This window comes from Ptychodera flava, chromosome 16 (assembly GCF_041260155.1).
Source record: "Ptychodera flava strain L36383 chromosome 16, AS_Pfla_20210202, whole genome shotgun sequence".
Lineage (NCBI taxonomy): Eukaryota > Metazoa > Hemichordata > Enteropneusta > Ptychoderidae > Ptychodera > Ptychodera flava.
In genome coordinates, this window is record NC_091943.1 from 26934728 (window position 1) to 27039697 (window position 104970).

Sequence of the window (104970 nt, forward strand, 5' to 3'; positions counted from 1 at the left end):
TGAAGTTTCCGACGTAAACTGAGTTTGAAACGGTCATCAGACGGACTGTTTTGTTCGGAATCTGTAAAACAAAACATTCGTCATTGTCAGGGCGCTGTGATGGTAAGACTCGTCACTTATGAACTACACGCTGGCAGGTATTTCTCCACTGCAGCACATGATCTTGTATGGTTTCTCTTTCGAACCACACTTATAACAACAATGTCACGGGAGCTGAGGAGCTCTCGAAGGATATAGAAAGCGCCGGAAATAATACCTAATTAGGACTGTATTTTGTAGTCCGCGATTTTGCTTCAGGAATTTCCTCCTGGGATCGTATTGGACTCTCTCTCTCTCTCTCTCTCTCTCTCTCTCTCTCTCTCTCTCTCTCTCTCTCTCTCTCTCTCTGCCGATATGGATTTAAATTCGGGCTAGTGATTTCTTGCATACTATCCATTTGTTGAAAGAGAACTTTCATGGTGTGCTTCTCTTGTAATTTAACTTTTTCGCACAGTAAAAGCCGTGGAAGGCAAACCTAGTAGACTGGCCAAACTTTCTTTTATATCTTTTTGAAAAAAACGAATTTCGTTCATTTTTTTTCTCACGTTGATATGCTGCCCTTTCTCAGTTGAACCGATAGCGAGCGAAGTTGTGCTGGAATCACTTCGCAACGATGACATGAAAAAACACAACATGGTCGAAGTTGAGCCGTGTGCAACTCGCGGCCTCTTTTTGAAAATTTGCATAGCCCGCCCTGCCCACTTTTCCATATTTCCACGTCAATTAGACGCTTACGCCAGCCTCATTCTGAAGACGTCAATGCAGCTGGGCACACAACAGGACTACATTTGCCACCATTCGGCTTTTCTAATTCGGCCTGTGTCTCATTTGTCCGTGCTGAGGCGTGTGTGCGAACACCGATCAGAAGAGATAAACGCGCCTCTGTGTATCACCGAAAATTGCTACTGTATACTCGATCAACTTGCTGACAGTCTCCAGACTAACAAAAGTCTACTTCAGAGAAGCTTCACGGTGCTTTGGAATCTTATCTCTGACGACGACTGCATCTCATACCGTGGAGGTGAGCATCTTTATCAGTAACTTTTGCTCGAAATTGCTTTGAAAGAGCTAAAGGTGGTAACGTATCTTTTCTTGAAATGATTGTCACCGATCGTTTCAGGGACCTACCGGTTTCATATTATATTCCCTAAACCTGACGTCGGTATTAATTACCCTTGGAAACAATACGGGCGTAATTGTTGGCTTATCAACTAGAATCCGACTAATCAAACAACATATTATAAACTGAGTACAATTACGAATCCTGCACAAAGTTTGTAAATTTACCATTTCTTTAACCTTTCCCTGCTTCTTTCACTGTCATTGATGGAAATACATGCGGAAGCTGAGAGCTGGGGAAAAAGACGACCTCATAAAGAGATAACTATACAATATATACTTTTCTCAGGATAAATTGATTACATATCATATGGCAAAACTTTTTACCCGGCATCTCATATTCTGCGTTTGATACGTTTATTTGCGTATGTATGCGAGTATGTGTGTGTGTGTGTGAGAGAGAGAGAGAGAGAGAGAGACAGAGAGAGAGAGAGACAGACAGACAGACAGAGAGACAGACAGACAGACAGAGAGAGACAGACAGACAGAAGAGAGAAAACTGGTATTACTTCTGTAATTCTCTGTTTCTTCGCTGCCGCCTCGATTCTACAACACTTGGTTATCTCTAATTTGTCGATCGAATAGACGAAGAAAGATTCGGTCAACCATCCGTTTTAGCAATGTTTTAAATCAATCTCGGTTACCGCCGTGACTACTGGATATCTTGCTTTAACAAGATTATCGTGCGCAGATGTGGTTTACTCATACTTTCACGAAATACACAAATTAACTTTTCCTCTGAGCGTACTGCAGCCACGCGCCGTTCACACGCAAGAATTGTATGTGATTTTTCGCATGTGTGTGTGTGTGTTTTTCTCTGTGTTTTTTGTTGTCTTATTGTACTTGAACTTCATTCAGTCAGGATCATTGTTCTCTGGCAAGTTTAATGTGAACTAAATCGTATAATCCTATACATTTTTTATCGTCTTAATTTATCGTCGTTGGAGAAATACATTTTCGTGCTATCACTGTTTTCAACGCGCATGTGCTAGCGTTTATATCATTTAGCATGAAGAATCCTTCAGCGTGGAACAGAGGTTTTTACACCATGTCGACCTTACCATGAGTAGCATACCACCCTCCCATTCAAAAAACAATTATTAGACAAAAGTTCCTGGGGTTTAATAGTGGATATTAATTACCATGGAATTTTCATCCGTGTCTCGGCGGAAATGACGTTTCATGAGGGACTAGTAAGCCAAACAACGGCGCTTGCCTTTCCTGTAACACCACCACCAACGCCCGTTCCGTGACCGACTTACCGGACACTGTTCTCATCATTTCACAGATGAGATGCGTAGATACAGTAGAAAAATCGACAGAAAATCATACCAATACGTCTTGCGGGGGACACTTTCAAACCGGGGCTAACAGTAAACATTTACTTTTTCAATCCAAAGCGGAGAACAGCAACGAACAGCAGCGTTAACGTTGTTTTCTGGATTCTTTTTATTCGCAATGGATGATCACTTTCACCTCAGGCGCGCATTTCTCTGACAAAATTTTCCCCGCAGTTTTCTCATCTGGAATACGCGTTTACGCCCGCAAATTTCGCTTACTTTGTGTTAGATCTGTCTTTCACGTTTCTATTAAGGTAGTGAAAGATTTAAACCTCAGCTCTAACTTTCCCAAGGGAAACTATTCACTACTTACTTTCAAAACAAGAACACGCACTCTGGCTCAGCGGGCACATTGTGGTGCTACACAAACAAATTGCGATAAAGTTACCGATATTTGAAATTCAAAATGGCCGCTATCCATTTAAAATTTGCATTTAATTTTTACACACGGTGAAAACTTAATTCAATACACAAACTACAAACGAGTCCACACTAGCACAACCATTAAAGGCTTGTAAAAATCTGAGAATTCTGAATATCTGTCCCTGAGGCGCTACCTACCTTACTTTTTACCCACTTCTGTATCAACTTTGCCAAGTAAAACAATGGGGTCGGGTCAAACTATGGCGGTGAAAAGGTCAAACTTTTTGTACATTATTACTTTTACAGAAAGGGCGGGATACTAGATTTGTCTTCGTTAGTCACGATGGCATTATTGACACAGCCGTCAACACTAGACTGTTTACAACCACACGTGAACACTTTGAGATATCATTCTGTTTATATATATTTGTTACAGTAGTTTTCGGTCATACATCCCCCGCTTAGAAAGGCTCAGTGGCGTCATAATGAACCTGCATGTTAGAGAAAAGGAAAGATTTCATAGCCTTATGGAATTGATAAACAGAAAACTACAAACGCGGGAAATCTGTTACAATACACGTGTAGGAACAACTGAACACCGTCACCGTCGCTAGAGAATAACGTAGCCGCTATGGTTGAAAATGGTCGAACACGGATAAACATGAACAGACTTTACCATATTTTCCCCGAGTGGTTTTTCGAAACGTGAAGAGGGATATATAATTTCAAGTGCTTTGAGGAAAGAGGGACAAGCATTATTCTTATAATATTAAAAGATAACCGCACCGTGTCCCGTCTCAGATGGGTTGGCCATTGCATAAAGTTTTGTAGTTCAATCCAAAAACAGTATTTTTATTTTTTATTTTTTGTTGTTTAATACGTCTCTCGCCAATCGAGATCATAAACAGTAAAGAAATCTCGCTATTGCTAAAGTTGAAGGATTTACGGAACAGATATGTTAGAGTATTTGACGGCGGTTACTACACATCGATAGTTGAGGTCAAGTCTGTCAATATTCAATGGATTCAGACACCAGAAGAATAGAAAAAGCGATCAATCAATCAAGCAATCAATCAATTAGTGAACAACGTACAAACCAATGTATGTCGACACATCTATGTATCAATATATGTAGTATGCCGATGATTGCCTTGAAGCCATTAAATCAGTACAGCTATCCGTGGACAGAACACTTTAATTGTAGCAGTGAGAACATAATTTTCTCGACTCTAAATATGCACACGGTAACATATTTATGTAAATATAATTATGCTCAGTAGATTACAAATACCTAGATATGATCATAAACGTATTCATACATACATACATACATACATACATACATACATACATACATACATACATACATACATACATACATACATACATACATACATACATACACATCAAAAACAATGTCACCAAGTCAAGAAACACACAGTAGAACACCAAACTGATGCTCAATTAAGCAAAACTTCGTAGTGAAACGCAGACGTGCTATTTCTGTGCGTACCGCATCTTTAAGTCACTTTACTGTAGTATATTCGTATTACACTATCAGTTAAATTTTATTTCATCGAGCTACCCTTATTCTATATAGTTTCAATATTATAGTGACTTATAAGCCCATTGGGCTGGGTGACCACTCACTGATGTTGTATCATTATTGAAATATAAATGTTAAGTCATGTCACATGTCACTCTAATAAATAAATATACTACTTAAGTTATATCTTAAACTTAAATGGATGGTTAAAATGTTGTGATCTTAAAACAATCAACAACTTCGTTTGTATGCACGTGCAGACGCAGAAGGGGCTCCGTCATTCACTTGCTTTCACTTACTCACTGACAGAATGCTGTTAACCGGTTTAAACTTTCATTACAATTTATTTTTATTATTGTCGTCCAACACTTTTCTTGCTGTCATCATAGACAGTGGAGGGGGGAAGACTGTCTATGCTGTCATGCGCCAACTTCTTACGAGGTACGGCGGGACAGGTCAGTCAGTAACGAAGCCTGTAGCTGGCGATATTGTTTTGAATTTCAATCGTAATTTCATTGTAATATTCAACGTAGTTCAATGACATTATAGTACTGATATTACACCACCTAGGGTTACGAAATGGTTGACTGTTACAAGTTCCTGTGGGACCGTTGCTGCATGTGTCAAAGTGTGTTTTTATGCAAGGTGTAGCTTTGAGTTCTTGCTCTCTGGCAGCATACTTAACATTATTTCCTTATGAAACAAAATCCTGACAGTTCCTACAATATTACATCAGTCCCGGAGGTGTTTCTTGTGTGCTAAATATTGAAAACTAAAAATAATGACTAATTACTTTTTAGTCAGTAGCAAAGTACATTTACGTGCGTGAAACAGAAACAAAACATGAGGAAGGTACTTGAGTTTCCGGGGAAATCACCTTTTCCCCACGATATATAGTAACTGTAACGAAAGGAAAGGTGGATGTTAATTAAGCCATACAACTTAACAGCCGTTTGCAAGTATGTCCCTCGGAAGTAATTGTATTCAAATTTTAAACACAAACCTTGCAAACCGTTTAAATGAACTAACTGTTGTCGGGCGTATTTTGCTTTGGTGCATGTGATAAGAACGTGAGGGGCCATCCTGGTCGCTTTTCACTGTTCAGCTCATTCCAATTCGATTTAATACCACCTTTAAAGTTTCTTGAGCAGAATGTAAATCTTTCTCTCAGTATGTATGTATGTATGTATGTATGTATGTATGTATGTATGTATGTATGTATGTATGTATGTATGTATGTATGTATGTATGTATGTATGTATGTATGTATGCATGCATGCATGCATGCATGCATGCATGCATGCATGCACTGTATGTATGTATGTACGTATGTACGTATGTATGTATGTATGCATGTATGCATGCATGTATGCGTGTATGTGTGCATGTATGCGTGCATGTATGTATGTATGTTTGTTTGTTTTGGGCTTAAATTCATATGTAAAGTTATCCAAGTATGGCAGTTTTGCCACTGTCTCTGTTTGTTTACCGTATATATAGCTGTAGCTGTATGTACACAGTATCTTCTGTCTGTCTGACTAATACGCTTCTTCTATTTCACGGAGATTCACATTGTATTGAAAAGAGATCAATTTTATTCAATTTCAACCCTTTTTGGATATTTCAAGTTATCGAACTTTTTTATTTTATGTTCATTTTTTCCGGCCATGAACTTATTTTGTCGGTACTGAAAATCTTATTGCTACATTATTAATCCATATCTGTTGATTGTGAAATCGTGCCCACGGAGGCGCACGATACGCAAATCACATTGTTGAAGACATGCGCGAACGTCTTGATCGTTTGATTCCAAACACATGAATAACTTTGACTCGTGTAGTGGGCGATGATCCCTCATGCTTCGATCTTGGTAAGAACCGTGACAGATTTTGCCGAAAGAGACAAAAAATTCTCGTCACTTGTTTTGACACACTTTGTGATTTCCCATGGGCCCTTCTGTAGCAAAAAAGCAAATTACGAGTTGGCTGCTCGACATGCCAGAAATAGCAAACACGGTTGCCACCTCTATTTGTATAGCAGGTGTGACATGAACGATGCATTACATGGTGGAGAATCCGTGTGAACTTTTTCATTTAAATGTTTCTGTACACTATCGCCATAACGCATAAGCGTATGTTGAACTTTACATTTTTTGACAGGACAAACTGCTACAGCATTCATGTTTTACAGAAATCTTTGTTTCTTCTGAAACATCTGTCAGTTTCCATCATTCAACAATAACACTGACAAATCAAAGGGAACTATCGGACTTAAAAGAAAACATTTAATCCAGGTTAACCCTTCGTGTGCTGTAATTTTTTCCCGTCAGAATTTTAGTGCAAAATTTTACCAACTTTTCAATTTTTTCTGTTATGCTTTTAATAATTTTGGACCAAATGGATATCACATTTTATTGGCTAACGCTTTTTATCAAAATTATGTCAAAAATCTGAAAAAAAAATGACTGGGGTATATTTTATAAAGGTGACAAAAACTGATCACTTTGGCGCTCAAAGGGTTAATGAATATTCTCCACTGATAATGACTCATCATCAGTTGAGCTGATTACTCAAACAATGCTCATAATACGAGTTGTATAAATAAACACATTTAACTAATACATTTAGTTAGGAAATCGAGCATTAGATGTATGTGCTATATTCTTTTCACGAAATTCTTTGTACATTCAGGTTGAACAGCGTACCAAAAATAAATCGTTTTGCGTGCGTGATTTAAGGATTTTTTAAAGATATTTTAAAACAGAACTGTGTGACATATTCAATTTGAAAATATACTGTTACGTATTACTTTTTCCATTTTTTTTAAATCACCGCCGCCGTCGTCGTCATCACGATCACCACCTTAACCACAATCACCATCCTAACCCTCATCTCAATCATGATCATTGCCATCATGATCATTGTCAACATCATCATTTCTTGAACATTCCATAATTTTACTTCATACTGATTAATATCGTGTTGAAAAGATGGAAAAATATCGTCGGTGAAGTAAAATTGGGTAAATATACTGTACAGGATGATATGTGCCAGATCCTTTCTTCAAGAATGTTCATCCAGTGTGGCTTATTGGATTCGTAAACTTTAATTGTTCTGCCCTGCTGTCTACCGTCTAGCCATTTTCACTCTCGTTCACGGAAGACTTGGTGCTTATGCACCAGGGCGGTAAGAGATGGAGCTCGCCTGCTGTGAAAAGAATCACACAGCTTGTTTATGGAGCCGAATCATCAAGTAGTAAGAATACCATTGTTTTGAATGCCATGTATATACGGCCTATCGTGAAATTAATTTTTTTGTGTGTAAATTTTTCTTTAAATCACCTGGCGCTATTCTTTTACCCGAGCATCAGTAAATGTTTCTCCAAAGGATGAATTATGTGGGCGTTGATATCCAAAAGAAATTAACTACAAAAACATCACTTCTTCTTCTACTACTACTACTACTACTACTACTACTACTACTACTACTACTACTACTACTACTACTACTACTACTACTACTACAATCGGAATTTCGTCTTTTTGATCTAACGGCTTTTTTGAATTTTTTTCTGCACTTATGTTGTAAATATTTGTAAATTCATTGTATTTCGCAGGTTCTCCCTTTCAGTTTTCTCCCTTTTTGAAAATCGGTTTCCCTTTTCTAATTTTTAGTATTTGTAAAATGTGTGTATGTAGTTAATAAACGATGGTTAGAAAACTACTACTACTACTACTACTACTACTACTACTACTACTACTACTACTACTACTACTACTCATTATTATTATTATTATTATTATTATTATTATTATTATTATTATTGTTGTTGTTGTTGTTGTTGTTATTATCATTATCATTATTGTCATAATTATAACAAAAATACTCAGCATCAGCATTAGTTGTAAGTTATTGTTGTTGTTGATGTTGATGTTAATGTTGTTGTTGTTATTGTTGTTGTTGTTGCAATAATAAGTACTACACTGAGATGGTCGTAGTGGAGTAATCTTGCCATGGGTTCTTTTTCATTTGTTGTCATCCTTCACAAAGACAACCTGACTAGATGGTCTTCTTCCCTCAGCATGAGCTATTTTCACACTGGATTGGATCATACCCCTTAGATCTTTTAATTCTCAATGATAAAAAAGGCTTGCAATGGCTTATTCTATTAAAATGATTTTGTAAGATTTCACAATTTTAACTTTTAAGATGTACGTCATCAGTAAACCAAGCGCAAAACAGACCAATAATTTGTAAGGATTTTCGGTCAGTTTTGAGGGGATTTCATGAAATGATTAAGTCCCAGATGATAGTTTCTCTTAATTAGGCACATGGTACACCCGCAATTCGTCTTAGAAGACGGCAAAATATGGGAAGGAATGTTTGAGAACTAATTGCTCGTCGATGGTCAGGTTTCAACCGTGAATGGTGGGTCTTCTTTTCAGGATAGTGTTTTTGATACACATTTCCCGTGAAATGGCACGTCTCTTTCTGACAGGGTGAGGCCAGGTGCAGAATCTGTGTCTACTTCATTGTCAATATCCATCACATTGTAATATTTTTCCGGTATTCGACACCGCCAGTTTACGACGCGTCAGTGGGCACATCGCCAGATTTCGCAGTAGGTTCATTGTTAGTGATATCGTTCTGAAAAATATCAATGAGGAAAGTGAAAAATCATTGAATATGTTGATAAAACAAAGTATGCAATATGATCTGATAACGTTGAATGGGACGGATCTATATCGTGATTCTTTACTAATGACAAGGAACAAAAGCAACTCGCAACGCCAGACGTGGACGTTGCTGGTGGATTTCGAGTCGTAGTCGCATCGTCTCATGCTTTGCTTAGAATTTGGCTTCCATTTTCTACGTCCCTTATATCGTATGTTTCCCAACTTTATTCCTTGCATTATCTATAAAGACAAAACTTTTGTAGCCATTACTCTCTTAAAATGTATGGTTGAAGAGATTGATACTCAAAACTTATAGAACATTCCAATAGTTTCAAGATACTATAGATATGCTCTTATGATGATGGTGGTGGTGGTGGTGGTGGTGCACGTGTTTTGTTGTTGTTGATGTTGTTGTTGTTGTTGTTGTTGTTGTTGTTGTTGTTGTTCTTGATGATGATGATGATGATGATGATGATGATGATGATGATGATGATGATGATGATGATGATGATGATGGAGGGGAGGAGGAGGAGGAGGAGGAGGACGATGACGACGATGAATCAACTATTATTATTTCTTGCGGCAAGCAGACTCAGAACGGAATCACACGTAATATTCATTCACTTTTGAAAAAACATTTATTAAATTAATTTGTGGGTCTTTCTTTCACGGCATAGTGGCTTCTTTTTTTTTTGATAATTAAAATTGATGGTGGTTGGTTGGTTGGTTGGTTATGCCTGAAATGTCGAAATAAATCTCCACGACAGGAATTCATTCAGGTTACAAATGTGCAGCTACTTTTTCTACATGTAATCATCATCATCATCATCATCATCATCATCATCATCATCTTTGCTTCAGGTTGATGGTATCGTATTTATCTGGTTTATATTTATCTATTGGGAGATGCACGTAGTTAAAAGATTCCTTTCCGTCAGTAACAAACATCACAGCTGTGAGAAAATACATTGAATCGACACTTCGCCAATAAAGGTCTTAGGATGGCATTACACTCAAATTTCAATTCAAGTGTTGCATAAACTTTTTCATGTTGCTTTTGTGAACCCCTGACCCTAGACTCTGTTGCTATTAAAAGAGTCGGGTGAGATTTTTTTCGAGGGGGGTCATCCAGATAAGAAATTCGAAGCAGCTTATTTGCGAATCCTTTCTCTCTTATAGGGAGAGCCATTGTCCTCTGCTTGCCGCAAGAATACTGAATACGCCCGTAAACTCAAAAAATAAAATTCCCTTAATATCCTTTTATGTCGTCGAGATTTCATGATTGAGTGCGCGGATTTTCAGCGAAAATCGCACGATTAGAAGCCGTTGCCATTCGATGCCGTGGCATTTCCAAGCCGGGCTGAACCAGCAACAATGCGACTAATCCCAGTAAAAGAGATTATGCAGAAGGTCCAAATTCTTCTAATGAAATGATGCTGGCTAGTTAGTGACTGAAGCACGATATTAAAAAACTAAATCGGATCGGCGACTGTGTTTATCCTATCTTTCAGGACGCCTGGTCTCCGAGCATATGCTTTTTAATTTTCCACTTTTTAAGCTCTAAATCCGTAAAATAGACACTCTTCGGTATTATTACAAGCCGAAGATTTTTTTCTCCGCGATGGTTTGATTTCCTGTTGCCCGTGATCCGCCGCGTCACATCACGTTCCTATTCTATAAAGATGTAATGACAACACGCCCGTCCTCGGAACCATAACTGACTTTCAGTAATATAAACTGGCGTTCAGAAGTGATCGCTGTTATGGCGATATGGAGTTAAATTCTGTTTTGGGGAGTATTTTGTTTTGTTTTAGAAGAGGAGGACAGCGATGTCTGCTAGGCCTATCGCTTGACTAATTTCCATGTTCTGTGCAACAAATACGCAAAGTCATCTGTCACTGCATGAAGTGGGAAATTCAATGCAACCAAAAAATCCGTTTCGGAATTATTCCAAATCACGATCTACAATGTATGTAGTAAATGGGACTTTATGAAATGGTTATTAATTTTGCAAACACTACCCGTTACTACGCGATTTCTAAAGCGAGGCGGATTAAAAAAAACCCGACATACGGATCGAAACTTTAACATTTCGAAGAGCCACGGAGGTCTGTTAAGCTCGAAAGTCAATAAAAAGGTGGTCTTTTGACCAAAATAGCACTTATTACACATGTGTGGAATTACAGGCACTTGACAGGTAACGCTCAGAAACGTGTTACATGTTTTTTTCTGGCAACGCTCACGCAATTTTTCTAGTACTGATTGATTCCGTTAGGAATAATTAGCTAAACTTCAATGTTGCGATGTTGGTGGAGATCAGTTTCAATGTCATGTCTCAGCACGCAAGGAAAGAGGAATAGTATACTACGTTGAGTATATAGCCTCAGAGCGTATCTACATACTTACATAAAGATATGAACGAAGGTTTATATTTTTAAAATCCCATGCTCTTTTTTTTTGCCCAAAGAATTGAAAGTTTGGCATTTTCTGTATTCTCGCTGCCACAATTTTTATTCTTTGACATATTCTTGCTTAAATGATGGGGTGAAAAGAAATATGAATGCACGACTACGGCGACCGACATTTTCAAAAGTGGATCAGATCTTGGCGCCAAAATGGCTGACCGATGCATAATTAGCGCGTATACATTTTGAATGAAGGTTCTGTACGCTTCCAACGCACAGATTTTTAAATGCAAGTAATTTATCATGAGGGTCTGTGATTCGCTCGTCCGTTGAAACGCTGGCGTGTTTTTTTTAATTATGGTCACTCAATATTTAATTGATTTTCGTGCACCTTACAAGCACATTAAAGTAATTCACTTTTAACTCAACAGCATTCCTGTCGTCCAAAGTTCGGTCGTCCGTTCCCTCTATAATGGAGGACCTCACTTCATTTGGAGCACAACACGAGAAAAGTTCAAAATGACCTCTGAGGGGCATTGTTTACTAATGCAAAGTACATTTCCTAGATATTTCTTTCCTCCAATCATACATTGAATCTTCATTAATCTTACATTTTTTCAATCCACGCAAAAAGTGCTTATGGCGCGCTTGATACCACAGAAATGCGTGCTTAAGTGTCTTCTGCAAATATAATTTTTCTCTGTTTTAAGCTTGTGTTTATCGCTGGAGATCTTGGTTGGATCCCTTGACCAGGAAGTCTACGTTTACCACGAAAACATCGAGTACTCTTATACTGAAAATGATAGTTTTCTTTAATTCCTGCACTCTCACTTTCTGAAAGTCTTGCTAGAAATCGTTGAAAGTATTTATTTAGTTTTGCATATTAATGATAGATCTGTGACATAAATGAAATTAGCAGTATTGCCCTACAGAAAGATCACGTCGGCCACAGAGTACCGCAAACGGAGAAAAATTCTCTCCCCAGCTAGCTCACCCAATTAGTAGAACCCTGCATACAGCTAGTGAAAGAGCGTCTTCAAGATGGATTCGTTTCACGTTTCATAAATGACGGCTTTTTCGATCAAACTGAAACCTAAATAATTATGATTCTAGGTGCTGTGGAACAGTGAGTTAAGGAAGATTACGAACAAGGGCGCACGATAGGTTTTTTTTAAGGTTCAGAGTGCGGTTAATGACCGAATATTACGGTCCATGCATCTTAGCAAACGACGAAAATGACAAAATGCATTAATTTGCAAAATTACATTTTTTTGTTTTCAAAAATCACAAGAATGTCGAAAATACGCGCATAAGAATAAGGGAAATGGTACATCGTTAGTACAACTGCGTTAGTACTTCAATTGTTATGATGAAACCCTAAAAAAAACCAAACAAACAAACAAACAAAAAACAACACAAAAGCTTCAGGGCCCTACCACATGCTGCAGCAGTAAAAACATATGGAATTTATCCGCATTCTGTCTGCAACAGCGTAAATCTCATGCTCGTAATGTTGTATTTAGTAACAAACGTACAGTCACCACCATAAACGCTATCATGATCTTTGCTTCAATTGCGCCATCTCAGAATATTTTCACGATTATTATGCAAATACGACACCATGATGATTCAAGCTTATCACTAGATTCCTGTTTTCGATAATGAGGTTTACAAGTGTCGTAAAAAGTTGTTGTGTATAAGCTTATGGTTCAGTGGCTTTCGTTATGGTATATCCTCGACCTATCGGTGCTTTCTGCATATTTTAAATTACCTGCTTGAGTTCGATTTCATAATGTGGGGTGACATATCTTAATCACATATTTCTTAATTCATAGTTGGGCATTGATAAATCAGCAAGAGAAAACTAGCTGACGACAGATACGCTGTATAGTTTGGAGTAATCTCAAAGAAAGAACGAGATGGAAAACTTTTGTGTCAGGTAATAACTAGACATGAAGTTAAATTTTTAAAGAATCATGCTTGTCGCACGCTTGCACGTTCATTTAGGCTCAAAGTGGAATCGAACGAAATGCCTGTCATATCTGGCCCTATATTGAGTACTAAGGACTTCATAAATATGATTTTTAAACAGGAAAAATTATGTGGCAATTTTTTCGAAAATCATTGCGCGAACACACGACGAAAGGCTGCAAATATTTAAACCATAAAAACGTAAATTACAAGTGCTTATTATTTTCGTTGATAATCTTCTTGCCGTTCTCTTTTCGTTTCGTTGATTTTGCCAATCAAACAAACAAAAGATTTCCGCCATCTTTATGCAAATCAGTCGTCTTTCCCGCCATTGCGTAAAATCTGTATCATTTGTAAGATAATGTCAAACGATTGCGGCCGAGAGAACTTGTAATTCAAATTCATTTTTTTGAATGGAACTTTCGGCTTCATGATGTGAAAGAAAAAAATGGGGGAAATGGTATAGAGAAAAAGGCACGAGGGACGAACAGCACGCGAATCCGTGTAAATTTATCTTTCTTTTCGGTCGCCTCAGTCATACCGCCTCCGAAAGAAACATTACGAGCAGAGTTTAGTTGAAAGCTGTGACAAAGGCAGGCTCCGCCCCGGCCATTACGGAGTGCGTTGTCGTAAAAAAATTGTATTGTTCACTGATAATAGCATAATCCGATAGGCCCACAATAAAGATTGCATTTATTTAATGAATAACCGATGAGCGAAGCCCGTTTTAACGTTCTTTACTGCCAGAATGTGTTTTTTTTTCTATAAATGCAATGCAGTTTGTACGTGCGATGCGGGAGGTTGGCCTATACCTAGACGGAATTCCCCCATATGGCATGAGTAGGTGGCATTATGGGTCTACCTCTCCAATATCCGTTTGCAAGTGTACTAACTTATCCCCATTGAGACCGGATGCTTTGCATGACAATGGTAACCTCCGACGGGAGCAGGGATTGCAAATCACTTCCAAATGGGGGTTGCTTGATATTTTCTGTTGCCGGCTCATTTGCAGGGAGATGAGCGAGATGGCTTATAAAAGGTGACTCCCGACATATGCTTTTCAGCTAGCAGATGCGACGGTGTGTATGTCAGGCGGATCGCTTGTTTTGTGACCTGAATTCTGCAAGCGACACCAGAATTCAACTCCCAGTGCCCCAATCCTAGATGTCACTAAAAAGTCAAGCATTTCTTTTTGTGAAATGTTGCATTAAAGTTTCGCTTTCATAATGGCAACATATGACTCTTGAAACATATGAAATTTTGATATTTTGAATGAGTAAAGTTGGGTGCTCTTATGAGCGGCTCGTGGCCAATACAGCACATTTTTTCCCAAAAGTAGCAGCTGATGCAAAAATGGTGTTCACTGAATTGGAAACGAGGGAGATCCGCGGCAGTTAATAAGAAGCAGACTATATCTTTGCTACAAATATTTCAATAAAGCTAGGACATTAGAATCTCTGTCTACTGAATCGTCATTTGGTGAAACTATTTGCCGCACATATTGTGCGTTGGAATCGAGTAGCGGCATTTGTAACCCCCGAAACGAAGTACACTAGAATCTTTTTTAAATATTAAAGGACGATGCAGTCTCAGTTACAACATGTCAAACAAATCTCTCTCTCTCTCTCTCTCTCTCTCTCTCTCTCTCTCTCTCTCTCTCTCTCTCTCTCTGACGACACGCGTTGATCCCATTTCGTTAAAAAACATGGCATTTGCAGTGAACAGTGACCCCTCGGCCCCTCTCCGTTTTACACAGACAAACGACATCGACGGGATTTCTTTTGCAATCGGACAACAACAACAACAACTTGAACAAATCGTCGACAGAATCATGATTTTTGTAAGCAGGAACTGTCACGTTCTCAGCTGCACTACGTGAAGCGAAGTCAGCGGGCAAGCCGCCTTAGAGACCGTTCAAAGCACAGTTGAGATCAGTAAGTGAACCAGCATGAGAGCAAAATGTACGGCCCGAGATAAATTGTCCACTAAATGACTAAATCGCTTGATTTCTCTATTTGGGTCACCGGGAATAAACACGTGAAAAGCGAGAAAAAAACCGACGACAGAAAATACCGAATGTCTTTGATACACCGGTTGATCACTTAATTGGAATAGGAAATCGTCCGGTGCCGGGGTTTGGGTTTTTTAAAGCCAGGTAAAACTTGCCTTTCATGCGATAAGCGAGTCTGGTTTTTTTTTCTCTGTACCTCTGCTGGTAATTGGTGGAGAAAGATGAACTCGGTGGGTTCACTCAACGCTGTAATTCAATTGTCAACAATTATGATCATATTACCTTACGCTGGGCATGCCTTTTACTCCGACTGCAGGCCCTTTCATCGTGTCTACGCCCGGCTGTGCATTGTCAGACACGGCGATTAACCGCCCAGCGTACATATACGGGAGTACAAAAAATTCGAGCTATCACGGAGAATGGAGAACGGTGGGAGCTCCTAAAATTAGCGTGCGTCTCTAACGACGGGTACAAGAACTGAAAACCGCATCAGTGGAAACCGCGCACGAAATTGTGGACCTGAATAACGTGGCTTTTGTTATCAATTTTGCTTAATGGTCGGAATCCCACTTGGCAAGTACAGAGTCGGTAGAAGTCAGTTTTTAATGATGTACATGACGAACCAGCAGCTTCCGACGCACAGACGCTTATTCAATCAATTCGATAAACCCATGTTCCTTTGCATGGGAACAAACATCGCTGGCTTGCAAATACGGATAATCATTCATTATCCTCAAGCGGCCGTGCGCCGAGGAAGAGAATTTCAGCGTAAACTGCAAACACGGCAGCGAATAGTTTTGAAAGGGAAAAAAAGTATATAAATGAATTCGAAGCCCGTACTTTTTTATCCATTATGGGGATGCAGGATAAATTCCACAGAATCCAAGGGCGTTTGTTTGCTCTTGAAATACATATCCAAACTGTGAAATCTTTCATCTACATATGAGAGATGTTGCAGCCTGTTTAGGAATGATATTTATAGATTGTTTGCCCAATCAACCTACAGATTATGTCTCAAACATGTAAAGGAATACAGCAATTGGGAAAACACAAATCTCTATATGTGACAGATGCGTTCGTTTACATCCCACGCCGGTGTCCTTACAGAGAACGCGTGATTTTCTTCACTTCTTTTTACAACGGGTGTATCTTTTTCTCTCAACTCCGTGCGTTGGAAATCTCGATTGGAACAATGCACATGGTTGGCAGCCAGGATTACGTCATCAGTGCTGACGATATTTATGGATCATAATATCGAGGAATCGCTTGAGTTAAGTCTTTTGACCTTTCCATCAGTATGCGTTCACCGACAGTCGAGCAACACTCCCCCCGTTACGTAAAATCATGAATCCCGTTTCGTCATGTTTCTGCCTATACCCTCCCCCGACAAACCTCAGACCAGGACGTGTATGCGACATACACAGGGGTGATATACCGGTAACTGGCGTCAATACTGAGAGCGATGGATAGCTTTAGCATGCAGCGATGAAATACGCGCTCAGCCAGCATCTCCAGTGTGCCTGTGTGTCGTTCAAAAAAATCAAAGCGATCACAACATCTATAATGAAAGACCCGTCTATTATTTATCGCCTTGAGATAGAGTGCTGATTTTAAAGAAAGAGATGTATCTGTATCAAAGTAGTAAATTTCCATTTTCATTGATATCTATATCGGGTAGCCGTCGGCTGTAGGATACAGTATGCGTCTCGCTTGCAAGCTACTTTTGTTCCCGAACAAGCGGAACGAACGCCTGTGCCTGCTATTCTGTATGACCGGCACACCTCTTTTAAAGTCAGTCTTAACAATGGACAACTCTTAACACAAAAGATATATCTCTATACTGTGTATTGCTTCTAGTGTCTGGATTTTCCCTAATGCAAAACTTGCCCGCTGACGTATAAAGTGTGGAGGGAAAAATAATAATTTCAATGAGCGCGTATCGAATGTTCACGAAAGCTTTCCAGGACCCGAGGAATGTTCACATCTTCGAAAACAAACAGCATGAGTGTAAAGACGTCGAGATAAAGTTTAGTGAGTAACTAGAGTGTCCCTAAATGGGGCATGCATCCGCTACGCAAACATCAAACATTTAACAGACGACAGAGTTTGTTTAGGCATTGCCAGAAGCGATTAAAGAGCCTAAAGATTTCACCTCATAAGTTGATTTTAACGATCATTAGAAATGCGTAAGCTCCCCATACACATACATATCATACTCTTACACATACACACACCTAGATGTGTAATTGTGTGTGTTTGTGTATGTGTGTATGTCTATATATATATATATATATATATATATATATATATATATATATATATATATATATATATATATATATATTGGGCTGCGTTCAAAAAAAATGATGGGGGGCTGGAGGAACCGCGATTGAAATCTTTTTTTTTCAGATCCCCCTCATACCCTCGAAAATTTTCAACTCCCACCCTCAATACTCTAAAAAAATTTCAAGTCCCCCCCCATCACCATATAGCCGCATATTTATAGGGACTGCACTCAGAGTAAAAATAAACATGTAATTTGTCGTTCTGCACGCAGATGTTCGACACTACCTCTTATCAGCAGGTTGTAGAGCCATATACCTAGGGCAAGTTCTTAAATTGATTCATTTTTAAATGCATCAGTGAACTTTTTGGATTTCTCAGTCTAAGCCGACTTGAGTTTATCCAACTCTGGCTTGGTCAATGTCACCAACTGAAAAGCACACAAAATGACAATCATGTGAGAGTATGAAAATTATGTATTCCTGGCTACGTTTAACCAAATTGCGAAAAAATGAGCTCAGTGATTTACCGAAAAAAAACCATTTTTTAAAGCACATGACATATATACAACTTAGATGCCACTTATAAATGTCTTACAAAGTTTACAATATTGGAAGGTTAAAATATTCCATGAAATTAATGTTTAAATCTCAGAAATTTTTGATGTAATAATGGCAAATTTGATAAAATATAAACGGTCTATTTAGTCACACATTTTTTCTTTACTGTTCAAAGTTTTACTTTTGTGTTTTTGTACAATGAAATGTGAAAATTTCATTCACTGCATGAACTTGAAATGAATGGTTTTAAATACTGATTTTAAGTGATTTTAGAAAAACTGACTTTTCATCGTACATTTGTATAAGATCAATTACGGTGACCCCATCTTTTTTCTCTGGCTGGATCTTGTGTACAAGTAGATGTATGTTTCACTGTCAATTGAGTGTCCTATGACCGAAACTTTTCTTAAACTACATCAGAGGCAGAGCTACATGTATCACAATCACTGCCAGTATGTAGTAGCAGGGCAGCAGTTGTATTAACTTTTCATTTTGACAATATTTTGTTCAGTTTATACAATTGCGTTCCTGTTCTACTCTCTACAGCATGTTGAGCTGTCCAGTATTCAGCTTGCCAACACAGCCTACGTGTACCATGCATTTGTATCATTCAATTATCACCAATATTTAGACAAATGGGCTTTGTTGACAAACTGAATATTGTGTTTTTCAGCATGCTGCAGAGAGACACCGAGAAACTGTGTTTGATACATTGCATGGAAATATTGGAAAATTATCAACAGCTGCAGCTCCTGCCCCACATTACATTGTTTTACGAAAATTTAATGGCATTCATACATTTTTAAATTTTTTCGAGATTAAAGACATAAAATGCGACACAACGGTTCTAGATTTTGTTTAATTATTACTAACATTAGAACCATTGGACGACATCAAAATGTTGGTAGTCAAAATATTTTCAGGTCCCCCTAAGGGAAGAGCACAACTTTCAAGTCCCCCCTCCACTACCCCCAAAATTTTCGAATCCCCCCGAATTCCTCCAGCCCCCCCCCTCACCATTGTTTTTGAACGCGGCCTTATACGTTCGAAAATATTCATTACAAATGAATAACATGTGCATCTATGTCTATACATATATAGTATTTTACTATGTATATTTGTGTACTTATGTATGTATGTATGTATATACATACACTCACACCTTCAATCAAACTGCCTGTCTCTGTATCCTTTTTATTGATCTACGTACTTACCTACCGATCTATATATCTATCGATCTATCTATCCATCTATTAATCTATCTATCCATTTATCGATCTGCCCACCCACCTACCTTCCTACCGATCTATCTATCTATCTATCTATCTATCTATCTATCTATCTATCTATCTATCTATCTATGCATCTATCTATCAACCTTTTGGTAGTTGTACGCCTCCTTTATTTGAGAAGTGCGTCCCTGTACTTATTTCTTTGCAATAATTGTAACAGAAAAAAGTATATAACGTACAAAAACAAGCGTTGATAGAACACGTGATATGGGTGAGCACTAATTTACTGTTGGACAAATATGATCTTCGCTGGCTTGTATGTGTGTGTGTCTGTGTCAGTGTGTGAAAGAGAGAGAGGCTGACAGAGACAGAAACAGACAGAGAAACAGGACAGGGATAGACAGACAGACAGATGGGCACCAAGACGGACAGAGAGAAACTGAGGTAGAAAGACTGACAGAGACAGATAGAGACAAAGAATTAGGGTAGGTAGAGATCAGGTTGGTTAGTAACAGCATCCCAGTGGCGCAGTTAATTTGCACGAGAGCGGAGTTCGGAGTTTTCATATTGCAAAAAAAGTTGAAGTGTGATTTTACCGTCACATACAAGACATAAAGTGGAACAGAGTTACACGTAGTCAAAGCATACTCCGTTTGTCACTTCTCGAATCCCATGGAGATAAGTCTCTAGGACGCTCCAATTAAACTTTCACGTTCGAGTGCTTTTCATAATCTCCGCAAACCATCTTGAATCGGGTTCGTTGCTGCTTTATACGGTAGGCAGTGCGTCATTAACGCAAAAAGCGGATTTATAAAAAAAAGCGCGAGGTCTTTAGGTCGGGCCAGAGTCATCGTGATCGAGAATTTAGTAACAGTTCAAAGGGCTTGCTTTGGTGTATGCCCATGCAAGCGATCGATGGAACATGTTGTTGACCATGTTCACGATGGGTGAACTTTCAAATTGCAGACAGGCGCACCTACACGCCAATGGTTGACGTTGCTGCGTAAGAAAAACGGTGCGAACAGAGTCGTGAACTTTAAAGTAGCACGCGCCTCGAAATTGAAAGATTTAAAATTTTGCTCAAACTTTCTATAGAGATACTTACAATATTTCCTTTTGAACCAATAAATATAAATAGGGTCACTGTGCAAAATTTGGTACGAGAGAAACAAATTAGCCAATATTTCCCGATGTTTCAATTCAAAAATGGCCGTCATCCCCGTGTCAGCTTTATGAGGAAAACATGCAATTTCCGGTTTTCACAAAAAGTTTCAAAACTATAGTTTTAAAGCTATAGTTGCTCCATGAGCTTCAACACGAGTCCCAAAAGTGATTGACCACAAATAGTACATTTTAAGAGAATATCTGTCTCCGACGTACATTCTTACTTTAAAAAACTTACAACACAGCGGCACTGTGAAATGGCAGTACAACACCGCTAGAGAACATTTCTTGTTGCAGCAAAGTGTTTCCGCGACAGCTCTGTGCATATAAATACAAGGGCATAAAAGTTGAGTTTTGTGGGTTACTATCCAGACTAGTCCCAACCACATCTGTATACACTACCTAATGACAAATGTACAGTTTTGTGTCATGCCAAGGCAGAGAACCGTACAGAGTAACAACGACATTGTCACTTAACTGCTGAGACACGCTTTAACAGAGATGACAAGACTGCCATGGCAATGGGGCAATTATGCCATATGACTGGGATAGAGTTCTAAAAACATTACGGAACATCATATGCCTGTCAAATATTTGCCGATTGACAAAATGCACATTGTATATGCTGTATACACCACAGCTTACTGTTGGCAGACTGATCACAAATGTGAAAATTTGACTTTCGAGAAATTTCAGAGTGACGTATATATACTGCGCTTCCTGAAACAGTATCCAAACAAGGCGCATAGTTGCAGACTACGAAACTCAACGTCCAACGCGCTAAATGCAACTCAAACACATGCACTCAGTACGTAGAACAGCGTTGACAATGTGTTCTTTCCGGGTTAGAGAGACAAACTTTGATCCAATAGCTGCCTAAAAGTGAAAAATGGATCAGTTATTGTCAAAAATTAGAAGTAAAATGTCAGTTCATTAGAATGTTCTTGGAATGGTATGATGTAGAAATTGTATCTCTGTCACCTCATTTCTCATTTCGCGTTCAGTGACGTCATCACGGTGCGCTTCCTCCTTGAACCTGAAGCTCTCCCAACATTAAAGGTGTATAGTCACCTGTAATCTAACTGTGCCCATATATGGTCAAAGGGGCGTTCCTTGGTATTCAAAATGCCCATGTAAGGGCGCTGTTTTTTTTAAAAAGTGGCCACCCGCTTAAAATCTGTGATTGGTTAGATTTTCTCTTTCCATGGTAACTGTGGCAAAATTGGAACAGGTGACAGTATACTTTTGAATAGCTTTTGTTCGGGGGGGGGGGACTGCATGATATTGCAGTGCGTTGTGGGTAAAATATCGACTTCTCACCACAGCAAGAGTTTTAGATAGTGACCTAACAAATATTTTAACACCAATATTATCGCTGTCATGGCAAAAAGTTCTGTTTGTTTGTGAAACTAGCTCAACTTATGCATTTTTTCAACATTTAGGCATTTCTAGTATGCAATTGCTGTATAACCTAAAATTTTACTTTGGCTTCTGTAGTCTTATGTGTTTTACCCGTTGAAATCCGCCATATTTCAATTATTGTCGACCGTCAGACTTTTATGGCTAACTTGGGTGGCAAACTCGCATTTAAGGAACCGAGAATTAGAGGGACAGAGATCACATAATTGAAATAAATACGTCGCAAAAACAGGAAACAAAATAAATCGTTCACTGTGTTTTCAACAAACTTAACAGTCTTCACAAATTAAATAAAGTGGATGGAGCCCCTTCACTCAAACCTCCGATGAGAATTCGCAAGGCTGAATACTTCTGTCCCTTTCTCTGTTTCTCCCCTCCGCGCCTCAAAATTGAAAAACTTGAACGTTTTGCTTAAACTTTCCGTAAAGAAAGTCAAACTATCCTTTTCTGAATAAAACAAAATAAAAATCAGGGGTCAAGGTGCAGACTTTGTACTTTGAAAACAAATTACCCAAGACTTTGAAATTCAAAATGGCCGCCATCCCTGTGATAGCTCAATGCGGAAAACATAAATTTTCACGTTTTCGTAAAAATAAGCCGGTGAAAACTTAATTTACTTCACAAGCGTGAGCCCACGCAAGTGTTACATTAAAAACGTATTGTAAAAGTTTGAGAGTCTGAGTATCTGTTTCCGAGGCACATTTTACCTTCACTGAATTCAATCCATTTGGGGAATAAAAACAGACAGAGTTATACATAGTTTACATCCGGGTAATCCGTCACTGCCTGATCTTCCGGAAGTAATATCATCGGCATAATTTATCAGAGGCGTCCAGTTCAATCAAACACACATTCTTCGCACAACAGCATGATTTTTATTTTACGTCTGTCAAATACACAGTGCGTGGGTCCATGGCAAAAATTAAGATCCGACTCAGCTCAATAGATGGAGAATCTGTAAAACCAGTCGCTTGCCTGTTCAAGTAACAGAAATTCTGAAGTAACTTTGTCTCCTTCTTGTAAAATGTTTTCTTGTGTGAAAACCACGGGTGAGAGGAGAAACAGAGAAAGGGAGACAGACAGACAGACAGACAGAGGAGGAGTAGAGAATGGCAGATAGGAGGGAGAGGAGACAGAGAGAGAGGACGAGAGAGAAAGAGAGAGAGAGAGAGAGAGAGAGAGAAGAGAAGAAGAGAGAGAGAGAGAGAGAGAGAGAGAGAGAGAGAGAGAGAGAGAGAGAGAGAGAGAGAGAGAGAGAGAGAGATTGACCTCTGTAACTTTTGTCAGTGATTTCCATTTATAGGAAACGTTTCGGAAGATGTCCGTCTTTACTAATGTTGAAATAGATATAAAATTTTATTGAGTAATTATGACCTTTCGTCAGAAAAAACAAGCACCGAATTTACTAAATCACCGTTTGTTTTTTAAGGATATTTGGATAATATCACGCACATTGATCAGTGATGCTAGTGTCAGTGTCCTTTTCGTCATGGTGCATCTCCGGAGACGGTAGTATTGTTGCTAAGGGTTGAGTGACAAGGTTCCGCAAGCGTTATCTGAAAATCGTGCCAATGCGACAGCCAACTCCCAGCATTACTTTTCACAGTCTACATATTAAGTTATTGAATCACTCTACCGAACTGTGACAACTATCATCATGTTCTGGCATCGAGCAAGCAATACCAGGAAAGTGATGATAAATATTCCGGATTTCAAACACTTCACAAATTTCAATTTTGAACGTGGCTTATATGTCTTTACAATAGTATACACGCTAAGATGGGTTATCATCAACCTTTAATACTTCATAAAATCTCAAAATTTGCGAACACTTTCATTTTCTTGGGCGATTCATAAGCATTCAAGAGAAATTTGTGTTTGATGTTGGCAGGCAGTCGCTCAATTTCGCAGCGCCGCGCTGCTCAGATCTCTTTCCGCCGGGGTCTGGCCAGCAACCGCTTGAATGAAGCGCGGCAATTTGTGAGAGGTGTCGTTCGTCTGCATGAAACATGGTGAATAGCACGTAGTCTTTGTATTATCTACGAATTTATACACGATAACACGATGTACTATGTAATATCCTGTGTCTTTTCCCATCTTTCCATTGTGCGCAGCGGTAATTGGACCGCGCGTACAAATCACCTGAATTATCGTCAATTTTCGTATTATTACTATTATCGCGTCAAAACTCCTCAATTTTCTCTCATGAGTACAGCGTTTTTTCTTTCCTAGGCCCAAATAGCCCTGGATTTATCCCCATTTTCCGATGCAGCCTCAAATACAGGAGATTGGTGATTTGCAGACGACATTTTGTATCATTAAATAATGACTTTTTCCCGCCTTTTATTCCGCCGATAGTTTCAACGGACTTTTCTTTGACTGCTCCTTGACTGACAAATTTAAAATGATAATTGGAAAATATCTAACGAAGGTTGGCGATGGATTATTTTTTAGTTGTCTGTGTGTATTTTCGTGGAATTTAATATCACTTTGTTATTATGTATCCATACGAGCTTAATTTAACTAATTCGTTTGTAATTTACACTATTTTTCAAATAGACATGTCATACGTGACCAACTCGCGATGGGCACATTTTACGTCTGTTTGCCGTTCCGGAGAAGCTAAACAAAATGTTTCGTAGGAGAATTTTTTCTTTCCATTTCTCAAAATCTGTACTTCTGCCCCGGGGGTAGGATACCTAAACTTCGAGCAGGCTTGACCCTCGCCCGGAAAGACTCGAATATCATTTTTATGAAGAAATAATGATGCATTGTGCTTTCTTGTAATTAATTGAAGACGGGAATTCTAAGTTTAGCCGGATGGATTTACTCGTGAACGCATTCGAAGAACTACTAATGAAGGAACATGGTGTGAATTCGAGAAAAACACAAAGTTCACAATTTCCCCCGAAATATGGATTGTTCGAATGAAAAGTAAACAAAAACAAAATATAGACTTTTGTGAAAATCACCATTGATATCGTACGTCTGATTGTCAAGGGTAGATAGAAGTACACGAAAACAGGGGAAAGGTTTTACTGCCATGTAATTTAGGGAATCACAGCACAAATAAAGCAAAATGGTTTTTAAAAAATCTGCAATGATAACCTGTGTTTCGGAGTAAATCTCAAACAATACGTGAGGCGAGGCGCATTTTAGAAATACTGTAAGATAAACCTGGGCTTTGAAAGTCGTTTTAGTATTTAATTAGTTACTGGTTAGAGGCAAGAAGATGAGAAGGGACAAGAGTATCCGAACACGGCACAAAAACTTGCTTCGAATTACATTTGAAAAGCAAACTGCCGGTGTACACGATCGTCTACTCATTAACTCGTAATGGCGGGATCGTTACTATCGGCTACAGGTTGTTAACGTTGCGCGCCGTTCTGATCAGCGATGGAAAACCGAACAAAGGAGACAGGTAGCCCGCTGCAAGGGCTAGGAGCAGTCCGCGTATATCCTTGCAACAGAAAGCCGCTTACAAAAAAAATATCACAATGAAAATGTAGGTCTCTCCCTCCCTCTCTCAAGAAACTACTTTAACGAGTCTCCTTGCGTTCAAAACGTCCATTCATTTCTGCCCCATTTAATACGAACATGTAATAGGTGTTTTTTTGTTCACCGAGCACGTTAGTCCGCATTTTACGCTGTACAAAAACAAGAGGCCCTTTCCTTCGCTATCTGGCAAATGCACCAGTTCAAGCTACTTTACGTGTACGCGTTGTCGATTTTCTAAACATTTCACTGACATCGCATTTCATAGGCGAGGATGCGGACATGGTGACAGTTCCGTCGTCTGCGTTAGTTTCCTTTTCAAATGCGCCCCTTCTCCACGCTTTCCGCCTGGCTGCACCGCCTGTTTAGATCATTGAAATTTTTTTTCAACTCTTTTTTTTTTTCATAAAAGTGATTTCCTCGTTAGGGAAGGAAAAGTACAGACTACGCTGACTACGTTTCATGTCTGACAGTTGCACAACTCTCCTTGAAAAAAAAAAGATATCAGCGATTTTACGCACCCTTTGAACGCCACGTGACGGAAGAATTACAATGGACGGGGACCTGCGCTGAGCGTCTGACTTCGCTGGAGTTTGAATAAAAGTTGTGGATTCTACACTTTAGATAATTGAACGAAAAGAGGTTAAAATGCGAAACGTAAAAAAAAACATAATTGAAGACAACACTCAATGCACAACAAAAACACTATTTGAGCTCGGCTACAAAGTCATGTCGCTTAGCTTTTTATGTTGAATTTTTTTTGGTGTTTTAATTTGTATGAAAGACCTGTCGCTTTCAAAACCAAAGGTGATGTGTAATTTAAGTCTCGTCCTACCCTTAATGAGATAAGCGTCGACGAGTGCACTCTGCTACTGCGGAGTGGCAGAGTGAAGTGTGTACTTCACAGCAAGAGCGTCCTAGTCGAGTCATCTTTTTCGCATGTGTCAAAATTATTGATTGAGCTGCCCTGTCGTACCGAAGTCTGGCCTTTCCCGCTCAGTCTTTTGTTGTACACAGAAGCCTTTTTCCCCTGCTCCCGTCGCCAGGTCTTCGACCCAGGCGGGTGAGGACACCAATGATTTCGGAAACGGACCGACGGGGAAATGGTCGTGAGGTTGCCCAGAGATTAATAACCTATATACACCAATATCTGGAAAGTGAATTTTGTCGACATCATTGTGATTCGTAGCTCAGTCTTCTCAGCGGAGCGCATCTTTTTCTAATTTTCTGAGGGAATCCGTGTGGATCGAGTGCAACCTAAAACTGTTGTTTGTTTTGTTTTCCAACTGACGGTATACATACTAATCGTTTATGAACGACATCTAAAGTACGTTACGTACTAAAACTACGATATTTAGATACGGCTAATATAATTGCAACAGTATCCATGTGAGCATGCGTCGCATCCTGAGCCGGACGGCCAAAACGACAGACAGACAGACAGATATGTGCAGTGGGACTCACAAAAGCGGGAGAGACCGACATCACGGTCCCTCCACAGTCCCTCCCTCTTTGGTGGAGGGACTGTGCCGACATGTAGACTGAGATGGTGACAGAAACCATTCGAAATTGACAGGCAAAGACGTGTCTAGGGGAAATTGTTGACATTTTTACTGTTTTGAAGTCATCACTGTCCTCTTCAGAATTGCCGCTTTGTCCCCTCCATCTTCCATCCGTGCGAATTCGAAATCTTTATTCGCTTTCTCTGTCGAACTCCTTTTGTCGATGTTGAATAGTCGCTGAGTGAGTGTGTGCGTGTGTGTGTGCGTACGTTTGTGAGAATTACATTCCCACCAACACTGACCGACATCAATATGTATTGTTTTCCCGCGCTATTTGAAGAGTGTTTTTTCTATTTCTCTCGTAAAAAAATAATTAAGAATCCCAACAAACACTCCGGTTATCAGTGTTTCCTGATACTCTACTCCACAATATTTTTTATCTGAAAAAGTAAACCGCGCGCTTTCCCGAAAATGAGTTTTTAAATAGTGGCCACAAGGGAAGGCCAGCTATCATCATAGGCGATGAAGTATTTGAAAAACCGTATGCCATTGCAATATGAATTCATTTATAAGCGAGCATAAAAGCTTTCAAAACGCAAGCAAAGTGGATCGCCGGCGGCGTGTCATTACCGGCGACTGCAACATCTTTTTTTTTCACTCGTTGAGTAACTAACGCGTATATGGTCAGAAACGTGACTTAGTGAAAAAAAGCCGAGGACCTCACCACTGAGTCTGCTGCGAATTGAGCTTTCGGATGAACCAAGAAGAGAGCCAAAATGTCATGATTTCTTGTGCCTTCATTTCAGTGCTGACAATCCTTGGGAGAAATTACCCGAGGCGAAATTTTCGCACAAAGGAACATGGGGGGAACTCCGCGTACTGCTAGATCGGGAGGGGTGCGCGTGGCTAGCTCTGCGGAAAATTGCTTGACTTCACGCAGTCAAATGGGCGAACGGGTCACAGTTGAAAATGGCTTCTCTTTATTCCCTTTTGAAAAAAAGAAAGAAATCCATTTACCATTTAGGCAATTTAGCCCTCGAAAGTGTGGTTCCTGAGCTTCGTCGATCTGTCAGCGTTGTATGTAAATTGGTGAGGTGTGACTGTGAACAGCGTGGTGGTTCGTGGGGGACAAGGCGCGTGCTAAAGCTGCTCGACTGTGGTGATTGCTGAAGCACGTATAGTGCCATCTACCGGGCAGATTGGGAAAAAAATTAAACCAAATACAAGGGCCCAAATCAAGGGACGTTTTCAGATCGAGCTTTAGGAGGGATGGACATGCTAGGGTCAGCTGGTGTAAATGGTTTGAACGCAGTTCTACTTTTGATGTCACTGGTGTCGCTTTTTCGAACGTCAAGTTCTAGAAAATTCGTCTGACCTGAGATTTCCGTCTTCGTTTGTAGTCTAAGAGCTTTGATTGAAAGGCTGGCGCTTTCTACCAATGGTTTGAGAAAAAATGAGTACCCCCTTTGCTGGGTTGAGTCAGTTATTTTTAGGGGTAGGGCAGGGTCCGTTCGAACTTGAAAAAGACTCGGAGACAGTCATCAATAAACTTCGCAGAGCTACTAGTGATCTCCTACCATCGATAGTGGTCATATTCATGGTAGAAATTCAAATTTTCTACATTGCCATGCTTCCGAGTGGGAACCTTGATATCCCGATAATTTTAAATGACTCGAACCAAATTTTCCATCGTTTTTATCCAAGAGTTTTCCTCAAGGTCAAAAGCCGTCTCGCGCTCCTAATGTAGATTCCATTTCTTAAAGAAAGCACCTAACACAGCTTAGCAACGCGTCCTTCTCAACAACAATACTGACTATCACCATTGCATTGGTTTCACATGCACGGAGAATCAAAAACAATTAATATTTACTTTGGCTGGCAGGGTTATTTTGAAACTCTTGGTTCGTCTTTTTTTCACAACTTGATGGCGCTGACGGGTCCTACATTTAGCGCAAGAAAGGAGTATGTTCGGCCCGACAAAGTTGACAATTCTATTCATTCACTGACCCTGAGCGTCGTAGAGTTCGGACTTGCCCACTTCTTCACCGCGCACACAACTGTCGACAAAGACTGCACACGGGATGAAAGACGGAGTATTTTGCGAGACTTGTTTTTTTTTGTATCAATGCGGGGGCTTCTTAGACCCAGACCAGAGTACGAAAATATTTATTTTGAGGCGATTAAACACACCACAAAGGGGGGACTAGCAAACAGTTGATAGAAATGTGCCAGAGAAGTGAGCCGCCATAGCAGCGTCGGCGAGCGATTGTCAGAATGATCGGTGTATACTGGGGCAGTCAACGCGATACTGGCCCCCACATGCTCCATCGGTGCCTTCAGACATTTGCCACGACGTATATACTAGAAGTTAGCGAGGCGCCCAAACATCCGTTTAATACGAAATAATCTTTCCCCCATCACACAATTGTCATGCGAGTTTATTTTTTAATAATATTTTAATTTGTATACAGATATCGCTTTCAAAGGGGTGAATATTACACTAACCACCATTGCTCGCTTCTTCGTACAAGAGACCAACACAGTCCCATTTAGCGCTTCTCAGAGGAAGACGAAATCTGATTTCGTGTCTTTTTCTTTTTGAAAGCTGAGAACCAAGATAATAGTTCTTAATGATCTTCCGTTGTTTTCAAACCACAAAAGAATATGTTATACCATAGGCGCATGTAACTGTCCCTTTAGAATCGCGCGCACACGCACAGACAGGGAGAGAGTGAGCGGGGCATATGTGCTTTTTAGGCTGTCGCTGACTCCAAATGTATTCTGCAGTCTCGGTGTCAGATTTCGAAATCATTCAGGCGAGATCCTACGCGAGTTTCTTTTGAAGAGTGACCATTTAAAAGATTGAAACCACTCAGTGTGTGTGTGTGTTGCGTTTTTTTGGAGCTGCTAAAATCCACTTTGACTCGACTGATGCCGAATAACGCCCCGGGCCCCCGGGGGCAGATGCGTCCGAAGCGCTTTCAACGGAATCACGTCTTTGACAGTGAGGTCGGGTATCGCTCCACGCTTCGGACTTCAAAAGTATGTTTTTCCTTCGTCTTGGTGGCTCCCTACCGCAATCTGAACCCTTTTCACCATCGATCTCTTGTACACTGAATGAAAAAAGCTAGGCAGACAATGGCTTAAACCAACCCGTCATATTGAAAAGGATTTGAGAAGACCCGACAACCTCGAAAGCAAAAGAAACACTTAAATACTTTCCCCAGGTACAAATTGCGCAGAACCAAATCTTCATAAGGAGAAGTTGAAATAAGTTTTCACAATGTCTTCTGATATGTGTTGTTGTTGGGTTTTTTTATTCGGCTAATCATCTCTTTGGGAGCTGAAATGTTTTGAATGATGTTGTTGCTGATGTTTATAAAAACATGCACGGGGAAACTTACAAGATTCTTGTTGATTGACAGATCGCCGTACAAGAATGGAGAATCGGGGTCTCTTTTGATAACCGGCAGATCGTGTAGCCTTTGTATTATTAGTCCCTCAATGGCCGTTGATTCTGTAATTTAAGACCTATACAGCGTATTTCAGCTCCGTCAAAAGACACCGAACAAAACCACCTTAAAATGTGTATTCAGTCAAAATTCGGGGCGTCCCTCTCCCCCGCTGTTCGGTGGCAATGCTAACAGATAACCGGGCTTACTAGCAAAAGCTCTTCCCCTGTAGGAAAGAAAAACCGCCTTAAGTATGTCCGGCTTTCGGAGCGACTAGAAAAGATCTCGATCGGCGGGGTTTTGTTTTTGTGGGGAGGGCATTTTGTACGGGGCGGTTTTTATTGCACGGGCCCAATTAACCTCCCTTTTGACGGCAGCGCCTTTTCAAAGAAGTGGCAACTGGCAAATTATGCGGTGCTCACACCTTGAGAATTGCAAGCGTGGCTGACAGTCGAAAAACAATCCTCAAGTCACGGGACAACCCTGGCCTCTTACAGCTTAGTTGCCAGCCCTGTGTATCATACGAAAGTCCAGGTATCATATCGCGGACCTAACCACAGTTGCAATCATTCCGGGCCCCACGGGAAAAGTCACCAGTACAACAGCGTGTTCAAGTAATGTTTTTTATACTTAATTTTCCGGCAATTGTGTCTACAAAGCAATTGAAATTAAATTAAATTGATTTGATTTGATTTACTGTAACTTAATTTAATTTAATTTAATTTTAATTTATTTTATTAAGTGAAAGCGTCATGTACATATAATTTATTCACATAAGAAGTGCGTGACAAGACATGTAATGATCATTGTTGTCTTTGTTGTAGGGTTTAAAAGTTTTAAAGATACTTTATGCAAATGTGTCATCATTGTTAATAGATATTGATATAGATATTGTTGACATTGTTGTTAGATTACAGTGACTTAATCATACATTTGTCCTTTCATAACCTTGTTACTTTGGCCTTTAGAAGGCTCTACTCATCTGAGTCCAAGGACATCAAATCCGACCTTTCGGGGAAAAAACCTAAATACATTGTATTGATCAAGTTCTGTCCCTGAATGAGATAATAACCGCAAAAGAGTGATAAATCCGCCGGAACGTCTTGACAAGTTGCCGTCGCCTTTGCTGGCGAAAACAGCGTGTCCGGACGCTTAAGACGTTTGGCAACAGTACCAAAGCAACAAAAACCGACAATAACGGTGGACCGCGCCCTGTCCGATGATGGGCAGATGAAATTTTTACCTGTGTTTACTGCACTCACAGCTTGTTTTAATAGAAAATTCCCGATACAGGACTACTTTTAACGAGCAAAACTCTGTGTAAACGACCCTTTTCGTCAAACTGTCCATTTTGTTGTCGTTGTCGAATACTGAAGGAACTAACTTTATCCACGAACCTAAAAGAATACCCCTGTGTAATCTAATACTAAAATGTCAATTGTGCAGTCTGTTTAAACTTAAGTGACGTGTCAATGAATGATATATGATACTCACCCAACTAATTGCTTGATTATATTTATTCTGCCCTGCAATATTACTAGTATATTTGACTTCCATCTTTTATTTTTTCAGGTATTTTTGTCGATCTTCATCAGTTTTGCTTGTTTGTTTACCTACGAGCCCAGTAACGCTTGATATTTTTCCAACACTTGTCTTCTGGGTACCAATTGCAGTTTCTTGGTCCTGTCCCTGGCAGCATGTTAGGGACTAGCCGGTACTCGGCTTGTCAACAAAGCCTCTATATCCGCAAGGTGCATTCGTGCTTGGAAAGCAACGGATGGAATGTCCCGTCCAGACTTGGATTTTTCAATTGATGGCGATGAGAATACTTCAATAACGTGCATCGTGGTCACAAGACCTGAAACTGAGCAGTGAAACCTTTCTCTTTTGGGAAGAAACTCACGAAAACGTAGTTGATTCGTGGAAGAATGGTTTTAAAAGATGGCAAGAGTTATAGTTATTTCGAATTTTAGGACCCGCTTTGTGAGAAAGATTGACGATATTGAGTCGGTCTCTCTTCAAACACAGGGATTACACTTACGCACAGATCAATGAAGCAGAACTCTTCCAAGCCCAGAATGGCGGTAAATTTTCCAGTTTTTCTCTTCATCGAGTTTTCAAGAGTTCATTGAAAAGCTCCCAATACTGCAGAAAAGAGTGATTTAATTTCGGATGAGTCATAAAGTTTGTTTAAACAGAGTTTTTTTTTAATCCCAGGAGAAAATTTCTGGCTGGAATCTTTACGTTGTGCTGCAACATACAGTTTTTTTACTCAATAGAGTGACGTCGTTTTTTCAGATACAACTCCTAAAAATGGCCTGTGGGCACAAAGGTTTTATGGTCAGTTTTCTGTTTTTGTTGAACCAAACGCAGCAATACATCTGATATGGATGAATGTTCTTCAAAATATATCCGACGTTTAGCTCTTATTCTCTAAAATGCGATCATAATCTCCGCCACGACGTCTTTCAGCAAGTATTTTACTCATAGACACAAAAGTTAGGGAAATCGAAAAATTAAACGACAAAGAGAACGCACATTTTCAACTTCTTCGCTATAGCCCTAATCCAATGCCGGGTCTTTTGTTTCAGTGCCTCATCAATCGACGGCAAATTCAACTATAGGGTTTTGAAAGGGCCTTTCGAAACTTCTGCTAATTAATACGTACTGACAATTAACGTGTCTTTAATCATCCAGTCGTTTATGCTTGGTTGTATGTAAGTCCTGGTAACATGGGTGAAAGAGTGATGATTAGTGGACGCACCTTTGCTTGCGAATCAAAAGGGATTTTCTTGAGGGCTCTAATAACCCAAACCCTAACACCCAAACGTTACTCTAACCCTAGGTTTCTAACAATTCCAACAAAATTTCTTTGTGTCCACTGATATTCAGTTTTGCCAACCACAGTTACTTCACTGTATATTTCTGAAAATAAACAATGAGAAATGCCTCTTATTGGTAAAAAATGCAGTTTTCTGAAAATTATACCTGCAGCCCACGAGGAAACCGGAAGAATTGCAGTTCGCTCAAACTTTCTGCTTGACGTCACTTTCGATTGAAATTCATATCGTTTTTTTTTCCTAAACACAGCTCAATCTTTGTTTTAAAAAAAATCACATTATTTCATGCAAACTTAGAATTCTTGTCAATTTATGAGGAAAGCCACGATGTTGATATTGAAATCAATCAAGTAAGGGGGCTGTAGACAATTCCCGAGGCGACGGCAAATATTTCCAGTCACATCCGATTGGTGCATGATATGAATGATGCTCGGGGAATCGGTACTTCTGTCAAACACTAACATTTACAGAGTTCGGAGCACGCACAGAGATAAGTTCAACTGCGTTTGTAGTCTCTGCATCAAAAGAAGGGCTGGAATGATTGTGAGTCATTAGCTATTCGTCAGCCGTCCGCCGTAATTTTGATTCTTGACGAGTGCCGATGATGGGCAAGGAAGCCCCTTCCCTTGACATGTGTGCCACCCATTAAGTTCTACCCCGCAGCATGCCTTGCAGCGCCAGCGCTCTAAACAACGCCGATTCCCGCACCCTCCCCTAATGTTCCGTCGGATTTTTCTCACGGATTATTGTCTTATCATTAGAAGAGGTCTCCCAAACGAGCCAAAAATCGAAGCGAAGATGAGAACGGTCTAATAACTGTCAGCTGTCACGCAGAGCCGCCAAAGTGCCATAAATTGCCGAGAAAAAAAATTCGTCGAGATCGATTCAGAAAAGTGCTTTTGGAGGATTTTTTTCATCCTAAAAATGTCACAAATCACGCCAGAACTCTGAGGCTGTGAGATGTGTAGAAAATAGTCAATGGAATTAGTCACGCGAAACAAAGTTACTGACCTTTTCGCCAAAGTTATGTCTCTACGAAGCTTTCCATCGGTTTAGTCCACAGAGAAACTGATACATTATTTTTAAATCGTGTCTGTTTAGCTACTGATGGTCCTATATTTTCTAACGTCACACGAATTTCCAAACGACATGTCAAAGGTAAAAAAAAGATGGAGATCTCCCAACATTTATCGACTGCGCATCACGAAAACAAAATTTTCATTTACGCTTCACGCTTTTTGCCAGAGCATCAAAGTTAGAATAGGATGCACCACACTAGATATGATGTTACTATATCGCCTTTTTAACCGACACGGCGTTTCCCTTGATAAATATTTTATCGCCGTTATTAATTCACTTGGGCTAGTTTCTGAAACGACTATGCAGTTGTCAACTACAAATATGAGGGGACGAGAAAAAAGTGAATTTCATTAACCTAGAAAGATTTCACAATGGATGGTTTAGCCCTTTGTGTTTTTCGAACATGATGGGTTACAAAGTTTGAATCTTTTAGAATTGTGAATTTTTAGATTGCTTTGGTTTGCAAACGCTAACTAATACCAAACTGCAAATCTATGAGTGTACCATCTCAACCATTTAAAGATCCATTAGCTGTAACTTTGGTCATTTTTTAAATTTTGCTTGTTCTGTGTATCATCTGCAGTTTCTGGTTTCTGGTTTGAATCCCTGAACCATGGAGAAATTCCTAATATTTAGCTCATAAATATACCCTATATGAGTATAATCTGTATTGTTATTGTTTAAATTGTGCATTCAGGTTCGGACTAGAATACATTATCAACAATAAGAATGGTCATTTCACATTCACAGGCTGTGTTGGCAAGCAGGACAACGGGCATTGGTCATGATGATCGGATTATAGTAAAATTCTGTAGTTGATACATTGAAACAGAGTAGTGAAAAATTAGTCAAAAGTTACAGCTAATGTCCCTTTAAAGATTGGAGACTGACGCGCCCCTAACACGCATGGCGTAAGTTGTGCGCGCGCAGGGGGGGGGGGGGGTATATCGCCATACCCCTCTGCGCGCGCAGGCCACTTCGTTATCTCCGCGAGTATCACTGACGTATTATTTTCCTGAAAAAATGTCAACGATTCCAAGTCAGCAGGAGACCGAAAAACTTGGCATCGCAAGAATTGTTTACTGGTAACTCGAAACGGGCGACGTTTTCTTGTGGAAGACTTGCGGAATCTCAGATCTTCGGTCTGGGTGCCGATGAGCTACAGCTAATACATACTCCACTTGCTGGGTCGCACTGGACGGTGCGGAAGCCATGGCTTGATGGATAACACCGGTGCATACATTGTGAAAACATACTTGCCACAATGACCCCTTACGTTTATACCCTCTTTTTGACTCGAATTTGTCGATGTGAATAGTGTCATACCCGCCTGGAGCGTGTCGCTAAATTGTAACAAATAATCACAATTATAAGTAGTATGCTCCTCCAAAGTGAAAGACTTGAAATTTTGCTCAAACTTTCCTTAAGGAATCTTTCAACCACTTTCAAAACCAAGAATAAAAACTGGGGGTCACAGTACAAATTTTGGCACTACAGAAACAAATAACTCCAGATTTACCGTTATTTTAAATTCAAAATGGCCGGCGTCTATGTGTTAACTCTATAAATGAAATTTTCGAATTTCGAAAAACAAAGAACTTTAAATGAACCTCCACAAGTGGTATATCAGAAGAGAATGGTAAAAGTTTGAAAGTCCAAATAACCGTCCCCGAGGCGCATTCTACCTTAACAGACGTAAAATGTAGAACTTTTACATAGCATCATTTAAATTCTAATATTAAATTTTGCCAAAACAAGTGTAAAGATCTTTTCTATAAAACAACAACATGCGGATAGCTATTCCGCCGAGACAAAACTCTCGAATGTAGTACAGACATTGGGTTTGCGGGCAAAATGGCATTTTAAAAATGGGAGAATTTTAATTGCGACTAAAATTATACAAAAGAAAACAAGTGTTACATTTCCCTGGTGTGTCTAGGTATCGTGGCCCCTGTTCAAGATCTTAATGGACTTGCCTGTCTGTGTTGTCTACCCGCAAGTTACCGACGACTTCTGTTCAACTTTGCAAATCACTTTGAGGGAACACACCGTCAAGAGATGTTCGTGCTATGCACTGATCGGCACAACGCCACCAGTGTAACGGCTTTGTTGTAACACGACATGACGAAGTCAGCTTCGTCGATGAGCGTTCTGAAGTCGGGCCGGTTGATTGGATAGCCGGCGAATCGGAATGCCGCTCACAAGACAGTTCAAAGCAGACAACATTCGGGGCCCGTTTCACTTTTAGAGAAATTTGCTTGCCATGATAATGGCGACATCTTTCGTCATATTTGAAGAAGTTGGTCGTTCCTTATAGTAAATGCCCTGCTATGATCACTAGGTCACATCAAGTGACTTCCTGTAGTATCAGTTTGCCAGTTCTATCTATCTATCTATCTATCTATCTATCTATCTATCTATCTATCTATCTATCTATCTATCTATCTATCTACCTATCTATCTATCTATCTATCTATCTATCTATCTATCTATCTATCTATCTATCTATCTATCTATCTATCTATCTATCTGTCTGTCTGTCTGTCTGTCTGTCTGTCTGTCTGTCTGTCTGTCTGTCTGTCTGTCTCTCTTTCTCTCTCTCCCCTCCTTCCTCTCTTTCCTCTCTCTGTCTGTCTCTCCGTCTCTCTATCTCTGTCTGTCTGTCTGTCTCTGATTTATGATAATCTCACTCTTAAGAAGATTATTAAATGTAGCTAATGCCTTCATGCACCTGCTGCTATCACTAAACGATATTATTTTCATTCAAAGTGAAAGTTGGAAAAAAACAGTGTTTTTGTTTTGCCAGTGTGTAGAACAGAGTACAACGACTGTGCGCCTGCGCACAAATTCCGTTGCAGTACGATCTCTTGCGCGTCCTCAAGTTGGTACATTTACAAAGCTGCAAAAACGCTCTGTCCATTTCCATTCGATACTTTTGCAAATACCCGTCCACACGTCAGAATGCATACATTAACGGCGTGACGTAACTGAGTCTTTGAAGTGATGTTGCTACACGATAGTTTCACCTTTCTCATTGTCCTTGTGACATACTTTAATTGCCTTTTGGATTGAATTAGATCGTATTTTACTGATTTAAATTATTTCAATAAAAACAATGAAAAATAATGAAATGTAATCTAGTCATTTATTCATAATATGTATCAGTCCATCTACGCAGTACTCATGCTCATGCAATGAAGTTGGGTCGTTAGGTAACCATCAAATTCTGTAGGTTATCCTGTAACTTAGTGAAGATGTCCTGATTTTGTCGTTGTTTTGTTCCTGTGTATATTGAGTGTTTGTCTCAGTCTGTCTGTCTTGACCATCACTCGATGAGATTTGTATATTTCGATTTTCTTAATCAAACTGCGCTTCAAAACCTCCAAGCCTAACGATGAAATGCGTCATGCGGGGAGAAAAAACTCATATGTAATATTTGGATTACTACAGGCTTTCTGTCGGGAGTCATGAACTCCATCCAAGATATGACAGGGAGCTAGGTCAGAGCAGGATTCGATAAAGCATTAACAATTCCAGCCTACCACTGTCAGTGAAGTGCACAGTGCGGGACAGTCTAGCGGACACGTTCATTTCAAATCTAACATTAACCAAGTAAATCATTTGTACCGAATATTAACCTATAAATGAATGGTGTAATTAAAGCTTTATTAGTTTGTATTGTGTTTTCCATTGTTGTTTATCTTCTTTCTGCCAAATACAGTTTTACTTACTATATCAAAAATCGTTTTGAAATGCCCAGAGTTCGCCAAGTCCGTGACTGTGATGCGTAATGTCCCATGTTAATTTTGATACCTAAATTTTAGACCGTACCTATAGACCCTCCAAGGAGAGTCTATGACCATACTAAGGAGTCATTTGTCAACAGCAACAATGCATATTGTCAACAATATGTGTTGTGTTTGCTAGGCTAATACTTGGTATTTCAACACACTTTTGACAGATTCAGAAGAGCGTCCCTGGGTCCTCCTCTTTCCTGGCATACAGATGATGAAAATACACCAGAAGCTCCGGCTATCGTATCTTTACTTACTTTCCGATATAACAGTGCGATATCCGGAGTTCTGGTGGACCCCAGCTTGTCAACCCAGGTGCATGGACAAAGTCTGAAGTTCAAACATGGTAGAATATACATAAAATTTGAAACACAGTAGTGTTCATGGGTCGTGTCGACAAAGTATGGCACCGATGGCGTCCCGCTCACATATACGCTTAAACAGGAGAGTGTAGTAAACGCGCAAAACTCTGGAGATTCTATTTGGACTCTCAATAAGCGAACAGTGCCTGAATGTGTTTTACCTTTCCTGTACTTCTATTAGCGTGTTTCTTTTTCACTTCAGTCATATCATACATACTACCGGGAATAAAAGATGAGTCGTTGCCAAACTTTGACCGAAAAGCTCGAAAAAACTCCCAGAAATTATTGGCAAGTCTTGATGCATCTATAACGATAACAGGAAGAATAATTCACGATTATATCGCTTTGTAATTTTCTCCGGTAATTCAATTTCAATTTGCCACTTTCATGACCGATTCATCATGCCATGTGGTTTCCTTTCTTTGTTTTCATATATCTTACTCCGTGTTTGTACACTTCAATAGCTTTGTTTTTTTTCTAATTTTGAGGGAGGGGGGTAGGTAGTTTCCAGTGTTCATGCCCCTTCATACGAGATTATGTAAGATTTTGTCTTCGCCTCTGAAGTTCATCAGAATCAATCTTCTGGTGTACTCATTTAACGACTCCCTATACTCACCCTAAGTCTGCCCTACTCTTCATTCTTCTACTGACCTCTGCGTCATGTTTTCCTCCCCTTACATATGCCGTCATTCTAGTATCACACATACCTGGTTCCTTGTTCCTCTCATGTCTGTCCATCTCTTAAAATATGACATTCCTGAGTTCACAGGTCGTTGACCCTTCTGCCTTTGATTTAGTATCTCGTACTTTCACTTATTTTATCTATTTTCTCAGTTTTATTATCGCCCTCTTCTCTCTGCTCTCTCCTCACCCCCTTCCTAAGCTCTCTCCTCACCCCCCCTTCCTAAGCTCTCTCATCAGCCATTCTTCGTCACTCAAAGTTCGTCTCAGTATATTGACATGTCCGTCTCCTATTATCCTTGTCAGTTTGTATGATTGATATATCCGTGGCTGTTTTGAGAATCCGTTCTTCGTTTTCTTTCTTCCTTCCTTTTTGTCTCTCTCCATCTTTCTGTATCTGTTCTTTTGTATCCATCTATCTCTCTATCTCTGTATCTATCTATCTATCTATCTATCTATCTATCTATCTATCTATCTATCTATCTATCTATCTATCTATCTATCTATCTATCTATCTATCTATCTATCTATCTATCTATCTATCTATCTATCTATCTATCTATCTATCTATCTATCTATCTGTCTGTCTGTCTGTCTCTCTGTCTGTCTGTCTGTCTGTTTGTGTGTCTGTCTGTCCTCTCTCTCTCCCCCCTCCCCTCTTCCCTAAATCCTTAAATCTTACTAACTTTTCCGGGGGAAATGTTGAAAGAATTGGAATGACTCGGTTCAAGGCGATAGGCTGCCCGATCAATACTATGGCAAGTTCCAATTAAAATCCATAAGTCAAACGCCCAAGGCTTCGATCTATCCAATGATCTTGCAGCGATTTAAAGTACGGTGGAAGTGTGGACACAGCAGCTGAGACGTAAGAACGCGCTCATTTTCACATTTTGAAGCATCAATACTTGAGCACATCTTTCTCGCACAATGTTCCAGGTATGTGACAATTGCTCGCACGTCTCTCTATTATTATCCTTTGAATCGCATTTTTGTGCGCGTCGGTTTACAGGGCGTCGAGGATGGACAGATGATCGATTCTCGCCCTTTTTTTTGTTTGTTTGGTTTTTGTCGTGGCTAGCTCCTGACAATGGTTCTTCAAAGTCGGCTGCGTGGCTGAACGAAGACTGAAAGCTGGCGTTTCTGCCCTTTCAGCGCACGGCCAGCTGCGACCCCGTTGTTCGATCAACTCGCCAAGCAGTCCTTGTGCGCGAAATCACGCACAAATAGAAATCCAAGGAAAATAGAAATTGAATACCCTCCTGAAAGCTGCCAGCTCACAGGCTCTTCTATATCCAGGCAAGCGTCTAACTGGCCGGCAAATCCGTCCCTAAGCGAGCCTGCAAAAGAAAAAGCGACGGGGCAACTACACCGTCGCCGCGCGTCGGCGATGCTCAATCTCGACGCTCGGGGGCAACTTTTTTTTTCAGGAGCAAATGATGAAAATCGAAGAATAATCCAGCGGAAGAATGCTACGGTTGGAGACTGTGTAATGTCAGGCTTGATTACGACCAGGCTAAATGAGAAGAAATCCCTTCCCTAGTGCGAGTTTAAGATTTGTATCGCGCAGGAAACAAGAGTGATACAGACAAGTAAGCAGTTAGCGGTCCCATAGACTTTCTATCACATCTTTTAAACTCTTTAAATTGAAAAGACTTTGCCCTATTATCCTCATCTGATAAGATATTTCTCTCTTTTTTCATCGACTCTTCAGCCCGGGGTTATACTTTTCATCAGGGATGTTATCGCAGACGTCGAGTTCATCTTGTACTTCAGTGGCTGTGCGAAAGGAAACATCGTTGGCGGCGATTGTCATTTCCCCTCAGTGATGACGATCTCAGAGATCGAGTGAAAAGTTATCTAATCGCGCAACGGCTTGTATGTATGTATGTATGTATGTATGTATGTATGTATGTATGTATGTATGTATGTATGTATGTATGTATGTATGTATGTATGTATGTACGTACGTACGTACTCACGTGGGTACGTTTGTTTGTTTGTTTGTACGTCCATCAATCCATTCATCCAAACTATCAAAAGCGAGTGAAGAAATCATGTGCTTATAATGAGTGCATGTTGATATTTACAGGAGCTTGTAATTCCATGTATACTAGGCTTTGTTTAATTTGATTTTATTATAGCTGTCGTCCATGTTTGTTTGTTTGTTCAGCTAATTCTGTATATTTCTCGAAGGAACCCATGGTTTTTTAATTAAGTAACCATGCGCAAAGAATATTCCATGCTTGCGATTTCAAATTCACGAGGTGCCACCTGATTTGTTCGGATCCTCGCATCGAAGGTTCTCTGGCCAATCAAAGAGCATGAAGCAATTTCGAGGCAAAAAGTTAGTCTACAGTATCTGCACTCGCTCGCATTAATTTAGAAACATGGATGCTTTGTACCGTCTTTGTTAAATTCCGAAATATGAGCATGCGTATTAGAACCGAGCTTGGTCTTATGCTCTGAAGTGTGTCAAGCGTTAGCTTATACGCTAATTTACATGTTTAGAAGAGTGAATCACTCTGGTGAAGTCGGACGGCTATCGTAATTAACAATCAAATACCGGGTGTTTACGTTGTTCTATGGGTGTGGGCCGCGGTGTGAGGGCGTCTCCTTCCTGGATTTGGCTTGAAGAGCTCCTTAAACTGATAATGTTGCTTTTGCCAAGTGTCCATATCTTTGTTTAGAATCGTAGCTTAAGCTATTCCTGTGTGTGTGTGTGTGGAGAGAGAGAGAGAGAGAGAGAGAGAGAGAGAGAGAGAGAGAGAGAGAGAGAGAGAGAGAGAGAGAGAGAGTACACACAATTCCTTGGTGTATGTGTAGGAAATAGGCTGTCGTACCATCGCTCTGTGAAAACGTTCCCATCAACGGCCTTGTTTCAGCGGTCGCACACAATAAATGAACTGTAATTACCGACAATTTAAAAGTTTTACATTTAAAAAGCTAACCTCAAGACTAACAAGGCCTATGAAACAAACTCGGCACACGGACAATCGTGCGCATAAAACCACAGAGACACTATAATATATGTATTAAACAAGGCGTTGACAATATAGGCAGCATTAGAGTGGACAAGTTAAAACCGTGTATTTGTGAGAGATAAACAAATAAGAACTTCCTAAACAAAAAATATCCGACGGGACTGGAATCGTTTTTTGTCTCGATAGTGCTACATCTAAGCCAAGTCACCACTCTCAGTCCCTTCGATTGAAAACTTAAGTGGATAATCTTCAGTTAAGAAAGAATGAAAACCTGGCGCAGCCCGGGTCTTTACTGTGTGACTTTGGCGGGTCCGGTGAGGGTGTTCCCCGGTACCTTGTTTGTGTGAGTCCGCCCGTATTTGCGTTTCCCTTCTTCTGGGGGTTTCTCTACTCTTCATTACTTTCTAAGGTAACGTTGCTCTTTTAAAAAGTGGGTGTTTACTTTGAAACTTGCCGCAGCAACTTTGTTTTTGTTTTGGCCGGGTTACTTTTCATCCTGCCCACCACAGTCTAATGATGGGCGATCACCAGCGCTCTTATCTCGTCAACACGGCGCTTGAACAACTACAAAGGGTTCCCCAGTCGCGAATCAAAAGCGGCACGATTACGTATTCGCCGTGCATCAGCTGAGCACATTTTTTCCCAACGCAAAAAGAAATAATAAACAAACACACCGATTGTTTTTGCCTGTGTTTCTCGGTTTGTGTATCTGTCGTCAGGGGGAAAATCACAGTTTTAGAGTGATAAGAGCAGCTGCCTCGCAGTTCGGGCTGTTTTATTCTCAGAGACACGTTTGAATCGAAGCGTCTGTGCGCCGAAGCAAGGGCACGGACCTAGTCCAGGGGTATTTAGCTCGGTGTGAATAAATTACACAAAACTCATTTGTTTAAAGTTGTTCAGGCTTTTCCAGTCCATTTGTCGCGTTAAAAATATTCCGCAGTCGGGCTTCATCCAGCTATTGTGCCGAGCGGCTATTCATCAACACCGGTAGAATTGAAAAGGGTGGTTTTCGACACAGCTGCGGGTATCACTTGCTTTCGTCAAACACCGGTTGACCGGGACGGAAATGCGATAAAACCGGACATGGGTGCGTGGAAACGTGCTTCACACTTGCTCGTCTGCCTGCTCTGAGGGGATGGACAGCCTCATGCTGCGGGAAATATACTCTGCAGAGTGAGGAAGTCGGAGTGGGAAAGTGAACCTTCCGCGATTGGCCAATCAGAAGTATGGTTACATCCTGAAATAGCGTTGACCCCTTCTCAATAGTTGTCGATCAATGAGATTGGGAGAGCGCACAAAAAAAACCCCGAGTACGTTGTTTAAGCACCCGGTTGATTGTCAAACGAATCAGCCTCCCCTCCCCTCTCATTATTACACTCAAACTGCTATACACAACAGCGATGCTCAGCGAACGTCGGGCATTGTTGGAGCTGAGCAGCCCTGCGCGCACGCCGTGAACTGCCCGACTTAGCCGTCGCTTCGCCCGACAAACATCCACAAACCAGTTCGCTATATCACAGGATCCCAAATTTGTGACTGTTATTATGAACTCCACATCGCTCCTTGATGGGAATGGACGACGCTCGCTATAGCCTCGAGCACCAAAGCGAACCTTCACAGAAAGCTGGGGACGATCACGGTAGAACTTCACTCCACAGAAGGACAAACGACACGAAAACGGCCTTTGAAAGGGTAGGGGAGACACTGCGCTAAGTTCCTGACCGACAGCTTCCACTTTCCTTGGCAGTTTCAGCGCAAAACCAGCGCGCCAATCAAGTCAACTCCACCTCTCGACCGTACCATAATACTCTTAATCAATTGGTTCTTCCACTTGCTCTCTCATCTTTCTCGTTTTGCCTGGCTAGTGTTACCGGCCTCACTTCAATTGTTTGCTCCATAGCTGTTTACACACCACGTCCGTGCATCTATACACACCCTCGCACACTACCACTGGATTACCGAGCCTCCCCCTGATTGTTTAATTATTTTGTCGGGCTTTAATTCCTTCTCTTTTCCCGCTTTTCTGCCGCAGACCATGCCCGTTATCAACCGGGAGAACAAGCCGTGTCTGTGTGCGGGCTGCGAGGGACGCATTTTGGACCGATACTACCTTCTGGCCGTGGACAAGCAATGGCATATGCAGTGTTTAAAGTGCTGTGAGTGCAAGTTGAGGCTGGACTCCGAACTAACGTGTTTTGCCAAAGATGGGAATATCTACTGCAAGGAAGACTACTACAGGTAAGCAGCGGGGTGAACGAACGGTTCGCCGTTCGGTAGCTTCTTGTTTTTCTGCGCTGGTTTTGACTAGATTTTGACATTGATTACATTATGCAATCCCGTGCGAAGATATATACGCGAACTGTCATTCACCGAGCGAGTATCGAACTCCCGAGCTATATAGTTCAACTGGTTGAGTAATTGTAACTACGCTGACATACTGCGTGGTGTAAAATCGGCGGAAATCGTTACTTTTGCCTGAGCAGCCACGTTTTAACTAGATGGTGTGATGAGTATTAAAGCTCTTGAACGTGAGCTCTGTGTCATTTGTGACCCATAAACTCCCACACGTTTGTATATTCCTTGTAGTTCAGAATGCGTTTAACGCGTTATTCCAAACCAGTTCGAAACTTGACCGGTGGTTTCGGCCAAAACACGACCATGTACTTGGCGATAAGTGAGGTGATATTGTCCTGTCCGAGTGGCCCGTTTTATTTTTGTCCATTTAAGCGATACTACTATTAATACTTATATTCATAAGCTGAGCACGACACAATGTGGATTAAGCCTTAATCGCGAAACAAGTTGCATTTTACGCAATACATTAAAACTTGCCTGCGTATAGTCCTTTCAGACGTGGCATGGCCGGCCATGCTCTGTGCGGCCCGGCCCGGCCCGGCCCGCCGTGCGGACAAGCAACGGCCGAAGACGTCCCGGATTTCTTCGATGACAACTATTTTATCGTCCCGAACGCCCCTTCAATAATTTGAACATTTTATAATTGAACCTGCTAGTAACGATACCTCTCGAAAATCAATAATTGAAATAAAAATCACTTTCGTGAAAACCATTCTCGGAAGTGACTAACACAACGTGGCTATAACAGTCACTCTTAACGTCGAGAGCAATATCTTTACAATCTGTAAAACAACAATATCCGGCCGGTTTTTTTAATCGACATTTGTTTAAATCGGAGCTAAGTTGTGTGTATGATATCGTGAAAGTTGGACCGACGACGACACAGAAGTGTTGATATCAATATTTCGTCGCTGATTGGCCGGACATGACGTCAGAACCGAAGAAAAATATTGAGTTGGTATAGTGCTACAAGTATGATGGTCGGGTCTGTGTGTTAGAGAATAAAATAATAGCCATGCCTCTTAACTCGAGCTGTGAACTGTACAACTGTAAGACAGCGACAATCATATCATTCATCCGCTGACTTTCACAATAACCTCTTCAGAAAAGTGAATTCATATTTGTACCACCCGTGGCGGCTTCCCTAAGAAATCAAGGCGAGAACGAGTCGGGCGATGAGTCACATTGCATTTTCTCGCGACATCACTTCCCCGCCAAAAACGACGATAAAATTTCAATTCTGTCTCGGGCTCGTCTGCCGAAGACGAAGACACTGCAAAATGCATTCTGAAGTGAGCTCCGAAACACTGCATTGCTGCAGCCAACAAGCATCCAGTTACGGCTCACTCTCGACAGAAAACTTAGAAACTTAAATTAGCTTGTGCTTCAAATTACCGCTTCTTTCATAAAAAATGTGACGTCAGCAAAAAACATTCTTCAATTTGCAAATCTAGGAAAATGGGCAAGCATGCTTATAGCATCTATTTTTATCATCAGTTCAAACTTCCTACTCATGTCTCATGTGGGTCTTCTTCCTCAGTTTTGGCCACACACATGTCTCTTGAAGACAATACCACTTTCTGTCTTTTATTCAGGCGCGAAAAATATGAGCGTTCTTGTCTTCCTTGTCGTTTTCCCATGCGTGTTTCGGGGGACTAGTGGCTTTGCGTTTCCGCCTGTGCTTCACACCAAACAGGTCAAAACACAGGAAGGGCGAACAATGAACAATCTTTTTTTTTACAAATTTTCCAAAAAAATGTGGGTGTCGTCAGCAACCTCGGCAGATTTCAAAATTTCACGAGGTGTCACCGACGGAGGAGGTAGGATGTTTTGTGAAAGCGACATTTGTTACGCGGCTAGACGCATCGGCATTGGCGCCTTTATCAGGACGTTACGTCAGACGAAGAAATCCACAACAATAAATGACCTTAAACGTCGAATACGAAAAAGACACGATTTACACCAGTCAGACTCAAAATCAATGTTGGCCACTTTAGGCTGTCCGTGTGTTGAATACGTTTGGCTCTACGTTGGCCATATAATACTGCAAGATTTCATATTTTAGTGAAGGCTTTAATATTTTCATGTCAAACCGTCAAATATTGTTTTTCCAACTTACCCTGACGACCAATAATTCAATTTTTTAAAGCGTCTTTATTTAAATTCAGATTCATGTAAATCGACTCAGGCAGTCTCAGACAAATCGCCGCAGCAACACAAATTAGAGTAAAAAAACCTGAAGATGGTAATTCACGAGGGAATAACAGATAATATCCGGGCGGACTAGTCAATTATGAGATTTGCATCATTATTTGCGAGGATTTCTACAATTTTGTAACCGTAACATTTGCAGCGTCTTATTATCCGCGTTTAAACAGGTAATTTGTACAACGCAACCGCCGTTCAATTTTTTTTTCCCCCAATGACATGGTATCATTCTTAACGTTTGATGACGTCACCGGCTGTCATCCAGAGACACTCGCGGATTGATATGCCGTACAACTTTATCATTTACGGTGATTTCTAGTCTCGCCAATTGCAATGCGTTGCAAACACTTTGTACCGTGCGAGTTGCGTCAAAACGGGCGCCTCGGTGGATGTCGGGGAAACGCAAAACTTTCGGAAGCGAATAACATGAATATCAAATTTGCAGAATTAAAAACACGTACATATTGTTGGCTCAATTTGTCCAGAATTGGCAGTTTGTCGTCATAAAGAAACGAAAATTAAAAGAGGAAGACGGGAAAAAGGAAGCCTCTGGCGGATATATAGAGAATAGAGTTTGCTCCTCTGACTATGGAAATGACATTCTTCTGTGATACACAAAGTCTACACGAGACACTTTCAAATATTTTATGTTTCACTAAAAACTTGTTGCAGGGAGCCAGCGGTTCACTGACAGTTACACCGTAATCAGTCGCGCTGTCCGAACGGTAAAAAGCCACAACCGGAGGCACTCGAGTCCCCAGTGTCAATAGAGGCAAATATTCAAGTAAAGGCGCAAAGAAAGTGTTTATTTAGAATCTGTCACTACGATCACAAGTGTTGTTTAGACGGCTTGGAGCGCCTGGACGAGTGCACTAAGCTGTTTGCATAGCGGGACAGCCACGCGGAGAGGGCCCGGGCAAGCGAGATCAACGACCGCTTTTTTTTTCTTTCTTTTCTTTTTCTCCCACGCAAACGCGTCGGAAAAATACCTCATGAAATATTGAACATGTTTCGGGTTTTAAAAGCAATGGATCAAGTCTTTTTATCAATCAAGCAAAGAACGCCAGAATCGATTGGGCGTTGTAATTCCATTGTGAAACAATAGGTACTGCCAATGTCGCTGTTGTAAATACTGGAAACACGTGACAGGGTTCGTAATAATTCATCTGTGTTCTATTATTTTCGACTTGTCGATTTTTGTTTCATGTGGCGTTTCGATCCTATATTCCTCTTAGCCTATATTTAAGTGGTCCATGACTGCATAGAGAATGGACACCCCTATCTCTCCTCCCTTGCCCTCACCGCCTTGATAATTTATGTGTTCATAAAGCAATGACATTTCCGACTTCAATGAAAACAGCCACCCCCCTGCCATTAAACCAAGAACATCTAAGTTAATATAGACCCAAACTCGCGGCCACTTAACCGATTTGTTGGGGTGCTTAAGTGATGACTTGAGAGAAAAAAAGTTATGACGAGTTTTGTCTCGTCCAGTGCGGGGCAGTAGCTATTTGCCTCGTTTCGCTTGAATTCAACTGTTTGTGCAACGCGGGTGTCACTCGGTCGTGGGTACCAATGACGCGACGTGTTTCTCTCAAAGTTTATGTTCACATTCTACAAAGGATCTCTTCACATACTTCTTTCAGTGTGTCCAAAGTTGTCCAACAAAGAGGTGTGAAAGGCTTTCTTAAAGCCCGGAGAAGAGATGAAAAGTACGGTTTTTCACACGCAGGCATACTTCAAAACTCACCCACCGAGTCTGCTTTCATGATATAAATTTCCCCCCTTTCTTCTCACGAGAAAATCTCAATTTTGTTTCCAACATGTTTGAAAAGAAATTGTGCAGCAATGCCATGTTTTCGCACGGTGGTCTTGCCTAAGAAGAAAACAGTAAAATAGATTTGACTTCTTTTTTTTATAGTTTTCTCTGACTTTTCCACACAGGCGTTTCTCTGTTAAAAGATGTGCCAGGTGTCATTTAGGAATTTCTGCCAGCGAGATGGTTATGCGTGCCCGTGATTTGGTCTACCACGTCAGCTGTTTCACGTGTGCGACTTGCAATAAGCCGTTGACCAGCGGCGATCACTTCGGCATGAAGGACGCCATGGTCTACTGTCGCTGTCACTACGAGACTCTGCTCCACACGGAGCATGCCATGGGCCTCAGCCCGTACCAGAACAGCCCCATCCCGGGCGCGTCGCCCCAGCCCACGCCCTACTACAACGGGGTAGGCGCCGTGCAAAAGGGGAGGCCGAGGAAACGGAAAAGTCCGAACCTGGACGTGGATTATCACTCTACTCAAGGTAAGACGGCGAGTTTCCATTCTCACACGATTTAAAAAAAATAAACCTAACAATTTTCAATAAAACAGCCACGAAGTAAGATGGACATTAATACTCTCAGTACTTGTATGCTTTGTCCACAATTTTCTTATGCAGTCCTGGGATAGAAATGGTTAATTTGAGAAATGTATTGCTCGTAATTTAATTGATTTTGAAATAAGAAAGAAAGTACCGTAGATATTCTAAATCACTCCATAAAAACATTGATATTAGTGTAATTGAGAATACCAGGGACCACAGACATAAACTGTAAAATGTATGTAACTGCGCGAGTTTGTGCACCACCTTTTTCTTTAAAATATTAAGAGTTTAATATTCAAGAGAAAGAAAGTGCTCTTATAATATCCACAATCATGTTTGTATGCATCCATCATAACACAAACTCTAGGACTCGGGACGAATTCCCATACTAACCCGTCCGACAGATGACACTTGTGTGCGACAGTCTGTGCTATGAAAGGTGAATCCGTCGCTGACACGAAACAAATGTCGACATCGGTCACATGTTTCGGTTTAAGCATCATATAGACTCAAACCTGTCGCAATGCCTTGCTGTGCTGGTTTGAATACTGTTTACATTTGCGACGGAAAAAAATAAATCCGGAATTAAGGAATTGATCAAAGATAAGGCGTTCAACGCTTCATCGAACGAAATTAAGACAAGGATATCGAAATCGCGACAACTGTGACACCGTTTTTACCGTTCTTACGGCCTAGAGATTCTGTTTTCTCCGGTTCAAAAGTTGAGCAAGAAAGCGATATATCTATACCACTCAAAGAAATCTCAGGATCTGACTCCTCAAAATTCCCACACAAACGCCATCCCTGTATCTCGTTATTTGTACACAGTATAGATGACTACACTTTGCATTATTGAACACACACTGTCGACAAATCAGTAACTATGACACGGTGATTTCTTTTCATCATCATGAAATCGAAAAAAAATGTCATTTATATAGTCTAGTCGTATATTTTTTTTGACAAGTTTATTCAGAACATTTTCTCATTTTACGCTTAAAGCCAAAAAGGAAAATCGACGGATGTGAGTTTTCTATGAAACGTTTAGTCATCATGCGTCGGTTTGTGCATTTGCGGAGTCCGTCAATGATTTGGACATTGGCTTTTTTTGATCTCACATTCGTTCAGGTCTATATTTATCTTTCATCGCTGCCAAACGGTCAGGGCTGATATCAACTTTTCGGGTGGACTCGAGTTGTTAGTATATTGTGTACGGAAACCACCATCACATACCTGTTACAAAAAAAACGTATTTCAGGCGTTTAGTAGGCCATCTTTCGTCCATCCATATCGTTGTTAGTTTCTGTTGTGTATTTGAGACTGAGAAAATTCAGGATTGTTTTTGAAAAAATGAAATATGAAGAACGGATGGTCTCCGTATGTGTTGGCAATATTGAGATTGACGCAATGAATAACTTTGTCCTGTACGCAACAGTTGTCTTTTTGCAGTCTGTACAACTAAGTGATGTTCCTATCCTGGTCACCAGTTGAGTTCTTTTTACGGATGTCGCAGACAGAGAGTTTAAATGGTGTGTTGTTCAAGTCTCGACCATAAAAATTACCGGTATGCTATAATGTTGTATGGGTACAATAAGTGGTACAAAATGTGTGGGCAAGAGCACAGCGTTGTGTTGTAGTACGGTACGTTGGGTTCTTTTGATGTGGAGTGTCGCTCAATATGTGATTATGGTTGACCCGCCGGGTCAGGGTGACAGCCTTTGTGGAGGAGGGGAAACAGATGGATTTTTTGTCGACAAAGGACGGCTAAAAGACGAGATGAATCGCCAGGGCGTTTGGGGTTTTTTGCTGGTGCTAGCACCGAGCTCCGAATGCATGCTTTGTTCGACGCTTCCCGCTCATAGTGGCAAAAACCGCTTGAAGTTTGTACTCCATTCCTCTCTCACCACCGTCGCCGCGAGAGCGCATTCCACATAAAACTATCATTCTGCTTATGTGATTAAAAACTCCCCGAGTGTCACTAACTTGTAGTGTAGTTAACCAATTACGGGTCGGCGCGGAAGTATTGTCACAGGCAATTCATCAAAAGTGACAGGCACCGAGCTAACATCGCCAGTTTACCCACCTTAAACGTGTGTACCTATTAATTTTATTACACCGTCTAATTGAGTCGTGCTCTCTCCGTATATTACGGGCCCTGCGTTCGTTCTCTTCGGAGTTGCCCGCTCGATTTCCGCAGAGGGAAGTGCTCGGTGTGTCGCGGCCACTTTTTCAATTTTACCATCTCCCCCAGCCCCCGGGACCCCAAAAGCAGCTGTAACCCATTTCTGGAACTCCCTTGGTCCGTCAAGTTTATACATATGCGTTGCATATGTTGACAGTGTCGAGTATATTTACGTTCATCGCTGGAAGCAACTGACTTGAACATCATGCTGCTTTTTCGAACTCGGCATTCAAATGTTTTTTGGAGGCCACTGAAAAAGAAAAAAAACTACTCTAACCATATTCGCATGTCGCGCTAAAGAACAATGTTTGTTCAAATCGGACTAAGCTTCGATTTTTCTCCCATTCAGCGAAGATAAACCAGTTTCAGCGTGGATTAAGATTCATTATACGCCATTCATAAGCAGATCGGGCCGATTTTCGTGCCCTTGCTCCCCTTTGTTTTTTGTCTTTACACGTTTGTGTGCGAATAAATCGGTCTTGGGGTAATACGTGGCCATTGAATTTTCTGAAAGGCCGGGCAACAAGGAGATTTCTTCCCCTACGAAAATAAGAAAAGTGAAGAAAAGAGCTTGGCTGTGTGTAGTTTGGCTGCTTTGGACGACTCCTCCGAGTCAGTCTTGTACTCGATACGAGCATGGACGGTTTTGTACCGCAAAAAAAGACGCTCACGACGTTGAATCAAGTTTTCTAGTAATCGCTCGATACGCGGCTACTCCATGGAATACTGTGATGTTGTTACTCGCAACAAGAAGAGTCAATTTAACGGCATAGTGTTTTCCAATGTATGCCGACAATGGGCAAGCCTAAGATCCTCGAAATTAAGTTTGGTTTTAATCAGTGCTGGCTTTTGTTGGTAAATTACGGTGTCAGATTGGGAAAACAAGGCCGCGAAGACACGCCGTCCACTGCCGCAAAACCGCCTTCTTTTAAACGAGTCGAGTTACGATACCCAAATAGTTGCAATTTTTCATCATTGTGTGATCAACAATTAAATCATCATACCTCTTATGGATAATATGGCATACCGGCTATAAGCAATAATATTCGTAATCATTGCGACCTGCCGTAAAGATGGGCCGTAAAATAGATAAATGTCGTGATAAGATCAACGCGAGGTGTAAAAATGACAGAAAGGGGGTTAAAATGGGAAACTGATGCTCCAGGGATATCGACATTGTCCGAGTTTCCTTTCTGGCGGCCCGGAGGAACTGGCCATTGTCTGCTAACGAACTTAATGATGGCATATTATGAGTAAAGGATGACCATTGCGAGCCGTCAAATAAAACAGTCACTTTTTCATCAATAATTCCACGTGCCGAGATGCGCATTAAAGGAGGCGAGAAGACCGTCAATCTTCAATCAAGTGGTCCTGGTAATTGCCTCAACCATCTTCAATGTAATGTTTTTTTTCTCAGCGCGGATGAGTAGCGTAAACGTGGGGCGTTGTTATCACATGGGGTCTAATTCCCGCCCCTCCCCCTTACAAAACAACACAAATATACAGAACAATTAATCAGTGAGTAACATCTTAATTTCCTTAGCGACTGTCAACTTTGAGGGGGGAATATAGTAGCAAGACACCCACCCAGTCTTTCTGGAAGTTACGGTGTCCGTACGCGTGCGCACAGCCATTAAATGCCCATAGAACGGGAAGCGGTCCCCTGAGATTTACTGGCCCTTGTTTTGTGTACAAAACACTTTCGTCGAACAAAAAAGAGCTGTTGAAAGACGACGATAAAGTCTGGCTGTATGTCAGATGCAACTTCCTAATGCGTTTGATGTACACAGCATGGCTGATTTATGTTCTTCTGTTGCCCAGCATCGACAATGAATTTTAAACATGGGTCTTGACTGGGTTTGAATCGGTTTTTTTTAAATCAATCTCTTCGCATGTTGATAGATATGAGGGAAATTGGAATTATCGGCTTCCTGTTTTACCAACCAGGCGACCTTCATTCTCATTGCCCGTCTATCCCAGATCACAACGTGCATAGTTTTCTTCAAGTTTCGGAGGTAATGGAGGCGGGAAGGGCTGGGGGGGGGGGGGGGGGTAAAAAGCACCTCAGCCTTGATGACAGTTTATTCTCAAAGTACAGTCGACGATTCAACGACCTTACCCGTCGCATAAAGAGATACGAAGAACAGGACAGCGCCGTTCAAATCGAACTTCGTCTTTTCAGTTCTAAAAGGACTTTCTTTCGGATACTATTTCTAAAATAAATTCAATACAGTAATTCCCCCGATAATAAATGTTGTTCCTTTGTTCTTTTGTGGGATATTTCCGAAAACCTTTTCTTGTCGACGGAATCACTATGTCCCGGATCCATACATACAGTTCTTTAAAAAAAACGAGAGTGGATTATTTCGATCCCACCTCTGAACAATCGGTGCAACGTTTTGCCGGTGCCGAGTGAATTCGAAAGTGTTTATTTTGCCGCTTTAAAGATCACAGTTGTCAATATTGGATCTGTTAAAATAACAATACTGGAATGTGTCTGCTATAGTCATTGTAGCCTTACACCGGCGTAAAATGACTGGATATATCGACATGTGATGGACGACGTTGAAAATTGATAGGTCAGTCCCATTCAGGCGCTGTAGTTCACACTTTCTGAAACAATAAATCAAACGGTTTATATTCGGACTTGTTACTTGTTTTTAAACGGCGCTAAATGCCCAAGAACTTGAGCTGGCTCTTCGGGTGTAAGAGACGATTACCATAGGCTTATCTTTTCCAATTTGTTTGCACACACGCGTATGTACTATTTATTTGCATTCGTAGAGTGTTTTTGCCGTATATCCCTCCGTAAACATGCCCATGGCTGTCCAACTTTACGCAGAAAAAAACACTTTCGTCTCATGATACACTCCATCAGCTCAGCAGAGTCTACGTGTACCGACATGGTCATTGTGATCACAGCTTCACACTCATGACTCATTCCATGCTTTTGTGGGCTTTTTGGAGGGGGATGGGGATTGTTTGTGTAGGTATATAAGAAATCAACAGAGAGCTGCCGATGATGACCCAGAATATAGAGACGGGGAAATGTGCACGAAAAGGCCACGTGTGTGTGTCTGCTTATATGCCACGCGCATGTCACATTCTGCCATATAAACACATTGTGTACAGAAAAAAGTGTATGTATTGGAAATGTACAAGATGCACCGACGAAATGTACAATGCTGTCACGTATCCTTTCCTTTCATTTCATTTATGTGAACAACAACTCGTCACAAAATAAACAGCAAGACCTTGAAACCTCCGTACGGAATATCATTTTCAATAAAATATTCATTGAAGCTCCATGAGCAGTTAATTTTGATACTTTTTCTATTATTTCTGTACTGTTTATCTTATAAACATCGTTTCTCTTAAAATTCCGAAAACCATCTCTGAATTTTAGTCCAGGTTAGATTTCATTTGTCAACAATATCATTACATAATATACGATGTGCTGTATTACAGGGCCAATAATAAGCATTTCAACGTCATTTCGGTAGAAGTTTTAAAATTTTCTTTTTTTCTGGAACAAAAGTTATGAGCATCTGTCAAAAGTTACAAGTCTTGGCCCTTCAAATTCTTCTTCGTGTGTACAAACAAACAAAAACAACATAAACAACGGCAGTAAGCTTTGAGCCTCAGTTCTTCCTGTTCCGGTAAGATCCGATAACACATATAACACCCGCGCCTGTATTCTGGGTTTCGCTCATTTACATTTTGCTGAGTCATCCTAGTCAAAATTCGATTATTTGAGGAAAAGAATAAAAAACACACTGCAGCATGAGTACACCTACCAATAAGTCAAACAAATATACCGTTTAAACGTTATTTTAATTTTTTTTCCTTTTTAATCAAACTTTTAAGTTAAATGACTCAGCAAAAACTAAATGAGCGAAACCCAAAGTAGATGAGTTGTATCTACAGTCATGTTATCGTCGTATAATTCAATACGCTCGAAATATCTAAGTACGGTAGCCAGGCCAGGTTGTGTTCGATACAGGCGATACATGCGCTAACAAAATGCCTTTTGAGTTGCGCAGTACGTCACATTGCCTGGAGGAAATTTTACTTCTCCAAGAATGGATTTTCAACTTCTCCTAGACCGGGAAGAGTTCGGTTTCCACGATGTTAGACAGGGCTGATGCTGGTAGCGATGCCTCCCGCTCGATCGTGTTACTTGGGACACCATGTCCATTTCAGGCCCACCCCAATATTCTAGTATTGCTCGCAGACAGCCCCAGTTAGCAACAGTGACGTTTTTGAAGATGATTTTCGGCTCCCGCCGTATGCATAATCTTAAAGCACGCCTGCGCAGTATGAACCGCAATTGTTGTGACATTTATTTTCACTACCTGCACCATAGAGTCTTATAGAGTCTGTGCTTACACCGGCCCTCGGAGTGTTTCTCCTGGGCTAAGCTCGTTAGACATGAAGGGTAAATACGATGACACCTACGCTGATCTTTTTTCTGAAGATACCAAAATGTCCCAATAATCTTGCATACGGTATAAAATCACCATGGTTGCATAGAAGCAAGTGCATGCATAATGTGGGCCCCGTCTAAAGTTACCCATGTGGGTAATTTTACGCGCTTTAAAGCGTAATCTGCCGTGAGTGGAAAGCGTTTGACGTTGGATTCCAGAGATCTATATTGAGCCGGCGAGAGACTTATTCCACGCTGCTTGACTCGAACTCAAATCCCTTTTCTATCGCAAACACTTCCGTTGTAGATGTAAAATCGCAGCGGGGGCGAGATTTCACTTATCGGGGTCTCTTGCCCAAAACTCCGCCAATAATAGGAGCGCGTCTGCCAGGCCCCAGGCTTGAAACTGTCCGCGGTGTTCAGCTCGACAATCCGCCGTGCCATGTGTTGTGTGATTATGTAAAGTCCAATACGGCAGAGTGGTTCTGATGAAAGCAACGTGTCGCATCCCTGTGTGGCAGTTGAACTTTAACAAAGGTCAAAAGTTTTCTGCCGAAGTGCCCGGTTTACGCCCCTCCTTCCAAAGTTATCGGACCGTCAACCCAACGGCTAAGCCGTCAATGGGGAAATTATGGTGATTTTTTCTGATTGAGTGGCACAGAATAACTTCTTTCAAATCCCCCCTCACCCGGCGTATTGGTCCAACTTTACAACTGAACTCGACTGGAATCGACTTAAAGTATGTGAGTAAGGGGATTTGAATTCCACCAGAACTTTTTTCAAACAGTTGTTTACCTACGAGTGCTTTCCCAAAAGCGACGTAACAGAAGGACAAATAGTTTCAGTGTTCCTGCGACTCTTTGCGATAAAAGTTAACTTTACAAATAGACATTATTCTGGGATTGGTTTCCCCTACGTAAAGTGAATGTTGACAACAACAAGATTATCACACACAGCTCGAAACAATTAGCAATACAGGCTTTCGGCCCTGCCAAACAGCAGACAGGCTGAACGTGTTGTCTTACAGACAAAGAGGTAGGATACAAATTTAAACGTTACAGCAATATTAGCGAAGATTGAGTATTCGATATATCGTTTCCTTACAAGCAACAAATTCCCCGTGGTTGCACAGTTTTGGTTCGACGTGTAGCTCATTATTTCGCTAGTTGAATAAACCAGATGCCACCATCTTCATACACCGGAACTGAATTTAAGTAACCAACGTCGGGGATAATTTGGTCAACGTCTGAGAGAAAAGAGAAAACGTGATTAAGATTTTGATCATATTTATCATTCACTGCAGGTTTATTAAGTTCTGGGGACAATGCAAATTCACTGACGAGTAATGTTATTTGCTATTTAGCGCTGAATCGGAAAATTCAGACATGCACATATTTTCGCCTCCATAGACAGTCGGTTTCCGCAGTGGAATAGGCTGTTTGGGAATGTTCAGACGCATCCGCTTATGATGCTTAGATACAATTGCAGATGGGAGATGAATGAATGGAAGGACTCGCTTTGAACCATGGGATACTTCGACAGTGACATGATGGATAAGAGAGAGAGTGTGTGTAAGATTTTGAAGTGTGGCTTTGACAGATGTCTGTCAATCAGTTAAATTGCCAGAAATGATTAAACGGGTAATTAGGTTCAATGCTCAAAATGGGCGAATGAGCCGGGGCAAAATGGACCAGAGAGACGTGTCGGGCAGACAATCAACAACCCAGCGGTCGGTCAGCGAATGGGGACGCGGCCCGAGCTGCGACTATTCGAACTTCTAGTTTTAGTCCGCCTTGACGGGGAGGACGTGTACCCTTTGTGGCTGAGATGGCGTGTAGTAAACTACTTTTCAGAAAAATAATCAGGATTACGGATTTTCAGCAAAGGACACCAAGGGAGCCTAATTTGTCAAGTCTCGGCGACAAGACAGCGCGGACGTCACGCCCAGCTTCGATTCTGAACAGGAAGTCCAGTCAAGTCAAGAAGAGCGAGCCCCAGGTTTCGTTATCAACACCGAATTCTTCCTCAGTCGGGAGTTTGACCACCACTCTCCCTCGGACGTTTACATTTTTTCACCCTGCATAGGCAGAAAACGCGGCATTCCGTTGCGTAATTGAACTTTTTTTGAAAAGAAGCAGCGAAGCTTGGTTGAAGTCAGTGGTCCATGAGTCAATGACAAAAACAGAAACATTGAACTGACAACGTCTTCTTTCAAAATAAATCCGAGTTATTTAGCTGTCCACTCATTCAGAAAGGAACAAGACATACCATCGAAGGCCGAGCATTTCTTTCAAAAAAACCACCGAAGTTCATTGTCTGCATGGCTCCATGGCGGTGATTTATTCACAGATTTTTGTCAGGGCAAATCTAAAAACAAATCTTTCCTTCGAAACAGATGCTTGTGAAAAGAATGCCTTGATCAGAAATATTTCATTTGATCATACACATACACACATACATACATTCATACAGACAGACACTGCATACACATACATACATACATACATACATACATACATACATACATACATACATACATACATACATACATACATACATACATACATACATACATACATTCATACTTACATACATACATACATACATACATACATACATACATACATACATACATACATACATACATACATACATACATACATACATACATACATACATACATACATACATACTTACTTACATACATACATACATACATACATACATACATACATACATACATACATACATACATACATACATACATACATACATACATACATACATACATACATACATACATACATACATACATACATACATACATACATACATACATACATATATGTGCATGGGACTACACATCTGAAACTTTACCCTAGAGTCGTTCAAGCTAATACTCTGTGCTACTTAAACATCACAAACGTCGCCGCGTTTTATGGTTGTTTCAAACAAAAGTATTTGACATATTGCTTTTCGCAGTAGATTATGCTTGAAGAATTGTATAACCTTATTGAACCGTTCCATCTACACAAATCCAAATCTTAACTTGTAGCTACCAGACTCTCAGGAGAACTCTGATGTTGATCTTAATGCTTATCCGGTCCTCCACTTTAATTTTGAGAAAGTGGTAAAAGCGATTTGTTACTCTACAAGATAAATTAATTTCATTCAAACAGGAGAGAATTTCTATCAGATTCTTGATTGCTTTTGCGGAATTTTATTAAAAGACTTTAGTATGAAATCTCGGGGCCGCTGGGATCAACAAGACTGGGAGTTTTACGTTCTATCTTGTGAGTGCGGCGACGGCTGTTGACAGATCAGGGAATGAGCATCGCTTTGGTGTTCATAATTGTTCTAGATCGCTGTGATGACTTTATAGATTGAAGTGATGGCGAGTGTGTCGAAAGGAGCTGCGTTGCGGCACGGGTAGAGGGCATGGTATGTCGAGAAGGATGTGGAGATGGCGAGAGCAACGGTAATACATGAGTATATATATATATACTCTATATATATATATATATATATATATATATATATACTCTCAGTCATCATACATACATACACACTGTCATACATACGCACAGACATACCCGTACATTCATCCATCCATCCCTCCATCCACATAGATACATAGATACATACATACATACATACATACATACATACATACATACATACATACATACATACATACATACATACATACACACACACACAACATACATACATACATACATACATACATACATACATACATACATACATACATACATACATACATACATACGAGAGGCGGACGTCAGACAGGCAGACAGAAAGAGAGAGGTGCGGTAAGATAGTGAATAATAGAGGGCGGATCTCGCTACAGATGTAATTGGAAAAAGCCGAAACTTGAAGAAACTCTGAAGTTTTGCGGATAGTGTGACTTTTGCAAATATGGAGAAGTACTGCGTAAAATGAGCATCACAGAAAAGCCAAAACAATCCGAGAGGGGCACCATGGGGGGAAAAAGTCACTGGAATTTCCAGTGAAACATCTTGTGTGCATACGTGTCCATAAGCCTATTATTGTGTCACACACGTGCAGCGTCAGATACTAAAAAAAGTTTGTTGCGATTGTAGAACGCGCGTGTGTGTTAATCCGTAGGCGAACTCTGATACCTTTCGGTGTTTTTTTCCTAATCATAATTTTACAATGGATCTGCCGCCACTTATCATCAATGAATTCATTAGCCACGGTTACTATAAAAGAGAGCTTTCTACATCATGTGTAGAATAAACGTTTACTTTTTCTGGTATCTGTTTTTTTTCTTGTGAAATTCTCCTTCCATACAAACCCATGGAGTTTGTATGATCAAGTTTTCCATTTATATGCCACAGGAGAAGGATGCGATATTGCATGATAATTAAATCCACTCGCACTCACTACCGCGCGATATCACTGACATTTGGGACGACTCTCCATCTGGACGCGAAATGATACATTTCTAAATTCCACTTCAAGACGTCGTAGGTTCTTTCTGACTGATCAGGAAACTGATCAATTCATTTAAATATGACGCTGTTTTACCTGTGTCTACAATATAAAACTCCGATACTGTAAACCGTCATTGAAAGGGAGACTAGGCAAATTAATTTTTCATGTTTTTAGTAAGAGGGAACATAATTAGAAGCGATGAATTATAAATTGACTCTAGGTTTTAAGAAGCTACCGGCACGGTAATATTTAAGTGTTTTACCGCCCTACCGCCCCCCCCCCCCACACACTCCAAATGCAATTATTTCTTATTTTAAAAATTATCAGCTTTGGGCCAAAATAGATTTGTTTCCTGTCACGAGGCGCATCACTCCGCTCGTCAAGCCTTTTGCGTCGACTCCTTTTTCCGTGAGTTCAAAAAAGTCCGGATGATAGTGTTCCGAACAAAAGTACAGATAGCAACAAAACTAAACGATTCGCAATATTGTGATCAGGAACAACAGACTCACAGGGATACTGTAGGTGAAACTGCTTTCTCTTTGTACCCACAAATGCCAAAAAATAGCGAGTATTTTGCAATCTGTATGATATGATGTTCTGGTAATTTCATACCAAATTTGTGGTTGGGGAAAATGGGAAGAAAGAAAGAAATTAAACGCATCTCCTTATCGCTTTTCCCAGAAATGAAGAGCGAGAAACAAACATCTCTCTTTTCTTGGCCTTAGCGTTTGTTGGTATACAACTATTTACGCATTTGAACGGATTTTCCTCGTTAAGTTGATGGAATAACGTTGTAAAGTTTGTTAAACTAGATATCAACACAATCGCACATTACTTGAATCCTCGTTGACAAGTTCAAATTCAAACTGAGGTTCGTTTTCAATGAGATGGCGAATTCGTTTTGGATGGTTTCGTAGGATGTACAGCGCTTAAACGGTGTCATCAAATGTCCATCCATAGAGGAAATCTGTGGCTTTAAAAAGTTGGTCTGCACGCAGTTCTATGTTGCTTCATATCATACAAACACATTTCAATCTGTAGTCAACTGCAGTGGCCCCCAGCTCTATACCGAGCACATTCTTGCTTGTAGTCATGAATACGCTGTAGTTAAGGGTCTTCGATTTGAAAATTTAATACTTAAAAGTACACGGCGATACACAACCTTATGGTTTATTCATGGTTTAAAGATATAAATGCACTTAATACAATTAAACACAACGACGTGAAGCTTAAATGTGTAGAAAGAGAAGGGCGTTTAACAGAAAATTTTGCTTTTGGGAGATCGAAATTTCTAAAATATTCAGGACTACGCGAAGTGTTTAAACAGGACCGCACTTGCCTAAGTAGTTCGCGTTTGAAATGTTTCCAAAAAAGCTTACAACTCAACGAAAAAGGCATATAATATAAACAGTATGTGAAAAAACATCTTCAACTTTCCGCCGTCTCACATTGTCTTTATTTAAAGCTTATCCAGACGGCCATTCTTTCCTTTTTTCAATTTGTTTTATCGCCTTTAAGGCAGTGTGTTGATTGAAACTCTAAACCACTCTTATACGCATCTATTGAGCGTTATTTATTTCAATTCTCGCATGACATGGCGTGTTGCCATACACCCGCGATCTCCCCTTAGACCTCGCAAATACCAAGGGCCATCACTCACTGTATTATTATCATCTGGCTGATTTGACCTCTGACCCCCGCATTTTGTTGACATATTTCGGTATTAATACTCTTGATTAAGCACTTAATTTGTAACCGTTCGGTGGGGTTTTATGGCTGAATTCCGAACTGATCCCGGCCGACTTAGCGATGCCAGGCATTGACAGAAATGCGCACATGCGCGTTAGAGTTCAGAAAATTGAATTTTCGGTGAGCATCCAAATCTTCAGCACCGTTCAATTTTTGAAAGAATAGACAAAAATCATCAATAGGGGAAATGTTGTTAGTATAAAATACATATCAAAGCATTTGAAAGCGTATTTCCTATTTAAAAAGCTCAAAAACTGTACCAATTTTGGTGAAATTTTGAATTTTTGTCTCAAAATTTTTGCGCGATATTTATCGTAGAAATTAACGCCACACAAACCTCATACTGACATTCCTCATACTCACTAACATACATTAAAGTCCATGGGAAATCAACCGACATGCATTATGACACTGTCCTTTCTCACTAAAATTCAGTCTCACTTTGTTGGCTTAAAAATGTCAGTATTTTTACCTCTGTTTAGCCGTTCACTGTGCCGGAAATTTGAAATCAGAAAACGTATTTTTAAATCAATTTTTTCTTCAGTTGTACTTTTAGTATTCAAATATCTTTATGGGTGTAGGGAAAAAAGAGGATTGTCATCCATAATAAAAAGCGCAGACATGCGCTTATGGTAAAAATTAAACACTGAAATCAACCCGGATGACATAAGTGCTAACTTTCATCTGAGCATCAGCTGTGATGCTTTCAACAAAGATCACGGTGTCAATCAAATTTGGGATTATTTCCAATTTATATTCTCCTTACGTCAAGAACATTTTCTCTCTTTCCGACTAGTGACATTTAATGACTTTTGACACCATTTGTCCCGCTAGTCACCGATCTAAGGTGATCACATTGTCGTGATGACACTCATGAATTTATGCCGCCATTTTTTTCTTATGTCTTAACTTCGTTCAATGCAAGCATAGAAGAATATCATTTATGCATTTCCTGTTCAAGTCCGCTTTTTGTCCGTTAAGGCGGACTCATTCACATGCTACATAATTGATCGTTTGTTCTCATTTCCACTCGAGGCTGATTCTTAACACATTTGCCAGCGGCTCTGTATTGCCTGAAAATCGCGGTTTGTTTTAATCTATACCAATACCCTGAAAGAGTTGTTTTTTTCTAGATTGCACTACTTCTTGTTCGGTGTTAACCCTACGCCAAGACACATTTACATATACACACGCGCATACACACACTTAATCATGGATCGGCTTATCTGGAAGCCGGGGGAAAGCGCCGAAGGGGCATAGTTTTTGATTTAACACCAACATGACATCTGGTTTGTTTCATCTACAGTGACAAAATAGAGGAGTTCTTATTCTTCTTAACCTCATTCACTTATTAAACCTAAGTTAAAGGCTTGCATGTGTGTGTGTGTATATATATATATATATATATATATATATATATATATATATATATATATATATATATATATATATATATATATATATATATATATATATATATATATATATATATATATATATATAATTGATGATATTGTGGATGCGGGCCTCATAACGTTGATACTAGTTATTCGACTGAATTTACCGAGTTGGGATCACCACAATGCACAAAAACATTTTGTTTGTTATTTGCTGTGGTGCAACCTCTCTGATCGACGATGCAAAACTTTTCATGTTATCCTTTCATCCATGGTTTATATGACGATCGATATCAAAGGAGGAAAAAACAAAACCAAGTGCCCCTTCCTCCTTTTTTGGTGAATGAACGAGAGCACTCCGGAACTATAAAATCACGAGCACGGTTCGGCGGCCATTTTGAATTCCAAGTACGGTAACGAGTTACGTGGTTTACAAAGCTCCTCAACTCCCTATTAAATATGCGTTAATGTATTTACCCATATTTTTCAAAACAAAACATGTCATGACAGTTCGTCTTAAAGTTTTCCTAAAGTAAAACACTGGCTGACCTTCTTGGAGACGAGGGCAAACTGAATAAAGGTTTTACAAGTTCAAGTATAACCCTACAGTTAGGAGAACTGTACAACTACTCCTACCCTGTGTTCTAGATCTGTCTATAACGGTTTGGTAGTCAAAGAGATTTTGGTTGTGTATGCATCAGGGAGCTCTGAGCACAACCAAAGATGCAGATTATCAGGGTGTGTGTGGGGGGGGGGGGCAAATATCCGTTTAACATTCCAGGGAGGGCAATCAGTTACGCTCAATGTGGCTGATCAAAACACAAGGTCGACTTTACAAACAATTGTTTATTGTCCAGACTGTGTCATGTCTTGTACGAATCTTCTTATCAAGTATTCGTCGTCTTAATAATCACTGACGGAAGAGACGTCCAAAAAGGTACACGGCAGAGGGGAAACAATACAATCCTCACATATAGGGCTGATCAGGACAACAATCAAAATGTCCGACCCTCCTCTCTCTCCCTCTGTGGTGTCTTCAAATCCCACCCACCAAGATTGAATTCACTGAATCGATTGGCATTCAAATCCCTGATCGATGGCGCGAACAATACCCCGTATTTGGCTGTCAAGTCGCAACACATCGCGGTCAATTTGCGTATGAACGCGAACGTCCGTATCAAACTCTGGCAATTTCATTGGCGTTGAAAAGTCGATAGTGGATTTTTTGTTATTGAAAGTGGAGCATTTCAGCCAAATGGGTGTCGTTTGTGTCCAATGTACGATTGTGATAGTGGTAGCTCAGTTTGCGTAAAAGAAGAGAACAGATGCGCACAGAAATATTTGTCATATACTTTGTATTATGAGAACGAAAGAAAATGCTTTGGACAGGATAAAAGTGTACGGCGCGTGTACATAGACTGAATCTTGTCCATTTAGATTTGTTAACAAAATGTTTATAAGGTTTTGTAATCGTTTGTTTGTTTGTTGTTGTCTTTTGGTGGTTCGGTATGTTTACAACACTGGGAAATCTTTTGGTTCGAGTTTGACTCCGGTTAACGGTTTACGATTTTAGCTCGAGCGTTGATGTTTCCCCCGTAGTATACTCGAAAAGTTTTGGGAGAGGAACGAGGGCTGACGGTCAGCCTGGACTGGTTCAAAATCACAGCTCAGGCACGCCTTTGTACCTCACGACAGAGAGGGTTCCTTGGGTGTTGCACACAGTTTGGTGTTGAGGGTGAGCGGACTGCTGCACCGGTCAGTGGTTTCTCTAAAGAATAGGTGAATCGATCGGTGAACGCGTTCGCCATGCTGTGAACAGTGAGACGCTCTGAATGCTGATGGCTCGATAGGTAAGGACCCGAGCTGTTTTTGGTCGAGTGGTTTGTAAATGAATCCACTTGAAGATGGGTTTGAGTTGTTATCGGTGTTGAGGACTTTGTTCAGTTGGCAAGAGCGGTCCACGTGTATGTTGCCTTTACGTCAATTTTTATCCGTGCAACAACGTTGGTCTTGGACACCATTTAAATTGTTTTCTATTTTGAAGGCTTAGGATATCTATAACTATTTTCAGTGTCTCAGACACTTTGCTGTTGTCGTTCATCTTGCCTTAAAGCTTAAACATGCTGGCCGGCGTCCCAGCGTTCTGTTCATTTCATGAGAAAAGTGATTTTTTTTTCAACACGGCAACTGTGCACATATATAATTTATATACACTGTGTTCTGCGGGTGATTATCTAACTTTCTAACCATCTACTCAATGAGAGGAGTAAGCAACTCTAGCGTATCCATACAAGACGAGTCCCGAGAGATGCACGAAAGTGACAGCTACCGTGTATCTGTACATTGCAGCACCACTCAGCGATGGCCTCCATTTTGCTCCAGAAATTTGTCAAGAAAACACGTTTTCCTCCCTGCAGGAAATATTTTGTCCAAGATCCAAGCCTTGCCAATCACTCGAAGTTGATGCACGTCAACTTTCTTACACAATTGTCACGTACATCGCGTCTGCGTGATTTCACAACATAACAGTAATAACGATAATTGTATGCCACGTTTGTCTGCCAATCAATAATAAGAGACGACAACGAGGCCATGCCTTGTGCACAATCGACTCAAGGAGCGACAAACTCGACTCAGTAAACTCATCGGGAGTTGTACTTGTAATATTAGTATGTCTCGTAGCTGTCGTCCAGCTTTTTTTCGTGGGCATATATTAACCTTTCACGACACGTTTTATTGCACACCAAGATTATGAAACACTGCTGTACCTATCGATTCTCTGTCAACGACTGTAACCAAATATCAATTTCAAAATAACGTAATTGGATTTGCAGTTAAGTGTTCATTTCATTATCTCTCCTTCTTAACTATATCTCCTCCCTCCCTCCCTGTCTGTCTGTCTGTCTGTCTTGTATGTATGTGTGTATGTATGTATGTATGTATGTATGTATGTATGTATGTATGTATGTATGTATGTATGTATGTATGTATGTATGTATGTATGTATGTATGTATGTATGTATGTATGTATGTATGTATGTATGTATGTGTGTGTACTATATACGGTGTGTGCCGCCGTCCCCTCTCCCTTCTATTCCTGTTTCTGTCTCTGTCTGTCTGTCTGTCTGTCTCTCTGTCTGTCTCTCTCTCTCTCTCTCTCTCTCTCTCTCTCTCTCTCTCTCTCTCTCTCTCTCTCTCTCTCTCTCTCTCTCTCTCTCTCTCTCTCAACGCTTAATCTCGAGCAGCATTGCAGTCAACGTCCAATGAGGTTAAATATCTTCAGGACGGAAAGTTCTTCGGTCGATACTAGGCATAGTTTATTTAGCAAAGTTTACTTTACGATCAGTTAAGAATCTTTTGTTTTCCGTTTGGAATTGCTGACCGTATTTCACCTCGAATGTTTCCTCCGGGACATCTCTGACATAGCTTCCCTCTCCTACAAACTGCAAACATTCCGTTTTTCTTGGCCTGTACATATAATATGTCTAAGCGTGCAATACTGAACAAGAATTTATCATTTCTCAAGACCAGTGTTGTGCTTACCTAAAGCTATAGAAATCGGGGTTTTCAGCATGTTCATGACGTAATATCGACGACTTTTTTTCGCTAAACGGCTGCTGGTATTTTTGAAGAGGATCACAGCACAGTTTCCAGACGACAAGGCAGGGTCTACTTATTATTCACATAATTTCAACTCTTTGAATAGAAAACGTCACCATGGTCCACAAGTCGCAAAAAAAGTGAAATTAAAATGTTCACATTACACATTATCTCCTTCCGCGGTTCAATACACTTTCTTTACGAACAGAAGAACATGCCCAGCGTTGGTGAACAAAATGAGGTACTGACTTTTAAACCACACCAATCAATGTATGCCGGTTTGTTTATTATTATGTTGTACCCCTCCAGGACCATCTTTTGTTTATTTTTACAAAACAGGGTTAAAAATGAAACAAAATCAAAATAAACCGACTCGACATCACCAAACATACCGACTCGATTTCCTATGTTCGTTTATATAATACATGCGAATCAAACCATCCCGGTTGGATGTAACCTCTTGTCGATTTCTCGAGCTTTCAACTGTCACCCAAGAGGTGTCCGTTTCCCCTCTGTTGGCGCAAACACACATGCAATTCATTTATCATTTGTTATTTTAACTTCTCTCCCGTACTCCACCCACGATATTTGGGATCGGTGTTGCCATGCCGACGGAGACTGCCGCTTGGCCGGCGTGTCAAGGTGTCTGTCTCTGAGTCCGGTGCCATGCATTTGTGAGAAGCCGTGCTGCGGGAAGGTGGAGCCGAACACGGTCCCCGGTGTCTCTCCCCACCGTTTGCTGGTGTGCCGAGCATCGAATGAACGCAAGTACAAGACATTGAATTACCGTAGGGACTAAAATAAAATTTGATACCGCATTGAACGACAGATTGATTGACGTCTGCACGCCTCATTGAACATGTAATTTATTTTCGATATTGATTACATGTCTTCCTTGTGAGGTGGAAATTTCTTAAGTGAAATTTTGCCATCAAACGCACAAGCAACATTTGTTAAGAAAGATTTCCTTCCCTCCCTCCCTCTCTGCCTGTCTGTCTGTTTGTCTGCCTGTCTCTCCTCTCTCTCTCTCTCTCTCTCTCTCTCTCCAACCACACATCGATGAAGCGACAGAACCCGAAAGTGGATCTAGCCCTCCCTCCCTCCTCCCCCCCCCTCTCTCTCTCTCTCTCTCTCTCTCTCTCTCTCTCTCTCAACCACACACCGACGGAGTGATAGAACTCCCAAGTTGACCCAGCCCAAACACAATCGAGTTTATCTCAAATCTATCATTACAATTTCTGATTAAGTCGCTTCTCCGGCTTTCCGCCCAACAATACCCGCACTGCAGAAACATTTGCACTAAAAAACCGCGTATATCTGTGTAACAATAGCCGTGCCTGAATAGGGTCTCGTTAGCCTCTTTTTTCTGACGGTTCTTAATCCAGAAGGTCTATTGGAAATTTTTTACCGTTACGTTGTATATTCTTTCCGCCCGACTAGGTTGGCACTATGCGAGCTGGTCGATACACCTGCCGGGTGTGTGACAGCACTTACCAGCGTCACCGAGTCGTTCTCTTTGGTTCGTTGAAGCTGAATCCCACCGGTTCGTTTGTCCGCTCTGCGTATTTCGGTCATCGTTCCTGTCCCCAGTCCGGCCCTCTATCTCCGCTCAGTACATGAGTGCGCCAGCTTTCCGTCAGGAAATGACCCCATTCAAAGCTCATGTACTCAGTACCTACATCGCATCAAATTGGTGTCCTCAAGAAACGCACCTCCGTCTAAGACATTCGTAAAGTTGAGCATTAGATTCGAGAAGTTAAGACGTTTCCCTTCAAAATTTTATCTTCGACCAACTGTAAGAAAGTTGAGACCGCTTAAACAATTTTCTGAGTCATTTACTCTTTTGGTTTATTTAAAAAATGTTCGAATTCTTCAGTTTTAGATGTTCATCAACAAAATTAAGTAGACTTTCAAAACATCTGTTCGGGAATTTTTCATCTCTTTATTCACGTTATTAAGGACACTCCAGCTTACAGCCGTGTGTATGGCTTATCTTCGTCACATCCTCCACCACCCCGTCGGGTCCGCCCCCTTTGAAAAAGTCCCATACATTCCAAGCAATGGACCGCGTCACGTTTTTGAAACCACAGTCAAAGAACTGAGCGAGGAGCTTATCGGATAGTTTGGTCACCCACATTTTCAGGTGAATGACGTCAGCGAACCACCTTGTAGATCTTGCCTCCTCTCTCTGCTGAATGCCGGTATAGAGTTCATCAATGAGAACTCGGTGAGCGCGGACAACTTGCGGAAATGATTCCAATGTTGGCTTTTTTCAGCTTTCCGTTTTCCTATGGGAAATGTCTGAAACAAGACAGACTTTTTCTTGTATTTTACACAAAAAATATTACCCCATTGACGCAACAAGGACCGTCAACCAAGAACACACATAATCTGTGCCCATATCGTCTGCGCGTGCAAGACAAAAGCTGCATTGCTTGTGGGTTTTTTTGCCTTTATCCATGGCTTGTTATCGGATATTCATGAGATCTACGATAAAACAAAAACAAGACTCCTGAACAACCTGAACAATAAAGCAGCAAATCGACTTGCGGTCACTTTTGGGAGGAAGTTGTAAACAGTATTAAAACTTGGCGGGAATGTGACGTAACTTTATGACAGGTGCACGAGGTCCGAATTTCAGAAATGTTACTATCTGGCAGAGCATGTGGAAATATAAACATCGCGGGCCTTTTCAATTTTCTCTCTTTCTCGAAAACTTTCCGAGGGACTCGTGAAGGCACTCATGAGCAGCTTTGCATTTGGCCACTGGGACCTTTTGAAGTTTTCATTATGAGCGCTGCATTTTTTTACTTCATTTCGCGTTAAGTGTTTAAGTGAGGTCACGCTGTGGCAGCCGACTTGTGTTCTTTCCCAGAGGGCAATGAGACATCTTCTCCGCTTCGTCTAGGACGTCTAGGCTTTCAGGAGTAAACCAACCCCATTGACTGATACTGTTCGAATTATTCGTCGGGATCACTAAGTGTTATTTCTGGATGTTTCAACGCACCTCTATTCTCTAGCCATCCTGGACGAGCTACCCCAGTATACTTGCCGAGACGGGAGGACGCGGGGGCCCTCCTGTTCATGTGGCCTGTGTGCCCGCCGGCATGAAACGTCAGAGCACCGTTATGCTGACATCGTTTGACACCGAGCAAAGGCAAAAGAAAACATGCGTTGGTTTGAGTGTAAGAATAGATCAGAGCCGCGAAGATTGTGTCCCAGGCTCGGCGTACTCGATTACATATCGTGTTACTCGATCGAATGTCTCGGGATTCCTGGGTAGGAATACTTCAAACCGGTGTTTGTATCTGTGACCCCCACAGACTTGATACTCCGAAAATATTAGACCGTTCGACCTCAAGGTTTCCCAGCGAAAACCTAGGAAGCAATTAAATCGATTCGCCTATTTTGTGTGTATGCCGAGTTTGTCTTCTTAGTAGAGTTCACTCCACCAGCTCTCAACTTGTCTTTTATTCCGGCAAATTAATCACATCAATTCCTCACGTGTTCACACGAATCCGTCCGCCGGTCTACTGGTGTTTGCGGCCCTCTCAACTCATCCTAACCGGCTACGGCAGGTGATATTTCCGTCCTGTACAGAAAATCTCAATCCCTTTGGTCGGTCATCTGTCAAGCCTTGTATTTCGTTTCGTCTCCGTCGTAGACTTTGAAACCAATGCGAATCTGTTTCCTTGATCCATCGGTGCGCCATCTCCGCCTTACCATGAATAGATCTGGCCTGTCCGTCTGTCAGCTCAACATTTCTTCTCTATTCCAAAACATTCGATTCTTTACCAGTATTAATTTCACCCGACAAAACAGTACACCGAGTCAGAGAATTAGGTTTCGATGCCTCGACGGTAGCAGAGAACTGACACGAACAATTTATCGTTAAGTTTCACAATCAGTGCTACCAACATTCACGCCGTGTTGTTCTCGGTTTGCTTTCTGTCATGGCAATGCACGTATGTCAACCAGCCAATAAAATACTACCGACGTAGTTTCTCAAATCTTCTTGTCTACAGAAAATGAGTTAACAAACACCCTAGATCCCTATTCAACACCCCTGCCAAAACATCTTTTCTAAGTTATAATTCTCATTCGGAGTCTCCCTCACGGATCTGTCGCCTCACGTCTGCGCTCCTCGCCAGGTTCACGCCCGGTAAACATACACTCACGGTCTAACTTTGTATACTATTTTTGAAGTCTGTATTAAATTTTCTGCTTGAGTTCACTCGACTGGGTTGTAACGCATACTAATAGCAAATGATTTTCTCCGATTCCCGGACGCCATTCTTGCACTCTCAGTGCGCCATGACGAATTTAGGCCTACGTACATTCCGGTGCCGTATATTTGCGGCGCGCGCAAGCGACAGAGCTTCACATGTCGTCTGCTCGCTCTGTCTGCATCCATTTTACCATCACTCCCTAAATATTATCCGGCTAAATACAACCTCTATTGGCACAGTTTTAAGGCCACACTTGGGGCTATTTTAGCAGCTTGAAACACTTCACTTTAACTTCTTTGTAAACCTAAGGACTATTAAAAACTCGTCAACTTTACGTCAGAGTAAACCTCTAAGCACCGAAAAGTTGTCAACTTTGAGTCAAGCTGCATGCACTTATCCAATTCCTCTTCCAGTTTCTGTCTTTTTAGTCTCTTTACGTATCTTTGGCTGCGGAAATAGACAAAATTTGACAAAATTTGGCATCCTGAGATCACGGGACAAGATGATAAGCGGGAAATATGTTGAAGTATTGTATTACACACGTTTCGTGACAATTCTCTCGATGTTGGTCATTCCTGTACTTGTTGACAAAGGGTCGCTGGGTAACTGCCTCTTTGGCTGGACAAAATGTCACTTTTGCCGCACGTTGGGATATTTGCACGTGAGGTCATCCTTTGTCGTCTGAAGTGACACGCCTGTCCGATATCAATAGTTTCTGAGTGATCTATGTCATATCTTTGGCATGATGCCAATATCTCTAGACACAAGAGAACTATTTCACGTCCACGACGGGAGAATATTTTTGCGGTCACCCAACCTTTGACAGAGGCAAAGCTCTCTCTTTTGAAACTCTCGGTGGGTAAATTTGTCTTTCTCCTTTCAACAAACTATCTGTTGTGTTTTTATACATATGAATGTACACATGTCTGCCATTTGAAGAGGCCGGTGTTGTCAGTTTAGCAGAGTCCGCAGTGTGTCCGACTGTTTCGTGAGAACCCGAGCGGTGGAATCCCGTTGGCCACTTGCCCATGTTGTTTCACGTGTTCCCGTGCTTCCTATTTCGAGACTCAACGTTATTGTTCTCCGTAGGGAGTTGCGAAGACACCAAACAAAAACTGGTGTTTCTGCAAACAGCTATCACAAGTAACTGTGTCCTTGCTCAATATATTGCATCTCGGGTGACCACATCGGGGCGAGAATGGCAAGATTCGGCAGTGGGAAAACGAGAGACTGTCACGTCAACAGGAACACCTGCCGACCATGTAGAACCCTTCACGGCATGAAAGGCCTCGAAAAAGTGTTATTATTTTAGTATCAAAAAATAAAGAATACAAATGTAAAACCGCAAGGAACCGAAAGAATATTTCCGTATCTCGTTCTACTTACAGTTAGTATGACATTCATACTAGGCCACTATGTATGGTCAGGCGAGATCTGCTGCAAGCACTACTTACTGTAATTGTAGACCAAATTTGAAGTTGCAAGTAAATGTGTACATATATAGCTGAAGCAAAACACTGGGTGTCTGTAGCCGCTTTGTTTTCAAGGCTGGCATAGCAGACTCTCTTAGAAGCAGATCTTCACGGCGGGACTGAATTTCCCGACGGCGACGCTACCCGTAGCGCACTGAGAGAGACGACCTGTCGTCTGAATTGGAGAATCGGTCAGTTTTCAGCTCGGTTTACCATCGCGTCCAACAAGGAACTTTGAGTTAGTTCACTCCTCGAAAGTGAACGACTTAAATTTTTGCTCAAATGTTCCTCACGCAAACTTTAAGTCATTCTCTTTGAAAAGCAAGAATAAACATCAGGGGTCAGATTTTGGTACTGGACAAACAAGTTACCTGATATTTACCGACACTTGAAATTCAAAATGGCCGCCATCCCCGTAATTAAAATTTGGATTTCACAAAATATAGTCGGTGAACATTTTTTCACTGAATGATCTTCAAAATGAACCCCCACAAGTGGTAGGCCAACAAAGTGTTGTAAAAATTTGAGAGTCCGAATATCAGTCCCCCGGGCGCATCTACCATGGCATCTAACAAAATGCATTCTGTGTTAATTCGCTATCGAGTTGTGCGTTTCAGATTTTGTGCGCGGCATAAAGTGCTGTGTGAATATCCACAAAACGTTTCCATCCAATGTTTCATACTTTCCCCACATTTTGAAGTGGTGCTACCATACTGAGGTATAAACTTTCAAACCGATCGTAATCTTCTTTGACGCTGAAGCCACATTATATTAACATGCCCTGTCCATTGCGTTTTAATTGGTCGAGCTGAACCACGTGACTGGCCACAAATACACAGTAATGGTTGTTTTCATGCCCGTGAATATGAATAATATCGTAAACATAGTAACTTTACGGCTAAAACGAAAATTGTGATTTGTACAAAGATCATAATCAACCACAAAATAAAATGGAGCATTTGTGGCCCAAGTTTAGACGCTTTTTTTCGAAGAAATCGGATTTGCAAAATGTTTACAGCGCACGCACTACTCACTGACAGGTTCTGGGGCCCCGTTGTCGTTCGCACGGGAAATTTTCGTAAATTATGACGGTTTTTCGGGGTTCGTTCATAATATAATTGAAATAACAGACACCGCACTGACCATTTACGTTTATTTATAGGCGCGGGCGAGAGGAAAGCATAGTAAACGGGCTCGGCAAGCCTCGCCCGTTAATGTTTGGCTTTCCTCTCGCCCTTGCCCATAAATAAACGTTAATGGTCAACGCGCCGCCCATTATTTCTATAGTAACTGTAACTTTTGACAATTTTCCTGTATTTTTGTTTAATGTATCAAGTATACCGTTTCTTGTGTACTTTATATGCCATTTTGAGATACCGAGTATTTGGTTTGTCAACGCGGCGTGTCAGTGTGCGACATACAAGTCCGGACCTGAATTCGATTATTCACACTAATAATGCAGGCTACACATTTATTTATTTTTTATTTATTTACTCTCTTAATAAGCTGCCGATTCACTCGGAAGAGTAATTTGCATCGGAGTTCATCTACACGGTCAACTACAGAGGAAACAACATTACTTAGTGAGGAAAAACAATCTTCGGAAACCTATACAAAGAAACATTTAATTTTATCAATTCTTTCAAATTTACCTTAAACTTATTTACATTTGGAGAATACATCAAATCATAGGGTCCAGAATTCTACATCTTTGTGGAACGATACTTAAAACTTCTCTGGCCTGTACATGTTAGGGTGCCTTTTCGAAAATAGGTCAATCCGTATTCTGAATAGAACGTGTTTTGTACTGATGAGTTTTACTTCATTAACATATCAGGCGGGTACTGCGGAGCGTTTCCAGTCACACACTTCAAACTAAGGTCGCAAGAAAGTAATAAAATCTTTGCCTTATTGGCATTAGATTAAATAAGAGGGAAAGTCCGCTGAAGGCACAAGGTAGCCCAAGAGCACACTAAACATTCTCTCCTGCACAATGAAAAGTTTATCCAGATTTTTTGTAGTGGTGTTTCCCCAAACAACGCAACAATAATCTAATGTACTTTGAATAAGACCGTGGCATAAAATAATACGACATTAGGCATAAAGGAACTAATGAGACCAATTCGTTTGCTTATTGTAAAACACACAAAATCAAAACGGTCATCCAGATTAACATTCATCGAGAGTTACAACTAGAACTTTTGATTTGAAAAAAACACGCGGAATAGACGTTCCGTTCATATCAACAATATACAGTCGCTGTTGACAAGCCCAATACTAGGTATTTTAACACGCTGTAGGAAGTAGACCAAGTCACTGTAACTGATACACGCAACAAAAACATGAAAAAGTGCCAAAAGGGTAGTTTACCGGGCCTTTAACAAGTAACGATGAATAAAATAGACGAGAAATCTAACTACACCAATCAAGAATGAGAACAAAACAAAATAAACGGGAACAAACAAGGGGTTCACTGCTCTGCGGGCAGTTACTAGGCAACACAATTTCATCCGCCATGGCTTCATGAAGCAGTTGCTATGGAAGCACCGATGTTGACTATGTCATCATTTGTGATTGATGGCTAAGTATACAGATTGTACAACCAAGTATAACAGATAGACTGGCGTGTACGAAGGAACAAATCGTTGTGACGCAACTCGGTGTAGGCTCCATAGTTGACAAAACATGAAATCGATTCGTAAACCGGTCACCGTGGTTTCTGTCATCCTCAAAGTAAAATTTAAAAATTACTGATGTGAAAGTTTAATCCTTTTCAAGTCAGCAAGTTCTTACGCCGTCATGTTAAAAAAAAAGTTGAAATATTTTACAGTGTTTCGACGCCCTATAACTATTAGTGCAATACACAGGAACACGACTGGAATTTGGATGTGGTGGTCGCCCTAGGCTGTTTACTAGCTCCTACTTCATCTTAATGCAATTCTAAATGCACCCTAATTCGAACGGCCGATATAGATAGAGGCCGAATCAGACAAGACCCCCTGCAATATGGCTAGTCGTGCTTTCCGAGAGGAAAAATACAGAAACCATGTTGTTTCCAACTTTTTGTTCCTGGTTGTCTACGTTGCTCACATATGCGCGTGTCCGTTAGCTTAAGCAGACATTAAAGAGACTTCTCTCCCGGGCATGGTAACCGAGTCTCGTATCGTGTCTTCTCTGTATTCCGTTCTCCGGGGCCTGCGTGGAGGTCTTTCTTCTAATGATTGTGTTTTTGTAATCTAAAAATATACAATATGCTCTCATGGTTTATGATGTCCTGTTCATGAATCACCCTGTCCTGGGGCGGTCGTATATGGTGACTTTGTTTTTCATTCTGTTTGTAATAAAGCAATATATTTTACCGTGTAACAGAGAGAACGTATTTTTTTGCCATGTGAACAGGACGCAATGCGTAGGAAGAGATGCAGACGTAAGGTTTTATCTGCTTTTCTTTATATCGCATTTCGTAACTTTGACCAACAAAGCGCCCTCAGTGACAAAGCTAAGGGGGTCGCGGAGGCAAGACGGTGACTTCAGAAGTTCCCGAAAGATTCAACTCAAAAGTCCACAAATCAAAATCGACAATATTCCTGTTCAACGTTCACTTTTTAACTAAGCTCGTTTCTAGAATTTATAACTCCCAAAAGGCGGCCTTTCTCTTCTGGGATTTTAAGTCACTACATGCCACCGGCGTCTTGTGACCTACAGTTGTTCATTCCGTCGTGTTGCTCAATCATGGCGAGGGTAGTCGTTGTTAATGTCGAATTTGTATCGACTGCCGTGACTTTTTCAGAGAAACTTAAATTTTACTGAAGGCTGTTGACTGAACTCAAAGAGGAAAGGTACTTGCTTTTTACGTTACTGTTGGCCAATATGCAGTCAGTAAATGTCTATTATCCTTTCTTTTATCGTCTTAATTTTCTCTGTCCGATTGCTGCAACATCATCAACATATTTACCCCCATGCATTGGACGTATAAAGGGGAAGGGCGCTGCCGGGGCACACAGTGTCACACGAATCTAACGCCACCGTTTCAAAGGGACAATGGCTGCAACATCATCATCATAGTTACCGCTATGCATTTGACGTAAAAAGTGGAAGGACATCGCCGGCACACACGCACGAATCTGACGTCACCGTTGAAACGGACAATAGTTGCAAGTTTCGACTTTATGTTCATTACATTTGTACAATGAAACAGAACGAATCTTCCTATTCTTCTCCCCGAAAGCATGTTAAAACACAAGCAAACACGACGCATGGTGTCCAATATGCAATGTTATTGTTGACAAATGAACTCAGGTCCGGACAAAAATTAATTCGTCAACAACGACATCAGACATCATACACACAGGCATATTTACAAGCTGAACAGAGCAATGTCACGTGATTTCGGGAGTAGACCTAATACTACATTTCCCAGACAAATACTGCAAAAGTTACAACTCGCGACAATGTAACTTAGAAAGCTGAACGGTAGATGCAGATTCAAAGTAACCTTTGACCTCGTTTTGAAAGTTTTTTCGAATTCATGATAAAAAAGAGGTGCTTTGTAAATCTAATGTCTTCTATTGTGTACATTTTCATTTCATTCGTGAATTTACAGTCCGTTTCTTGGAAAATACATTGGAAAGATACAATGATTAAAGACCTCTGATTGCAGTTTTATATGTAGTTTTAATTCTGTTTTTAAAGTGGCCTGTTTCTAGTTCTACTCCTTAAGTCGACGTCACGCACAAATGCCTTGTGTTCAACTTGTATGTAATGTCCAATTTTATCGTGACAACTGAATACTAGTTCGGACTAAAAATCAATTTTAAACAATGACGCTAGATATTGTGCGCACTGGATTGTGTCGGCAAGGCTAGTTTTTTGTATAGTTCATCACACTGTGGGCAGAAAAAAAGGAAAGTTTCGTTCGTGTGTTGTGGTGAACAAAATAATGACAATATTGTCAAAAGTCACTGCATAGTTCGCTGTAGCCGGTATCATTTTCCACGCAAACGTCAGACCAGAAAGGGGGGAGTTTACTATTAGTCCCTGGGGATCACTTTGATGACATCGCTTCCAGAACGAATCCTTGCCACCACACGGAAACAGAAAACCCCGGGATGAGGTCGCCGTTGCTCGTGGGTGGGTTTCGACACAGAGAAGACCTCCTCGGTCGGTTGGCCGGAATATTTACGGAACACGCACGCCATCGTGCGATTTCTTCTACTCGAACGCGAAGCCATATTATCATCATCTCAATTTGGTTGTCTTGGCGACCGTTTCCAAACTGTTATCAGTGAAAGATGCTGATCTCGACAAACTTTGCCTTTCAACGCAACTTTGTGTCAGACCAACGATTTGTAGTTGATAACACTCGCAGATCACAAGAAAAGGGAAGATAATTGACAATTATTTGTGCTGCAGCGGAAGTTGCAACTACACGTATTTCTCAAATGTAACCATGGCCTTCGGACATCACTGCCTTTGATTTTTTTCCCTTCAAACGGCACAGAAAAGTTATCTCAAGCTTTGATGGATATCGGCGATCTTGTCTGTATTTACAGAAAAGTGAACATCATTTGGCCAAGGGGATTCCTCTAGGACCGCTGATAGCCAGGCCCGCCAGTTTCACATGTACAGTTTGTCCGTAGTGAATTGTTCCGCCGGTAATCAGTGTCCAGATCGGTCTCTAGGAGGCTTGTTAATCTTCTCTCTTATTGTTAATTTGTGTTTTGTTCCGATACACGTCCTTCCTGCTAGCATCTCTGCGTGTTACCTGGCAACAGATAGGGAGCATCCACGAGTGGCCCCGTTGGAGCGGCGACTCGCTGGAGCGTGCGCTATCTATGCCGTAATCCCCTCTGGATGTAGTGCCGACTACTCACATCTTCTAAACCTTTCAGTCGCCTCCGGGCGCAACTTTCAAAATGAAAGCATCTCCGCGAAATACAAAGGGGGAATCAAATCATGCTTTGTCTGCGTTTGTTGAACTTGTAAACCCCCTAATTTGTTTTATTTTATATCATTTCTGGTTGGCTTTGACCCTGACGTTACCAAGTTTGACATGGTGAGAGAGAGTTACAGAGACAGAGAGAGGAATGTATCCCTTTTCAAGGGACAGAAAGCGTACGCTTGCACAACCATGACTAATCGGGGAAAACGTTGTCGATATCCCCTACGGTACAATTGGCTCGTAACATCGCTATTAACCCCTTTAAGAGCAGAGATTGGAGTTTTTGATCCGGCAGTGCCGGGCGTCACACATCTTCCAAGGCCGCCGGCACATTCATGTTGTCTTACCGAAGATGAGGCTACCTTCTCCCATATTCTGGTCGGATGATCCGCCGCCTCTTCCTGTCCAACCATTGTCGTGGTTAGGAGATTCGATATGTTTGGCAAGCATCTCTGTAACAGGTCTGATTAGTGACAGTAAAGTTCATCGTCAAATCTGATTATCTTGGTCGGCAAAGCCTTATAGCGACGCCATACTTTGATATTTCCATATTGCCTAAGCAACATTTACAATGAAAATGACTTTTAAGATGTACCTGACTTTGAACCTACAAAAATGTGGGACGATGGCAAATCGACTGCGTCAGTCTTCAACAACCAAACACCTAGACAGGCACGTATACGGTGAGAAAAGGTTAGCCGGAATTGACTGGTGTGTCCTGGCCATCGAAGGCTATACTACTGGGGCAATAGACAGGCGATACAATCGCCTCGACACGCTGATGCGTTGTTAATAACAGGCTAAACAGAAAACCTGCAACGAAGGCAAGGACACAAAAAACCTGACCGAGCTATGGCTTTGTTTTCGGGGTTTGCTGTTATTGTTGTTTGTTTTGTTTTGGGTTTGTTTTGATTTGAAGAGCAACAACCCACACGACTACGCTCTTCCTCTTCTATAACTTGTGTAAATTTTATGTCTGGCCTTGAACTTTTCCGTCAAAACACCCAAAAACAAAAAAGACCAAAAAAAAACCACTTTCTGGATGAAAGCGGGTTTCACCAATTTTTGTCCTTAATTGAACTGACTTTGAAATTGATTAATTCAATAAAACGCTTGCTCTTAAAGTGGAAAATCTATAACCCCAAAATTGAACACGTCAGTGGCTTAACATGACTCCCATTGTTTAACAGTGACGAAAGCGGATAGAGTTAATTCCCCCCTGTGTTGTCATTTTCATATCACTTGATATTGACAACACTTCAAATTTAGAAAAAGTGCTCACAGGTCAGAGCTGTGCTATCTTTTGGTTCATACACAGAAAGGTGCATAACTTTCCATAAGCAAAACTCGACATGGAAAACTGCGATATAGAATTGCATAGTCACTCGTCACTCTTTCTCCAGAAAATTAAAGTTTTACGGAGCGTCACACGTGTAAAGTGGCCCTGTACGTTCCAGCCAGTGGATGACTGCTTAGGCCACGAGCGACACTTACGCGTGTTGCTCATTCAATACACCGAGCGTAGTTAACCAATTAGCACGCGGCTAACGTTAAAATGACGTGTCTATTTTTGTTTTTCATTTCGTTTTTTTCCCATTTTGATTCATAAATACTTCAATGCCTAATTGCGCTTTGCATTGAAGATGTATTCGTCAATGAACCCATTTGTTCCGGTAGCCACTTGACCGAAAAAGAACGGAGGATGTAGTCCAAGCTTCATCCATATTTCGAAACCATGGCAACTTCTGCATCTTAATTGCATGGGTGATACCTCATCATTCAGTTTCAGACATCTTCAAGCAGATGACATTATCCATGATCCCTCAAAAGATAACTGTCTGTCGGTGAAATATATCAATGATGGTTTTACTGTAAATAAGTATTCGAGACTCGATAATCGAACAGAATTTTAATAAAATCAGTAACACTTACAGATCATCAGCTGTCAATGAAATTATGACAGATATATTGTTAAGATAGTGCAATTCAGATGAACTTTGATTCGGAAATATGGTACAGCTTTGTTAAAATGAGGCCCTTTAAATCAGTGTTTGCTCTTTGTCCATCGGCGTACAGCTCTCTGTTCATCACCGTTGCTCCCTCCAAGTCCCTCCCCGTTTCTCCTTTCCTCCCCTCTCTCATTTCTTCCGTTCCCTCCCTTCCTCCCTCATTCCCCGCCAGCTACCCGGCCCCATTTCTCTCTCCCCTCTCCTCTCCTCTCCCCTCTCCTTTCGTGGCGGCGAAACGCGCTCTGTTTACAATTATACCTTCACAGAGAAGAATGAAATAGTTCGACATTAAACAATGTTGACGCCGTTTACTGGCGTTCGGAATCGAATCGGTAAGAAACGGAGGTATAAAATGACCCGCAGAATGTTTTAAAACACCACCCAGGCCTCAAGAGGAAGGGTTTAGCGAAGTGGTGGGCGTGTACACACCCGGAAACATGGTAATTTATACAATTTACAATATTTGTAACAAGTTTTCATGTCATAGCCCGAGGACCGTCTCCAGATTGAGCCGCTGATAAGAAACTGAGATTGACGCACATTGTCCCTGATTTTACGTCTACACCGTGTAAGCAAGCCTGTTAGTATCCAATACAGATGAACGTGTCATTCTTTGAGGCCAGGTACTGACGATGACAAATTGAGCAAGAGACAAGGATGGTTGAATGAGTGTGATTTCAGTAGAGTCGAACACTTAGTCAACTCACTGATACATTTCACTTCCATAGTTACAGGTAGCAGTGATTTGACCTAGTGTTCGAAGTGTTCAATAGCAGTTTGACGTGGAACAAAATATATAGGGAGCAATATTTATGCAGGAAAACAATGGGTTTGGGAAGATGGGTTTTTACGATAGCATAGACAATATTTAAAGTTTAGCCGAAGAAAAACGAAATGGGCATGATACACGGACGGAGAGACGAATGGATAGGCATGCGTATTTAGTAAGTGATGAGATAAATAGCCCGATCTAGATAGATAGATAGATAGATAGATAGATAGATAGATAGATAGATAGATAGATAGATAGATAGATAGATAGATGATAGATAGACAGACAGACAGACAGATAGATAGATAGTATAGATAGATAGATAGATAGATAGATAGATAGATAGATAGATAGATAGATAGATAGATAGATAGATAGATAGATAGATAGATTGATTGATTGATTGATGATTGATTGATTGATCGGTTGGTTGATAATAGGTAGACAGACGATATAGTTGACTGATTTGCGCATTGAAGTTTTGTAGTATGCACAGAGCAAGTTGACGTCAAAGCATTTTAGAACAACGTCATTTGCGTCAAGGAAACTGCAACATTTGCTTGGATTGGAGGCAGCTAGAAGGCCAGTTACTAGTGTTTTGTTGCATCTGTTTTTCACCATGGCTTTCCTCACGTTCCTCAGTTGCCACAAGTCGTTAATCTCGTTCGGAACTCAAATACAAAACATATACAAATACACAACGTCACAGGGCGGGGCTTTGCTCTCTCTCTCTCTCTCTCTCTCTCTCTCTCTCTCTCTCTCTCTCTCTCATACCTGTGACTCGTTTGATCTAGCGTGCGGCATACGTCGGTGTTACACGACACAACGCGTGGCCTTTTCATTTGCAGAGCTTCACTACAAAGGTAAACTAGCACGCAAAATGCTTCTCGATTCCTCGGCGGGATTCATATCCCTGTTCTGACTTGCGTACGTGCGGAGCTGCTTCCTGAAGCGTTGCCGCTGTCATTCTGCGCAGGTTTCATCGAGCACTAGTCAGGGAATTCTTGACGGGTAGAGCCATATTACTGACTATTTTTTCTGCTTTCAAATAAAAAAGTTGATCAGATGTGCACATAACAAGCAGTAAAGAGACAATAACACACACGTACAGTACCTACGTAACTTAGAAAAATGTGCGAGTCAACTTGACAGTTGATAAGATGTTATTAAAACAGTGCGAAAGCTTTTAAAAAATCCAAACCTCTGACGGGCAAATATAGTGAGCCAAGTAGCGAACCACTCTGCAAATTAGGAAAATACATAAACTTCTGTATTGTCTTCATGACAATTTGAGGGGACGGTTGCATCAAAAGCTAGTAAGCTGAGTATCGTACGTCGCGTATGGCCGTACGTCATGACGTTGCAGATCGCTTCCTTCAAGTATAGTGCTTCTGTCGTGCCGTATCGCGGTACCTCAAGCTTTTGACGGAGTTTTGTAATCCAAATCACTTTACAACCCAAAGAATCGTAGATTGCTCATTGTTTCTCTGCGACTGTTGCCTAGTTCGCTTTCACTGTTGTTGCTAAGTTCGTGGAGACTGGTACCCCCTTGCGTGTTGTGACCCTGTCATTGATTAAGCCCTGATAACCCAGAGGATCAATTCTCCGATGTTACCAATAAGGATGATTCTCTTTCTAAAGGCCATCCTAACATACTAGTCGGAGATACAAAACACTCAATCCTTTTCAAAAATACTCATTTGCTACCGGATGTAAAAAGCATTTTGCATAGTGACCTTTGATCTCCCTGGCTAATCACTTCATACATTAAACCTATCAATTTCTTTCGTTTCATGTCGCCCGTCCGGTACAGGCTACGACAACGACAGTCAGGACATGACGGCAGACCAGTACCAACAGCAGAGGACGAAACGTATGAGGACGTCCTTCAAACACCACCAGCTAAGGACTATGAAATCTTACTTCGCTCTCAACCACAACCCAGACGCCAAAGATCTCAAACAGCTTGCACAGAAAACGGGTCTCACGAAACGTGTACTTCAGGTAAGACGATGTCTGTGTTCTTTTAACATTTTCACATATTTAAAAAGTGCTGTAAGTGAAGTGTATTCCGTCAGTCTCCGTCTGTCTTTGCCTCTAACTTTCCCTCTCTCTCTCTCTCTCTCTCTCTCTCTCTCTCTCTCTCTCTCTCTCTCTCTCTCTCTCTCTCTCTCTCTCTCTCTCTCTCTCTCTCTCTCTCTCTCTTAAGTTATACATTATATACTTTGCACACATGAATACACATACATACTTTCGACAACACCGATAGAATAACATCAATCGTCTAAATTATATTCTACGCAAATTTAGGACTCTGGTGAATATGTGTTTAACAAACTAAACCTATAAATTTATTTGTGTATTTATTTTTTTATTTTTTTTATTTATTATCTATGCACTATCCGTTTGAAAAGCCAATAAAGTAGTTTAACACCTCTAATGAGGCGTGCCAGTAACATAACTACTTTATATTTTGTTCACTCGTAAAGGTATGGTTCCAAAATGCGAGGGCCAAGTACAGACGCAGTCTGACCAAAAACAAGGACGGAGACGGAAATAACAACACCACACATACTGGTGACTCAGGTACCACACTGACCGATTTAAGCGACAGTACCCCGCGAACGGGCAGCATGTCAGACTTAACGGAGGTCGCTACGCCCGGCATGCCGTCGGATCTGGTTGCGTCGCCGTCGATGAGCAGCGGCATGGACGTCGACTCCCTGCAGGGGTCTGAAACGCCAAGTCTTTCGGATATGTTCAAAGGAGACATGTGAGAAAGTTCGGAGCAGACGACAGGGAAAAAGGCAGCCGAGAAGACTGTCAGCAAAGCGCCACCGCTTTCGACACATGCGCAATAGGTGACGCTGTGAACACCCTCATAGTTGCTCGGAAACAAACTTTCAGAGACAGTTGTGTCTGGGCATCGGATTTGATCGAGAATATGTCAAAAGGAATGAACATACGAGAGGGTTGATAAAACTCAAACTGCGCTACTCTTGCCAAAATACGATATATCGAACAATCCAACAGACCACACTCACTTTTCATCATACAGAGTGTCACCTTATCTCCAGTTGGGAAAACTGATATCTCGTTTTTGACGTGAACTTGTTCGAGAATAAACGTCTCGCGTAAACGTTGGTTATGTGCAAATATGGTGAACCACCAAAGTCACTATCCCTTTTGTTATGTTTTTGTGTTGATTTTCTTTTAATTATAGATATAATAGTATCACTCACACGCTTTAGGAAGTTTGGCTCAACCAGAACAATTTTGTACAAAGTGAGAAAAAAAATGTTCGACCTGAAAATCCAGAGCAGGGAACGAATCTTGCGATGCTTGCATAGTAGGTATATAAAAGCGCTTGATGCCGCCATGTTGTAGGGCCCATGTTGCAGCACAAAGTACATGGTGAACACGGTCACTGGTTTCGTTGTTTTTCCAAATGTTGAACCTTGGACCAAATGTGTTATTTATTTCCGCCGTGGCAGAAACTGTACAGTAAGAACGTGATTTATCGTGTAGTAGGTGTCTTCAATGGAGTTTTACCTCTTCTGTGTGTAGCAGTAGCACGTGCGACATTAAATCTTGCATGCCGTCAGAAATGTGAACCGCACTTTGGCGCCACTATTATTCGTTTCCAACTTTCTCTCGCTTGGTCGTCTTCGCGTGCACATTTCAATCAGTTTTTGTCTGTACGTGTAACTCAAGAGCGAAACCACACATGCTCCCAATTTTAATCCAGTTTCAGTGCATTTCACTTATCGTATTGTCAAATAAAAAGAAAAGATTTGGAAATCCGATTTATGTACAATCTAGACTTATTCATGCCGCCACCAGCGCTGCTGCTTATGTATGGTGATGGAGATGGTGGTGGAGGTGATGTGTAATTCAGTTGGCCATGTTGATTTGACGGTTTAGTGTTTCGCCGTCTTCGACAAATTGAGCGAAATTTCTCGGTCCAAATCGGACCATTTCAAATACGCTTGGTACGTTGAAAACGACGATTAGGGAAGGACCATTAAATTTTTTGAAGGGTGTCAGAATGAAAACGTTAATTTTTTCGCTCCATTTCTTCGGAGCAGGCTACGAATACCGCACTTTTCCACATTTCAGATCCCGCTCTGCAAAAGCGCCCGGTCGGATTCTTTCAGCCATTTTAATTTTGCAACGTTGATAACTCTTCCGAAATTATTGATGGTCCACCCCTTAAGAAACGATGTCCACTGTGTTTAGCCCACTGTCATAGGACGCTCTTTGACAAAAGTGAACGAACTCGACAGAGGAAAAACACGACAGATGAATGCATTTTTACTGATTCATACTGTAATGTAACCCCTTTTTAAAATAGTTTCATACTAAGAAAAAATATTAGGGGCACATTATGTTATGCTCCATCTACCTTTACACCTGTCAAGCCAAGTTCATCCGGCGGACTTGGAGGGACAATCACTCAGAGTAGACGACAACTCGATATAAAACGTAATTATTTTCCTTTGGCATGATTTCAAAAAGAGAATAAGTTGGTTACATGTTGCTCGATGTGGTCTAAAGAAAACAACCGATGATGAATGTAATATTTTTCGAAATGCGAAAAAATGTAGTATAAGTTCAGCCACATAAAATAGGCCGGGTTACCGTAAAAATACATGTCTTAGGCCAAAAAAAATATGGGCTGTTCCGATTACCCGACCTACCTCAATTTTATCCCCTAGACTTTTTAGAGCTTCGTAAACCCGGAAGTAAAAAATATTGATATGAAAAAACGTGAAACGCATGAAACTAATTTTAGTTCGATTTTGATACTTTTTGAACTACTTCAATAAAATACTGTTGAAACAATACCACGCGTAAATTTCCGTACGCTGATTTTGCATATGAAAGCCTATCAGCCAGTTGAGAGTTACGTTCACAAAAGTTCATTGCCCTAGCTAGCCCGATAAAGTATCTGTGTCACATTGTCTCTGTACGATTGAGAAAAGGAGACAAACTGAAGGTTTTGTGCATCATATGAATGTCCATAACACTCTGAAAATAATTCTGATAGCAAAATTGACACGAAAAATTGGACTTTACTGTCACAGAAACGTGTTCAGTGCAGACTGCACAAGCATTGAAGCATGGAGCAAGCTGTGGTGTCAATGGGCCCGGTTTTTGAATTCAGTGAACAGACACTGACTCATTTTTCGGAGCAAATAAACCCTAAAATTAACTGTCGGTGACAACCAACCTTTCTGTTTGTTATTTTCCCCATTCTAAAATGACTGAAAAAAAGCAACTGGAGCAAATCTGACATCGAGAAAAACTCGACTCCGCATTCAATTCAAAACAAGGGATCTGACCCTCTAAGTTGTTCGTTTTAGCTCTACTGAGTCTGCGCAAGACCTACCAGACCAGCTAGGTCACTAGAAAAATACAGCTCACTGGTTTGCAAAGATCAATGTTGATCCAAACTTACAGTAGTGATGATATACGCACAGTAAAAACGTGACAAACAAGCACATTATTTTTTTCAGAAGGTACAAAACATTCTTTTATACAATAGATTTTTTTCTTGGTTTGTGTAGTGCAGACAGTTCAGTAAAAAAATGAAAAAATCCCTTGAAGGTACAGTGGGAATGGCTGGCTGTTGTTAATTTTGATGTTTGAATGTACATTAAGCCCTATGAAAGCAGACTTACAGAATATGTGCAAACAAACATACAGAATATTTAAGCATGAGGGAATATGCTACAATTTTTAGGGATATTAAAGCTTATGAATATTAATGAGCCGTCCGCCACTCTTGGAAGCCCTATACATTCACAACAGTGATACCCAAATTTGTTGACTTTTGAAAAAATCTTATAGAGGATGGTGTTTGGAGCCAGCAGCTTGGATTGTGTAAGCAAGTGATTTATGGCTTGTAGTATGTATATCACAAGTGACATCACTGCAACATTAAAACTTACATATAAGATGTCATTAAATGTTTCCGTTAAATCCCCCCAAACAATTTTAAAATCCTCCTCAACAATTCCAGGAGAGGGGGACCAATCCCCCCTGGTATAGTATCCTAGATGAAACACTGCATTGATGACAGTAAATATTGTGTTGTGTCAGTTCTTACAAGTCAGACTTACCTGTGGATAAACAGTTCACTTTCCTGTCAAATAATTGTAATTCAGCCATGTCAATTTCCGTGGCAGTCTAATAAACCACACACTTCAATTCTACTGATGAATATTTTATTTTAATAAATTGGTATTCAATTTGTGTGCATTTCATGAGGAAATTGGTAGTTCACTGTGGTAGTTTGTTTGAACGCGTACAAAATACACATTGAGAAATAAAAAAAAATGAAAAAAAAAATTCCCTACCTACCTACCTACCCTATTTTTGAAAACCATGTAATCGGAACAGCACAATTTTTTTTTTTTTGGCCTTATATTGACTTCGTAGCGCTCACAGGGCATGTGTTGATCATCCCTTTAGGCCCACCGTCAGCTCTTAGAAGTGTGATCAAACGTGTGATCAAACATGGAAAAACCTCTACGGATAAAAAAAAAATTATGGAAAATTGAAGGTTGCTCCTTTTGTAAAAATTATCGACGTGATTTCGAAATATGAAGATGTATAACATTCTTTTGGTAAGCAAGACTGCTCAGCAGCTTCAAATCATATCAAATTCTGAAACAGGGGAGAATTGCAAGTTCTCGTTTTGAGAACCCCCTTTAAAAGCATATTGGTACATCCCTAATTACTTCCGGTATATCGCTGGACTGACAGCATCCATTCATGTTTCCCTTCCGTATCTGTAAGTGTATTTATTGGCCCATCGTCCAGCAATTACAAATTCCAGTTATTTTAATAGCGCATTTATAATGTGAGCAAATTTTCTATAAGTGCTACTTCCCAACCGCAACTGCGTAAACAACGTTTTGAAAGCTGCAAAAATCAAGAGCTGTTTTCTTCCATTTGCAATGAATGATTTCGATGTCGAGAAATGTTGCTGTCGTTTTCATGACAGTCACGAGGCAAGTGACCATCCAAACTACAGGATGACGTTGTGCGTTTGAGTTTGAACAAGGATGGTTTTGAAATGGCAATGAGTAATAGATGTGTGGCCAGAGATGAAGAGAAAACGTCGGGTTGAATCGATGACAACATTCCCGCTTTCTCCACCATTGAACAAAAATCCCGTGTACCAGGTTGGCACCTGTGTATAAATTCACTGGTAACTCTGACCCGAGCGACCAAGTGCAAAGCTTGAGATTCGTCAGGTCGGATACACAAAATTTATGCAGTGAAAGTTTCATTAGAATGCCATAATGCAAATATTTAACTCCTAGGGTCTTCTCCAACCAACTGTCTCCCCCACCCCACGCTCCAAGAAAACCACAATACACAGCAAATAAGTAGCATTGTGATATTATTTTAACTTCTAATGTAGACCGGACATAATCTAACCAGCAGTGTTTCATTGTCATGGCAGTTTTCATCACGTCTTCGTCGACAGAGGTTACAAAACATGACCTATAATTCAGCACTTTTATTATTTCAGTAAATCTTGTCAGAAAAGGTCAGTGAGAGAAGAACCCTGGACTAACGCTAATCTATTTTCAAACAATATCCTAGGGGTCGTGTTTTTTTTATTTATCAGCTTTGAAAGGGCTTTACTTAAAATAATGTGAGGGATCAGAGATGTTGTCCTAGTTAAGTCGCTGTCGTTTGCTTTCTTCCATCCCGTTTATTTCTACGATTATTTCGATGATCCACCATCAGGTCAGCAAATCGACAGGTCCCTTAAACTAACCACTCTATTAAACTCTACTACCCGAAGCTGATGACCGATTAAAAACCAATAAATATCACCACAACAGCGACTAGCTTAGTATTCACTGCAAGATGCATATCATCCAAGAACAAGTTACCGGTCCTTCCCTCGTATAATCTGTGCCTCCTTTGTTGTTAACACTGTGATTTTGGAGCAATCATCGACAACATTGATTGGTACGGTGGCAATGTGACATCGGAAAACCACACTTTATAGAGTAGACGGTATATCTTAATTGTATCATAGATATTTAAAAACGTCGGTCTTCGTTGTCCATATTTTCTCGTCAATATTTATGTTTAATAAAACGAAGCCATGCACCTTACGTATTATCGGCCCCTCTGCAGTTTTCTGTTGAGAATTTCGATCTACTTGTCGTTGTGATTGTTTCTTTGCTCAAAAACACATCAAGACTTGGTCAAAACTATTATTCGACGGGATTAGACCTAAATGCATTAGTTCCGCTTAAATTAATCTTGAATATGCAGTGAGCCATAGTTGCTGTAAGAAAATCCGTATTGTGATCGAAGTGACTCAGTGGGTGCGAAATTTTAAGTATGTTAGTGATTTGCAGATGGTCAGTGTCTGTAATTTATGTATGTATGTATGTATGTATGTATGTATGTATGTATGTATGTATGTATGTATGTATGTATGTATGTATGTATGTATGTATGTATGTGTGTGTGTGTGTATGATGTATATATATGTATGTATATGTATGTATGTACGTCTGTGTTACGTGCAGAGAAAACGAACAAAAGGTGAACTCAGCAGTTAACGTTTAAACAAAATTATTACGAAAATAAAACTAATTGCTAAGTTAGGGATAGGATACAAGCTTTAAAGTGTACAGACTACTTATCTCAGCTGGACGGCAAAGCTCCAGTCTCAGAGTTGTAACAGTCAGTCGGATGAATGAACAGTCCTTTGGCTTGCAGGCTTGAATTTGCACAAAGTCCACAGTATAAATCCAGCTTTGGCAGTGAAGGTCTTGAAAAGTCTTGAGAATGACTACTGCTGGAGTTTAGTAACACACAAGAGACACGATCCCAAAAGTCTGACTGGAAGCTGTGCACGTCCCTTTTATAAAGGCATGTAAGAACAATCTAGAACTTTTATTGACATGCTAATTACTGTTCTAAAATTATCTCCCTTACACAACTAATCAACTTTCCAGAACATTCCAAACATGACTAATTGAATTCAAGGTTGTGAGGTCATCAAGGGCAGTGACCTTGGGATGTTCTAGACTAATTGAACTCAGGTCATGATGAGTGTGGGGGAAATGACCTACATAACACACCCCCTCTTCAAAAAAAAGAAAATTTTTCAAAGAAAAATCTTTCTTTTGCAAATGTAATCTTGAAAAAGATTTAAGTACTCAATTTTTGTTTTACTCTAAAGTAAAACTTCTTGAAAGTGAACAACAATAAAATTTCTTGAAAGTGAACAACAATAATTTCTAAATACGAGAGAGACAGTCTGCAATTAAATTGTCTCTGCCTTGATATGTCTAATGTCAAGATTAAACTCCTGTAACATTAAACTCCATCTTAGCAATCTCTGATTTTTGCCTTTAAATTTCTGCAGAAAAACAAGAGGGTTGTGATCAATATAAACCACTATTGGCTGATTTGAAGAAGTAACATAAACTTCAAAATGCTGTAAAGCTAATATCAAAGATAAACACTCTTTTTCAATGTAGAGTAGTTTCTCTGGATTTGTTAAATTTGCGTGAAAAATAGCAAACAGGATGATCTACACCATGACTATCCTCTTGCAATAAAACAGCACCAGCAGCCGTATCACTAGCATCTACAGCTAATTTGAATGGCAAGTGAAATCTGGTGCAGACAACACTGGGGCACTTTGCAGTATGGCTTTAAGTGTATCAAATGCCTGTTGGCATTGCTCTGACCAAACAAACTTTACTTTCTTTTAAGTAAGTTAGTCAAAGGCTCAGTAATTGCGGAGAAATTTGGACAGAATTTTCTGTAGTAACCAGCCATACCGAGAAAGCGCATCAGTTGTCGTTTGCAGTTTGGTATGGGAAAACTTGAAATGGCACTGATTTGGCATCAACAGGTTTTACCTCACCCTGTCCTACAGTATGTCCGAGGTAAGTTACCCTTGCCCAACCAAACTCAGATTTGGCAAGGTTGACAGTCAACATTGCTTTGCTCAGTCTCTCAAAGAACTTCCGCATGAGCTTGATGTGTTCCTCCCAGGTGTCACTATACAGGACGACGTCGTCAACGTAGGCTGCACACCCGTCTAGCCCGGATATGACGTCGTTGATCATCCGTTGGAACGTTGCCGGAGAGTTCTTCATTCCGAATGGCATCACCTTGTACTGGAACAATCCGTCTGGTGTAACAAAGGCGGATATTTCACGAGCACGATCCGTCAGAGGGACTTGCCAAAATCCCTTCAGTAGGTCAAATTTTGTCACATACTTGGCTTTTCCCACTCGGTCGATGCAGTCATCAATCCTCGGGATTGGGAAAGTGTTTGTCTTTGTTAAAGTGTTGACCTTCCGAAAGTCCGTGCACATACGATAACTGTGATCTGATTTGGGAACAAGTATGCACGGCGAACTCCAGTTACTTTTACTGGGTTCAATAAAGTCATTGTCCAGTAGGTATTTGACTTCTTCCTGGAGATATTTCGCTTTTGTTGGATTCAGTCTGTATGGATGTTGTTTTACAGGCTTACTGTCCCCAACATCAACGTCGTGATAGATGACGTTTGTCCTCGTTGGAACATCTTGAAATAGGTGTTTATATTCGTGGAGCAGTTCTTTCACCTGTTGTTGTTGTTCTGGCTGGAGGTGTGCCAACTTTGTAGACTCCAGCTTCTCCAGGATTTCTGAGTTCTGAAGCTTGACCGAGCCCAGCTTTGCGTTTAGAGTATTTTCACTCAAGTCAGTTTCAGTATCACTATCTTCATAATGGTTTGAACTGACTGCACTGACAGGCTGAGTTATAGTAGGATTATCCCTATCCAATATGGCTTAAGCATATTTATGTGACATAGCTGTTTTTGTTTTCGCCTGTCAGGTGTTATTATGATGTAATTTAAATCACTCAATTTCTTATCAATTAGGTATGGCCCAAAGTAACGAGCATGGAGTGGTTTGCCAGGAACCGGAAGTAGAACAAGAACTTTTTGACCTGGTTCAAACTTCCGTTTGAGGTGTTTTTATCATATTTGGTTTTCATTGACTGCTGAGATGACTCAAGATTTTCTCTGGCTAATTCACATGCTTTAGAGAGTTTTGTACGAAAATCTGACACATATTGCAAAATATTCAGACAATCATCATCGTCTGATAAGAATTTCTCTTTAACGAGCTTAAGTGGCCACGGACTGTATGTCCAAATACAAGCTCAAATGGGCTAAAACCAAGAGACTCCTGAATTGACTCTCTAACAGCAAAGAGCAAAAAATGAATTCCTTCATCCCACTGTTTCTCTGTGTCAAAACAGTAGGTCCTAATCATGTTTTTCAAAGTTTGATGAAATCGCTCAAGAGCACCCTGGCTTTCTGGATGATAGGCGGATGACCTGTACTGTTTAATGCCTAGCTGATCCATTACTTGTTGAAAAATACCAGACATAAAGTTGGAGCCTTGATCGGACTGGACACATTTAGGGAGGCCGAATAAAGTGAAAATTTGACTAAAGCTTTCACTATAGTCTTTGTCTTTATATTTCTCAGTGGTATGGCTTCGGGGAACCGAGTTGATGTACACATAATTGTCAACATGTACTCATTTCCTGATCTTGTTTTTGGTAGGGGCCCAACACAGTCTATTAGTATCCTACTAAATGGTTCTTGAAATGCAGGAATTGGCTGTAAAGGGGCCTTTGGAATGGTCTGATTTGGCTTTCCTACCATTTGACATGTGTGACAAGTTTTACAGAAATGTGCTACATCCTGCCTGAGATTAGGCCAATAAAAGTGACTGAGAATTTTATGATAAGTTTTCCTGACTCCTAAGTGACCAGCCCAGGGGGTTTCATGGGCCAGGCGCAATATTTCAGCACGGTAGGGCTTTGGAACCACAATTTGATGTTTTATAGCCCAATCGTCATCAACCAAAACATCTGGAGGTCTCCATTTACGCATGAGAATACCAGACTTTGTATAATAGGAAACAGAGCTATCTGAAGTTTTACCTTCATCATCTACCCTGTCAAACAAAGACAAAATATCTGGGTCTTTGTGTTGTTCTGCAATGAGATTTGATCTAGAAAATGTCTGACTTTGGTCAGCAGAAGTTTTACTGGAAGTTTCAAATCCACGAGGGATAACGGAATGATCCGTGTCAAACACCTGACTGAGAAAGGTGTCATTTAAGTCAACATCTGTGACATTATTTTGAGAGTATTTTGATTCTCGGAAGTTTTCTTTGACATGGCTTGAGTAATGGCACATGAAGGAAATAAATCGGGTATCTCTTGTTCAATTGGCTCTGGATCCTGATCTAAACTAGGATTATCAGTCACAAGTGGATTAGTAATGACCTTGTCCCCAGCAAGGTCGTTTCCAAGAAGAGGTGAATCCCTTCAAAAGGCAAAAAAGGCCTAATACCTAAAGCCACAGGTCCAGAAACAAAGTCCGAAGACAAATAGACATTATGGAGAGGAACAGGAATGTAGTCATTACAATCTACCCCTAATAAGAACTTTAGAACCTGAAAATGACTTTTCAGAAAACGGCAGGGTATCTGCCAACAAAAGAGACTGGGAAGCCCCGGTATCTCTTAAAATTTTGACAGGGGTAGCAGAAGAAAAATCACTAGAAAGTGATATAAAACCATCATGAATAAATGGTTCGAAAATACCCATAATGCTATCTTGAGAAGAATTGACCTTGACCTCATTAATTGGGGATAAGAGGGGTTTAACCTCAGAAAATGTGTTGCACACATTATTAGACTCTAATTGAGTTGATGAAGAAATAAAGCCGGTTGGCTTAGATCCACTTTGACCACTTTGACCTTCACGTTTTCTTTTCAATTTGAAACAATCTGACATTAAATGGCCGTCTTTCTTACAATAATTACAAGAAAGTGTACCAAACTGTTTGTCAGAAGGAGATTGAGACTTGGGATCTGATGATGTGGGAGTGTTACTTGAATTTTGTGAACTGTTGTCATTTGATTTTCTACTGTCCTTTGAGAAATTCTTGGATGAAAAGGAGGAGTTAAATTTACCTGCATTGTTTCTGTATGAAAAGGACTGGGATGGTTTGCTGAGAAAGGAAGATTTGTGGGTCAATGAATAATCATCGGCCAAACGTGCAGCAACCTCTAATGTATCTGCCTTTTGTTCATTGATAAACGTCTTGATGTCACTCCGGATGCACCTTTTAAATTCCTCAATCAAAACGAGCTGTCGTAATTTGTCATAATTCTGACTGACCTTTTCAGAAGAACACCAACGATCAAACAGTTGTTCTTTTGTTCGAGCAAATTCAACATAAGTTTGATCCTTCGCCTTCTCACAATCCTTAAATTTCTGACGGTAAGCTTCAGGCACCAACTCATAGCCCTTGAGAATTAATTCCTTCACAGAATCATAATTTGAAGCCTGCTCTACTGACAACTGAATGTAAATTTCTCTGGCTTTACCCACCAAAGCACTCTGCAAAAGCATAGACCAGGACTCCTTAGGCCAATTCAGACTCTGAGCAATTTTCTCAAAATGGAGAAAATATTTGTCAACATCCTTTTCTTGGAAAGGGGGAACTAACCTGAAATGCTTAGTGATGTCAAACTTGTCCGAAGGGAAGAATTTTCCTGACTGTCCAAGCTCTAAACGTTTTATTTCTACCTGTAATCGCTGTTCTTCTAATCGCAATTCTTTTTCTCTCTGTCTTTCTTCCATTTCTAATCTTTCCTGCCTTTCTTTTTCTTTCTGTCTTTCTTCCATTTGCAATTCTTTTTCTTTCATTTCCTTTTCTAATTCCAATTTCTTAAGCTCCAAATCTGCCTGTCTCTCTTTTTCCATTTGTAATTCTTTCTCTCTCATTTGTAATTCTAGTTTCTTGATCTCCAAATTTGTCTGCATTTCTAATTCTAATTTTCTGAGTTCAGAGGTAGACTCGGGCTCATAATCTTTCAGGGTGGATTCCTCAAATTGGCCTAAATCAACTAGATGTTTGGCAATACGGTACTGTATTTCCCTCTTGCGCATAGATCTTTTAACTTCTACTTTAAGGAAATTTGCCAGTGCTATGAGGTTGTCTTTTCTGAGGGAATTAAATGTGTCCTGATCAAGGTCATCCATAAATTCGTCTGGTTTAAATTCCGCCATGATTGGATTTGGCTGAGTTCACAGTGTACAGTAGTTTTGAAAAGGCTGGCAAAATGTTGTCAAACGGCTCAAAATATTCGTATCCCGGACGAGCCCCCAATTTGTTACGTGCAGAGAAAACGAACAAAAGGGTGAACTCAGCAGTTAACGTTTAAACAAAATTTATTACGAAAATAAAACTAATTGCTAAGTTAGGGATAGGATACAAGCTTTAAAGTGTACAGACTACTTATCTCAGCTGGGACGGCAAAGCTCCAGTCTCAGAGTTGTAACAGTCAGTCGGATGAATGAACAGTCCTTTGGCTTGCAGGCTTGAATTTGCACAAAGTCCACAGTATAAATCCAGCTTTGGCAGTGAAGGTCTTGAAAAGTCTTGAGAATGACTACTGCTGGAGTTTAGTAACACACAAGAGACACGATCCCAAAAGTCTGACTGGAAGCTGTGCACGTCCCTTTTATAAAGGCATGTAAGAACAATCTAGAACTTTTATTGACATGCTAATTACTGTTCTAAAATTATCTCCTTACACAACTAATCAACTTTCCAGAACATTCCAAACATGACTAATTGAATTCAAGGTTGTGAGGTCATCAAGGGCAGTGACCTTGGGAATGTTCTAGACTAATTGAACTCAGGTCATGATGAGTGTGGGGGAAATGACCTACATAACAGTCTGTCTCTGTCTATCTGGATGGATGGGTGGGTGGATGGATGGATGGATGGCTGAGTGGATGGATGGATGGGTCTATATAGCAAATAACTACCTAGCTATCTAATAATCCACGTCTGCCAATGTGTATATCAGCTGGTATATGTACATGCGTATGTGCATGACCTAATATACCTATGTAGGTGTACACAAATGAATAAAAACAAATGCATCATTGTGGAACCACGTTAGGTTGAAGTCCCTTCACCCTGTGTCAGAACGTTGTAAACAATAACTTTCAACTCTACCCATGTCGGCAAAAAATCAACGTACAAAAATCAGTTTCTAGATCTCCTCTAAGAGTTGGACAAAGAGACAGCAACATTACTTACACGCGACATGTACATGTAAACACGTTCGTTTTTGGTGGTGTCAGAGAAAAGCGCTGTGACGGTCTCAAAATATCGACCGCGCTGCTGTAAATTAGTTGGATGGCGGCAGAAAACCGCGAGGATTTAAAACGTAAATTAAAAACGTTATTTTAATTCCAATTATGAAGGTAAGTTTTTTCCTATCAGTACTAGGTACCAGTACTAGGTACCATTATGCTTCAAGCTCGACCAAATAAAAGTTACTTTGAGGGCGAGCTACCAAGTTTTGTAACTGTGTGCGCTGCATGACTTCACCGACGATTGAGGACGACAGCGTTCGTAGTTGACCTTTATTTTGAACCCTGCAGGGACTAACAGGGGGCCTCGACTCAACATATAAACAATTTCCCCTTTGCTTCCACACATCTTGGTTTCTACTCAATCACAGGGACATATATATTGTTTCCTCTCTTCCAGAAGAGATCGATCATTTAACATCGCTCCTTATTCCCCTCCCATTCCAATATCAAATGTTCTCATCTTAAAGCCAATGGTTGTCACTAGTTTATATATAGCAAGTTTTCCTCTTACAGATCGATCGATAGCTGAGTTTAAACACGCGGCACACACTGGTTCAAGCCTGCGGATGAGTCGATCTCGAATCCACTCCGCATGTATCGATTTTATTCACTCCTAAAACTCAGAAAGGACTCTTTGTGCGCGCGTGTGTACTCAGTTGTTCAAATAGCCACACAACGCAGCAGTCAAAAGTTGCACCCATTAAAATGGTCATTCCCAGTGTAATCACGTTTTAGGACCCACACAGCACACGGATTCGGCTCATGGCGCTATTTTCCCCTGGGTGTGAATAAATTTTGAGGGAGTTAGGGGTCGACCACAAGATCTTAGGAAGGGTGGTCACAATCGAAACAAGTAAAGGGAACGAAAATTGTTAAAACAATCGCTGCAATGATTCTTTCTGAAAAATATTCACACGAAGGTCGACCGAAAAAGACTGGAGATTGGCGCAAAAATGTTTGCATATCCAGCGAAGTCTGAAGAAAGTCAACTTTTAGAACTCGACAAAAAAGTGCATATCCGCCATCTTAAGTAAACCTGTAAATCTTGTCACAAGTCGGATGTTGATTTCCTTGCTTTTCTGAGTTTCGCATCGTTTGCAGTTATCGAGAGATAGACTGATTTTCAAATGAACTCGGGCGGTACCGCTTGTTAATTACCCTCAATCCCTTGAAATCGTTGAATCAGAAAAGAAACACTTCATGCTGATCGATTTGCATTTCGGGGAATACCTTAACCTTTATTCTTTCTCAAACGAATGTGACAAGTAGACAGACCAATTTTCATAACTTTTCCGTTTAAGGTAGAACGCGCCTCGGTGACAGATATTTGGCCTCTCAAACTTTTACAATTCTCTTCTGATATACCACTTGTGGGGGTTCATTTTAAAAATCTTGGTGTTATGAAAATTTATTACCGGCTTACTTTTTTGAAATTCGAAAATTTTATTTTTCTCCATAGAGTTAACACAGGGATGGCAGCCATTTTTAATTTTAAATATCGGTAAATCTTGGGTTATTTGTTTCTCTGGTACCAAAATTTGCACGGTGACCCCTGATTTTTATTCTTGATTTTGAAAGAGACTGGTTGAAAGATTCCTTCAAGGAAAGTTTGAGCAAAAGTTTAAGTCTTTCACTTTCGAGGCGCATACTACCTCAAATGCAAACTGGAAAAAAACACGAATTAATCCTGAAGTATCTTTATGCTGACAATTTTGAACACTCATGAATCCAAAGCCCGACTCACTGCAACAACCATGGGGGTAGTTGCTTCAACAGAAGAGAAATCTTCTAATATTAGAGTTAATTGGTTGTTAGTGAATGATCACATTAGGGGATTTCAGTAGAATTTATTTCACGCAGAGAAATGTACATTATAGGCGGATAAGAATGCGGGGATTGCTCTGCAGGGATGGGGAGTGTATGAGTGGGGGATGTTTCCCTCGACAATGTCGACAAAAATATTTAATTTTAGAGGAGAGTACGAGAGGGACACCTTACGGGAGAATCAGTGCGTACCCCCTTTCGTGAGCCAATTTAAATAAAAATGACAAATCACAAATTTGATGCACTTAGGTTCAATCAGTTTTGGTGAAACCTGATATAACTGAGGAAAAACAAGTACTGACAGATTTTCCGAATAAATCGCTGCTTTTGCGGTATGTCACTGTTAACAGCAGAGTGGTGACTCTGATATGGTCAAACCAACCGATTTTGTTTGCCAATGCCAAACCAGGAAGCAACATTGAATTAGATTGAATGTGTTTTGGCGTATACAACAAAGTAAAAAACATTGCAATTCCCATTGTATTTCTTCTAACAACTATTTTTTCTTAAAAAACCATGATTAAAACTCAAAATCAATATTCAAGTTCTGTAATGTGTTGAATTGACATTGAGGGATATCAATGATCACCCACCGTAATGGCGACAATACTTGTAAACAAACCCTACTCGCAATACCTTGCTCAGATTTCATGATGTGTAGCAGTAAATAGATTGTTTACCTATAAATGCTGACAACATTTCGCTGTATATAGTTATTAAAATGAAACTCGTCCCTGACACACTCTGAAAATCAGGTAGAAGTACTAAAGATGGCATTTTACTGTCATAGGATGACCGCGCCAAGCGTATTCAAACATCAAAACACCGGTGGCTGACCATTTGCCGTCTTTTTGGTGTCCATCCATTGTCATAGTGACAAACACGCGCCAGAAAAACACTTGCTTACTTTCAGCCTTTGATATAACACATATGACTGGAGCGCTAGACTGAACTCGTATGGAGCGACGTTAATGACAACTTGATGAAAGACTGCTGTTTTTGTCGAGCCAAAACATCAACCGTTACATCAATCACCTAATATATTGTGATAATTTGCTTAGTCTTTATCATTTTCCACGATAATCTCTTGTAATTTTCGGGAATAACCGTGAGCGAACATACCGTTGCAGCCGTCCAATTTTGTCTGGAATAGATTTGACGTTGTTTTTACTGGTCTCTAACCCAATGAATTTCAAACAGTCTTGTTTGTTGCAATTAGCGTATCGTTTGGTGTCACTGGCATAAGTGTGATATGTATAGATACATTTTTACCTTTATGACTGCGAGCTAATTTCCTCAGTGTTAAATATGGCGTGACGCACAGTGCTCAAACAGTGTTGTTGGTCAAACAAATAAATATGAGCTGTTGCAGCAACTGCCTTTAAACTGGGAAGGAAACACATGTAACATAACTTTTGTCTCACTGACAATGGGGAATGGGGTGACATTAGCAGTTATATGAACTTCACAATGGTATTTCATAACTTGAAAACCGAAAAAGTCAGGTTTTCAATGCTAACTTGGACTTCTAAAAGATACGGGGAGACATACTCCTCCGATGTGTTGAAATGCCGAAAAAATGCTACTCAGGAGGAGGGGGCAAACAATGTTGATAAGGAAAGCATACCAACATCCTTGTACCAAAGACAACCACTTCTCCGCCGTTCACAGTGAAAGGCACCGTATGCTTCTATTCAGTGTAACTCGAGAAAAGAAGGGGGTATATAGACACTACTGTCCATAAACGATGGCATGGACGTTGTCGCTCTATCTTACGGCGCAGCTGTCCACTTTCAGTACAGGCGCTAAGAGTTTTCTCGGCGTTTTGCATGTTTGAGTGACTTGATCTTCACTGACTGACTCATGCAAAACAACGGTCTTTGTAGGTTTCAGGTCAATTTTGTAAAATAGGTGACTGGATATGGAAGAAATTTAGGTTATTTAAAAAGAAACAGTTTGAAATAAAGTTGAAATGCAAAGGTCATTGAACTTGTTTATGTCGTTTGGCCCCGTGACCCCTTAAATGAAACTTGGCTTTCAAAATAATTTATTTATAGATAAACTCGAAGCAGATCCTTAGGTTAGGTCCACGCTTTTCGAAGTTACGTTGCGAGGATTAAAACTGAAGTGGTGAGGATTCGAATATAGGTTGAAGGGATCCGAAGGTAGTTTGCTTGATCCCGGAATCAGGACGTCAGGATTCGAATATAGGTTGCTGGGGATCCGAAGTTAGGTTGCTTGAATCCGAAGTTAGGACGCGAGGATTCAAATATCGGTTGGAGGAATCCGAAGTTACGTTGTTACACTCCGAACGTAGATGGGTTGAGACTCAGGCTGGTTGCGAAGGGTGATTTCGACGTTTAATGTCGGTTGCCAAGGCTGATTTCGAGGTTGCATGTTCCTGTTTTTGATCATAAAGCTTGAGGGAACTGTCATTTACAAGTGTTCGATCTACATAAAAAGGTATATCGCAGAGCTTCAAAGGGACAAAGTCGGCCATTTTTTTCATGGATTTTGTTTGATACGAGATACTATATTATTGTTTGACCTGTTGAAAGATACTGAATGAATGGGTGACCATACATATATTCGATCCCGGTTTTAGACATAATACATGAAACCATCGCAAAAATGAATTAATGGTCATGACCATTTATTCATTTTCGCGATGGTTTTATTTACCATGTCTAAAACCGGGATCGAATATATGCATGGTCACCCATTTATTCAGTATCTTTCAACATGTCAAACAATACAAATAGTATCTCGTATCAAACAAAATCCATGAAGAAATGGACGACTTTGTTCCTTTAATACACAGAGAAAGCGAAACTTCTCTACTGTCATGAACACATTAACGTGGGGTGCTAATCATTGTCGTCATGTTGACCATGGCGGCAGATGGAGAACGCTCTCGGTAAGCTGGCAGATGAGAATTTTGCGACATTAATACAACGTGCAGGACGATAATTCTGAATCACGGTAAATCCTTCCGTCACGGCTTCATGCCTTAAGCTGGTGACACGACAGAGCACTGAAGAACCACGTGACTGTACTGCGCGGCGTGTGTGACCGGCGGGGGGGGCGACATTCAGTTGATGGTAAAATTAACTAATTTATTAGTTGGAAAAACGACGCTCGAAAGTAAAATATTGAACTTGGAAAACGCTAGGGTGATAAAAATATCTGGCACCATGCCTGACTTTTTTTCCGATGCTCCTCCATCAGCAAAATAATAGTCGGGTCGGTGGTGAAAAAAGAGCAAGCACAATGTTCGACGAGCTTTTTGTGGCATGAATGATAGGGTAAACAGTCGATATTACGCCAGAATAACCCAACGTATCTGACCATATAGAGAACTGCTTCAAAACAGTGAAACAGTCGACTCAGGAAGACCTCGATTCTCTTCCTGACAATTAATACTAATATGAGTGGGAAAAATCACTACATTTCGATCAAATGAAAGTACTTTAAAATGCACCGGTATGAAAGCACACCACGCTGCTATTGCCAGCAGGGCTTCCATAACCGCCAGATGTAGGTCAACACTCGTCATGCATTATGGGCAGCTTTCTCTCCAAATTATTTCAAATACACATTTGATTTTCAATTGTGAAATTAATAGTATCATTTATCAAACTAACTTTGGTTTCAGAAGGTGAAGAACGTCTGTATATTTGTGCTCAGAACTAAATACTGCAAACAGCAATTCACAAATATGCATACTGAGAAAAAATGAACCATGACATAACAGACATCCATTGTATCAGCTTTCAAATATTGTTGGAAAGCCTTTGTTTTTGTTTGAATGACCATTTTTTTCTGCAAATCGGTGTAATGACTTTTGATGTTGGGAAAACTGAAAACATCACCTATAAAATGTTAAATTATCTTCTGGGTTGTCAGAGTGGCTTTAACCCTTTGAGCGCTGTAATTTTTTCCCACCAAAATTTTAGTGCAAAATTTACCAATTTTTATGAATTTTTCTGTAATTTTGTGATAATTTTGGACCAAATGGACATCACATTTCATTGGCTACAGTTTTTTATCAAAATTTTGGCAAAAACATGAAAAAATTGTCTGGGGTATATTTTGTAAAGGTGACATAAATTGACTTTGGCGCTCAAAGGGTTAAGTTTATCAACTTTTCAGGTGTTAGAGTCCCATTTGCTGTACCATAAAGCAAATCTTATGAGAGATGTGGATTATATGTAAATTCGCGGGCTCAGGCGCGTATATTTGCAGCGACTGTATGTAACTTGAAAATCGAAAACGATAAAGTTGTTAAAATCTGAGTTGTATGCTCGGCACCAATGTTTGAAAATCGTTCTGCGGTCACACTTGATCTATATCGCCATCAATGATATCTCACTGTGAACGTATTAATAACCAAATTTAAGATTTTCAACAAGAGTATAATCGCTAAATTAAAATAGTGACTTCAAAATAAATCGTGCAGTGATTAAACCTGCGTTTTCTTGCTTCGACGATCGGACGATTTCTATCAAAAACTTGTAGTCGTTTGTTGAAGGGGAACCGCCCTTCGCAAGATTCGTATCCGTTTGCTTCTTCTTACTTCGTTTTGTTGAGTTTCTTTGATTTAGTGGGATCGATGTTGGTCTGCAATAAAGATAAAAATCGCGACCCCGACTGCAAACTTATATTTTGCTTTACTTTTTACTTTTACTTGTAAAGGTGGGCATTGTTCGCTCCATAATGATCTGACTTTACCACACACGTGCTGGGCGCACTGGGAGCACACATGATGCAAGGTGCAATGTTCAACACACTGCGTTGGGGAAAGAGATCTACAACAACAATAGCGTTGCGCATATGGTCGCTATGGTCATCATCAATGTCCGTGGGGTTATTTTATGGACGTAATTGCATTCAAGGTGGTGGTTATTACCCTCGGAGTTTGCTCCCGGTTGAATCATCACCCTGCTGTTGCGCAATTGTAACACACGTACGTAACCCGTGGTGCGACCTGCCTTTCATCACCATATTACATGTAATATGCATTCATAACTACACCGTGCGGCTTCCCAGGGTTGGAGAGTGCCGCGCACCAACACAAAACAAGACAACTACTCGTGTTTCAAATGGTATCTTTTGGGCACAAACAATTCTAAACTTTGGCATTTTCCCCTAAAAATTGACAATATCTATCAACTATCCCGAAAGCGAACGTTCTCATTCATTTGGATTGGTACAAGTTTAATGTAGAATCGCGACAGACGACAGCCTGTAGCGCATTCACATAAGATTATTGCATACTTCTAAACAGTTTTATGGTTGACATATAATTTCAGCCAGTTCTATAAATGAAGCACAAAAAGAAGAATACAATTTCAAAGTATTAATCTTTTTGTCTATTTATGAGGGATGCCATATGAAGCACACGTCTAAAGCTCTGAAGACAAGCGGCCATTCTCATAAACTTGGATAAAATGAACGTTTGAATGTCTTCCCGAAGCTGCCATGGTGTACGCGTCATATTGTACTGAAAACAAACCACCCAGTACTCATCGACCTAATAGACTTTTTAGTAATAGCACATTGCACCAGTCGACTCTTAGTATCGCCTGGTTTGTCCGAGTTTGCCTGGTTTGTCCGAGGTACGGACGGCTGTTGGAGGAGGATGAGCTGGTATTAATTGCCTCTTAGTACAGTCAACACCTGTGCATTTGGTGACATAATCTTGTCCGCCTGTTATCCTCCCTTGAGTATTGATTCAATGAAAAATAAAATTAGCATTTCTAAGAACATGACTATTGTCATAATTTTAAAACCAGTTGGTTCGTGTAAATGTGCTAACTGGAGGACGTGTATGGAAGCATCACTGCTCGCTGATTTGGACCATGCCTACACGTTTTAACAGGTTAAATAATAAAGGAGTTGACTATGAATTCAAACACACAGACACTGAACTACAACATCAGATTCTCATATAGTGTCGCCAGCCATTGCTGATGATGCATGTCAGGGCCCAAATCACCTTTTTAACATGGAAGTACAAGTGGACAACCATTTCCGAAAATTGGTAATCCTGTGAACACATTTGGATGGCTGTTTTTACCCCAGTTTTATGGCTAACTTTAAATCACATGATTAAAATTTCTGAAAATCAGAGAAATGGATCTCTGACATCATCTCTCGTGAAGTTTAATTTTTTTATCCAGTCAGCAAAGCAAAATAGTGAGTGCATTGCAGTACTTTCAAGCCCAAATGTTGAATTAAACCATACCACAAAATAATCAATGTTCCTTTCATATAAGCCGATCAGTGTAAAACAAGTGAATTCTGAACAAAAAGGTACGTCACTCTCTGTATCTTCTCTTTTCCATCATCCTGAATGGCATAAGGAGATTAGGAATAGATAAACCACAGCTGATGACCAATTG

General features: G+C 40.6%; 1 protein-coding gene across 2 annotated transcripts; it reads left to right on the top strand.

The window, feature by feature from the left end:
• The first annotated feature begins 783 nt into the window (after positions 1–783).
• Positions 784–85302, top strand: LOC139114448 (LIM/homeobox protein Lhx9-like). Of its 2 annotated transcripts, none has more exons than XM_070676193.1 (5): positions 784–1060; positions 44347–44552; positions 48822–49180; positions 83310–83500; positions 83986–85302. In XM_070676193.1, exons 2-5 carry the CDS (start codon positions 44350–44352, stop codon positions 84271–84273), a joined length of 1041 nt encoding a protein of 346 aa, XP_070532294.1. In that variant the 5' UTR covers positions 784–1060; positions 44347–44349; the 3' UTR covers positions 84274–85302. The 2 variants fall into 2 exon arrangements, with proteins under 2 accessions (XP_070532294.1, XP_070532293.1); XM_070676192.1 differs by lacking the exon at positions 784–1060 and adding an exon at positions 43576–44006.
• The last annotated feature ends 19668 nt before the right edge of the window (positions 85303–104970 follow it).

Excerpts from the sequence above, each read along its gene's own strand:
- LOC139114448 (XM_070676192.1), top strand. The coding sequence starts at position 43,881 with ATGGGAATGGACGACGCTCGCTATAGCCTCGAGCACCAAAGCGAACCT. Across the intron at positions 44,007-44,346 it reads CGAAAACGGCCTTTGAAAGG|ACCATGCCCGTTATCAACCG; the intron begins GTAGGGGAGACA and ends TTTCTGCCGCAG. Across the intron at positions 49,181-83,309 it reads GGATTATCACTCTACTCAAG|GCTACGACAACGACAGTCAG; the intron begins GTAAGACGGCGA and ends CGTCCGGTACAG.